At 32.9% G+C, this 142,470-nt stretch overlaps 2 protein-coding genes across 4 annotated transcripts; one reads left to right on the forward strand and one right to left on the reverse strand.

The window, feature by feature from the left end:
- Positions 1-5,539: 5,539 nt before the first annotated feature.
- Positions 5,540-86,577, forward strand: LOC143251570 (transmembrane channel-like protein 3). Its single transcript, XM_076502842.1, has 25 exons — positions 5,540-5,575; positions 6,613-6,782; positions 30,002-30,136; positions 32,074-32,170; positions 33,060-33,141; positions 35,543-35,649; positions 38,795-38,893; positions 39,495-39,634; positions 43,018-43,165; positions 45,579-45,622; positions 48,779-48,917; positions 54,994-55,103; positions 56,954-57,023; positions 59,568-60,605; positions 62,829-62,957; positions 64,951-65,018; positions 66,249-66,488; positions 67,636-67,761; positions 72,109-72,187; positions 73,079-73,118; positions 75,120-75,278; positions 76,819-76,909; positions 78,999-79,135; positions 84,174-84,867; positions 86,381-86,577. Coding segments are annotated over exons 1-25 (4,179 nt in total). The 3' UTR covers positions 86,382-86,577.
- Positions 86,578-93,530: 6,953 nt separating this feature from the next.
- On the reverse strand, positions 93,531-141,652 carry LOC143252138 (protein zer-1 homolog). Of its 3 annotated transcripts, none has more exons than XM_076503821.1 (17): positions 141,377-141,652; positions 139,214-140,111; positions 137,188-137,355; positions 135,869-136,007; positions 130,476-130,678; positions 122,599-122,661; positions 121,845-121,899; positions 119,296-119,349; positions 118,626-118,787; positions 111,681-111,771; positions 109,836-109,906; positions 105,565-105,612; positions 102,399-102,466; positions 100,271-100,468; positions 96,829-96,926; positions 96,448-96,574; positions 93,531-95,830 (listed from the first exon to the last, which is right to left on the reverse strand). In XM_076503821.1, exons 2-17 carry the CDS (start codon positions 139,516-139,518, stop codon positions 95,794-95,796), a joined length of 1,887 nt encoding a protein of 628 aa, XP_076359936.1. In that variant the 5' UTR covers positions 139,519-140,111; positions 141,377-141,652; the 3' UTR covers positions 93,531-95,793. The 3 variants fall into 3 exon arrangements, with proteins under 3 accessions (XP_076359936.1, XP_076359935.1, XP_076359937.1); XM_076503820.1 differs by having other exon boundaries at positions 141,188-141,430; XM_076503822.1 differs by lacking the exon at positions 96,448-96,574 and having other exon boundaries at positions 141,188-141,427.
- Positions 141,653-142,470: the final 818 nt, after the last annotated feature.

The following is a 142,470-nucleotide window of genomic DNA, read 5'->3' on the forward strand; positions in this document are numbered from 1 at the left end:
TGTATCACTGAGTTGCTTTAGACGAAACTTTCGTCAATCTTTCAACTCAAACAGTATTGCTAGATCCGATCTTTAACAGATATAAACAGAAATGGTGCTTGTTTTTATTTGTACCAAATATTTTTTTTCTCGTATCACTGAGTTGCTTTAGACGAAACTTTCGTCAATCTTTCAACTGAAACAGTATTGCTAGATCTGATCTTTAACTGTTATTATAAACAGATATATAAAGAAATGGTGCTTGTTTTATTTGCACCAAATATTTTTTCTCGCATCACTGAGTTGCTATAGACGAAACTTTCGTCAATCCATCAACTGAAACAGTATTGCTAGATCTGATCTTTAACTGTTATTATAAACAGATATAAACAGAAATGGTGCTTGTTTTATTTGTACCAAATATTTTTTCTCGTATCACTGAGTTGCTTTAGACGAAACTTTCGTCAATCTTTCAACTGAAACAGTATTGCTAGATCTGATCTTTAACTGTTATTATAAACAGATATATAAAGAAATGGTGCTTGTTTTTATTTGCACCAAATATTTTTTTTCTCGCATCACTGAGTTGCTATAGACGAAACTTTCGTCAATCCATCAACTGAAACAGTATTGCTAGATCTGATCTTTTACTGTTATTATAAACAGATATAAACAGAAATGGTGCTTGTTTTTATTTGTACCAAATATTTTTTTCTCGTATCACTGAGTTGCTTTAGACGAAACTTTCGTCAATCTTTCAACTGAAACAGTATTGCTAGATCTGATCTTTAACTGTTATTATAAACAGATATATAAAGAAATGGTGCTTGTTTTTATTTGCACCAAATATTTTTTTTCTCGCATCACTGAGTTGCTATAGACGAAACTTTCGTCAATCCATCAACTGAAACAGTATTGCTAGATCTGATCTTTAACTGTTATTATAAACAGATATAAACAGAAATGGTGCTTGTTTTTATTTGTACCAAATATTTTTTTCTCGCATCACTGAGTTGCTATAGACGAAACTTTCGTCAGTCCATCAACTGAAACAGTACTGTCAAGTTTGATTTATGACTGTTATAAAAATAAACAGATGTGGAGTTTGTTTTTAGTTATACTGAAACAAGTATAACTTTAATATTAGTATTATTATCTACTAATAATGTAGATATTATTGTATCTACGTTCACTTAGGATATTATAATGTTATTATAATATATGTCTTCTCCAAATATTTGCTTAAAGTTATTGTTTCGTTTACTTTAACTATGAAAACCACGATGAATTTTCAACAGTTTGGTGCCTGAGATGTAACATAATCATCTATTTCTATTATATTATTGTATTTACAGTAGTACAGTAGTTCTAACGTGTGTACGCATCTTAATAATTCACTGCGAATTTGAACTTCATAAAACAGCACAGCTTGAACTCTGTGGGTCATAAGTCTAGTGTTTAAATGGATACAATACAGATTCAGATTAAAAACACTACAGTTATTGTGGGCTAACAAAACTGAAAACAAATGTTTCGCCTAATGCATTTGCACTGAACTTCGTACAGTCTAAACACGCTAGTGTCAATAATAATATCAGTAGATTGGAAGTCAAGTAACATTTACCAATTACCTGAAGAGCAATTCGCTTCCACCATCACGTGCTAGTTCTTGCTGGTTTATACCTGAACTCACCTTTAAAAAGTGACATTACAAACCATAAACACGATTTAAACTGAAAACTTTATCAATTGTGTTCCTGTATAACTGTAAACATCCACGTGTGTTCATATCGCTACAGCCGTAAGTTGTGTTATAGTCTGGGTTTAGAGAAAGTAATTTGTGTTGTAAGCATACTAATTTATTACCATTGATCGTTCTATTTAACAAATCAAATTCATAGAATTTGATAAAAATCTCGATATTAACTTGAATAATAAACATTAAACTATAATTAAAACTAAGAGGAATCCTCAATAGCCGCAGCACTTGAAATTATTTTAGGCAGGATTACAATAACTTAATCTATGAGACCTTCTTTCCTAGCCCCTCTTTTTATTGGCTATATATTTATGCGCAGTAATGCCAAGCAGGGGGCGCCCGTATATTCGATTTAATTTTATAACTCATCAGGATCTCTAGCAGCCAGCCCTCAAACTGATTTTTTTTACTCGGAATTAGAGTAAACTAATCTATAACACCTTGAGTTTGGCCAAATACACCAATCGAAAGAACTTGACGAGCCTAGTTCAAATGTGTAATTAGATCTTAGATCGGTCAAGAGATGACTGTGCTATAAACTAGATTGTTTGTTTTTTTGGAATTTCGCACAAAGCTACTCGAGGGCTATCTGTGCTAGCCGTCCCTAATTTAGCAGTGTAAGACTAGAGGGAAGGCAGCTAGTCATTACCACCCACCGCCAGCACTTGGGCTACTATTTTACCAACGAATAGTGGGATTGACCGTCACATTATAACGCCCCCACGGCTGAAAGGGCGAGCATGTTTGGCGCGACTGGGATGCGAACCCGTGACCCTCGGATTACGAGTCGCACGCCTTAACACGCTTGGCCATGCTTGGCACCACTGAGTTAGTACTTGAAAAACAAACTCTGAGTCATTTCATGAGTTGCTATGCCACGGCTAAGTACATAAACCTGCGAATTTGAGCTTTGTGAAACTTGTTTTGGTTTTAATAATGGGTTTTCTATAATTCAGCTACTCACGTTTCAAAATTATTCTTTTTCTTTTATCATGCAAGGATGTTTTTACAAATTGAGAAGAAAAACAAAACTCTTACTTCGATCAAATTATTATTTCCTTTACCAAAATGAAAAATTTTGTAATTATTGTGCTTGTTATACTTGGGTTCTAGAACGATCGATAAGATTCTCACGTCGCGATTGGTCTAGAGAAATCTATTGTCAGTGGGTTGTCCCCAGTGGCACAGCAGTATGTTTGAAGGCTCACAACGCTAGAAACCTGGTTATATACACACGTGGTGGGCAGAGCACAGATAGCCCATTGTGTAGCTTTCTGCTTAATTCAAAACAACAACTCATTCAAATCATACAAAGTTAAAGTCCATTTATAATTCATAGTGTTTCATCTGAGAACTGTTTTTAGTGCATATTGTTTTTAATAAAATATTTACAAACTCCAAATAGGTTTTTCAAATCATTTATGAAACAGTTATCTTTGTTTTGTCCATTAATTTAAATATAATTTTAACGTGGATGATTTTCATACTATTTCTAACAGTTTTATTGTTACTTTATTGGGGTTATAAATGTATGGATGACATATACAAATATTTCAAATTTTGAATGTTTATTCGTAAAAACAATTAAAAAGTATTTATAGCTGTAGTGACAAAACAAAACAGCAAAAATATGCCATGATTATTTACAAATATTATCGAAATAACCACACAAATGAAGTTAGTTAGAACACTCACTTACTTTAATATCCTCCTGATGGTAGAGCAGTACGTTTACAAACTTACAAAACTAAAATTCAGTATTAGATTCCCGCGGTATTCAAAGCAGGTAGCCTGTTGTGGGTTTCCTCTAAACAAATAATCCGTATATGTGTATGGGTGCATTTAAAACTGCAATATTGAAAGACTGATATGAGTCTATGTGTTATCTTCTATATCTTGCGGACAGTGATGTCTGTCCGTACGTTCGTATGTCTCCCGTTTGATAACTCGTGCACCAAGACAAAGCTCAACATTCACTTTTGAAATGATAGAACAGACATGAAAAACGATGATGTCACATTTTATTTCGCAAGCAGGCCATTCAACACTAAACTGTTAGTAGTTAATCACACTATCATTTACATATCAAAACATGACGTGACGTAATTAATAAAAATGTAGGTTTACCGTATGTTACTGTTGACTGGCTCTTAGTATGACTGATATTCTTAAGAATTACTTTTCGTGATGGGCTGTATAAGTAGCACAGTGCTTTAACTCTGAGTGAAACCAAGAGTGAAACACAATTAACCTTTTAACAATGTACGAGATTATTTAAACTGATAGATCAACTCGAACTTTTCCTGCCACTGGGGACAGTTCCTTTTGCTTGCGGTTTATGACGCCATCTTTGCATTCACTCTCTGTTAAATTTTTTGTAAAAAAGTAATTTTTTTTCGTTATTAAGCACAAAGCTGCACAATGGGCTACATTTGCTGTATCAATCACAGAGGTCAAATTATGAAGTTCTGTCTTACCAGCCCTCGAGCTTACCCCTGAGTTGCTGGAGATTGGGGGAGAGGTGGAGCAAACAGCTTCTACAGAAAATACTATTTTTTATATCTATACAACTTAAAACTGCGATACTAACATGTTGTTCGTTTTCTATACTACCTTCATTTCTTGTTATATTACTGTAAAAATTACCACTAGTTTTTAAAGCTAGAAATTACTTTCCGTTTCTAGAGTTAGAGATTAATTTAAGTTTTCAAATATATAGTGTAATTAATTGTCAGTTTCTCTAACGTAAATTTCCATAAAAAATTAAATAAGTTAAGCAATATCTTTTTAAAGTCATAATCCTACTTGGAGTTACAAAAAAAAAATGTTATAATGTTCTCCCTAGTTAATCTAGAAATACACTTTCTATCACTTGTCAACTTGGCTTACCAACAAATATGTTCTAATATCTTCTCTAGTCAATCCAGAATTACGCTTTCCATCACTTTTTAGCTTGGTTTACCAACAAATATGTTCTAAGGTTCTCTCTAGTCAATTCAGGAATACACTTTCCGTCATTTGTCAAATTGGTTTACCAACAAATATGTCGATCCAAAAATACACTATCTATTATTTATCAGCCTGGTTTTTGAGGGAGTTCAGTGATAACAGATTGCAATTATTTTTTGTCCTTATTAAATGTTTACTCATTGGCAAATGCTTCATGTGACCTTTGGAATTTACTGACCAACTTTTAGAAGACTTCGTATGATTTCTTAAGTTCTGACGCTAAAAAAAATGTGCCTACGGAAAGGTAGTATTTAGTTTTTAATTCTTTAGCTATTGGTTATTTGTAGATTTAAGCATAGCGTCAATAACCCCATTGGTGTGACTGTAGACATGACTGATTTCTGGTTTGATGTTTTGTTTGTTTGTTTGTTTGTTTGTTTTGGAATTTCGCACAAAACTATTCGAGGGCTATCTGTGCTAGCCGTCCCTAATTTAGCAGTGTAAGACTAGAGGGAAGGCAGCTAGTCATCACCACCCACCAACAAATCTTGGGCTACTCTTTTACCAACGAAAAGTGGGCTTGACCGCACATTATAACGCCCCCACGGCTGGGAGGGCGAGCATGTTTGGCGCGATTCGGGCGCGAACCCGCGAACCTCAGATTACGAAGCGCACGCCTTAACGCGCTGGGCCATGCCAGGCCCAGGTTTGATGTAAATCCAAAGTACATCCCAAAAGATAGTTTATTATATCCAGTATCTTCCCACAAATTTTACCACATATCACATCATTTAAGGATATACCGTGTTTAAAACACTTTGTATCGAAAATGGTTGTCTTGAGTCAACAAAAATGATTTCTCTCATAAGAGGAACACTTGCTCATGTTGTAAGTACACCACAGAGCAATACACTGAATGGTGAGTTTCGTTTGTATATATGTGTATAATAATATAATAAATAATATAAAACACATCAATAATGTTGTTTTTTAAAAGGAGCAGTTCCATTCTGTTCGATTAAATTTATGTTGAGCTAGATTCCAAGGAAAACTGGATTACCGTAAATGATACTTTAAGTAATAAATTAATGCTGTCAGAAGGACGAAAATATTGATAAAATACACTACGGATTCACAAAACACGTAACAGCAAGAACTATTTTATGACATGTAGGGTTTGAAACTGATGTGACAAGTTTACTGAAAGCATTGAAACATATCGCAGTTTAACTTTTATTTTGGCAAAAGCAGATATACCTAATACTGTTTATCTCCAAATTAATGTATACAACAACAACAGCTGTTTCATAAATGCGTTGAAAAACTATTTGGAGTTTGTAAATATTGTATGAAAAACACTATGCACTAGAAACAAAATTTAAACTATACGTTAGCAAACAGTATTGCATTTTATTGTATTCTTCTGCATTTCATTGTTATAACAATGATGATACAGAAGTTTATTAAATCTAAAGCATCTTAGGAACATGCGATAAAATTTCCAATTTAAATTATATTGTGAGTAACAATAACTGAGAAAAACCACAATTTTGAAAATGTGTTTTCCTTGTACTAAACCCCTACACAATAAATTAGGTAGGCTAAATGAGTCATACAGGAACTATCGTATAAGTTACTTGCTCAAACGCAAACAGCTAACAGCTAGTAGCTGAAAACTCACCATCAATGGCCATCCTGATCCAATTGTAGGTGATATTCTTGAATGCACTACAGCATTTAAAATTAAAATTAATATCTGTCTTTTAAATAGTGTAGGTTAAAAATTGGATGTTTTATTTTATGAGCCCCGTTTATACACTTATCACGTTTTTAAAGTCGCTATCTTAATTTTTTGTTAAACATTTTATCAAATATCGTATACGTAAAAAAATGAAAACCCTTAACCGCTTTATTTTGACCAACAGATGGAGCTAGGGGAGCTGAATGAAGAAAATTTAGAAGCGATTTTACTACGCCAGGCCAGCGAACGGCGAAAGAAGCGATCTCGACGTGGATCCTCTCCATTTCCCGCAGATGGTAATCCTCTTGCTCAAGATAGGCGGCGCTTGTCGTCGTTTACAACAATATCTGGAGAGTAAGTTGTTTGTCCAGAACTACTTTAAGTTTTGGAAATTCTTTGAGTTTCACTGAAATATTTAAAGGACATTTATTAAGTTTGACTTGGTTATAGTTAAACACTAAGATACACAACAGGTTATCTGTGTTCCTCTCATCAGAGATATTGAAACTCGATGTTTGTCTTTATTATACATGAAATAATACCTAACGCAGTACATGAATGCTATTTTAAATCTATAACTTTAATTTTTTTTCAGCTATTACGTTTTCATTATGATCAATTGATATTTAATACAGAATAACAAGTTTATGTCATCTTTGCTTAAACGGGAAAGGCTCACAAAGAATTTTTTTTTCACCAAAGCAACAAAAGAATTGCTTGCGAATTGTCATCTTTAAATCTGTACTAATGGAATAGAAAACAAGCTAACTAATAATGCCCACCACCAACTCCTGGGCTACTCGTATCAGACTTTGACTTTGGGCTTTGACTGCTACTTTTATAGCACACACCTTGTACCAACATGAAGGGTGCAATACGTGAACTATGAATTTTCAAATTTACAGTGTGGCACTTTAACAACCAAGTTACATGCGGTCATATATTCGAAAACTAACTAAATCTCCTTGTTCGTATAATTATATGTAATTTGATTTGCATTTCACGCAAAGCCACTTGAAAGCTACATACGCTACCCGTCCTCAAATTATCAGTAATAGACCCGAAGGAAAGTAGCTTTTCAATACTACACACCGCCAACTTTTGGGGTATTTAGGATAGTTAGATTGACTATCACATGTAACGTCCAAACAGCTGAAAGGACGAGCATGTTCGGTGATGCAGGATCGAATTCGTGCCCTAACCTATAGACTCTGCTAGTTTGTTTTTGTTTTAGTGATATGATAAATACAAAATATAACGTTACACACATGTAGTATCCCGGTCGCACCAAACATGCTCGCCCTTTCAGCCGTGGGGACATTATAATGTGATGGTCAATCCCACTATTCGTTGATAAAAGAGTAGCCCAAGAGTTGGCGGTGGGTGGTAATGACTAACTGCCTTCCCTCTAGTCTTACACTGCTAAATTAGGGACGGCTAGCACAGATAGCCCTCGTGTAGCTTTGCGCGAAATTCAAAAACAAAAAAAACAAACATGTGTAGTAACGTGTAGTAACTTGCTAACTCAGATAGTTTTGGTCGTTTTCCTAACACAATTATGAAATCCATAGAAATGTGAGACTAGTTTGTTAATCTTATTTTTGAAATTATAAACCAGTCCTTTGACTTCCTAAAGAATAATGGTGTTCTTCGTTTGAGCACTCTTCTACAAACATTAGTGATTTCTCATTAGAACACTACCATACGCATGTACCCAACAATGACTCACTGACAGTTTGATTAACGATAGTCTGATGAGGCAGACTATTCTATAGTATAATAGTATATGATATATGTGATTGTTCATATTAAGTATATCATTACCAGATATGGTTGTAAACCGACAGGTGGAAAAATACCTGAAGTTCCCATTCACTCTTCCGTACTTACAAACAGAATGGATGATAAAACCGAGAGCTTTGGAAAATAAACGTAAACAAATGAACAAATTTTATCAGCCAACTCCACGTTTCCAGATGTTAGTTTTAAGCATTTATCTGATTATGTTTTGGAAAAAACTGAAGACAACGGGCGGATTCAGAATATTTAAGGATATTTCACGATTAAATACATCAGGAACATACAAGATGGAAGGGCGAGGTTCTCATATTTTTATTTTTTCAATAGTGGAAAAAAATTCTCAACTAACTTCCGCGTATGAAACACTTAATTGTATTCTAACATCATTGTTTTCATTTCTACATACTTATATACATTGTTTTGTGTTAAGCTCCTATGAAAGAACATAAAATATATTAATTTAAACATAAACTTAAAAACAATTATTAATACGAACATTTACTGCTCTATGAATAAATCGTAAACGATACTAACATGATTTTTAGTTATTCTAAGACTAACTGAAGATATAATGTTCATTTACGTAAGCACTAACGCTATTTATATTCATAACCCTCACTACATTCCAACAGCTTACAGTGAAATCATAACAAATTAAAAAAGGTATTTTGAAAGCATATACGTTGATCCACTTGAAACGTTTTCCACTTAAGCAAGGGTCCTGGCAAGACTGGTGGTTAGGGTACTCGATTCGCAATCTGCAGGCCCAGGGTCTTAATCCCATCAGCAATCATGCTAGATGGAGCGCAGTAATATGATCTAATTTTTAGTAACTCTAGACGAAATTCAATAAAAAAGAAAAACAACACTTTGTGTAAGTTAACTACATGAGTAAGAAAAGTGCTTTCTTATTAACGCGAGTAAATAGCTCTGTTTCGGTTTATTAAACATTTGAAAAGATGTGGACCTCATATTGTTTTATGGGTTTCGTGGTAACAGGACGTAAACCACATATCATCAGATGGATTCATAGTCCAGGTACATTTATCGCTAGGATAAGTTTGTTTGTTTGCTTGTTTTGGAATTTCGCACAAAGCTACTCGAGGGCTATCTGTGCTAGCTGTCCCTAATTTAACAGTGTAAGACTAGAGGGAAGGCAGCTATTCATCACCACCCACCGCCAACTCTTGGGCTACTCTTTTACCAACGAATAGTGGGATTGACCGTCACATTATAACGCTCCCACGGCTGGGAGGGCGAGCATGTTTGGCGCGACCGGGTGTGAACTCGCGACCCTCAGATTACGAGTCGCACGCCTCAACACGCTTGGCCATGCCGGGCCTCGCTAGGATACGCCCAGCGTACTTACATCTATGCACTGAACAACAGGTTCTCAGGATTTATTTTAGCTTGAAGACCGATGCCAATGTAATTTTATGCCGTTTCCAAGTTCCTGCATTCTGATATCGTGTTTGATAATTTATGCTCTTTTACAGATAAAAACAAGACTTATTTGTTCGTTTTTTCTCGTTGTTGTTTATAATACGTCTGTTTCTCTTACTACGTCTCTCGGTGCCTCAGTAGCAAGCTTGGTGACTTAAACGCTAAAAATCGGGGTTCAGAACCGCGGGTGGCACAGCACAGGCAGCTCATTGTGTAACTTGGCACTTACGAATGAACAAACTCGTTATGTTTTAGAAAATACTTTATTATTTGAGCTCGACGTCAAATCTGGACCAAAATCCATGTTCACATAATAATAGTAGCTAATAACTTTGACGTGTTTATATTTATAAGGTACGTCTGTGTGGTTATATATTGCAACCTTGTACGACATAAGATGATTTTGCTCGAAAAATGAAGTTTTAAACATTTATTGAGTTATTACTCTTTAATCAGTACGAGGCCCAGCATGACCAGGTGGTTAGGGTGCTTGACTTGTAATCGGAATGTCGCGGGTTTGAATCCCTGTCACATCAAATAAGCTCGTCCTTTCAGCCGTGTGGGGGTTATAACGTGACCGTCAATACACTATTCGTTGGTAAAAGAGTAGCCCGAGTTGGTGTCTTCTCTATCTAGTCTCACACTGCTAAATTAGGGACGGCTAGCGCAGATAGCTCTCGTGTAGCTTTGCGCGAAATCCAAACAAACTAATAAAAATCGGCCAATTGGAGAAAACACAAAAGATATTGAGGTCATCTGGTACTAGATAGTAACTGTTTGCTTTTTTTTATTATGCTGATAGTTTGTAATGTTTGTGATATATTTTTTCAAGACAAACAACAAAGAGAATTTCAATAATTTGATCATTTTCTGAGTGTTGAAATATGCTTAATAGCAGCAATAGAACTGTTTGGAGCTTTTCGATATACTGTATATGATATTTCTTGGAGAAAATATTGAAGCCTCTAGACTCAATAGATAAGTGTGGGAGATTGTTTCAAATATTTATACCAAGCTGAATCATTGCTAACCGTCCTTAATTAGTATGGTCGTTGAATCCTAAAATTGTAGTCTACCCGGAAAACAGTTTGGTAACAAAAGGTATTTACTATAGTTAGAACCTGTACTCTCTGATCTGTAACACATCCAAAAGAAGTCAGCTAAAGTCACTTTGTTTACATTGTCTTCACGTGAACTAGCTAGGTGATTAAGGCACTTGACTTCTAATCCGAGAATCGGTGGTTCGAATCCCCGTCACATCAAACATGCTCGCCCTTTCAGCCGTGGGGGTTTTATAATGTGATGGTCAATCCCACTATTCCTAGGTAAAAAAGTTGTCTGGGGGTTGTAATGATTAGTTGCCTTCTAGCGCAGATAGCCTTCTGTAGCTTTGCGCGAAATTCTAAACCTACATAATTAGTTTTCGGCCTCTATAGTTTTAACATTTTAAAAATAAATTTAATTTCTTTAGGAAAGTATGAACTTTGTTTTCGCAAATTTATTGAAAATAATGGTTGTGAAACATAGCTTCGTGGTCGTCAAGATGGTGAACTTTGACATAAAAGAAAGGGCGCTGAAGTTTCGTTTTGAGCTAAAAATATTAAAAAAACTATGGTTTTGTGTAAATCCATAGGTTTCTTACGTTCTTGTTAGGTCATGTGTCTGTTTTCGAAAAACTAATTAACATCCTAGATAAATTTTCATTTTTTAGTAGCAAGCAAAATGGCCATGATTCGTTTCAAAGCATAATATAATAAGATAAAGTTTCTCGTAACGAACATGACGATGGAAACATTGATAGTAGAAAACAGGTTTACACATTACATACGTTATTTTGATAATTACAAAGAGAATACGATTAATGAAAGAAACATAACTTCCTCACGTACGTTACATTTTAAAATTTGATAGTTGCGCATGTTATTTAATTGCAATGCAATAATGATATGGGCTGGCTGAAAGTTCGTTTACTAAAAATAAAAGAAATGCTATTATATCAAATACTTATTTTGATGTTGCCACCCAGTAGTAAAACACGGCGAACAAGCAGTGCACTGAAGACAAATTGTGGTCGATTGAAGTAGATAAAACGAATTTGCAACATTTTCTTGGATCGCCATATGGTCGACATCGTCACTGGAGTCTCAGAACATTGTATTGACCAAAACTAAATTTGAAAAATGGAGTTATTATACTGTATAAAAATTCCAAATTTAATGAATAAAGCTGTTATATTCACACTTTATCATCGTCATTTCTGAAATCCAGCCATCCACATGTACCAAATCTTGAATATACCCCCGTGAAATAGAGTTAATTAGATAATTTTCATATGAAATGTTTCGCCAAAGCGAAATTTTTGAGGTTTTGTACTTGTTTTCGAGAAGAGTTTGTTAGTTTGTTTTTTTAATTTCGCACAAAGCTACTCAAGGGCTGTTTGCGCTAGCCGTCCCTAATTTAGCAGTGTAAGACTAGATGGAAGGCAGCTAGTCATCACCATTCACCGCCAACTCTTGGGCTACTCTTTTAGCAAAGAATAGTGGGATTGACCGTCACATTATAACGCCCCCACTGCTGAAATGGCGATCATTTTTGGTGCGACGGGATTCGAACCTGCGACTCTCAGACTACGAGTCGCACGCCTTAACCCACCTGGCCATTAATACCAAGAAAGGTTTGGTAACAATTTTTAAAAGGTAAAGTTTTTCTAATGAAAAATTCTGTATTGACAGACTAGAGAAATGATAATGAGTCAACGACATCCATCCAACCCTTGACCTTCTCTAAGCAATTAGTTTGAGTTAACCATCACTCTTGTAATGCACCTACGGCTCTGAAGTATGAAACGCGATTTTGTGGTGATGAAAAGCTAACCATAGACCGTCCGATCCATGAACCAGCACCATAGTCATCAAGATATACAGACTCAAAACTGAGAGTGTCACCAGCAATCAATGTTGCATGAACCAGTAGTACTTTATTCCAGTAAACACAACCTACAATCAACCATAAAATGTAACTCTTGAAAAAAAACCATCCCTTAATAAACAGATAAGAGCTAGTTACCCAACTAAACCTACTTTTAAATATAAAAACGCACTCATACATGTATATATATATTAACTTTGTCTCGTTTTGTGGATCACGGTTTTATGGTAACAGGACTCAAAACGTAAATCTTGGGGCTCATAGTTTGAGCACTTTAAAACTAGGCCACGACCAGCACGTTTTTATATTCTGCACTTAATAATTATTATTACTATTCACTTCCTCATACAGGTGTGATTTACTGATAATAAATAAAAGTGCAAATAAAAATTATTTTAAAATATTATTTGAAAGCACACTTTCATTGACACTGTCCATTTCCTTTAATCTCTCCCGTTGGGACAGCAATGAGTCTAGTGATTTACAATCTTAAAATTAACGGTTCGAAATCCCTCGATAACCACAATAGATAGTCCGATGTGTCTTTGCTACAAGAAAACAAACATCCGTTTTTAAACATCAACAAGATAATCTTTTCGCTTCCACTACGCCCTCTGCATTGATGAGTACTCGGTTGTGGTCATTAGATACTTATTGATGAGTATTCGGTTGTAATTATTAGATACTTATTGATGAGTATTCGGTTGTAATTATTAGATACTTATTGATGAGTACTCGGTTATGGTTATTAGATACTTATTGATGAGTATTTGGTTGTGGTTATTAGATACTTATTGATGAGTATTCGGTTGTGGTCATTAGATACTTATTGATGAGTATTCGGTTGTGGTTATTAGATACTTATTGATGAGTATTCGGTTGTGGTTATTAGATACTTATTGATGAGTACTCGGTTGTGGTCATTAGATACTTATTGATGAGTACTCGGTTATGGTTATTAGATACTTATTGATGAGTATTCGGTTGTGGTTATTAGATACTTATTGATGAGTACTCGGTTGTGGTCATTAGATACTTCCAGTCACTTTTGTTTTTAATTTATACTCTTTCAATATCAGATAACTGCGAATCTAATGTCCTGAACTAAATGTTTTGCATTCAGGATTTTTCTTTTGAGTAATTTCGTCGGCTTAAGATACTATCTAAAATAAAACAAGAGACCTAGCTTAAAAAGATAAGTGATGTGTACTGTTTAAGACCCCCGCTAGTACAGCGGTAAGTGTACGGGTTTACAACGTTAAAATCAGGGGTGCGATTTCTTTCGGTGGGCTCAGCAAATAGCCCGATGTGGCTTTGCTATAAGGAAACACACACACACACTGTCTAAATAAATATGTATTAGGTTACTATATTGATTTGCGATGACACCAGTATTACACTACTGATTGGGTATACCACATGAGAGTTGATAACTTGTTGAAAATACTTCATAAAATGTAGAGATATTTTGACGAAATAGCTTTCTACGTTAAATATTTTGCTACAAAATAACAAAAATTTTTGGGGATCATCCACCTCAACACAAATGATAAGTTTTTAATCGTCTGGTCTCACCACAAATAGATAGTAACATCTTTTGAAATTATTTCTGTGAAATTTCTATCTAGTATCTGGAAGTTGACCCCAAACCAATTAATAATAGATTTTTTCTCTTCGGGTTATTCCATTTCTTTTTAGAGTGTACACATTCGATTTTTTTTTAAGTTTGTTTTCGATCTAATGATTTGTAGCAATAGTTCACGCTCATTAAAAATTAGGACCTCATATTCTGTTTCAAGGGCGGTTTCAGTCTCTACTTGTTTTAGTTCCTGTGTAGAATAAGTTGCAAAATCGAAAGTCGAAAACCATTTATTGCCTTATATAAAAAAATTCGGTTGTTTGTAATTGCTAGTTGACTCAAAGAACCGAAATAATATATTCTTTAACAAAATCATTCTACAAATATTATAAAAAGTAAAACATCTACATTCACGAAAGCTGACAAAGCACTAAAAACAAACTGAACTAATAGTTGTGTTAAAACCACAGGAGGCTGTATATATATATATATATATATAATAAAAAACATTTCAGATACACTTTCATGGTCTAGCTCAATTGGTGAGTTCTGGTGTTGAACGAAAAGTCTCCTGAGCAATGATTTGCGGCATGCAAAGTGTAGCTGTTAAATGCTGTTTTTACAATCTATAATTTAAAATCCAGAATAGATATATTAAGAATACTCAGATGGCATTTGTAGTTGTTATCACGAGAATTAACTGTATGTTCATGCCGACCTCTTACGGAAACTGTGTGAACGCTACTTTGGCACCTGTAAATTTGTTCTTCAAATTTTGTAAGTACATCTACTTTCTAACTTGTCTGATGAAAGTCTGAAGTACATCTACTTTCTAACTTGTCTGATGTAAGTCTGAAGTACATCTACTTTCTAACTTGTCTGATGTAAGTCTGAAGTACATCTACTTTCTAACTTGTCTGATGTAAGTCTGAGTAATTCAACGAAACAAGATATTGCTTTATAAGTTTTCTTATGCGACATTTTTATGTCCAAATGTATCATTTATTTGCAACAAACTAGGAACAAAGTTCCACAGGTTTTCTGGTGTTGGTGAACTATGCCTTCAAGGACCAGGATGAAGCAAACCAGACATAGAAATTGATTACAGACAGACTTGATAGATACGGAGTTGAATGAGATTATCGTATTTTCAGTTCAATTTTGGGTCATCTTTCAGCATTCGTGTTGGGCAGAAAACAGACATCTCATTATATAGCTTTGTGTTTAATAACAAACAAGACTGACACTGAAGTAAGTGTGACGTGTATTTTGTATTTGAAGTACTGTAACATTTACAAACAAATAATAGCAGGAACATATCTATACTTCTATTTGACAAGTCACTACAGTAGATTTCACTTCAGAGTTATTTGCACAAAGACTTCCTTAATTTCAAACTATTACGCTAAAGGGAAAAGGAAGGCAACTAGTTAATAGCACCTATCGTCAATGTGACCAATTATAGTGTCTGATTGAAGGGTGGGATTTAGTTATCATTGTTATTACACGTCACGGTCCTAGAATACGGAGAGAGTTTGTTTTCTTTAACAAAGGGACACGAATTGTTTGAGAGTTTGTTTTCTTTAACAAAGGGACACGAATTGTTTGAGAGTTTGTTTTCTTTAACAAAGGGACACGAATTGTTTGAGAGTTTGTTTTCTTTAACAAAGGGACACGAATTGTTTGAGAGTTTGTTTTCTTTAACAAGGGGACACGAATTGTTTGAGAGTTTGTTTTCTTTAACAAAGGGACACGAATTGTTTGAGAGTTTGTTTTCTTTAACAAAGGAACACGAATTGTTTGAGAGTTTGTTTCTTTAACAAAGGGACACGAATTGTTTGAGAGTTTGTTTCTTTAACAAAGGACGAATTGTTTGAGAGTTTGTTTCTTTAACAAAGGAGAATTGTTAGAGAGTTTGTTTCTTTAACAAAGGGACACGAATTGTTTGAGAGTTTGTTTTCTTTAACAAAGGAACACGAATTGTTTGAGAGTTTGTTTCTTTAACAAAGGGACACGAATTGTTTGAGAGTTTGTTTTCTTTAACAAAGGAACACGAATTGTTTGAGAGTTTGTTTTCTTTAACAAGGGGACACGAATTGTTTGAGAGTTTGTTTTCTTTAACAAAGGGACACGAATTGTTTGAGAGTTTGTTTTCTTTAACAAAGGAACACGAATTGTTTGAGAGTTTGTTTCTTTAACAAAGGGACACGAATTGTTTGAGAGTTTGTTTCTTTAACAAAGGAACACGAATTGTTTGAGAGTTTGTTTCTTTAACAAAGGGACACGAATTGTTAGAGAGTTTGTTTCTTTAACAAAGGGACACGAATTGTTTGAGAGTTTGTTTTCTTTAACAAAGGAACACGAATTGTTTGAGAGTTTGTTTCTTTAACAAAGGGACACGAATTGTTTGAGAGTTTGTTTTCTTTAACAAAGGAACACGAATTGTTTGAGAGTTTGTTTCTTTAACAAAGGGACACAAATTGTTTGAGAGTTTGTTTTCTTTAACAAAGGAACACGAATTGTTTGAGAGTTTGTTTCTTTAACAAAGGGACACGAATTGTTTGAGAGTTTGTTTTCTTTAACAAAGGGACACGAATTGTTTGAGAGTTTGTTTTCTTTAACAAAGGGACACGAATTGTTTGAGAGTTTGTTTCTTTAACAAAGGGACACGAATTGTTTGAGAGGGAATTGTTTGAGAGTTTGTTTCTTTAACAAAGGGACACGAATTGTTTGAGAGTTTGTTTTCTTTAACAAAGGGACACAATTGGGACACGAATTGTTTGAGAGTTTGTTTTCTTTAACAAAGGGACAGTTTGTTTGAGAGTTTGTTTGAGAGTTTGTTTTCTTTAACAAAGGGACACGAATTGTTTGAGAGTTTGTTTTCTTTAACAAAGGGACACGAATTGTTAGAGAGTTTGTTTTCTTTAACAAAGGGACACGAATTGTTAGAGAGTTTGTTTTCTTTAACAAGGGGACACGAATTGTTTGAGAATTTGTTTTCTTTAACAAAGGGACACGAATTGTTTGAATTGTTTGAGAGTTTGTTTTTTTAACAAAGGAACACGAATTGTTTGAGAATTTGTTTTTTTTTAACAAAGGAACACGAATTGTTTGAGAGTTTGTTTTCTTTAACAAAGGGACACGAATTGTTTGAGAGTTTGTTTTCTTTAACAAAGGAACACGAATTGTTTGAGAGTTTGTTTTCTTTAACAAAGGGACACGAATTGTTTGAGAGTTTGTTTTCTTTAACAAAGGGACACGAATTGTTTGAGAGTTTGTTTTCTTTAACAAAGGAACACGAATTGTTTGAGAGTTTGTTTTCTTTAACAAAGGGACACGAATTGTTTGAGAGTTTGTTTTCTTTAACAAGGGGACACGAATTGTTAACCCTTGAATTCACAATACAAGCACATTATGGTTAAAAACTTTTAGTGTACTTGCTTAATATGAAAACATGTCAACAGTGCATATCGAAAAGCGAACTGATTTATGTATCAACATAATAATCTTTCAATTGTTATTACGCGAAATTTGTGAAACTCGAAATCAAAACACTGGCAAACATGTATTGAAATGTTGATAAGAGTAAAATTCCAGTAAGAGAATCACGTGATATAAACTGTGAACTAAAAATGGGTTTACACAACTACTTGAACATCAATATAAATAATACTCCTGTTTGGAACGTTTCTCGTAAATTTCTCAATCAAACGCTACAAATCTGATGTCGTTAGAAAGACCTTCCAACTCAAAGTCACTTTCCCTGTTCTTTTGCTGAATCAAACTTTTCGATGCAACGAATATGGTATACATTGGCACAGTGTAGTTTTCATCACATGACGACGTGCTTGGAGCAGCCTCGATTTGAATTTAGTTTTTTATTTGCAAATAATTCACATAAATAACATTTAACTTTTTCTTAGAAAAAATTAGCATTACGCAAAATACAATTTCTATAGGTTTTATTTAGGTCTAATATAAGCATGCGCAGTTTATTAGAAATCATATACTTATCTCTTTGAACACGTATTCAGACGTTTCAGCATTATCACCTAAGTTTGCCTTTATTACAATTTTACATTTAATTTACTTTACAATATGGTCCGGCATGACCAAGTGTCTTAAGGCGTTCGACTCGTAATCTGAGGATCGCGGGTTCGCATCCCTGTCGCGCCAAACATGCTCGCCCTTTCAGTCGTGGGGGCGTTATTATGTGACGGTCAATCCCACTATTCGTTTGTAAAAGAGTAGCCGAAGAGTTGTGGGTGGGTTGTGATGACTAGCTGCCTTCCCTCTGGTCTTACACTGCTAAATTAAGGACGGCTAGCACAGATAGCCCTCGAGTAGATTTGTGCGAAATTCAAAAACAAATAAACAATTACAGTCGAGTGCCTTAACCACCTGGACATGCCTGGCCGTACTTGAAAGTAACATCTATTTACACGGATATTTAAAATCATTATATTACTGTACAACTAACTACTGGTTTATATTAAGTTTAAAATATTACTCTTGGGGACCTTTTCTCATAAATATTATTGAATTTAATTTTTGAAAACTGCAAATAGAAAGTATTTTGGAAACCAACCGCAATATTATAATATAGATGGTTTGGGAAACCGACCGTACTGTTTATTATAATAGAGATGATTTTAGAAAACAAAACGTAATATTATAATAGAGTACTCTGGCTAAATTGAAAATAATATTATCTTCTTGGCCTTTGTACAAGGAGAGAGTGCGTGTGTTTTTTTTTATAGCAAAGCCCTCTCGGGATATCTGCTACATCTACCGAGGGGAATCGAACCTCTGATTTTAGCGTCGTAAATCCGTAGATCAACCGTTGTCCCAGCAGAGGACACGAGAATAGGAGCAAAACAGAATATCAGTGGTAAAGTAGCTTGTTTTTAAATTTCGCACAAAGCTACTCGAGGGCTATCTGCGCTAGTCGTCTCTAATTTAGCAGTGTACGACTGGAGGGAAGGCAAATGGTTATCACCACCAACCGCCAACTCTTTGGCTACTCTTTTACCAACGAATAGTGGGATTGACAGTCACATTATAACGCTCCCACGGCTGAAAGGGCGAGCATGTTTGGTGCGACCGGGATTCGAACCCGCGAACATCGGATTACGAGTCGAACGCCTTAAGACACTTGGCCATGCCGGGCCTGGTGGTAAAGTAAAATACTCACACTAACCTGAGCATTAAAGTCATGCAATCCAATGATATTAATCTGAAGTTATATCCATTGAAGGTGACTGGTAGATAGGGTTCATATTTTTACAGTTGAAAGGCTTTGAGAGACAGAACCAGGCATGTGAAACTGAAATGTATTCAACAATTATTTTATATATTTTAATGTTCCACATAAGAAAGATTTAAATCAAAAACTATTTCGTGTTCCTTGTCTTAAATTCAGGAAATGATCATGATACAATGAAAGCTTTTCAAGTTAAGTTTTCAAAGAATAATTATAATTGTACAAATACAATAAGTTTAAGAAATGACTTTAAACACGTATCACCTACAGAGAATTTGATAACGTTTGTTAGAAACGATGTTATAAAACTTTGATTATAATTCACCGAATTCGTTTATATCTACAGTTTTTCACCATGTGTGACACAGTTTAAACCACTTCAAATACAAAAAAAAAAAAAAACTAATCTGGAGCACTCCAGTATACCAATTTCATATATCATACATGATTATAACGTTTCACAAATTTTTAATAAATTTATTTTAATACATAATTAAATATTGTACATTAACAAACACAAATTTCTGTGGAACTGGTGTGTTTTTATAAAGTTTTTAATTTCTAAATTATACTCAAAAGCAAAAGTTTTATTAATATAAATGAAGTGAAAACTCAGAAATGAGAACCATTATGAAATTAAACACATGGTTTCAGTAATGCATAGTTTTCCGAATTAAGGTGTTGGTACTGACAAAAAATCACTCAAAACCTGCTTTTTGTGTTGATTCAAAGGAGAATATAAAAAAGTCTAAAGAGAATTTGATTAATTTCTGTAATCATACATCAAACTGTCCATTTTAATTATTATCATAAATATGTTAAGCACATGTACAACTCAGGAAGTGTACAAATAACCACCTCATGGTCATTTTGTCGGAACAGTGAAAAGAAAAATATAACACTGGCACCTTGATATATTTGAATAAGCTGTATGTCCAGCTTCGATACAGTGAACACCGGTACCTTGATATATTTGAATAAGCTGTATATCCATACTTCGATAAAGTGAATTTCGGTACAAGCTTGATATATCTGAATATCCGTCTCTAGCTTTGATAAGATGTAACACCGGTACCTTGATATATTTTTGTTTGTTTGTATTTCGCAGCAAAGATACTCGTGGCTACTGGTAGCCGTGATATATTTGAATAAGCTGTATGGCAGCTAGATCACAGTGAACACCGGTACCTTGATATATTTGAATAAGTTGTATATCCATACAAACTAATAAATGTGTGTTGAATTTCGTACAAGCTACTCGAGAGCTATCTGCAATATCCGTCTCTAGTTTTGTAAGATGTAGACTACAATGAAGGCAGCTATTGAATGTAGCTACTTCCAACTTGTGTGATTTAACCGTAGCTCTAATAAAGTATCCATGACCACTAAAGTACGAAGCGCGAAATTTTATTTGATCTCTATTTTGTTTTCTAATAATCACGGAACAACAAATCCACAGAGGCCTGGGATGGCCAGGTTGTTAAAGTACTCGATTCGTAATCCTAGGGTCGCGGGTTCAAATTCCCATCACCTCAAACGTGGTCGCTCTTTCAGTCGTGTGGACGTTATAATTTTACAGTCAATCCCACTAATCGTTGGTAAAAGAGTAGCCCAAGAGTTTACGGTTGGTGGTGATAACCATTTGCCTTCCCTCCAGTCGTACACTGCTAAATTAGAGACGACTAGCGCAGATATCCCTTGTGTAGCTTTGCGCGAAATTCAAAACAAACAAACAACAAGTGCACTGTCCGACCCACTGACACTGGCGCGTGCTCTTCCCTTTTGGCATATAACAACACTTTCCAAAAACCCAAAGTTCGTAGTTTTGTTAACGTTTTTCATGAACTTTCCCGCCAATGGCACAGCAGTCTGTTTGCAAACTTAAACCATTTAGAAACTGGGTTTCGATACTCATGATGAGCAAAGCACAGATAGACCATTGTGTAGATTTGTGTTTAATTCTAAACAAACACTCTTCTTTAATGGCGTCTGTATGTTAATATTATCTTAGTCAAGGCCAGGCATAGCCAAGCATGTTAAGGCGTGCGACTTGTAATCTGAGGGTCGCGGATTTGCATCCCCGTCGCGCCAAACATGCTCGCCCTCCCAGCCGTGGGGGCGTTATAATGTGACAGTCAATCCCACTATTCGTTGGTAAAAGAGTAGCCCAACAGTTGGCGGTGGGTGGTGATGACTAACTGCCTTATCTCTAGCCTTACACTGCTAAATTAGGGACGGCTAGCACAGATAGCCCTCAAGTAGCTTTGTGCGAAATTTAAAAAAACAAACAAACAAAAAAACACTATCTTAGTAAATTTTTTAAATTTTGTTTATAGTTAATTATAAACAATAATTTTATTACGCCATAAGATATTTAATAAAGAGTTATTTGTTAAACTGCGTTTAAAAAACAAAACATTTGTCCTTCTACTCACCTTTACATAGATGCAGTTGACGACATGACTGTAAAAATGGCGAAAAATAAAAATATACAGAATACTATTATCATCTTAACTGTCACTTTAGATTTGACAAACACTTTCGTTTAGAAACTGAGCAGAAAAAATATTTCATTACTCTTTTGACAAGTCAAAAAATGAACGTTTTATTTTTTTTAAAACTTTACCACGCTGCTTCACATATGGTTAGTCTAGGTAGTGTTTCTCACTGATTATTTTGGTTTAAGAGCAAAGCTCAAAAAACGATGCATTTGCGCTGTGTCCACCACATGGTTCAAGCCCTGAATTTTAGGATTATAAACGCTCTTTTCCTATTGAAGCCTAAATTAAAAGTTGCATGAGAGTGAAATCAAATCAGAACAAATTATATGGTTACGTATTTTCCGCGTGCTGTTCGTGCGACTGATTTCTCGCGTCTCGATAACATCAAAAATATCGTGTTATACATTTTGGGACCATGGGAGTATTACATGAGTGACGATCTATTCCCGCTATGCGGTCGGAGCAAGGTAGCCCACGAGCTGGTGGTAGGTGTTGCTACCACCAACTAGCTTCCCTCTAGTCCATGAGTTCAGAATTAGGGACGACTAGCACAGTCATTTCGTGAGAATCAGTGATGACGAGAAACCCACTTGTTGAGAATTTATTCAACGGCTCGTTCAATAACGATAGCATATAAATTCGTGAGAATATTGAACAATAAATAGCGATTAAAACTATTTTGCTATTTATTTTTGATGGGTTTTCAGAAAATTTCTATGGTATATATTACATCTATTCATGAATATTGTAGTAATTTCTGATAAATGTAATATATACCGTAAACATTTTCTAGTAACCTACTAAGGGCACCAATAATCAGAAACGGTAATAGTTATCGAACTATTATATCCGTCCAACAAGCCATCAATCATTTTAAGGTGTTTTTTTTTCCCCTAACACACACTCACGTAAGTTGATTTTATGTTTCACATTAATTGTACACAAAATTAGGAGTATGTGATATACAAAAACAACTACTTGTTTGTTGGAAATTATCAGTTTGTTGTAAAATATTGATATGAAACACAAGATAATATCATACCACACATCATTATGTTTCTCAACATGACACGAGAGTTATCAGTGATGTCGAGAAAACCCACATTTTACATATATATGACACGAGGGTTGTTTTTTGTTGTTTTTTCATACTAAAAATTTAATAACTGGACGAACAACTGTATTTCGCTAGCGAATTTTGAAAATTTTCAAAGAGAATTGATTTTTACAGTAATACAGCCAAATGCTTTTCTCTTTAAGATGCCCCTGGTGGTTCAACAACAAGTTTCAGAGCTTTTTTTTTTTTAATTTTGCGCAAAGCTACGCGAGGGCTATGGGCTACTCTTTTACCAACGAATAGTGGGATTGACCGTCACATTATAGCGTCCCCACTGCTGAAAGGGCGAACATGTTTAGTGCGACGGGGATTCGAACCCACAACCCTCAGATTACGAGTCGAACGCCTTAACCCACCTGGCCATGCCGGGCCCATTTCAGAGCTAAAAACGCTAAATATTTGGTTTTTCAATACCCGCGATAGGCACAAAAAGGAAAACTATTCTATCATGTAGCTTCGTGCTTAACAAACAATGTCTTTAATGTTGCTTTACCTAAAAGAACAGAAAACCATAAAAAACGAAAATGATAATAGCTTTTAGCATTTCTTATTGTCACTCGTGAGATTTTATAACATAAATTAATGTAGATTAATTGAAATACTGAAAATAAGAAATGCAAAAAAGAAATAGTCTGAAACAGTGACATCTACAGTGGTCGGGGTGAGCTGACGCCCCTACACCCTACCATAACAAAATGCCAACAAAATGCCATCTGATTTCGTACCTTGCTTGTCTCAGCCTATTAGGTCGAAAAAAAAGTGCTTTTAAAATGAATGTCACACGATCTAAACGTTAATATACACAAAGTCACTATTTAGTTTCAGGTTGTAAAAGTGTTTATAAGATCAAGTGAATTGGAGTAAAAGAAATCCTGTTCGCTTCTTATTACTTTTCAATCATAGGCTCCTCTAACACCGCGCCCTCAAAAGTACCCTCTTTTATCTTTGAATCCCTGTGATTTTAATGTCCTCTGCACGTTACTGGTACGAAATTACCTCAAACTTATTTATTAAGAGCTCCAAATAGGAACTCATAAAAGTCACATAGACGTAATAGGCAGAATATCAAATAGTCATTTAGAGAGGAAACTATACAGTCTAAATTATATCCATCAGGGGTTAAGTGATGCATAACCTCTGATGCTTACGATTAAGGTGTTTTTTTATATATAATTACATATAACGGAAGCATCTTTTCATGTCCTAAGATAACCTTTCATTAATCATAAATTTACATAACTTCCGTCCAGGGGACGGGTACTCCACAAGTTAGTCATCAACAAAGCTTCAAGCGAAATAGAGTTAGATATTTTTAGCCTATATGGTTTCTAACACTTTATAGTAATAATTACTCCATTTAAAACATAATATATTTTCTTGAATCATTTCAACTATATAAATAGTCATATTAGCTGAGAAGATTTTCACTTTTATTCAAATTTGTCCAAAAACCGTTAAATATTTAAACTTAAATTATCGTATTCACAAAATAAGAAAGTCACCTTTTACGATGGATTAGAATAAGGCAACTTGTTCGCATTTATTTATTTCATTTTTTAGTTTATGTACTATACAATACTGAGCTATGAAGCACTCTCCATTTTCTATGTTTTATTTATCTTATCAGATTTTTTTTTCTTTCAGCTTGTGACTCTCAAGTGAATGAACTATTGGTAACTATTGGTTACCGCCCAAATAGCTAGATGTGGTTACTGCATGGACACTATATATTTTACTTGGGTATGAAATACCAATTGAGTAGAAGTTTTCCATGTGAGTGAACAGCACGCAGATGTTCACGGTTAAATTATGATGATCGTTAGTCATTCAATGCAGCAAAAGAGGGCGTTGTGGCCTACATAACAGGTCATATTAAATTTTTAGATTAAAACACAGATATAAAACATTATAAATTCAAGCTACACAAGTATTTTTTACGAGAAATTTTCGCTGATGCAGAGCAGAGCTTATAACTGTTCTGTGTGAGGGGATTTTGTAAATAGCTTGAGAATTTGGCTTCGCTGTTAAATGAAAAAAAATTATTATTCTGCGAAGATTTTGAAAATCATTTTCAATCAGTTTTCATTGCGGATTCGTCATTCTGGTAATGGTTAGTTTATCCTGTTATTTCTTATACGAGTTAATCAATAATAATTCAACTGAATTTTCATAATTACATAAAACTTTAACTTTTGGAATGTTAAAAATCGTAATAGTATTATATTCTGCACAACGTGTGGTTGGTACAAGTAACATTGTTTAAACAATGCTAAATACCAATATTTACGTTACTACCATAATGTTTAATGCCAATAGCTACGTTATTGCACAATGTCATATAATAACAAAGGTTGTTTTCTGGCTTCAATGCTAAATAACAAGATTTTCGTTGCTATCATAATGTTTAATACAAACAGTTATGATACTGCACGAGGGTTGTGTCATGGCTTCAATGCTGAATACCAAGAGTTACATAACTGTTACCACTTTAAATACCAATGGTTATATTGTCCATTATCCGTATTGTATTCGTCAAATTGTACCTAGATTTTTAGCACTGTTTGTTTTTCGAAACTGAAACCGTTTGCATTTTAATTAATTGTTTCTTTCTATTTTAAATGTGCAACAAGTTTTCAAGTTAAGCCATGCCGAACATTTGTTACAAGTAACACGAAGAAAGATTTTGCTTGAAGTTAAACAGTCTGGTCTATTAAGAAATAACATAAGTTGTTAAGAAATAACATTTTGATTTCTTTTCTTAACAACGTGGGGACCAGGCTTTGCCGAAAAAAAACACTTAAAAAAACAAATCGTGCCTACCACTTAGGGGCAGTGGGTGCGTCATAAGAATGACCGTCAAAGCCCAAGTGTTGGCAATGGATCCTGTAAATAGTTGCTTTCCCTTTAGTCTATCGGTTTGCATTTATATATGGCTATATCTTTACGCGAATATTCCAAATAAAATAAACCGTCTAATCTCCTCCGCTTAGATAAAAGTTTATAGACAAATCAATTTTAAATTTCAGATGTATTATTCTGGTTCTAATAAAGTATGATTGACATAAATGCTTTAAATTATGTTAATTCATATTCGTGTGTACGATCATTCTTAATTACGGGTGTAGCAAAGGTGGTGGTGTTGACAAAAAACCAAATAATAATTATTCATAATTACTAATAAAGCTATACTTTGTTTTACATTTCTTTATAATTTTGTGCATATTAATTAAACATTGTTAATTAGAACCAGTAATTGCGTTAAAGTAATGCTCAGGGAAGTTCTTGCTAAAGATGTTACCGAATGATGCGTTCGGTCACTGTTACCACAGTAAAAATATAATAAATAATAAATCTGAATGGGCCACACCCATCGCCAGAAACAAAATTAACGCAATTCTTCTTGGATTGGGAGACCACACCCTGTTAGCTCACCTGTCCGCTCCGCCTTCACACTGAGGTGTTTAGATCTAATTTACAAATATTTTCTACGAATTCAGACAAGTAATATAACGTGTTTTCACCCAAGTGACCATGAAGAAATTATGGTCCACCTGTTTGATAACATTAAAAAAATAAAAAATAATATTAAAGATTTATGGAATTTCAATCAAGGCGTGATCTGTATCTGTACTATATTGTAAAACATAAATTCAAAACAGTTACTCAAAATTCATTCGTGCTTATTTATTAAATCGAATATTTTTACTGTTTCTTGGTATGGTAAATGTAGAAGAATGCTGTAACAACAACACTGATAACTAGGTTTCACAGTAATAAGCTAGAGCTTTATTTAGAAGTTATAGTCCATTAGTGGCGGCCCGACATGGCCACGTGATTAAGACACTCTAACACTGCTAACTTACGAACGGCTATCACAGATAGCTCTCGTGTAGCTTTACGCGAAATTCAAAACAAACCAAACCATTAGTGGCAAATAAATGCTGCGAGATAAAATGCAGGTGTTAAATTCCATCTTTTTCGAGTTTTCTGTAAAAATATTCATTCAAAAGCTCAGATAGTTAGTTATGCATCCTAGGGTGAAACATCCGACACATCACCCACGCTCCTTGAGGATTCCCCCTCGCTAATTAACAATAGTTATTGAAGTCCCCGTACTCTACAGTTATCAAGAGGTCTAGTTTCCCCACTGAAAATATGGTTAAGTTTAAGCGAATCGTGTTCAGAATCAAACCTTTATAAAAAATAAATAAATCATTTCCAAAATATCTAAATATGGTTTAGTTTTATGAATTTTTTCTCACTGTCAGAGCGCCACATATGGTAAAAACGAATGTCAGAGTACGATGTATTTCAATTATTATTATTGGACAAGCAAATGTGTGGAGTGTCCAGTGGGATGGGATGTAATGGAGAGAAAGAATCTCATTGGATGAATCTGGAACTTTCTGTTCAATCTACTGACAGTACAGTTTTAGTAATGAATTATTTAGTTAGAATACAGACTGTGTTTGTTGTTAAGCGCAGAGCTATACAATGACTATTTGTGCTGTGTCCAACAAATGTATCGATCCCGTTTTTTTAGTGCCTTAAACGTTTTGATTTAACGTTGAGCCACTAGAGGTCTCTTTTTGCTACTGTTGTGCAGCTTTTAACACTGGCATGTGTTATTATTTTTTTTCTTAAATGTTTCAGGTTTCTTATAGCTGGCCCGGCATGGTCAGGTGGGCTAAGACGTTCGACTCGTAATCTGAGAGTCGCGGGTTCAAATCCCCGTTGCACCAAACATGCTCGCTCTTTCAGTCGTGGGGGCGTTATAATGTTACGGTCAATCCCACTATTTGTTGGTAAAAAAGTAGCCCAAGAGTTGGCGGTGGGTGGTGATGACTAGCTGCCTTCCCTCTAGTCTTACACTGCTAAATTAGGGACGGCTAGCGCAGATAGCCCTTGAGTAGTTTTGCGCGAAGTTCGAAAAAAACTCCTTATAGCTGATGAAATATTAGCCCGTAGGCTATTAGTGCATAACTAAACACTCGGATAATCCGAAATAGTGATGTGCTTATAAAAGTATCAGGTGCGTATCTGTGGATATGGCAAATACAAATAAAACATGTTCTCGCTGTTTCGTACGGCCAGTTCACTGTCGGAACGGCGTTCGGTTTTATAGATACTTCTAGAATAACGTTCCGGCTCTGTTCAACAACTGAGTGAATATTCTAAAGGCCCTTGTCGTTCATGTTGCTAAGACTAGATATATAGTAAGCTGTCTTTGTAGACGCCCCTAATACCGCACGCAAAATTAACGTTCCAAAGAATCTCGTGGTATACAGCTTAAAATATATCAGTTAAACGTAAATAATTAACGGAGAAGTACAAAGATTCTGTCCACCCATATCATCAATTAGAAATTATGTGTATACAGTAACGCCATTGTTTCCGTGCAGAAACACCAAAAAAGAAACTTTTAGTTAAAGAGTGTCCAAAGTCATTAGCACGCACGTCATTGACCATCGTTCACTTCCTCTTTACCGCCGTGCATATATAAATGTATCTATAAATGCTGGTTTCGATGCGGTCACTGGTACAGCACTAATACGCTAGGCGGTTCGGTAACTCCCAGGTTTTTGTTTCTTATGTTTTCGCTAGAGTGGTGATAGAGTTTTGAAAATTAACATCATTAACAGAGTTTAACATGTATTATTAGCAGCAATAATGTATTCGGTAGTCTTAATGTTGGTATTTCAGTTCTCTTACCAGTCCGTAAGCATTCAAAGTATAGTTTTATAACAGTCATAGACATATAGAGGACATTTTCTAGTAGAACTCTTTGTTGCTTCAAATGTATCAGTGAACTACTGTTTATTAGATTCTGGCGTATAGCCCATCAGAAGTTACGGAACAAGTATTACCAACCCCACACCATGGCATACCCTAACCTGACGTTTCATAGCTAACTGAAATAAATAAATTTTGCGAAATCAAGTTTGGCCAACACAGACAGAAAAATGCAGTCGAAGCAGTCAAATGTCGATAAATTCCTTTGTGAGCTAAACAAAATTAAAATAATTCATAGAATAATTATTCGTAAAAATCAGTTAGAAAAGCCAGTGTGTGTTTGGTAACACTACGCTCTAATAATGGCTTTTACGTCATGTCGCTGGGAACAAAAAGTTTTGAATTTCGCGCAAAGCTACACGAGGGCTATCAGCGCTATCAGTCCCTAATTTTGCAGTGTAAGACTATGGGGAAGGCAGCTAGTCATCATCACCCACCGCCAATTCTTTGGCTACTCTTCTATCAATGAATAGTGGGATTGATCGCCACTTATAACGCCCCCACGGTTAAAAGAGCGAGCATGTTTAGTGCGACGTGGATTCGAATCCTCGACTCTCCGATTACGAGTCAAGTGCTTTAACCACTTGGCTATGCAGGGCTGGGATGTATTGAAAGTATAAAATTAAATGTCTAGACAACAAAACTGGAAAAGTATTTGTCGATTTCTTAATTTACAGTCTCCGTTTATTGAAAGGTTTTTCTTATTAGAAAAGTTTATGACGTAACAGAAACTAGTTAAATTCAGAAACGATTTAAGTTTAAAACTGAATCAATATTTTTACCCTGATAATAACCTATTGGATGCTCTCCATGAACGTGCTATACTCAACATACTTCTGTTGTTAGAATTCGTCCATCATACATGGTAACTTGAGGTCTTATAACGCTAACATTGGGGTTCAATAGCCGTAACGGACAGAGCGCCAACAGCCTATGGGACACTTTAACGGAAACGTAAATAGAAAAAGGTTGAAGCATTTAATAATACATTGAAAATTCCTTTGTTTTGTTATGGACATTGATTACTTCTGTAAATATTTTTATCTGTCATTTTATCTTTTCTATGAACTTCTTAGAAACTCTTGAAAATAATAGCTACTTTATCCTTCTTTTGTAGACAATTCTGATCGTGTTTTGTTTTGTCTTTAGCGAGACAGTAATTTCCATTGACGACGCTGACGCAACAGAAGAAGAGATACTAGAAAATATGAGGTTGTACAAATACGTCATTGAGTCCATCAAAAATCAGCCCTGGAGAATGAAGAAGAAATACAAAATATTACGGTAAGATGCATCCCAAAACAAAGCTCTTCGTCATTGGCTAAAAATATGACATGAATTATCAAAACAAGCGCAGCTGATTTACACGAGGTACCTTAGATGTGAGTTTCTATATTTTGAAATACATATCTTATAACTTCTTAACTATGGGACATCCTCTACATTTTGAATATAAATAAGATTTTATTTATTTTGTTTTCTGTTTACATTCATTTTGTCTTCTGTATTCTTACTTGGAAATGAGAATAACAACAGTAAAATAGATATCCAATTTAGAAGTTTCCTGTAAGGTTGACAACTGTACAGAAATTAACTTGAATACTTTGTTCGTTGAATATTATATGAATTCTATAAACCATACTTAGGTGGTTATATTTATACAAATATTGAAAAGGTACTGCAAGCATCTTTGTTTACCTCCATCAACTTTGAGCGAGGGATCCCAGCTGTCTCTACGCCAATCTAACCTTGGACTTCCGTTCATATTATGAATACAGAACATAGACAGTAACGTATACCAGTGAAAGAACATTTTAAAATTGAACAGATAATATAACTAGGCGTTTTCTCAAGGTTATGTGCAAGACGATAGATATTTCAGTTTGAAATAAATATTTTAACCGATAGTTAAGTTAATCACGTGCGTGACATAGAATTTAATTGGTCTTGTTGAAGGCGTGCAAGCCAATAAATAAATATAGTGCTAATTGTGAAAAAGCGTAATATTATCCTATATATACTTCCATCCAACGCTAATCAGTCATATATACTTATATAGAAGAATAAATCCGATCATCTGTGAGGCTGAACGTAACATAAGCGTAAGATATCATGAAACTCTTGTTCTGTTTGTACAATAATGTATCAAAATTTGTACTTTTCACAGTGTATTTAAAACTGTCTGTATATCATTACCTTGATAAGGTCCGGCATGGCCAGGTGGGTTAAGGCACTCGACTCGTAATTCGAGGGTCGCTGGTTCGAATCCCTGTCACACCAAACATGCTCGCCCTTTCAGCCGTGGAGGTGTTATAATGTTACGGTCAATACCACTATTCGTTGGTAAAAGAGTAGCTCAAGAGTTGGCGGTGGGTGGTGATGACTAGCAGCCTTCCCTCTTGTCTTACACTGCTAAATTAGAGACGGCTAGCGCAGATAGCCCTCGTGTAGCTTTGCGCGAAATCCCAAACAAAACTTTGATTAAAAAAACAGAAGTTCATACCCAACACGACGTTTTCGTGTACTTGTCAAAACTTTAAGAACGTATTTAATGCAATACACAAAACTGTCAGAATAACTAAGTTGAAGAAGGCCAGATTAAGAGTTTGTAAACAGTAGATACAGAGTAATAAGTATGAACATTCTGTGATATTATTGAAGCTAAGTAATAATACCTGAATATCAGTAACGTATATCTCTTTCAATATTAACATTATAGTCTATTAAAATGAATCATCTAGCTATAACCAATAATTACCTGGATATCAGTAACTTATATCTCACTCACTCTTAAAATTATGATAATATATTAAAGTGAATAAATATAACATGATGTTCTAATCTCCGAGGTGGAGAGAGAACTAAAATAGCTCTTTATGTAGATCTACAATAACAACAATAAATGGATTTTTAAATAATAAATAAAGTTCGTAAATCTGCAGTTATGAGATCTTATGTTTACAGTTTTTTTCACGTTTTTGTTACATCTACTTATTTGCTCACTTATTAATTTAGAGTTACGACTCTGTACGTTGGCTGGAGAAGGTAAAATGATTCGCCCACACTCGTGATTTTCCGTTAAATATTAAAACAGGAAAGCTACTGATCGACGAACGACGTTCGATACGACGAAAACTTGATAATGTTTCATCTTAAATATAAAACAGAATATTTGATATTTCAAAACTTACCACATTAATATTAGTATTGTTCCTTTCCAGACGTGCAAAATCCTACGTCAATAAACATGAGGGCGAACTTGCTCACAGCAAGCGATCGAAAGACATCTTGGCTAAGTACAAACTTTTAATGAACAAGGTAATAAAAACGTGCATAAATAAATTGTATTTATCTGTTTTTCTGTTTATATAATAATAGTAATAATAAATGTAATACTTGATAATATATTCATATGGGAACACAAAACTCTTAATTAAAAACAAACTTTCAAATATAAGAAATTTTTAATGAATGCTCTTCAGATGAATCATAATAAAAATGTTAATAAACTTGAATTTAATATTTATTTTAAAGTTTGATTTTAGTGCATTCAGCCCTCACTTTTATGATTTATTCAAAGCAGAGTATTCTTATATTTGTGGTACGTTTTTTTTTTTTGTTTTAATTTATGGTTTTACTCGCCCAAATCATTATTTGTGAGAGATCCTGTAATGATTATTCTGTTAATGAAAGGCTTAATATTTGTTGTTGGATTTTTTTTTCCAATAATAAGTTAAATGACTAACATTTATCACAGAATATTGAATTAATATATTAAGTAGAAGCAGGTAAGACCAACAAGTTGTTATCAAAAGATATAAAAAATATTATAAGTAATAAATTATTCTTAAACCGTATAGTAATCCTCAAATTATCGACTTATTTTTATAATATTCATTTTCGGGTGAGTTCAGATATTGCATAAAAATCTGTTATAACACCCTTTGTAAAGATCTGGCCAAAATATATGGTGAACTCAGTAGCTAATGGAATTGAATGCAGTACTAATGATACGTTTATTTAACTCATGTTTCATTAGAGAAACCATTTTAACTATATCAATAGAACAACAAATAGTTCAGTGCATAAATAGGCTAGAAAAATTGTTTAAAAACTCGATAGTCTCGAAGCACATTATTAAATCGAGGTTACTTCGTAAGAAGACTAAACTAAGGAACATTGTAAATGTGCCTTCTTTGATTTACAGTGGTTCCAGAGGTTCAAAAGGGTATTGGCTAATCTTGTTGTCACCCTCACTCCTTGGGAAATGAGAATCAAAAGAATTGAAAGTAAGACCATAAGAAATAGTTGTTTATTTATTGTATTGTATTTCGCTCAAAGCTACCTGAAGACTATCAGTGGTACTCGTCTGTAATGTAGAAGCGATATACTAGAACTAAAACAACTAGTCAACACCATCAACCGCTATATCTTTGGCTAATCTAATCGAATCCTGGGATAGATCGATACACTGCAACACCCATCCAGCTGAAAGAGCAAGCATATTTGATGATAGGATTCGATCTCACGATCCACAGATCGAAAGTCAAGAGTCTATCCATAAGGCTATACTAGGCCTGCAAGAAATAATTCACAAGGCGTCAAACAACGATGCTTAGAATAATGTTCGAGCAAATGTGTACTTGTAATTCTAAATACTGATTAGTTCTTCTGGAATATTACCAACAGTTGATTAAAATTATTGTTAGTGGGGAGATTTTTAGCTTGAACTACCAGTTGTTCACACTTTGTGATAAATTAGCTTTTCAATAACCCTCCAGTGGCGCAGCAGTATTCCTGTGGACATATATTGCTAAATACTGGGATTGGATACCTGTGGTAGGCAGAGCACGAACAGCTCTTTGTGTAGTTTTGTTGTTAATTACAAACAACAATGACTTTTCAATATTTCAACAGATTGCTTAGTTATTGAAAGGATTACTTTAATCAGCAAATTACAGTTTTAATTCAATTACATTCTCTGAATGCAGTTTAACTTTGTGTAACTTCAAACCTCTTTCAGATTTTAAAGATAATGTTCTAGTACATTTTAACGGGAACTTACAGCATTTATAAGGAACAAAACATTTAAAATATGTGTTTTAAAGGTTGGAAATTTAAAAGTGTTTATGTTTATTCAAAAATCTTGTAATGTGAGTTGAAGATTGGTCTTACAGTTTAAATATGTCATCACATCGTATAATACTGTTTGATATTTATGGCATATCGCTTTAGCCAAGTTACATATAGGTGGCGATACTGGAAAATATCACAAAACTGGCTCTACGTGATGTACTCAATTTTGTGATGTTATATTTGAAGTTTTTTGTCATTTTACAAGTATTAATCACCAGAGTTGGTGTTGTTGAAAGAGATGAGAAGGGATCAGGTCCCCTTGAAATGTCTTTGTCCTCTCAACCTGATGCTGTTCATTAATCTAAATTTAGAGTTTCTTCACCATCGTATGTCTTCTGTGTCTCCTGTTAAGGAAGGTTGGAGCCTACATTATTAACTACCAGTTACTTTGGTGATGTTTTATTAACTTTTGTCCCCGTGAAAGTTGATCATGCGTATTAGATAATTACAAAACACATCTATCTCACGAAGAGGGCCTGGCACTAGACTAGTACTTTACTGATTGGAGGTTCGAATTCCATCACCAAACGTGATCACCACTTTTAGCCATCGGAATGATATAATGTGACAATCAATCCAAATTTCGTTGGCAAACAAGAGATCGCGGTAGGTGGTGTTCAACAATATGTCACTTTTAAATTAGGGAGGGTTACCACAGATAGCCCTCAGGTAGCTTTGCGTGAAATTCAACAAACAAACAAACTACCTTACACAGAAATGTTTTTGTTTTGTTTCTATATGTACTTCCTAGCTATGGCATATATCATGTTACAGCTGCGTTGTTTAACGTAGAATGTAATCAGTGTTAACGCCTTTGGAAAATTCATTGGTTTGCGATCCGTAAACCTTGAGATAGATTTGAACATATAATGATGTTATACTTTAAATTATTTATACTATGAGTAAGAAATTACTATTTTATCTCTTATTTATATACAATAAAAGTTACAAAGTAGTGGCAGGTTTAACCCTAACAGTAATAAATAAAAGGCCAACATAGTGTTAAATCTAACATCTTTAGCCCGATGCTGTGCGAGAGTATAATTTTCAGTTGTGATTTTAATATTAGAGTTAAACAACCTTATAAGACCAACTCTGTTTTTTACTTAGACACTTAACGTTTCGCTTTACAGCTTCTTCAGGAACGAACTGCTAAAACATAAACCGTAACTGTTACGGTTTGTGTTTCAATGGAAAGCTACTAAAGACGCTTTAAAGCGAAACTTTCTGCGTCCAGTGAAAAAAACAACAAACAAACCAGGTGTTATAAAGTTGTATGTTTCAAGTCTTAAAATGTCTTCTATCTACGAATTTACGTTACACAAATAAAGTAACATTTAAGCTATGACTCTTGAGACACGTGAAACAGCTGAAAGTCGTGTAACTTTCGACACCAAATATCGGTACAAAACAAACGCCATACGTAAATACTAATAATCGTTTATATTGAATTACGAAAGGTAATACTGGTATAAAGTACTAAAATATATGTTGTAATTTACTGTAGTAAAACGTATGTCCTGTAATGGTAAAATTATTCGTGTTTTCTTTCAGGTCATTTTGGATCCGTGGTAGCGTCTTATTTTACGTTTCTTCGTTGGGTGTTTTGGATTAATTTTTTTATCACCACTTTTGTGTGCTGCTTTCTGATGGTACCTGAGGCAAGTATTATTTTATTTTAAAATGGTAGCAGCATTACGTTGTCAAGACTTGGTTCTAATTAAAAACCACCAACTTTCTATAACTTGGTACCCAAAGTAACCATTAAGTCACATTTAGCTCGGTACCAGATATACATAGTAAATTATAGTGCGGTTCGAAAAACATATTGAGCTTTTTAGCAAGATAACAAAGGTACGAACGTTATTTAAGTAATAAGTTACCTTATCATGGGAGGGGGCAGGTCCGGCATGGCCAGGAGGTTAATGCATTCGATTTGCAATTTGAGGGTCGCGGGTTCAAAAACATAGGAGTGTTTTCAGTAATTAAAACAAACTAGTTGATCGTATAAACATGTAACTAAAGTCCATACTGTGTAAACAACTACACTGACAAACACAACACCAATTTTGTTTATAAAATAAAATGCAATAACTGCCAAGACTTCTATATTGGAGAAACATGCAGAAAAATGGAAACTAGATTGAAAGAAAACAAAAAGCATTCACACGTTTAAGAACACTGCAAATCAAATAAACACAACATAATTTTAGAAAACATCCAAATACTAAATAAAGAAACAAACAAACAAATGCAAAATTAAAGAAGCCTTACTTATACAACAACTCAAGCTGAAAATAAACCAATATAAAGGAACAACTTTATACCTATATTAATAAATATAATCAACATCTAAGCACGCCCTCTACCTTCCTACACTCAATTACACAACCCCTTCAAACATGTGGTCAGCTATCGGTCAGTTACCTCTTTCTTTCTTTGTGAACCTGACGATAACCGAAAAATTACGATTTTTTCGATTTTTTTGCGTTTAATTTCTGAGAATCCAAAAATTACTCACAAATTAATACATGATATGACCTCCTTCCTTTATTTTTCATAAGATCATCAATCCGCTTTGGCATCAAGTCCACGAGTTGACTGCAATCTTTACTAATTTTTGAATTGCGGTATCACACCTCAATTATGGCCTCAATTAGCTTATCTTTCGTAGTACAGGCTTTTCCCTGAAGTCTTTCTTTACAAATCGCCCAAAGATTTTCAATAGGATTTAAGTCCAGAGAGTTTCCAGGCCAGTCCAGCACCTTTATTCGCGTTGTAATTGTGAAATTCTTCAAGTTTCGATGTGTGGCACAGAGCCAAATCTTGCTGAAAATTGCCAGATCCATCTGGAAATCTCTTTTTCAATTCTGGAACGACTGTTCTCTGCAAAACTGATGTACTGTGATCCTCACATCACACCTTCTACGATATGTAAGCCTCCGATGCCATAGTAGCTGAAAAAGGCCCAAAACATTTTCTTCAAGGAATGTTTTACGAACTGATTGATGTAAGATTCTCGAAGTTTCTCATTTGGAGATCTGTGAACATGCAGACTTCTTTGACCCTGTATGAAGAAATGAGTCTCGTCACTGAATAACACCTTTCTCCTTTGTTCTTGTGTCCAGTTCTTGTATTTCAGACCCCATTGATACCGTTTTTTCTTCATTGAGTTGGTAAGTTGTTTTTTGACTGGTCTCCTTGCCCTTCTAACGCAATTTCGAATGACGTAATATTCCTCAAAATTTCGTCATATATCCCAAAAATAGATCGACCGTACTGCAAAACACACCTAATGATGCCGTCTGTGTGACAAAATGACTATTAAAGGAAATCAGCAGGTCCAGTGATCCTACACCGGCCACCATGCTGAAAATATTGTAAAATGACCATTTGTTTCAACTAATTTGCACAAGGATGTATATAATTAATAACCTATCATCTAATTGCAACGCCCCCTACAATCTCGTATCCGTTTACATTCTCCTCCCTAAGACTTATGCCTGCCTTGGCAACGGTCAGTTGCAAACTATCTCTTTGTTCACCTGAGAATGACCTAAGAAGGTCAAAACTTTGTTCTCTGCTTTATTAGTAAAAGGGTTAATACCCATACCAACCATAGTGAGATACATATAACATATGATCGTCAATGTACGTGTACAATCCAGGCAATACAGTATGTAAATAATTGGGTTTTCGTAAATTAAAATCAATGGCACTCCTGTGTTGTTGTTTTTAACGTTTTTTAAGCAAATTGTTTACCGCAGTAATTACAAATGTTTCATTTTTTGGAATATTGTATTTGTTTTACGATACGTTGGTGTTTCATAAAAATTATTATTTATTTTGATTTGTCACATAAAAAGTTGAAACATCCAGTAGACCTTGTTCTGAGCATTAATATAGCCGCAGTTTTTAGTTGTTTTTATTGAAAGAAACCGTAGTTAGTTTAGGGCTTGTTCACACTGGATTGTTCATTTTTGTTTTTCGCATTCATTTCAGTTCGGTTCGTTTAGAGAACAGTGTGAACACCGAGAAACAAAGTTCGATTGGAAAACGAATCAAGCAAAAATGAATACACCAAAGAAGTAGTTTCGATACGGTTAGTAAAAGAACTAAGTTTGTTTCGCTTTAAAAACATTAATGTAATCATCGGAAAGTCACGGTAAATGTCGACAAAACATGGAAGAGAAGCATGTGAGAAAAATTCTCCAGATAATTTCCAACGAATTCGGCAGATTTGTACATAAGACAAGTGTGGACAACTTAGTACACTCATCAAAGCAAATTGACTGAATTGAGGTCGTTTGAAACGAAACTACTGTGATTACTACTTTATTCGAGCGCAAAAAGTTTTACATTCGTAAAATACCCGGCATGGCCAGGTGGTTAAGGCAATCGACTCGTAATCTAAGAGTTGTGAGTTCGAATCCTCGTCATACCACATATTCTCGCCCTTTCAGCCGTGGGAGCGTTATAATGTGATGGTCAATCCCACTATTCGTTGGTAAAAGAGTAGCCCAAGAGTTGCTAAATTAGGGACGGCTAGCGCAGATATCCCTAGTGTAGCTTTGCGCGAAATTAAAAACAAACCAAACAAAAACAAAACATTGGTAAACAATCATATTTTAACGTATTTTATGTGACAATTTATGAGGCAATGTTGGTGTTGTGTTTTAAAAGCAATTCACAAGTAGTTATTACACTGACATGCTACAAGCTCAACATGACCTATTTGTGAGATGTTTTATACGATACACTACGTAATGACCTTTGTGCATTTAAATTTATTATAATTTGTGAAAGGTTTTGAGAGGTCAAGAGGATTCTACAGGGATGAGGAAAGAAATTGAAAGTGAAGAACAAGATAGTGCTCTAAATCTGAAGGCGATTTGGGATTTTGAGGTAAATTAAAATGAAATAGCAGTCATTATTATATTGATGACGGTAACACGTCTACAGAAACTAGTTGGCTGTAAATTACATTAAATAATTATACTTATTACTGTGCCGAAGAACGTCATTTGTTTGCAGTTGTTACTCATAATTTACCACTACAATTTGCTTTAAAAATAATTATATTTATGATTTTATTTCTACAATATACATATTTATAGAGGGCGGGGCAACATTTTATAGAAAACAAGTGATTAAATGCTGTTGGCACAGTTGTTGCTAAAGGAACCACGAAGACAATTTAATTTTTTTCTCTCGAAGTAATAGCTAGACATTAAACCATATGAAACAGTTCTAAATGAAACAGCGGTATATGTATATGTATATTCGTTTCACTGTGTATTTTCAATTTCACGCTTTATACACGATTTGTTAAAGAATTCATTAATGGGGAGTTTGAATATCTAAGTTGTCATTTTCGCATGCTGTCATTTTACAAATTTTTAATATTATTCTGCGTGTAACATGTATTCTATAATACTGTATAATCAGTTGTTTAATGCTGATTTTCTCGTCTGTTACTGTATTTATTTATGCTATATGTCTCTAGGGCTACCTGAAATATTCGCCATTGTTCTATGGTTACTACAGCAACAGAGAAATGACCGAAGAAGGCTATCGTCTACCATTAGCTTATTTTCTCACATCTCTAGCTGTGTATATTTTTAGCTTTTTTGCGATTCTTAGAAGGTACGTACAAATGAACTGTTTATTGTCTTTAAATCATGTAGAATATATGTATGTCTGTGAGCTCATAACGCTAGAAACTGGGTTTCGATACCAGTAGTGGGCACAAAACAAGTAGCCCACTATGTTTCTTTCTGCTTAATATGAATATCCAATATAAATTTATTTACAACAGCAAGTCAGGTGTACGAAGTCAGCTTAATACAAAATTTCATTATCATTTAAAAAACAAAAATCAACATTAATTGTCAAAACAATAATGCCGAAAACCAGTTCATTAAAGATATGCTAATAAAAACTGTTCTCGTAAAAATCCGTTTAAAACATCTTTAACAATACAAATATTTTGTAGAGGCTATACTTGATTAGTTATTCCGAATTGTAAATTACGGTTACTCTGTGTAGTGTTTTTACGGTGTCAACTTGTAAATACTAATCTATTGGCAAGAAGATATAGTAGAACCTCGATTAACGGGCATCTCGATATTCCAGATTAAGATGGCCCGGCAAGGCCAAGCGTGTTAAGCCGTTCGACTCGTAATCCGAAGGTCGCGGGTTCGAATCCCCGTCGCACCAAACATGCTCGCCCTTTCAGCCGTGGGGGCGTTATAATGTGACGGTCAATCCCACTATTCATTGGTAAAAGAGTAGTCCAAGAGTTGGCGGTGGATGGTGATGACTAGCTGCCTTCCCTCTAGTCTAACACTGCTAAATTAAGGACGGCTAGCGCAGATAGCCCTCGAGTAGCTTTACGCGAAATAAAAAAAACAACAAACCAGATTAAGAGCAATATCTTTTGTTTTGTTCTTGTACTCTATGAATAGGGCAATTATGTTTATATGTTTATACCGTATACCGCTAAACTCCAAACATCTCAGAAAATGACCAGTGTTCGAACACTTGCAATGTTTATTGTATCTGCTCCAACACATATACTGTAATAAACGTTTTCACAGATTCAAAATACAATCTTATTACTCTGGGGGATTCTTGTCCTAAACACTGTAGAATACACATGCTGATAAATTCCAGACCGTTTTCTTGTAGAAGAGGTCAAGCCTGGCTTATTACTGTGTATGTTTGCCTTGTTGCTCTTGAGTATTCAGCAAATTTCTAACTCCAGTCGTTTATAGTAAAATGAACTGTGAAATGTTCAGCAGTCAAACTTTGAAGAGAAGTGTCAATAACATATACAGAAGGGCACAGCTGATCCACCTCCTGAGTTCTCTTGGTGACAAACAATATAGGAAGGAGGTAAAACTCAGAAATTTGGTATATTAATGGTACCTTACTATAGAGGGTATTTGGACACAGTCAGAAGTGTGCCCTTAATGTCCATGAGTGAGCGTTTTCTTATAGCAAAGCCACATCTGCTGAGTCCACCGAGGGGAATCGAACTCCTAATTTTCGCATAATGTCGTGTTTTGCTGTAAATATCCACAAATGAAGCAAGACTAGACTAAATATCGATCATATACCAAATATAAACAAAAAGTTAAAATGATTACTGAGTGGAGATAAATAAGTCATCATTATAGTAACTATAATATAGTTACCAAATTAATATAAATAATTTCAATTCAAGAAAATATCTTCTAATAGAATATGACTAATTCTTTCTATTGCTTGATAATTCTTTGTTGCTCTTGTTGGATTTCGTAGAAAGCTACGTGAGAGCGTTTGTTTTGTTTTGAATTGCGCGCAAAGCTACACAAGGGCTATCTGCACTAGCTGTCCGTAAGTTAGCAAAGAAAGACGAGAGAGAAGGCAGCTAATCATCATCACTCACCGCCAACTCTTGGGTTACTCTTTTACTGGATTAACTGTCACATTATAACTACCCCCATGGCTGAAAGGACGAGCATGTGTAATGGGAGGGGAATTTGAACCTACACCATTTCAATCTGCACTAGATGTCCCTAGTTTTGAAGTAATAGACTAAGCAGATGTTGATAATTCTTGTTAAGCGCAAATCTATATAACGAGCTGTCTACGCTCTGCCTAGTATAGGTATCGAAACGCTATTTTAGCGTCAGAGCACTTCGAACTAAATGCTGAGCCACTGGGGGAAGAGACAGTAGGGGAAAGCAACTAGTTAACACCACTTACCGACTGCTTTAGGGCTACTCTTAGAAGACAGAATAGTGGGATTTCGCTTTAACGCATTTATGGTCCAAGGTAACTAATGTGAGTTGGAACCACAGAACCACCGCTTCACAGTCCAGCATGCTAATAACTAAGCCAAATTTTTACCTCCCTTTTTTAAAATAAACAACTTATTTATTTTCAAGAAGAACACATTTTGTCATTTAACGAGTTCCTTACTGTCAATGGCTAGTAACTGAATCTAAGCAATGCAGAAAAACCAAAACTACTTTAAAACTGAGTTTGGATATTAAAATTTGAATAACGTAAAAGATACAAAATATTACATAACTCTGGTCACATAAGTAATTGAGATAAAACAAACATATAGCGAAAATCATGCATATATATATATCATTTTAAAAATACATATCTCAAAATATCATTTTAAGTATATTTTCAACATTCGCCCGGCATGACCAGGTGAGTTAAGGCGTTCGACTCCTAATCTGAGGACCGCGGGTTCGAATTCCCGTCACGACAAACATGCTCGTCCTTTCAGCTGTGGGGGCGTAATAATGTGACAGTCAATCTCATTATCTGTTGGTAAAAAAGTAGCCCAAGAGTTGGCGGTGGATGGTAATGACTAGCCGCCTTCTTTCTTGTCTTACATTGCTGAATGAGGGACTGCTAACGCAGATAACTCTCGTGTAGCTTTGCGCGAAATTCCAAAACAAAAACATATTTTTAACAACTGAAATGTAAATGTTTTTTACGTTAACGAAAGGTTGAACGTTACAGAACATTTTGATTTGCTGTAAGTGTAATATTATGTAAAAATCTGTTAGAATTTAGTAATCATTTCTGAAAACTGGTTCGTGTATTTATTTGTATTATGAGCAAAACTACACAACGAATTATCAGCGCAGTCTCCACAAGAATGTAAATCTAGGATTGGCTGATTGGTTGATTGGAATTAAGCACAAAGCAACACAACGGGCTATCTGTGTTCTGCCCATTACAAGTTTCGAAACTCGATGTGAATCCGCAAACATACTACTGTGCCACTAGGGTGCATTAAGATAGGAAAAAGTTCTTTGTAATGATTGTTCTAGATAACAAGTCAAGCATCACAAGTCTTCCTACATAATATTTTAATGATTGTTTCTGTACAAGTAATATCGACTATGTTTTTACGTTGTTTTACGAATAGAATTATAAAAAAAAAAAACATTTTTATTTAATCACACGTTACTTTCTGTCACTTATTGTTTACTTTATGGGTACAACGTTACTTCCAGAATGGCAGAAAATTCCCGGATGAGCAAACTTTCCGAAAAAGACGAGGAATGTACATTCACGTGGAAACTTTTTACCGGATGGGATTACATGATAGGTCACACAGAGACGGCTTTCAACAAGACTGCGTCACTGATAATGAGTTTTAAGGTAAGCCAATAACTGTCAACTTGTGCAAGGTAAGCCAATAACTGTCAGCTTGTGCACTCATCTCAACTTGTGTTTCTTACCAATATAAATGAAAATTGTATAAAAATTGTCTATGATCAGTTTGAAGAATATAGATAAAGAAAAGTTTTATTTATTTTTATTTGTAAAAAAAAAGCCTTGCATGATCATATAACATTATTTTACAAAGACACGTAAGTTGTAACCAGTTTTTTATACGACAGGATGTCGATTTGTTTTTGTAAACTTGGTTCAAAATGTGTTGGAAAATGAAGGAAGTGATGTCTTCGAGGCTTTAGATTTCAATTTAATTATTTTTATCCATTGTTTTATAAAATTAAAAATATCATGGCAGAAACAAATACTACATGAGCTCAAAGATGTAGAAATCGATGTCACGTCGAACATAATTGGAGGAAAGATAAAATTTTTGAATAATGCAAGAAACCAATTAGGTGTTCTCATTTAAATTTGAACAAGAGTTGCTACGACAATTTATATGTTACTTAATATCAAAGAAAATTAAGTTTCGATAATTGAGTATATATGAACTGGTTTATTAAGAATTTCTTGCAAAGCAACACGAATGTCATCTGCGCTTGCCGTCTCTAATTTAGCAGTGAAAGACTAGAGTGAAGGCAAGCGGTCATCACCACCCACTTTCTGTATTGTGACTTTGTGACTCTCCTACGGATAAAGGGCGAGCATGTTTGGTTGGACGATGCTTCGAACCCGTGACCCTCAGATTGCGGGTCAAGTTCCCTATCCACTTGGTCATGCTGGTCAGAATATGAATAAGAAGTGTCCAAATGAGAATGTATATTAACATTGTATATTTGTTTGAAAAACTTATTAGGAAACAGCTAACAACACGGGTGTCCGTAAGGGACTTTTGTCTCCCGGATTATTCAAACGAAATTTAAAAGAAAACATAAAATTAAAAAAAAATTAATTTTCCCTAGTTATAGCTTTGATATAATTTTGTCATCTTCCTTCTCTCTGTAATATATCCTGTGGATGTCCCTGGCTAACAACGAATATAAAGCTCAACTTTATAATACGTCACTCAGCCATCAAGCGTACAAACTTTACTAAGTTTGAAAGAGACGTAATTTGGTCTAGAAATAAAACGTCATATAGGATTCTAGTTTGTTTTTTTTAATTCGCGCAAAGTTACACGAGAACTATTTGCCATAGCCGCCTAATTTTGCAGTGTAAGACTAGAAGGAAGGCAGCTAGTATTCCCCACCCACAACCAACTATTACGCTACTATTTTAGCAACGAAAAGTGGGATTGACCGTAATATTATAATGCCCCCATTGCTGATAGGGCGAACCCGTGATCCTTAGATTGCGATTCGAACGCCTTAACAACTTGGCTACGCCGAACCCTAAGTTTCTACAGTTTGCTATTGTTAGTTATCATGAAAGATAGGAAAGAGACAATAATCTTTTACACATCGGTAGTGACAATAGATGTTATATTTTGTAGTAAGTTAAGGAAGATATAAGCTCCATAAACACACATTAATTGGCCATTTTATTAAGATCCTTAATCCTGGAATAACATTCTTGATTCAGTGTTACTCGTCTCTACGTATGTAATAAGCTGCTGTAGCTGTGTTTGTTGAGGACTATTTAATGTATTTGGTTCACAGATGTTGACAGAGATGTTTCTGTACCTGATGGGTAACTGTGTGTATTGAGGACTATTTACTGTACTTAGTTCACATATGTTGAGAGAGCATTACAATTCAAGTTCATCTCATAGCTTAAACAACAAAAAAGAACCCATTATTATACACCATTGGATGTTGGATAAATCCTTATCCAAAGTCTCTCTCACAAAATAACCACACTACCACAGCACTGCCGCATTTAATGGGTACAAACAACAATTATAATTACATGATCAGTCTGTTTCGCATACGCAAATAAGTAGTGTATTTTATAAATGTGTGTATGCGGGAGCCTAAAGGAATGGACCCCAGTTCAGGTTGGCCCTGTTTATTCATAAAAAATGCAACTCCAAATACTTTAGAGATGTTGGTTTTTTTTTCCATTGCACAAACTGCATACATTGCACACAATTTTCCAAAGCTTCTTGCAGTTAATCTCAAAGTTACTCAATGGGCTATCAATGATGTGCCCACCACGGATATATAAATCTTGTTTTTAGCATCGTAAGTCTGCAGTCTTACCGCTGTGCCACTGGAAAGGTGAAGGACTTTTACTGAACATCAGGTATACTCCATTGTTCTAGAATAACATCCTACTGTTTCATGCGTTTGCTTTCTCAACAAAAAGACGAATTCAGTTTTTCCGCTCATCCGACAACTTTAAGATACAGTTTATTTCTTTAAACTAATTTTTATTTAAACTTTTACTCTTTTAGGAAGCAATTCTGGAAGAAAAAGAGAGAAAAAAAGAAGAGCGGAAGTAAGTGAAACAGTTTCACGAAGTTAAATTTACTTGTAATAACCATATGCTTTCTCTCAATAACACGAACTGTGTAGCGCCCATGAATACTGGTGACGAAACTTTTTTTTCGTTTTGAATTTCGTGCAAAGCCACACTAGCCTGTGCTAGTCGTCTCTAATCTAGCAGTATAAGGCTAACCACCGTCAACTCTTAGGCCACTCTTTTATCAACCTGGCCCGGCATGGCCAATCGTGTTAAGACGTTTGACTCGTAATCCGAGGGGCGCGGGTTCGAATCACGGTCGGATCAAACATACTCGCCCTTTCAACCATGGGGCCATTATAATGTGATGGTCAATCCCACTATTCGTTGGTAAAAAAGTAGCCCAAGAGATGGCGGTTGTTGGTGGTGACTCGTCTTACACTAGGGACGGCTAGCGCAGACATAGCCCTCGAGTAGCTTTGCTCGAAATTCAAAACAAACAAACAAACTTTTACCAACGAATAGTTGCACTGACAGTCACATTACAACGCCCTCACGGCTGAAAGGGCGGGCATGTTTGATGTGACCAGGATTCGATTCAGTTACCCTCAGATTTCGAGTCGAGCACCCAAACCACCCAGCCATGCTGGGCCGTGACAGAACTATAATATCCATTACAGTAACGTATTGATTGGTCACTTGAAACTTTTTTTTAATAGAGGAAGAAATGTAAGTATTAAACTTACATAGTTTTTTATGCTCTTAAAAATTACCATTGTTGTATCAGCTATATAACTATTTCAAATGTGATCATTATTTTACAGTAGTTAAACTTAGTCGTTATTGCAAAGTTATAAAAGGTACTCAAATATGAAAGTTTATGAGTGAAATATTTATTTTCTACTTACCATTTTATTTTGGTTACACTGATTAATTACGATTGCACAATTATTAATAAACATTTTAACTTTAAAATGAGTTTAATAAATCATAAATATTTATAGATTGGGCAATTTATATCGATGCTTAGTATTTTGACTCATTTAGGCCTAACAAAAATTTTTAGACAAACTTCACGAGTATATACTTTCAGGATTACACCCGAAAACACAGGCAGAAATTAACATATACTCTTCAAAACAAGAAACGCAAAAGGGATATTTTTGTTATTTTGAAGAGAAATATATGTAATAACGTTACAAGCTCAGAGTATGTGATGTTACACGTGTTAAAGCACTGATTGTCAGACAAAAATGACAATAAAAGTTGTGCACTTTGAAAACGGAGGAAAACATCGGATTTTTCGCCAAAACGCATGCGTGTCTAATAAATTTGTTTGAGAGATCTGCATGTTCTGCAAGTGCAACATGTGCAAAATCCCTATAAAAGTGACGGGTTCTCGGTTTCCATGGCTCAGTGTTAAGCCACAGACACGCAATACAGTTACGCCAAGACTGACTGAAGCACAACGCAACAACGCCATTGGTCGCTTGGAAGTAAGCGAATCTCGATCAAATGTTGCCAGAGCTGTGAATGTCCACCCAAGCACCATCACAAGGCTATGTAATCGTCACCAACAACATGGATCAACTCGTGACCGTCCACGATCTGGCAGACTTCGTGTGACCACGCCCGCACAAGATCGCAACATCCGGGTACGTCACCTTCGGGATAGGACCACCACTGCGACATCTACTGCCTCAACCATACCAAGGCTGCGTAGGATTTTCGATCAGACCGTACGCAACCGTCGACGAGATTCTTAGGCCCCATGTGCAACCCATCATGGTGAACATCAACGACGTTTTTCAACATGACAACGTCCGTCCTCACACAGCCCGACTCACCACTGTCTTCTTGAGACACCACAACGTCAACGTTCTTCCCTGGCCCTCCAGATCACCAGATTTAAACCCCATTGAACATCTTTGGGACGAGTTGGACCGACGTCTGTGACGGCGACAACCTCAACCGCAGACTCTACCTCAGCTTGCAGCAGCTTTGCAGGCTGAGTGGACAGCCATTCCACAGAATGTGATTCGTCATCTCGTTGCTTCCATGGGCAGGAGATGCCAAGCAGTTATTAATGCTCACGGTGGGCATACTCGTTATTGACGTTGAGTGACGTTAAACTTCACCTAGTGAGCGTGGACTTCGCCTTTGCAGACTTTGGATGTTCAGCAGTGAATGTGTAAAGTTTTACACATGTCATACAGAACTACCCGGAATAAACTTGTTAACAATATGTCTCATATTTTGCCTTTTGCGTTTCTTTTTTTGAAGAGTATATTATAAATCAATTCCATTTACTCGAACAGAGATTTTATATTGCTGATTACATTACATTATAAACATACGAATACTGTTTTAACATTACTGTCTTGTCTTTTAAAACTAAATCTTACTACCTAACTTGCCGAAACGTAAACGTAAACACATAAGTAGCTCCCACTACAGCAAAGAGTGATTAAGTAAAGGTTAATACAATTTCAAACTTACTTTAGTTCAGACATTTTTTACAATGAGAAAGACTTCTGTGTACATAAAACTAATTTGAAAACTGACGTGAATAACAAGGTAAAAAGGACACCTATTTACATTTAACATGTAATTTCAGATGAAATGTTTTCACTTTGTTATCTCCTCTGCCGAAGAGGGACAGAGGTTACGTTTTCACGCCTGAATATGTGTGTGTTTGTTTGCATGTTTCTCATCAACATTTCTCGAAAATGGTTGAACGGATTTGAAAGTTGGTATACATTTGGATTATAATCTAACTTAGAGAAGTAATTAGTTTCTGAAGGGTCAAAGCTCAAGAACACGAAGGTCCAAAAAAATTCCTATCTGTTAATATGAGAACCGATTTTTCACACTATTTTTGCTCTATAAGTCAGTCAAAAATTATTGGATTTTGATGAAACTTGATACACGTGTAAAGAATATTATTTTTTCATTGACAAAAATGATTCGTGTCCGTTGATAACAATAGAATACGATCAAGACAAAGATAAGTGCTCCATTGAATGTCTCTATAGTTAAGTGTGCATAAGTGTAATGTGTTAGAAAAGTTTAAATTTTAGTGACAAACAATAAAATCAACATTTTGTCCACTGCAGCAGCCCTCATATTACTTATTATTAGCATTGATAACTTCGAGTTTATTTATACTATGTTGTTTTTTTTCTGTTATAGTTGGAAAGTGATAATCTTGAGAATTATCGCAAACTTCATGGTCATCCTTCTGCTGGCGTCCAGTGCTTATGCTGTCGTGTTGGTTGTCCAGCGGTCACAAGAAGCCGAAGCGGAGTCCAGTTGGTGGAGACAGAACGAGGTGGGAATTTTGTGTTCAAAACTGTGTTTCTCCTCTTTTGGTCGATTTGCGCATGCGAAACGTTTAGTGTTAATGACACTCTCAGATTATTGTAGCCGTATCATAAGTGTATGTAGAAGTGTTTCAATACTGTTAAAATATCTTTTCGTGTGGAATACTTAGAAACTGTTAAGAGCAACCTATGATACTCAACGTAAATTACAAAACTGATAAGATCTATTAATATACTCAACATAAGAAAGTCTTTTAAGACACACAACATTCGAATACATTTGTAATAGTTTCTGATTACTGACATTAAATATATATGTAATAATTTCTTACAACTGACATTAAATATACCTATAATAGTTTCTCATAGCTGAAATTAAATATACATGTAACAGTTTCTAATAGCTGACATTAAATATATCTGTAATGGTTTCTGATAGCTGACATTAAATATACATATAATAGTTTCTTATATGTGACATTAAATACAGCTGTAATAGTTTCTCATAGCTGAAATTAAATATACATGTAATAGTTTCTGATAGCTGACATTAAATATAGCTATAATAGTTTCTGATAGCCGACATTAAATATAGCTGTAATAGTTTCTGATAGCCGACATTAAATATAGCTGTAATAGTTTCTGATATCTGACATTAAATATAGCTGTAATAGTTTCTGATAGCTGACATTAAATTTACATATAATAGTTTCTTATAGCTGATATTAAATACAGCTGTAATAGTTTCTGATAGCTGACATTAAATATAGCTGTAATAGTTTCTGATAGCTGACATTAAGTATACATATAATAGTTTCTTATAACTGATATTAAATACAGCTGTAATAGTTTCTCATAGCTGAAATTAAATATATATGTAATAGTTTCTGATAGCTGACATTAAATATAGCTATAATAGTTTCTCATAACTGACATTAAATATAGCTATAATAGTTTCTGATAGCTGACATTAAATATAGTTGTAATAGTTTCTGATAGCTGACATTAAATATAGCTATAATAGTTTGTGATAGCTGGCACTAAATATATCTGTAATGGTTTCTGATAGCTGACATTAAATATATATGTAATAGTTTCTTTTAGCTGACATTAAATATTACTGTAATAGTTTCTGATTACTGACATTAATTATATATGTAATAATTTCTTACAACTGACGTTAAATATACCTATAATAATTTCTTACAACTGACGTTAAATATACCTATAATAGTTTCTAATAGCTCAAATTAAATATACATGTAATAGTTTCTGATAGCTGACATTAAGTATAGCTGTTATAGTTTCTGATAGCTGACATTAAACATGCCTGTAATAGTTTCTGATAGCTGACATTAAATATACATGCAGTAGTTTCTGATAGCTGGTATTAAATTAGCTGTAATAGTTTCTCATAGCTGACAGTAAATATAGCTGTAATAGTTACTGATAGTTGACATTAAATATAGTTGTAATAGTTTCTGATAGCTGACATTAAATATAGCTATAATAGTTTCTGATAGCGGACATTAAATATAGCTGTAATAGTTTCTGATAGCTGGAATTAAATATATCTGTAATAGTTTCTTTCAGCTAACATTAAATATAACTGTAATAGTTTCTGATAGCTCAAATTAAATATTCATGTAATAGTTTCTTTTAGTTGACATTAAATATAGCTATAATAGATTCTGATAGCTGACATTAAATATAGCTGTAATAGTTTCTGATAGCTGACATTAAATATAGCTGTAATAGTTTCTGATAGCTGGTATTAAATAAAGCTACAATAGTTTCTGATAACTGACATTAAATATACATGTAATAGTTTCTTTTAGTTGACATTAAATATAACTGTAATAGTTTCTGATAGCTCAAATTAAATATACATGTAATAGTTTTTGATCGATGACATTAAGTATAGCTGTAATAGTTTCTGATAGCTGACATTAAACATGCCTGTAATAGTTTCTGATAGCTGACATTAAATATACATGCAGTAGTTTCTGAAAGCTGGTATTAAATTAGCTGTAATACTTTCTCATAGCTGACATTAAATATAGCTATAATAGTTTTTGATAGCTGACATTAAATATAGCTGTAATAGTTTCTGATAGCTGGAATTAAATATATCTGTAATAGTTTCTTTCAGCTAACATTAAATATAACTGTAATAGTTTCTCATAGCTGAAATTAAATATATATGTAATAGTTTCTGATAGCTGACATTAAATATAGCTATAATAGTTTCTCATAACTGACATTAAATATAGCTATAATAGTTTCTGATAGCTGACATTAAATATAGTTGTAATAGTTTCTGATAGCTGACATTAAATATAGCTATAATAGTTTGTGATAGCTGGCACTAAATATATCTGTAATGGTTTCTGATAGCTGACATTAAATATATATGTAATAGTTTCTTTTAGCTGACATTAAATATAACTGTAATAGTTTCTGATTACTGACATTAATTATATATGTAATAATTTCTTACAACTGACGTTAAATATACCTATAATAATTTCTTACAACTGACGTTAAATATACCTATAATAGTTTCTAATAGCTCAAATTAAATATACATGTAATAGTTTCTGATAGCTGACATTAAGTATAGCTGTTATAGTTTCTGATAGCTGACATTAAACATGCCTGTAATAGTTTCTGATAGCTGACATTAAATATACATGCAGTAGTTTCTGATAGCTGGTATTAAATTAGCTGTAATAGTTTCTCATAGCTGACAGTAAATATAGCTGTAATAGTTACTGATAGTTGACATTAAATATAGTTGTAATAGTTTCTGATAGCTGACATTAAATATAGCTATAATAGTTTCTGATAGCGGACATTAAATATAGCTGTAATAGTTTCTGATAGCTGGAATTAAATATATCTGTAATAGTTTCTTTCAGCTAACATTAAATATAACTGTAATAGTTTCTGATAGCTCAAATTAAATATTCATGTAATAGTTTCTTTTAGTTGACATTAAATATAGCTATAATAGATTCTGATAGCTGACATTAAATATAGCTGTAATAGTTTCTGATAGCTGACATTAAATATAGCTGTAATAGTTTCTGATAGCTGGTATTAAATAAAGCTACAATAGTTTCTGATAACTGACATTAAATATACATGTAATAGTTTCTTTTAGTTGACATTAAATATAACTGTAATAGTTTCTGATAGCTCAAATTAAATATACATGTAATAGTTTTTGATCGATGACATTAAGTATAGCTGTAATAGTTTCTGATAGCTGACATTAAACATGCCTGTAATAGTTTCTGATAGCTGACATTAAATATACATGCAGTAGTTTCTGAAAGCTGGTATTAAATTAGCTGTAATACTTTCTCATAGCTGACATTAAATATAGCTATAATAGTTTTTGATAGCTGACATTAAATATAGCTGTAATAGTTTCTTTTAGCTGATATTAAATATAACTGTAATAGTTTCTGATAGCTCAAATTAAATATACATGTAATAGTTTCTGATAGCTGGTATTAAATATAGCTATAATAGTTTCTGATAGCTGGTATTAAATATAGCTATAATAGTTTCTGATAGGTGACATTAAATATAGCTGTAATAGTTTCTGATTACTGACATTAATTATATATGTAATAATTTCTTACAACTGACATTAAATATACCTATAATAGTTTCTCATAGCTGAAATTAAATATACATGTAACAGTTTCTAATAGCTGACATTAAATATATCTGTAATGGTTTCTGATAGCTGACATTAAATATACACATAATAGTTTCTTATATGTGACATTAAATATAGCTGTAATAGTTTCTGATTACTGACATTAATTATATATGTAATAATTTCTTACAACTGACGTTAAATATACCTATAATAGTTTCTAATAGCTGACATTAAATATACATGTAATAGTTTGTTATAGCTGACATTAAATATATCTGTAATGGTTTCTTATAGCTGGCATTAAATACAGCTGTAATAGTTTCCTTTAGCTGAAATGAAATATACACGTAATAGTTTCTGATAGCTGACATTAAATATAGCTGTAATAGTTTCTGATAGCTGGCATTAAATATAGCTGTAATAGTTTCTGATAGTTGACATTAAATATAGTTGTAATAGTTTCTGATAGTTGACATTAAATATAGCTATAATAGTTTGTGATAGCTGGCACTAAATATATCTGTAATGGTTTCTGATAGCTGACATTAAATATATATGTAATAGTTTCTTTTAGCTGACATTAAATATAACTGTAATAGTTTCTGATTACTGACATTAATTATATATGTAATAATTTCTTACAACTGACGTTAAATATTCCTATAATAGTTTCTAATAGCTCAAATTAAATATACATGTAATAGTTTCTGATAGCTGACATTAAGTATAGCTGTTATAGTTTCTGATAGCTGGTATTAAATTAGCTGTAATAGCTTCTCATAGCTGACAGTAAATATAGCTGTAATAGTTACTGATAGTTGACATTAAATATAGTTGTAATAGTTTCTGATAGCTGACATTAAATATAGCTATAATAGTTTCTGATAGCGGACATTAAATATAGCTGTAATAGTTTCTGATAGCTGGAATTAAATATATCTGTGATAGTTTCTTTCAGCTAACATTAAATATAACTGTAATAGTTTCTGATAGCTCAAATTAAATATTCATGTAATAGTTTCTTTTAGTTGACATTAAATATAGCTATAATAGTTTCTGATAGCTGACATTAAATATAGCTGTAATAGTTTCTGATAGCTGACATTAAATATAGCTGTAATAGTTTCTGATAGCTGGTATTAAATAAAGCTACAATAGTTTCTGATAGCTGACATTAAATATACGTGTCATAGTTTCTGATAGCTCAAATTAAATATACATGTAATAGTTTTTGATAGCTGACATTAAGTATAGCTGTAATAGTTTCTGATAGCTGACATTAAACATGCCTGTAATAGTTTCTGATAGCTGATATTAAATATACATGCAGTAGTTTCTGAAAGCTGGTATTAAATTAGCTGTAATACTTTCTCATAGCTGACATTAAATATAGCTATAATAGTTTCTGATAGCTGACATTAAATATAGCTGTAATAGTTTCTTATAGCTGATATTAAATATAACTGTAATAGTTTCTGATAGCTCAAATTAAATATACATGTAATAGTTTCTGATAGCTGGTATTAAGTATAGCTATAATAGTTTCTGATAGCTCAAATTAAATATACATGTAATAGTTTCTGATAGCTGGTATTAAATATAGCTATAATAGTTTCTGATAGGTGACATTAAATATAGCTGTAATAGTTTCTGATTACTGACATTAATTATATATGTAATAATTTCTTACAACTGACGTTAAATATACCTATAATAGTTTCTAATAGCTGACATTAAATATACATGTAATAGTTTGTTATAGCTGACATTAAATATATCTGTAATGGTTTCTTATAGCTGGCATTAAATATAGCTGTAATAGTTTCTGATAGTTGACATTAAATATAGTTGTAATAGTTTCTGATAGCTGACATTAAATATACCTGAAATAGTTTCTGATAGCTGGCATTAAATATAACTGTAATAGTTTCTCATAGCTGACATTAAATATAGCTGTAATAGTTTCTGATAGCTAACATTAAATATACCCGTAATAGTTGCTGATAACTGACATTAAACATGCCTGTAATAGTTTTTGATAGCTGGCATTAAGTATACATGTAATAGTTTCTGATAGCTAATATTAAGTATACATGTAATAGTTTCTGATAGCTGACATTAAATATATATATATACATATTCTTTAACTAGAGTTGATGTTGTTCATCTTAAATACACCATCAATAAAACGACACCTTGCAAAACCTGTTATTCTCAGGATAAGCATTAAAAGAGGGACAACAGCAAGCCGCAAAAACTGTTATTATAAACTTTAATAGTTGACCAAAACATTACAAAATAACATAAATTAACAACTAAGATGTAGTTTGCAAGTTAGATAAATTGCAACGAACATTTTGTAAAACTGTAATATTTGTTTATCTGTTTAGAGTGTTTCTGGTTTATAGGTAACGTGCGTCGTTTCTTTCATCTCGATTATATTTCCCAATCTATTTGAACTGATCGGAATGTTGGAACAATATCATCCTCGTGTTCAACTTCGATGGCAGCTTGCTCGGTAAGTCTAGACAGACGCTTTCCATACACTCTGATTTATACGTCAGTCCCTTATATCACATATAAAAGTTGTAACGGTTTTCAAACGAGACCTAAAACACGAGCGTTTCGAATACTTCATTATTTCTCTTCAGGAATATGAAGGGATTATCCCTCTGAAGAAGAATAGTGAACTATTGGAAAGCTCTCATAGATTAATGTACCTACCCTGGAATATAAGCATGCTTAATGAAGGGAAACAAACAGTATCCAATGAAAACTATTTATTTCCTCAACGTTTCATCTTACCGTTTCATCAAGAGGTTTACTCCTACTGACCGCAAACTTAGTCTTCACAGAACAAATGTGTGACGTAATATAAAACAGTAACAATATGTTTGTACTCCACAGTTTCCTAGAGGACATCTGTCACTAGATCTGAGAAGGTCTTACTTATCACAGACAGAAGGACATTAAATGGTAACTTCTTGTGTGTGGATTTGTAACTTATTTATTCTTCTCTAAAGTGTATATATATATATACGTGTTTGATTATAACTATATTTACGTTTTACCTCTACATACTTATTAGATATTAATGTTTATATGAGTCATCCTTTTGTTTTCACTTTAAAATTAACCTTTTCTTTAATGTTTTATATTATTTAAGACATTTATTATTGTTGCCTCATTATTGTTGGTAACGTGGCGCATGTTAGATGATACACGAGAACGCTTTGTTAATATTTTGAATTACATCGGCTGTTTATTCAGTTAAGACTCGTCTTTGTGTCAATGGGATTGATCGTCGTGGCGATCCCTCGAGGTCGGGGATGATGTTCTTCCAAGTTCATACATGGGTCCGGAGATGGCTAATAAAAACAATCCTTGCTGCACAGGTCTTCTGGTAGTGAGGCCAGTTCAGAGGGAAGAAGAGGTTTCAGTTGTAGCTGGCATTGTTTCATGTTCTTTCGCTTGTTTTCAAAATGCTGTCTTCTTGATGACTCAAAGAATTCTGCTTCCTCATGGATAAGGAATCTCCTGGTGGTTCGGTCGTGAACCAGAGTTTTCTAGTTGTTAACATCAATGTTGTAGTTCTTGAGTGCTGTCTTCAGGCCATCCTTGAACCGCTTCTTCTGTTCCCTATTGTTGATAAAGCCTTATTTGTTTGTTTGTTTTTGAGCAAGGCCACTATGGGTTATCCGTTGTGTATCCGTTGTAAATCGGTGCAACTGTCTTACCGAAAGACACTATAACGTTGAGAAAATGAAGGATTTTCACAATTACTGGCTCTTTCTCTTCATACAGTTGTTATTATTGTATTAATGTGTCAATAAAACATTTTTCTCGTTTATTATTAAAAATCATCTGAGGTACCCACGTTACTCGCGGAATTATTTTCATTGTTTCTGACTGAAGGCTGTACGAAAATTCGTTTCATTTTGAGCGAATAGAATTCCGCCAAAATTATACGTTTAAGTTTCAGTTCTATGTGTTTGTACATTTGTTTTACTCCAAAATGTTTTCAATTTCTGAAAACGAACATTGACGACATCCACAAATAAGCACTAAGGCAGTAGCATTGGAAAAAAAATTGAAATGGCTACTGAAATGTATAATTTTTTGTTTGAAATTATTTAAAACGCACACTTGAATTTATTGGAATATCTATCGTACTTTTATATCCTATCTACTTATGCACTGTCTATTTATGTCACGTATCTTAAATTTAAAAAAATGTTTATTCATTTAACGTTTATGTTTACATTTTGTCACTGAAACTTAACACTAATCAATAACACTAATCACTTTGTTCCCCTAATTTATATTTGAAAGTTAACTTTATTTTGTAAATAATGTCTCTTTATACAGAATTCTGATGTTGTACTTACTGAATCTGTACACTTTGATCTTTGCTCTTTTTGGTAAAGTGGACAGAATGGTAAGTAAAAATTCCTCAATTTATTGTTAGGCTCATTTAAAGACGACTATATGAATTCCAATTTAAACATTTTCACAACATGAGAAATATCGATGCTGATTTACTTTCCAGACCGTTTATTGTTTATAAGGTTTTCAATAATGTATTGTTTTAATAAAACAAACATGTATGGAACATAAATATCTTTTATAGAGACAAAACCATTTAGTTCTGATACTTCTGTTTTTATTCTCTTGTCCAATCATTTTACATATTTGTAATCTAGTTTTAAGCTTGTGATTTAAAAAAGTATGTTGTTATTTTACATGTTGTACCATATATTTTTATCTTTCATGTTGAAACACGTTGTTGTCTTCAATGTTGAAACACATGTTGTTGTCTTCAATGTTGAAACACATATTGTTGTCTTTCATGTTGAAACACATATTGTTATCTTTCACATTGAAACATATTGCTGTCTTTCATGTTGAAACATATTGTTGTCTTTCATTTTGAATCGCATATTGTTGTCTTCCATATTGAAACAAATATTATTGTCTTTCGTTTCTTAAACGACTTGGAGTTTTGTAGCAAGTTATTATCTGGAAGAAATAAAACAAACTTTTAACTTCAAGTGTATTTTACTATAAACTTAGTATCTATAAATTTCATTATATTTTGCTTTTTTTATATCTAAAACGCTTGCAACTGTATATAATACTCAGAATCATAATTTTGCCATAATGAAAGCAATAATAATCATTGAGTTAACCATTAAAATATAGATATGAATTATCAAATCAAAGTTCTCAAACATCCTGAGAGATAACTTTAAAGAAAAACATTTTTGCGGCCACTTCAAGTCAATAAGTGGAAATAACTCAGTTACTATTATAAAGGATAATCCAGACATTGTTAGAAATAGTAAAGAAACTGAGTAAAAAACTTAGGATATAATGGAAGATTTGGTCATTCTCAATGAGACACTAAAATATTGATAGATTGAGAGTTTCTAATGGATCGTGCCTTATACTTTATAATGAATAATACTTATTTATTAATCTTCTGCAACAAAAACATCAACACGTGACAACTTAATGCAAGGTTACTGTATTAAAGATAACAGAGAGAAGATAAAGCAAGTTTGTAATTTATAAAAGAATGTAAATAAACCCGAAACAGTAGAAGATCCATGGACATTTACCGATGATATGATAATAATTAAATGAGATATAATGGCTCAAAAGTTTATAAACCCAAACGCTCTAACGTTTTTTGATACAATACTGAAAATAAATAATAGCCTACAAACAATGCAATAATATACACAACCACAAAACCTGGCATGGCCAGGTGTGTTAAGGCGTTCGACTCTTAATCTGAGGGATGCGGGTTCGAATCCCAGTTGCACCAAACATATTCGCCCTTTTAGTTGTGGGGGGCATTATAATGTAATGGTCAATCCCACTTTTCGTTGGTAAAAGAGTAGTCCAAGAGTTATTGGTGATGACTAGCTGCCTTCCCTCTTGTCTTACACCAATAAATTAAGGACGGCTAGCGCAGATGAGCCTCGTGTAGCTTTGCGCGAAATTAAAAGAAGAAACAAACTGGGAAAGTAAATTTCAACGTTGATTGGTTTGAATAATAACGTTTTTTGTTTTACTTAAAGAAATCGTATAAACACTGGAATAAAAACGGTAACATCTGGTTAGAACACTCTCTTTCAGTAAACATTTGTTGTTGTTTTATTTTGCAATAATTAAACTATAATTTTCCAGATACAGAAATGGAAGAAATCCAACTAATAATGATCAGAAATGCCAGTAGATGGCACAAAGCAAACTCGTTTAGTTTGTTTTTGAATTTCGCGCAATGCTACACGATGGCTATCTGCGTTAGTCGTTCTTAATTTAGCAGTGTTAGACTAGAGGGAATGCAGCTAGTCATCACTACCCACCGCCAACTCTTGGGCTACTCTTTTACCAATGAATAGTAAGATTGACTGTCACATTATAACGCCTCCACGGCTGAAAGGGCGAGCATGTTTGGTGCGACGGGGATTCGAACCCACAACCCTCAGATTACGAGTCGAACGCCTTAACCCACCTGGCCATGCCGGGCCCTAACTCTTTTAGACTTGAATAAATTAATTAAACAATTAGCCTCAGGTTGTAATGGTTATAATTATTATATTATAGGATTCCTTTCACTTCACTAAATGTAAAATTGAAAATGTGATTTGTGACATAGAGGCCAAATGCATTCCTCGATTTGCCACACTCTCTTGTGGAGTTGCAGTTTTCAAGGTTCATAAGCATAGCTTGGATCAACAAAACAAAGGATTAGCTTTAATTATATGAAAAACAATCTGTAATATAATCATTAAACAGCTGTTTCATCGTACAATACCAAATATTTTAGTCATTTCTAATTCACCATGTAGTATTCTATGTTAATTTAGGTGTGCGAAAAATGACTTAAAATTCCATAACTATAACGGGTTTAATAGTATAGAAACATTACGTGATGGTTATGTGTACTGTTTGAAACTTCTAATTTTCACAGACAACAGCACTGTTCGAACTGAAGATGAATATTTCTGCTCTGCTGGAACAGAGGACATTTTTATCGACAGTTTTCCCATCGAGCGAGTTTTACCAAACATTAAATACGACAGCGGTTGAACCTTATTACACACCCATCAGCTTAAGTCTTCATTTATTACATGCAGAAAACAACAGTTCTCAGCCTAAAACAACAGTCTGTAACTTGACTTTGCTATTGAACTGTACAGCCGTTATTCTTTCGTGGATTCGAAACGTAACAGCACAAAATGAATTGGGTTTACTTGGAACAAATGAAAGTGAAGAACAAAAGTTGGACAAGTTGGATGGGTCGATGAACAGAAACGTTTATTATAATTTCTCTGGGATAGAAGGAGATAGTAACGCTATTGAATGGCTTACTATCTGGAACTATACAAATATTCATTTTTCAAATGCTTCTTTGGTAAAAGACAATATTACAACTGAGACAGATTCGTTTGGAGATGATGTCTTACATAGCATTTTTAAAAGTTTTTTCACCAATACCAGCGATGTACATAACGCCACCTACTCAATAATCCTGAATAAAACATTACAAAATTGGTTAGCTAATCACATTCAAGAACTAGATAGTAAGATAAATGATTCTATATACAATTGCATTATTTTTATATCAAAATGCACTGAAGACATCAAAAAGATATCAGATAACGACGTCTTTATATCATCCACGAAGCCTTTTGAGGTAGACCCTCTAGTGACGACGACTGGTGAACAACCAATAGTTTCCTACGATATTGATAAAGAGTCTACAATTGAATCATCTACGGCAGATCTTATCTTTGCTAATGCATCCAGTTTATCAAGATGCAATGGCTTAGAATGTTTATCTTATGTCACTGAAGGCTCTAAACCTACAAAGGAAGTTTCAACAACCACTGAGTGCCAAGATGGTGAATGTAGTAAAGGACCAGATATCGTTCAACTTATTCTTCATAGTGATGTATCTACTAGAGAACAGCTTAGGAAATTATGCTGGGAGACCATGTTTGGACAGGTAAATAAATATGGGTTAGTTACTCACTTTAGTCTAAAAATCATTATGTGAAACGATGAGCATTTGAAATGGCATTTCTAATAGTTAGCATAAAAAAAGAAATGGGTAGATTTACGAAAATAACCTTTCACATTATCGCTGGTGTAGAATGTGCCTTTCAACTAGTTTATATATTTATAGAAGACAAAAAAGTTACAGATTTCAATATGGGTTCTTATTGGTTTGATTGACACTACTTATGTTTATTACGCAGTTATCAGATTAAATTTGGTTTGTTTTAGCGCAAAACTATACAACAGGTTATCCGCGCTCTGTCCACCGAGGGAATATCGAACCACATATTTTAGTATTGTAAGTAGACTTAGAGGTTAATCACCAGAGGACCATATCAGATAAAGCTCTTCGGTTTACTGAATTGATAGTAATGAAGCTATTAAAAATCAATTTGGTGTACGATAAAGATGGTCTTATAACTAATGTGACAATTGATATGTATATTTAACTCAAAATCAATATTTTTTAGGATTTTAACATAACTTTAAAGAACTAATTTACTACAAGCTGCTGCTTTTACAGTAAGTAAGGTTTGTCTTTAGAACAGATACTTGAAAATGATCGAAAGTTCGTACCTGTTCCAAAAAGCAATCTTACTTATTGTAAAAACTATAACTTATAATATACTGAATCAGTATGTAAACTCGAAACGGTACTTTAAAGAAATAACTTTTACTTATATTCATTATGAGTAACTTTCAATAGCAATAACAAAGTTGATAAAATATCCACAGATATAATGGTTCAAATTATGGTTTTAATACTAATTCAAGGTTACAATTAACCATGCAAAATTTAATAACACACCTATCTGTACAGTGTGACAGTGAATATTGGTACATAGGGTGTAATTTTATGGGTCGTAATATCGATAACACTTTATAGCCCAGTTATACATCATAGTGAAATTAATAATGGATGTCATATCTATTTAATAAGTGGCATGGTCACAGCTTTCCACATGTAACCTTTCACAAACAATTTCTAATGAGATTTTACCGCAATAGGAAACTACAATAAGATATATCGTTCAGTACTAAAACCGTGTGTGTGTCTTACACTTCCCCGCTGGTATAGCGGTAAACCTACGGATTTACAAAGCTAAAATGAGGGGCTCATTTCCCCTTGGTGAACACAGCAGAAAGTTTAATATGATTGAAAGAACTTGAATATCTAAGTTAGCCCTAGAATAGAAAATGAAGTCCACATCTGTTCAACAATTACTAGTGGGTTTCATCCGTTTCTTGGACAGTTCTTTAAACTGAATACTGTAGCAGTCAAAAACTTAAAAGTTACGCAATATGTAGGTCCACATATAGTGAATAATAAATAAACAAGTCGGTAACTGGAGGGTTCAAACGTTACCTGTAGCAGCTGTAAAAAAACACACAAAAAAACAAGCTACAAGGTCCATATTGATACAGTTGTTTGTAGCACCTGTAACATTTTAAATACCAAAAGACCATATGAACCCAGTACTGTCCACTACGGGGAATCGAATTCCGAATTTTATCGTTGTAAGTCCGTAAAATTACCGCTACCCTACTGAGGGACTTTATGTATTTGTGTTAGGCTTTCATTTAAAAAAAAACTTTTTTAGTTTACGAAATGGGATACACTGTTTTACTATAATAAATTATCAGAAATACTGATATTGTGATTATATAATTGTCGTGAACGTACGAAATCGTATTTAATATTTACGTTTCACTTGAAAAGCAAAGCTTGCAAACTTGTTTTAAAATGTGTTTGTTCATCTTTTCGTATTTTCGCAAGTGAATTAAATACATTTGTATCTTTAATTTTGAAATCGAACTAGTAATAAAAGATAATTTTACACACGTTAATTTAACACGCATAAACCCTACAAATTATTTAATTCAAAAATTTGTTGAAATCTGTTCCTTTGGTGGTAAAATGGTAAGTTTGTGAGATTATAACCCTAAAACCTTATGTTCTGATTTTTATGTTGGAAATCGTAAAGATAACTTAGTGTGGAGCTTTGATTAACAATGGATAAAAAACTGTAAATTTAAAAGAAAAAAACGGATTTGATGCAACTCCAAAGAAACAATCATATTTATCATATTCCAGTATACAATATATTGATTATACTCTGTTACCTTTCTATCTTCCTTCGTTAAATCCAAGTCTTTATCATCTTTTCAGGAACTAGTGAAGTTGACCGTAATGGATTTAGTAATGACGATTATTAGCATAATAATAATGGACTTTATACGAGCCATATTCGTGCGCTACGCCAACAGCTGTTGGTGCTGGGATTTGGAAAAGAAATTTGTAAGTAGTTTGAGAAATGTTTATTTTTCTGTTGAAAAAAAAAATATATTTGAAATGTTAATGGTGACTGATGAGATATTTAATTCTTTTATTGATTCATTTGACGAACGCGAAATTTGAAAAAAAACACTAAATTTTAAAAGTTTTTTATTTTACAAGAGTCCTGCTATAATTAAATAATAGAAGACACTTTTAATAATTGTTTTGTAGGAATTAATTGATTTGCATAGTATCGAAAATAATTACGTCTCATGGCCAAGTGATTAAAACACTCCACTCATAATATGAGGGTCGCGGGTTCGAATCCTATCATGTCAAACATGTGCGCCCTTTCAGCCATCGGGTTATTATAATGGACGGTTAATCCCACTATTCGTTGGTAAAAGAATAACCCAAGGGTTGGCGGTGAGTGATGATGACTAGCTGCCTTCCCTCTAGTCTTGCACTTCTAAATTAGGAACGGCTAGCGCAGATAGCCCTCGTGTATCTTTGTGCTACATTTGTATAATATGCCACATATTAATGCATGACTTTCCGGAACAAAACAGTCGTTTTTAACAACCTAATTTTAACATAATGTAAAATCCACCAGAATAAAATTGCTTGTTATGTTTTTATTTTAAAAGGCAACAAACAACTGTAGAAAACATTCTAGCACAAACGGTAACAACTGCACTGTTGAAGAACACATATTCCAACGAAAACAAAAATACTATGAAACAAGCCGTTAAAAGACATTCTAAGTTACAATGAGTTGCTCATCAAAGCTATAACGTTCATTAAACGCTTCAAGTATTCCCAATTTCAGTCTAACAATAAGTGATCTTCTTCCGGAATACTGTGTTAACAATAAGTGGTATTCCTCCACAATACTATGTTAATTTTATAGAGGTCAGTTTTCGTTTCTATCTCGGAGAAGCGGTGTCAAAAGTACGACAGAGGTCGTGCTTGTAACATTATACATGAAAATTGCTTGTAGTGTTTATACATTACGCGATACCGTTAATTAAACGATTCGTTTCGGCTTCGTTAATTTTCGTCTTTTTTTTATTCTAAGAAGTTTTGTTTGGGATAAATTATCATGGTACAGTGCAAACATCAATATGTCCCATGTTTGCTACTCTGTCAATCAGTCCCGAAATTACTGACTTGTTTACATACCGCTCACAGTGAGTGAAGCCTACATACTGCATCATATTAGGTAATTTCATGTTTTTGTTCCTTATAACGCTTATTTCCGTAGGCCTGGGATGGCCAGGTGGGTTAAAGCGTTCGGCTCGTAATGCGAGGATAGCGGGTTTGAATCTCCGTCGCACCACACATGGTCACCCTTTCAGCCGTGTGGGCGTTATAATACGACGGTCAATCCCACTATTCGTTAGTAAAAGAGTAGCCCAAGAGTTGACGGTGGGTGGTGATGACTAGCTGCTTTCCCTCTAGTCTTACACTGCTAAATTATGGACGGCTAGCACAGATAGCCCTCGAGTAGCTTTGTGCGAAATTCCAAAACAAACAAACAAAAATCCATATAAAATACAAAGAGAACCAAGCAGTAATTAACGGAATTAATTCCAATGTTAATTTTTTGCTTATTTTGCGTATTTTTGCTTAAATGTTTTTATGTGATTTATGTTATTAAAAGTCTTCTCACCTACAGCCTTGTATCCTAGTGGGTCAGCAATAGGTTTATGGACTTACAAGGCTAAAATTCAGCGATCGACTCTCATGGTAAACAGTGCGCACATAGTTCGTTGTTTAGTACAACGCTAAATAAAGCAAAACTGAGGAACAGACCCAAACACTCCACAAGGGATTTTAGTACAATACTAAAGTATATTTAACAATTTGTTACTGATAGACTCCATCAGCAATCCTAGGATTAATTTTTATGTTTTTAAATAGTATATGTAATTCACTACGCTTTTCCAGATAGAGCATAATACAGTTTGATCTTAAAACAAGAGTAAATTATTTGCGATTTCTCTTGTATTAGCCAGGTTATGGAGACTTCAAAATTGCTGAGAATATTCTGCACCTCGTCAACAACCAAGGAATGATATGGTAAGTGTTGAGCTCCAATATTTTCTTAAATAAACAGGTTAAAATAGTTATATCTAACGTTAGACAAAATAAGTTTATTATATATAATTATATCAACTACAAAAAGAAATTTAGATAAAAAATTCTTATCAAACATAATTATAAAAAATGCAAAACTACGAAGTTAATTTCTTGTTTCTTAAGATGAACAAATAAAAATACGTTTTAATAATAAGCATCTCGTCAATTCCTCAACTTAAAGACGTTTGTTTGTTTGTTTGTTTTTGAATTTTGCGCAAAGCTACACGAGAGCTATCTGCGCTAGCCGTACCTCATTTTGCAGTGTAAGACTAGAGGAAAGGCAGATAGTCATCACCATCCACCGCCAACCCTTGAGCTACTCTTTTACCACCGAATAGGAAAATTCGCTGTCATATTATAACGCCCCAGGGCTGAAAGAGCAAGCATGTTTGGAGGGACGGAGATTTGAACCCACCACCCTCAAATTACGATTCGAGCGCCTTAACCGCGTGACCATGCCGGGCAAAGTTAAAAAGTCCTAGAGTATTTGACAGATGGACCTGTCTCTATCAAAGGGGCGCTCGATTCGCAATCTGAGAGTCGCGGTTTTCAATTCCTGTCCTACCAAGTATGCTTACCCTTTCACCCATGAAGGCATTGTAATGTAATAGTCAATCCACTATTCGTTGGTAAAAGAATAGCCCAAGAATTGAGGGTGGGTGGTGATGACTAGCTGCCTTTCCTTTATATAGTCTTAAACAAACCAAGCCCGCATCACAGGGAAAAGTAATTTCTTATTAATTTAAAAAGGGAGTTGTCTCATTAACAATAGAAAAACAAACAATCATTTTTATGCTTAAAATGAATGAAAATTTACATTTAATACTGTATTTTATTTCTTCCTGATCTCTCAGTAGGCCAATGGTAAGTCTTTTGGTTTTGCAATACTACAATCAGAAGTTTCTTTCCTCTGGGTGGACACAGCAAATATTCAGATGTGACTTTGCTGTATGAAAACACAGACACTCCTTCTTCCTGAACAGTTTTATAATTCGGACAAAAACATTTTCGTTATGTCTCTCATATTCGGCAAATAATTTCATTTCTTAAGTCTACTTCCGAATATACATTAAAAATTTTATTTAGTGTGATAAGAATTATTGTTGTTCTATAGATATTAACCTCATAGAAGTGTTTTTTCAAAATACTTTATTTAACATTGTTTTCCAGGATGGGCATGTTTTTCAGTCCTGGTCTACCTGCTCTCAACACTGTAAAACTTTGTATTCTAATGTACGTGCGGAGTTGGGCTGTCTTAACTTGTGACATTCCTCATGAAACGGTCTTCAAAGCATCAAGATCAAACAATTTCTACTTCGCACTGCTTCTGATTATGTTGTTTTTATGCACGCTACCAGTGGGATTTGCAATAGTTTGGCTTGAGCCTTCTTGGCATTGTGGACCTTTCAGGTAAACTAAATTATCACAATATTTTAAATTACTTTATTATGTGTTTAGAATTTTGAGCAAAGCTAAACCAGGGCAATCTGCGGTTATCCTTTTCTGATTTTGAATTCATATACTACAAGCAAGTAGCTTGTTAGCAGCAGTAACAACTGCCAATTTATGGATTACTTTTGTCTGACTAAAGTGTCTGATTTCACAATTATTCTTATAGTGCGCCCACGATTCAAAGTGTGGAGCGCGTTTTATGAGTACGGGGTGCGAATATAAACCAGTAGTTTGTTTTTTGATTTTGAATTTCGCGCAAACCTACACCAGAGCTATTTACGCTAGCCGTCTCTAATTTAGCAGTTTAAGACTAGAGGGAAGGCAGCTAGTCATTGCCACCCACTGCCAACTCTTGGATTATTCTTTTACCAACAAATAGTGGGATTAATCGAAACTATATAACGCCCCCACTGATGAAAGAGCGAGCATGTTTGATGTGAAGAGGATACGATATGCAACCCTCAGATTAAGAGTTAAACGCCCTAATCACCTGGCCATGTGGGGTCATAAACTTTCAGATTCACAGTCAAGGATACTTTAACATGTAGGCCACAATCGGCCCTCTACGCGTGTCAGGAACTAAAGCTACCCTAATAATGTACAAAAGCATAAAAATTGGCTTTTTGAAATGTACCTTTTATCCATGTATAAAGCGAATGAACTTTCAGAAAGAGTTTGTTTTGCTTGTTTGTTTGTTTTTGAATTTCGCACAAAGCTACTCGAGAGCTATCTTTGCTAGCCGTCCCTAATTTAGCAGTGTAAGACTAAAGGGAAGGCAGCTAGTCATCACCACCCACCGCCAACTCTTGGGCTACTCTTTTGCCAACGAATAGTGGGATTGACCGTAACATTATAACGCCTCCACGGGTAAAAGGGTGAGTATGTGTGGTGCGACGGTGATTAGAACCCACGACCCTCAGATTATGAGTCGAGTACCTTAACCACCTGGACAGGGGGGAGTAGAAAATCGAAAGTGCCAAAATCATGTATTTGCTTCAAAGATTGGATATTAAATAAGTCAACCTCCATCACAGAAATAAATCCGTCAAAAAGTTTTAACTCCGAAAGAGATATGTAACTGGTATTTGATGTTGTATTTTACCAGTGGTTATGGTCGAATCTACCGAGTTTTCACAAGCTACCTCAGGAACGTCCTTCCTTCCTGGATGAATAACATCATTGAGTATCTTACTTCACCAGGACTGGTTATTCCACTTCTTTTGTTGCTTGTGTAAGTGAATCATTATTATTTATATTGATTTATTATCGTTATTACTTCATTAAATTTAATTTTAAACTCTTTTATTATGAATCCAATACACTAATTTTTAACTGTAACGTCATTTTAGATTAATTTCAGAAAATTGTAATTATATTTTTAATATTAAATTTCTGTAATTTCACATGTTTATTGTTGTACCACTAGGTGCCGTTACTTATGTTTAAACTGTTCTTCCGTAACAATTATTAAATTACTTCACTCACGAAAATATTACTTACTTCGTAAAACCTTTTGGCGAAGAATCTAAGTCTCATAATGAAACTAAATTTAAAAATACAAACAACAAAAAGATCTAATGTAAATATACTAAAACTGTACGTATAATTTCGTATAACAAATCTCTACCAATAATTCAACGTATTTCTAAAATTACGAACTTATTATAAACATGATTTTAATTTTTGGTGATTACCAGCTTTTACAGCTGAACAGTTGAATGATGCTTGCTTTTAAATATGGTGTAACTATACCCAGTTTGAGTATCCATTTCAAACTAACTTAGACGTCTCAAAGCCAGAAGTGGTAAACCCACATTTGTTTGAATCCAGTACCAGTGATAACGAGCAAATAAACACTTCCCAGACTCTTTGTTTTGTAAAATAAAGCCGCATTATACTATCTGATGTGTCCATCGAGATGAGTCGAACCCCGAATTTTAGCGCTGTAAGTCCATAGATTTTCAGTTGTTCTACCGGCAGACTTTTCCAGAATTGTTTTGTCACCATTTATTTGTTAAAGGCTATGGTGCTTATCAAAGGATTTTTATGATCAAAATCCCTTTGTCTCTTAAGTCTTGAACGAATCACATCACAGGATAAACTGTTCCTCAAAGAATCCAAATGAAAAAACGCCATAGAGATGATACCTATACAAGTACGAACAATGTATATTCCAGTAAAAGATAAGAATATCTTCACATTTATCTGAACTTTCTTACTCATTATTCCTCACTTTCAAATATTTTTATCTGCTACCCCGCAGTATTTCTCATAATTATTCAAGGTGGCATCAGATGTTTGATTCTCTGCTTATCAGTAGTGTTAATACCCATACCAGCCGTTCTGAGATACAAGGCCCAGCATGGCTAGGTGGGTTAAGGCGTGCGACTCTTAATCTGAGGGTCGCGAGTTCACGTATAAAAAATAAATAAATGTAAGCTATTCGTGTGCCGCGAGAAGTTTGAAGTCATTTTGAGTAGGGAAATATTCAGCTCTGTGACGGCCCGGCATGGCCAAGTGGGTAAAAGCGTTGGACTCGTAATCTGAGGGTCGCGGGTTCGAATTCTTGTCGCACCAAACATGCTCGCCCTTTAATGCCGTGAGGGCGTTATAAAGTGACGATCAATCCCATTATTCGTTGGTAAAAGAGTAGCCCAAAATTTGACGGTGAGTGGTGATGACATTATTGTAACATAATGAACGGCAAAAGTGCAAGTAATAAAACTTTTACATTTCTACAGTAAAAATCGACACAGATTGTTTGGTGAATGTCAGTTGTATCCCCAGCTTCTAGTTCTCTATATTTGTTCTCAATATATAAAATATTGATATGTATTTTATTTCTGTAAGATTTGGATCAATACAAATAGTAATAATTTGAAAGTGTTGGTACATATAATAGCTTCAGAACTTAATTTTTCAAAACAACACTACTTTTCTACAATGACACAATCATCAGTCTCCCAGTGGTACAGCAGTACGCTAGAACCTGGAGTTCAATACCTGCGACAGGCAGAACACAAAAACAAATAACGTTAACAAACACAATTATCAAGTTGGTAAATTAGTTTGTGAAAAATAAAAATAAAGGAAACTTTTAGCAAAATACTGATGCGAACTCTGGTAAAGATTTGTGGTTTACGGGAAATTTAATACATGTCATATTTAACAAATCGACATATTCTGTAACATGTTTTTATAGTTTAAAATATACGTATTTGTTTGCTTATTGTTAAGCATAGAACTACTGAATGGGCTATTTGCAGTTTGCCCACCGCTGGTATAAAACCCCGATTTTTAGCGTTATAATTTGTCAGGCTTGCCGCTGAGTAAAAAGGTAGAGAGACATAGAGAGTGATATGCTAGTCGTAGAGCAGGGGTCACCAAACTACGGCCCTTGAGGTCATTTTGTCCGACCCGCCAGCAGCGAGCCGCTTGAAAATAAAAAGTGACATTTCATCAAATGTCGTTTTGAAAGAGTACAATCTTCGGCGTCACTATGAAACAAAACATCTATCAACATATTTGAAAATTTCAGGAAAGTTCCGTTCTGGGAAATTTGAATCCATGAAACGTGTTTTTGAATCTCAGAAGAATCTCTTCACGAGAAAGTTTGCTGAAAATGAATCTGTCATCCGTACAAGTTACAAAATAGTGCATAGGATGGCAGATCGAGGAAAACCTTTTACTGACGGCAACTTCATCAAAGAGTGTATGATGGAAGCAGCAAATGAGCTGTCTCCTAAAAAAGCCAATTTCTTTGAAAGTATCAGCCTTTCAGCAACTTCAGTTGTACGGAGAGCAGAAGAACTTGGAGAGAACATCGCATTACGGATACGCCAAAAAGCTAGAAACTTCCTATAGTATTCTCTGGCACTGGATGAGTCTACTGATCTCTTGAGTACACCACAACGTTTCGTGTTCATTCGTGGAGTTAGTTTGGACTTTCAGATCACGGAAGAGTTGGAATCAGTTTGCAGCATGCACGGAAGAACTGAAGAAGACATTTTCATGGAAGTGCATAAAACTTTGAAAGACTATAACCTTCAGTGGAATCAGCTTAGAGGTGTAACAGTTGATGGAGGAAAAAAACATGGCTGGATTAAAGAAGGGTCTGGTGGGGCTGATCAAGAAACAGTTGGAAGATCTTCAACTCCCAAGCGCTCTGTTCATACACTGCATCAAACATCAGCAAGCACTCTGTGGAAAAGACTTAGATATTTCTTTCGTACTGAAACCAGTCACATCTGCAGTGAGCTTCATTTGGGGTCATGCACTTAATCATCGCCAGTTCAAAGCGTTTTTTGAAGAAATTGATTCGGATTTCTGTGACTTGCCTTATCACACGGCGGTGAAGCTGCTCAGCTGCGGTAAAGTCTTGTCTTGTTTTTATAAGCTGAGAAGAAAAATAGATATATTTATTATCGAGAAATATAGGGCCGATCCACTTCTGTCAGATGCAATCTGGTTGTCAAAGTTGTCATTTTTGGTTGACATCACATCCCACGTAAATGAATTGAACTTGAAACTTCAGGAGAAGAATAACCTTGTATGTGATCTCTATAGAATCATTAAAGGATTTCGGAGAAAGCTGTCATTGTTTGAAGCACATTTGGAAGGAGGTAACCTCTCTCATTATCAGTGTTTCAATGAGTTTCATGCTGGAATCACAGAAGATGTCCACCTGGAGTTTCAGTAAAAGATTATTGGTGATTTAAATAAACATTTTAGAGAGATTTTCGGATCTCGACAGAATCGAAAGTGACATTCTCCTTTTTCAGAATCCTTTTGATTGTGTCATTGATGACGTGCCAGTGGAACTTCAGCTGGAGGTCATCGATTTGTAAGGAAATGACTTGTTGAAAGCAAAACACAGAGAGGGGCAACTTATTGAATTTTACAGCTGCATACCTGAAGATGACTTTCCAAAGCTGAAGCAGTTCGCATCTGGTATGGCATCAGTGTTCGGAACAACTTATGTCTGTCAACAAGCATTTTGAAAAACGAAGTATGTGAAGCCGGTATATGGATCAAGGTTGACTGATAAACATTTGAAAGCAATTCTAATGATTGGATGCAGCAATTCAAAACCGAACATTGAAGATATTTTGAAAGCCAAACGCCAATTTCATAAATCTCACTAACTTTTTTGCGACTTAGTGAAATTCAGATACGTATTCACTCTGTGCGATGTGATAATTGTTTTTGCTAATGTCACCTTCTTTGATAACCTTTTGGTAAATAAAAATGTTGGTTGCATTTCTGTTTGTTTTTTAATATATGTGTGTATTGCATGCTACTCCCACATGGCTAATGTGGCATCCTAAACTTAGTGTTAAGTCATTTACAGAGAGCTTTCGTTCTAGCTTATGAGTATTGAACATAATGATCATGCGGCCCGCGGTTCTCATTCCCCAAGTAATCTGGCCTCATGTGAAAAACGTTTGGTGACCCCTGTTTTAGAGAAACCTATTCCTGGACGTATGAACCTTTTATTAAAGATTTAACGTTTCTAACACTATAAATAAATATGCCTACAACACAGTGACCAAAAGTGATCGAGAAACATCTTTTCCAGGTTAATCATTTATTATCTGATATCGTTGACTGGTTCACTTCGTGAGGCCAATAATGACTTAAAGATACAGCTACGAAGGGTAAGTCCAATGAATTTATGTGTAGAAGATATACGAAAATATAATATAGAGATTTTTCGAAAGTTATTTATTTGGTTTTTTTTAAAGTGATCCCGTGCAAGATGTGTTCGAATATTCCCGTAAAATTCCCACTCAAATGTCAGAACTTCTGCTGTCCATGTTCAAAATAATAACTGCACATGAAAGGGTGAAACACGTCCTGCTATACTAAAATTCCGAATGTTTTAACACAGTAGATTTATAGTTCACAACATTCAAAGAACATAAATAACATTTTTGAATTATAAATGGCGGAAACGTTGTCGACACGTTAAGCCTAAGAGCCTACAGATTGTTATGATAATATTAATGCAAACTCATATATATATATATATATACATACGATAAAATCAAGCGGCACTTGAACTGTATGCATGAGTTTAAAGGAAGCAATTTGGTATAATTAATTTTTTGCCAAAGTTAGTTAACAGCCCTGCAAAACTGTTTTGAATAACGATAATGGTGGAAAGTTTCTTAATGCGATTCATTGTCTTTCCTCTTCAGAGTGTTTCTCATATATGTGCGTTATTGTATATGTTGATTTATTTTATGTATAGATATATACTACTTAATTATTTAATGCTATGTCTATATACAGCAACATTTTTTATTGTTTTCTCGCGTTATTGCAATGACGTATATCGCCAAAACACACGTTTACTTTATAAGTATCATTAAATTTGTGAGTTTTTTCTTGAATTATTGCAATGATTTATATCGCTAAAACACACGTGTTTGCGTTGTTTCATTAAGTTTGTAGGTGTCTTATTACCTCATTTCAACTCAATATATTCAGCAATAGTTTTATTCTTTTAATGAGTTAGTAATTAGCTAAATTTTGAACCATTTTAGGAGAGGTCACATGAGAAGGAGGCCTCGAGTGATGCTGACGGTAAGAATATTTTATTTCCTGAACACATTTGTACTCGTAGAATAGGATTCGTTGTCTGTCATTACAATAGTGCTCAGAACAAACGGAATTTAACGAAGGTGTGAAAGCACTGCTAACTTTGTCTCTTGTGTAAATAAAAACGTTCACCAGTTTTAGATTTTAGGAGAGTAATAGTTTCTGTTTGTTGTAATTAACAACTTTTTATATCACAAATGTGTAAGGTAAGTAAGTCGTAGAACCTTTCTCAACTCCTAATAAAGGAAAACGGAATTTGTAGCTCAACAAACGTTTCATGATTGAGCTAGGCTTACATGATAACTGAATCTGAGTAAAACTGTCCTCGTTTAGTGTCTATTACTGTTATCTAAACGTCACATAAAGTCCTAGAATATTAGTATATTTATTAACTTTATTGAAGAGTTTGCAACGGCTCACCTTGCATATTTGTTAAGAATTGCAGTAATTTGATGATTATAATATAGTTTTTTAACAACAATATTCATACACCTACATGACAAAACAGAATGGATTAAAATAAAAAAGATAATTAATCAACAACAAAATAGAATATATTGAAAAACAGTTTGTAAATGTTTTAAAGAAAAGTCTTTCGCAACGAATGAAACAATAGATTCCTTAAACCTAGGAAGAAAAATAGGACCAAACTGAAGAAGGAAACCTTGGAATACATAAGAATGTTCTGCTAAAACAATGTCTTTCGGGAAAATATATAAACAAGGGAGATATTACAATATCCTATAATTAAAATGGAACGTAAAAAACGCTACAATATTCTAGTTAAAAGGAACACAGAAGACGATACAGTATTCTAATTAAAACTGGATATAGCAAATATTATTATGTTATAATTAGAAAGGAAGATGGAAAACTCTAATATTCTACTTAAAAGGAACACCAAAGACGTTACAACATGCTAATTAAAATGAAACGTGGAAAATAGTATAATATTCTATTCAAAAGGAAAAGTGGAAGACATCATAATATTCTAGTTAAAAATAACATGGAAGACGTTATAATCTAACTAAGGAGGGGACCAAGAAGATGTTTCAATGCTGCAACTAAATCAGTTTGTTTTGTTATAAATTTAACGAACAGGGACAATGCCAAAATATTCTTATTAAGAACGTTTATTTATAATGAACAGTTTGTTTGTTTGTTTTTTGGAATTTCGCACAAAGATACTCGAGGGCTATCTGTGCTAGCCGTCCCTAATTTAGCAGTGTAAGACTAGAGGGAAGGCAGCTAGTCATCACCACCCACCGCCAACTCTTGGACTACTCTTTTACCAACGAATAGTGGGATTGACCGTCACATTATACACCCCCACGGCTGGGAGGGCGAGCATGTTTAGCGGGCGCGAACCCGCGACCCTCGGATTACGAGTCGCACGCCTTACGCGCTTGGCCATGCCAGGCCTATATAATGAACAGAAACAATTGGAGACAGTGTTGCAATATTTTCTTTATACATCTGTATCAAACAGAAGGTTACAGAACCAATAACAATGCTCTATATTTTTATCAATCATCTTCAACCACGAAGAATGGACAGAAATGTAAAAGGTATGAAATGTTCAGAAAAGCCTAAAACAGTTAAGATAATAATGCGTCGTTCTACTTACGTAAATAATTATGAAGGAAGAAGAAAGTAGGCTTAATTCTGTGGTGTTTAACGTTGTTATGATCTATCATAGTGTTTTAGTGTTTCATGCTGTTATGTTATTCTATATTGTTATGGTGCTTCATATTTTATGATATTCCATATTGCTATGGCATTTCGTATTGTTATAATATTTCATATTTTATGGTATTTTGTATTGTTATAATATTTAATATGTTTATGGTATTTCGTATTGTTATGATATTATATCTAAAAACATTGGGACAGAAGCTAGAACATTGTCACAATATTTCAAAAACATTTTTCATCAGAAAGAAGCCAAAGTGGAGATGATGAGACAATAATTGATTGTTTCTTTAGCAGCAAAGAAAGGTGAGGACGGAAACGCAACACTCGCTAACAAGTGGTTAATCACAAAAAAGATACTGCCTGTATTACCCACGTGTAACAGATTCCGAGAATTAAATCATCTAACCGAAACTGAAATCGACCAAGAGGACGAAGAGCCACACACCATAAGTAATAAATAAAAAATATTAGCGTATCTGTTCATAGTATTTACTTATGAATGATATCACAGTCAGTAAGTGTATTTAGAAAACAATATACATATTTGTAATATGAAGTGTTTGTTTTTTTAATTTCGCACAAAGCTACTCGAGGGCTATCTGCGCTAGCCATCCCTAATTTTACAGTGTAAGACAAGAGGGAAGGCAGCTAGTCATCACCACTCACCACCAACTCTTGGGCTACTCTTTTACCAACGAATAGTGGGATTGACCATTACATTATAACACCCCCACGGCTGAAAGGGCTAGCATGTTTGGTGCGACCGGGATTCGAACCCGCGACCCTCGGATTACGAGTCGAACGCCTTAACACACTAGGTCGTGCCGGGCCTAATATGAAATGTAACAGAGTAGATCAGATGAAAAATCGACCAATTATCAGAGTCCAATTAATATTCCTACCTAAACAAAATTATTTATTAAAAAATTCTAAATTAATAAAAATCATTTAGAGATTTCTTTATTTTATATAAGAAAAATTTAATACGTAATTAGGAACGATTACATACAAAATGAACCAGGAAAACGCAGCATCCAACTTTTGTTCGATGTTCATGAAACTGATCTTTAAATTATAATTGTTTAATGTGGCATTTGTTTCTCGAACCAACAATTATTGTGTATCATGTTATGCCAAACATTTTAGTGAAAGTAGGTTGTAAAACGAGAGAAAGATATTTCTAAATGTTATCTTAATTAATAATCATAAATAGTGGTGAAGTATTCAAGAACTTAGAATATGTTTACAGAAAGTCATTATATTAGTGTAATTAGAAAAGCCGTTAGGTGGCTTAGAGGGCAGAAAAGTAAATGTTTTTTGTACTCACAAACAAAGAAAATCCCAAACCTTATCGTCTTGTGATACGTCAGAATATCCTTTACAAGTACTATACAGAACTTCTAAGTGATGGATTCATATTCTGATCTCTTTGTTCTTGTTGCTACTAACTGACTTACAAGTCAAGTACGTTAGCTGAAACATTCTTGTTTGGACATGTAATGCTTCAATTGTACTCTAAACACGTTGAACATGCCTATGAATTTTATTTCAGGCTATAAAGTCTATATTTTTTCTTCTGATAAATTTATCATTTAAATATCCGATCTTGTGTTTTAATTTCGTTTCTAGATTTCGTTAACCCTTCTCAGGAGAGACTTTTCGACATTTTCTTAAGTATTTATTTATCACGATTAAAACCTTTAAATCAGCAGTTGTATTTTAATTTTTTGTGAGACATTTAAAAGGATTATAAAAAAGTTTCCTAAATTTTTCTCTACAATGTAAAACTCCAAAATTGTATTCATAAAAATATTACAGCTATTTACAATATTATTTTCAAATCTGAAACGTTAAATTGTTTTTATAATTTTTTCGCAGTTATTGGTACTTCTATAATTAATGCATTCAAACTTCTATATTAAAAACTAAAAACTGTACTTATCGTTCTTAGAAAAACATTTGGAGGAACAAAATAAATTTGTTTTTTCAGACACATCTGTCAAAAGACAAGTGCAGTACCCGTTGCAAACTGAGGAAAACCATATAGACTCACCTTGCCATCGTCTTAAGGATCGTAATAGGTCAGTATCAAATACTGTTTTATTCATATAAACATGGACTAATACAATTTATGTAGCTGTTGTTTACCGTTGAACATATTTATTTATTTATTTCAGTTCTTCGTAAAAAGATATAAAAGAGCTGCTTGCCCACTGTTGTCCTCTATTTTGAAATGCAGACAAAAGAAAAGGCAGCTAGTCAACAGCACCCACCGCCAACTCCTTGGCTACTTAGACAAGAGTGGTTCAGGTATTAACAGTGGTTACTGCTAACTACCTACTTTCTCTTTAGTTTATCAATTTCAAATAAGAGACGGCTGTGGCTGGTTGTAGAAAAGATTAATAATTTCGTTAAAAGATACTTGTAGAAGTTTGCCTGATAATACAGGAGGTTAGGTACGTTATTTTAACATTATTTTAAAGATTCAATGTGTCGTTACGGTCCATTTCGCTATATCTAGTCATGCGCTATCTAATGACCGTAAACCTGGACAATAATTCTACAACGTAGATTCTATTTTAAAAAGTTCCGTCGCACGGATGCCATGTCTAAAGCACACATCTCCTTTATTTCATACTTTTCATAAGTCATTTGTGTGCGAAGGCGACAATTTTCCATAATTTGCTTTGACTGCCAATTACACAAAAATCCAATTGTTTGAATACCCGTTTCATTCTGCAACTGTTTGAGGTATGTGACTGTTGAAAAATATATCGTGGAAACAAGTTATTTACACGTGACTTATGTCACATTACTATGTAAAGATTTTTCTAGATTAGGTTGCGTTCCGTTTCAGTGACAGATTAGCTAAAATTACTAATGACGTTACAATTTTAAGCATCGTCGGCTGTGATGAAAATGCTACTGTCTTATATTGGGATTGGACTATTTGGTGATTTGGGTAAACAAGTGAAAGATGGATTCTAATCATAATAAATGCGAAGTATTGTATGTAGCATATCACAATTTGAATAATCAGTGCAATTTTGATGGAAATGACCTTAACAGTGTTATGGAAGAAGATCATTTTGGTATTCTGGTTGCTCACTCTTGCTCACTCTTAAGTTATACAAACAATGTTCTGTTGCTAGTAGCAGGACAAATTCGATTTTAGGTTGTGTCTACAGAAGCGTTGTAGAGAAGTTTGAAATGGTCATTGTTGGTTAGTTTACGCTTTGAGCATTGTGTTCAGTCGTTAGCTTCTTATCTCAGAGAGAACACAAAATTATATTTGAGGTATCATTTAAAGATGGGTTAAGAACCTTGAATTTGTTATCTCTAGAAAAAAGAAGGGTTAGAGGGTATCCAACTGGGGGGTTAAGGATTGCTAGAGGAATCGATAGTGTTGAAGCTACTTTTTTTGATATAATGGTGAGAACGGTAAGAATATGATAATTAAAATTTTGTGAGATAATTAGTCATCTTTGTCTATGACAGTTTTATACTTCTAACAGGATGCTTGGCCACTGGAAAGGGTTGCCTTCATTTATGATGGATGAAAGTAACTTAAGGTAGTTTAAGGGAAAGTTTGGCAAATATCTGATTGATAAGTGTTGGCTTTGAGGTGTTTTTATAAGTGTTTAGTTTAATTTGCTGGATAAGACAGTCTAGATGGACTAAAAGATTTCTTACTGTCCTTTAATTTTATTTTTATGTTACGTTGTCCAGAGTATGTAAACGGCTTTTGACACTGATTTTTATAGCCATGGTTTTTTGCTTGTTACAAGACACCAGAACTAAGATACGACTTGTCTCAGTTGTGTACCCAAAGATTCATCCATATTCCTTTGTTTTCCGATGTTATACAAATGATATTTTTACCTTGGAAATCTTAAGCCCCTGATGTAAGTGTATGGATATTTTTCGTCATAAAGGGCTGTTACCTGCACTTCCCAAAGTGATCAGTTCTTCATGGTATCATGGTACCCAGAAGAAGTGTCGATAGTTCTGATACATGCCATTCCACCTCAGCATTACGTCAGCTGTATTTGACACACGGCTTGCTGATCTGTATATGCAGTCTTGTTTTATATAATTTACCCAACCTTGTATAGCACCTGTCATCTTACCTGAGTGTTTTAGTTGTTGTTTTATTCCGTTTATTTATAGAATAATAGAAGAAAATTCCAGAAGAGGAGGAGATGGTGGAACTGTTCCTCTGATCACCATCAGTCAGCCTATAGAGAAACACACAGACGTTGACAAAACACCAAGTTTGCCTCACCAAGGTAGTACAGACAGTACGGGTGGGTACTTTTTGTTTGTTTATTGTTTAGCGGAAAGTTCCAAAATGAACTGAACTCCGTCTATCACGGGTATCACAACCCGATTTTTAGTGTTTTAAGCCCTCAGGTTTACCGTTGAGACACTGGGAGACGGTGAGTAGTCACGTGTTCATTGCTTTTGCCCATAGGCTTAATAAAAACGCCCTGAGACTTAGTTCTATTGGTTATCGGTCTAGTATAGCGCCCTGAATGTTAACTACTAGCAGAAATAAACACCAGATACACCATTATTTCTACTGGAAGAGCTGTTAAAATCTCACAAAAATAATTACAGTTCGTAATAGATACGTTTAATTATGAGTAACAGACAAACTATAAAATCCTTCTATGATCATTTTGTCCAAGGTCATTAGTTGAGTACTCTCGTTGCAAACCGTTTTCGGTCTTATTAACACAGTTAAGGTTCGCCACTAATCTGAGTATTATTTGCTCTTGACTATAACTGCTCATTTTGAATCTTTGTCCTAAATGGAAACTTTTAGACCCAGTAAACATTGTATTAACAAGAAAACTTCTTCACATCGGAATCTTTCTTTTGTTGAACAGCAAAACAGATAGAAGGTCTCGACAGAAATAGTCGTAACTACGTATGTATAAGTTTAAAAACAGTTTCTATTTAGATGAGTTTTAAATTGTATGTCATTTTAGCATGATGCATATAAAAATAAATAAAAATGTTAATGTAGGTTTACTTGTTCAAAACCAATATCACTATGTTCTGATTCTGACATCACAAAAACAGATGACGTTCAACGGGAAACTGACAGCAACCGAAACATTTTGGTGAGAATCTCTATACAACAGGACCATGTTCAACTGTTAATCTGAATATTATCTCATTATGTAGATTGGTTGATAGCAATTGGAACATAATGATCGTGTACTGCCTTATGCATCATTTCTCTCAAAGTATAAGAATTGTTTTTTGTCCTGATATCCCGAAGGCAGGGATTATTATTAATAATAAAAATATTAATCATTATGTTTTATATTGTACAAACAATTTAGTTTGTATTAGAATTAGTTATGAAAATTTTATTATGATTGTGATTAGTATTTACTGCTCCCCGTCGGGAGTCATTGATGATGACCTTAATATGTTACAAAATTTTATTAGAAAGTATAATAATGAAATTATTTTAACTTTAGGTGATTTCAATACTAAGTCGGAAGCTTGGGGCCAGAAGCCGCTTAATGATAGAGGATTTTCAGTTAAACAATTTAAGGAATACGAATAATATAAAGGACTCTGGAAATAAACAAGCCTACCGGTGGAATACCAAACTAAAGATCTTCAGGAGTGAAGTGAGAGCTTTAAGGAGATTTCAAAAAACTAAAGACATTAACTTAAGACAATATTATAAATTGGAATATAGGAAACAGCAAGCAAAATATAAAAAGTTAATTATTTTCACTGTAAAAGAAGACTTAAGAAATTATATTACCAGTATTACTAGTAATAATATTTTTGGCATTCCATACAAAACTATCATGGATAAAAAGAAGAAATATTTACAGATTAATGAAATAAAGGATAAAGATGGGAGTATTACAAAAAATAGAAATGAAGCAATAAATGAAATTCTTAATTATCGCTTTCCATGGGTGAATTATGATCAAGTGGTCTCTGGAATAGGTTTTTGCGATGAGATACAGGATAATAATGATATTGATGTGAATATAAATGAAGATAATATTGCAGAGTATGAAATTAATAAAGTCATCGGGGACATGGAGGATAGTTAAGCCCATGGATATGATAATTTAAAGTTGTCTATAATCAAAGAAATATATTTTACTAGCAAAAATTGGTTTATTAAAGTATTAAATTTTTGTTATAATAATGATATTTTTCCGTTAGTTTGGAAAAAGGCTAAGGTGACCCTCATCCATAAAAAAGGTAAAGATATAATGCTTCCTAGTAGCTATAGACCAATCTGCCTTTTGCCCATTTGGGATAAAATATTTCATAAGATTTTGAAATACAGATTGACTTACTTTATTGAGAAATTTAAATTGATTGATGATGCACAATATGGATTTAGAAGTAAGAGATCTACTCTTCATGCATTACAGAAACTTAAAGCTTATGTTTATGAAAGTATAAACAATAAGTGTATTACATTATTAATTTCTTTGGATTTTAAAAATGTTTTTAACTCAGTGGACATCATGATCTTAATAAAACATTTAAATAATCTAAAAATACCTTTGAAGTTGAGAAAGGGGATTATTGATTTTATTCAAAATAGAGAAGTTTTAATAGAAAGTATAAGTAAGAAATATAATAAGGGGATTCCCCAAGGATCTAGTTTGGGACTTATTCTGTGGAATCTTTATATTGATGGAATGTTAAAATTAAAGAGTACAAATAATGTGAACATACAAGCGTTTGCTGATGACACCATTATTTTAATGCGAGTAAAAGCTTCATATCTATTTGCGTCTTTGTCTGAGAATATATTAAATAAGGTTAACAACTGGATTTTAGATAATAAATTAGAACTTAATATAGATAAATCAAATTTTATTTTAATTTATAAAGGTAAGAATATTACGCATATACCCACAATTACTGTTAGTAATAAAAGAATTAAATTTACTAAAGAGCTGAAATACTTAGGTATGATAATTGACATGAAATTAAACTGGTTATCGCATCTTAATTTTGTTAAAAGTAAAATAGTTAATATTATTAAAAAATTAAAGCGGATTTCAAGAGCCACTTGGAGCTTGAAACCAAAAATTTTGAACGATATTTACATATTAAGTAAAGAAAAAATGATAACACATGGATATGAGACCTGGTTTGAATATACAGAATGGATTAAAAACAAAATTTTGCAAATTCAAAGAATTGCAATATTACCCATCGCAAAGACCTATAAAACTGTAGCCAGTTTAACACTTAATACCTTAACGGGGATTCCCCCTTTAGATCTAAAACTAGAAGTTGATGTTAAGTTATATGAACTGTTTTTTCTTAAACAAAATGTTAAAATAGAAGATGAAGTAATTGAACCAGAAATTATTGAAGTTCTAACGGAGCTAAATTTAGCTCCTTGGATCAATCGTAGTTTTAATTGGTACTATGATGAAGATTTAAAACAATTTAGTAATAAATCTTATACAGATGGCTCAAAAATTAATAATAATAAAGTTGCATATGCTTATATATATATTTATAATGATGAAATTAAAGATGAAAGTATGTTTAGATTGAATGATAATACTACAGTATTTATGGCTGAACTGTTTGCAGTTTTTAAGACTATTGATTTCATGGTAAATAATAACATTTATGAAGCAGCGATATATTCTGATTTAAGGTCATCATTAATGGCACTTAAATCATGTAAAGATAGTAATTATTTAGTTAATAGAATTAAATAATATATTATCTACAATAATCTTAATATTATTTTTATTTGGGTCAAAGCCCACAGTGGGATCATTTATTATGAAATAGTAGATCTTAAAGCTAAGGAAGCCACAGATAGAATGGAAATTAATGTTGAATTTGGATACAGTGAAAAACAAATTAAAACGAAATTAAATAAAGAATTATTAAGTAATTGTCAACAGAGATGGGATGATGCTTCTGTTGGTAGATTCACCTATAAATATTTTAATAAAGTAAATTTTAATAGATGTAAAGGAGCCTTTTATATGAATCAAATTTTAACAAATCATGGGGTTTTCCCAGAATATCAAGCAAGAGTTTATAGAAAATCTAATTTATGTCTCTGTGGAGAGATAGGAACACAAGATCATATATTGCAAAAATTATGATTATATAAGAAAGTAATATTTTCCTAAAAATTATCTAAATTGGGAATTTAAGAATTTATTGTTAAATGTGGGAGCAGTAAATATTATTAAATGTATTATTACTGATATTTTGGAAAAGTTATGTTGAAATTGGTTTGATTTAGGGCCTGGCATGGCCAAGCGCGTAAGGCGTGCGACTCGTAATCCGAGGGTCGCGGGTTCGAGCCCGCGTCGCGCTAAATATGCTCGCCCTCCCAGCCGTGGGGGCGTATAATGTGATGGTCAATCCCACTATTCGTTGGTAAAAGAGTAGCCCAAGAGTTGGCGGTGGGTGGTGATGAATAGCTGCCTTCCCTCTAGTCTTACAATGCTAAATTAGGGACGGCTAGCACAGATAGCCCTCGAGTAGCTTTGTGCGAAATTCCAAAACAAAATGTTTAATTTATTTGTTTCTGTTTGTTTCCAAGTAGGTAACTGATGTAATATATTGTAACAATCTTGTATGTTGTAAAAAAAATATTATTATTATTGTTAGAATTATAAAAAAAAAAAAAAAGTTGGACTTTGGCGACAAATCTTCTAGATAGAGGAAGTCTCATTTTAGAAATGTTAGGTTTTATTAGTTTGATTTACCCTACTGGCCGGGTTTGTGTATATGAATATTGGAGTGATTATCGAGCAGTATTGCTATGCAGCGGCTTAATCATTATTCGAATACCCCGTAAGGGGTGGGACGATAGCATTTTGGTTACATACCTCCCGCTAGTACAGCGGTAAGTCTACGGACTTACAACGCTAAAATCAGCGGTTCGATTCCCCTCGGTGGGCTTAGCAGATAGCCCGATGTGGCTTTGCTATAAGAAAACACACACATCAATTACGTATATACAAGTATCACATAATTAGGCATGTTTTATCTTTTTATAATGAAAGTATTTCGGATGAGATAATATGGACACTTTGGAATATCTGACACGTGTTTTCTTCACACCGTGTTTATGTTAAACTGTATTAAAATCACTATTTTAAATGAAGAAAATGTTATTACATCTAACTTTATTCTAATAATTATTTTTAATTATTATTGGCTTGTCGGGAAACTTGGCCTTATACTCAGTTAATTATTTACGTCCTCAATCCGTTAAACATAAAAAATTTCAATGAGTGGACACCATCATTATTTTCAGATTTAGCTTTATTTTTTTATACGTATGTCAACTTCTCACAGGATCGGTCAAAGCACACAGCCCAGAACAAACTGAAATGATAGAAACCTCTACTGGAAATAATCATTCGATGGTTAAAGATGAATACATAATATCCGAAACAGAGTTTTCTACAAATAAAACAGAATACGAGAATGTTGAAGAAGATGAGATAATAGACGATATTAATCACGGACATCCTCTAACCACACAAATTCCAATACAAAACATCCACGCTTGTGATTCAAAGAACCACGGAAGTGTTGAGTTGGCTGACAACACACCTTTAGATATAGACACTCTTGGTAACGACCTGTCGCAAACTTCGGCAGTTCTGTCAGAGCATGGAAACAATCAAAATAGCACAATGGGTAAAGATTTGACATCAACAGTGCAGAACTCTGACAGGTGTTACGAACTCGAAAGCCTTTCATCTGTAAGCCAATCAGAAATGCTCAATTCATCAGAGTTGACTGAAGTTAATATTACGCACTTACAACCAAGTCTAGAAGACATTTTGGAGTTGCCTACTAATTGCACTAACACAGAGAACCAGCAGCTAGAGCGCCCTCATCCGGCCAGCGAAATCAACACCCTTCATGCTGTAATCCCAACACTTGAATCTGTGCCAGAAACGCTGTCGACTCCACTGGAAACGAGCTTAACACAAAGCTCAGAAACAGAAGAAAGTTCATCACCTATGGACACACTGCTGTGGTAATATATACATAACTTCCTATAGTAGTTAACTATTCTTTCCGAATCGATTTTTTTTTTCTGGTTTGAATGGACTTTACGAGGGAAATATTTACTTTTATTTAAACAGCATGTTCGTACCTTTTTCTGTTTAATTATTATAAGATAAAATATGGCGCTTTTATTTTGCGTCTTAATTATACTCGAATTAAACTTAATATTCAGAAATGTTTTGTCATCTAATAAAAAAAAAAACAATTATTTCCTTCTTGTTACTTTGTTACTTAAATGCCCTTTGCATTACTTGACTGAAAATACTTAGTTACTTTGAAGTCATTATAATTTTTTACTGACGTTTAAATAAATTGTAAGGTTATCATTTTTAGGCTTAGATTTTCAGGGACAAAAATATTATATATGAGGTGTTTCTGTCAAATTCGAAGTTAGGCTTCACGATTGTAATTGCTTACTATGTCATGGATTGCTATTCGGGTTTAAAACTTCTTACCTTTACACGTAGTAATCTGTTACTGCAGCTGTAACTGATGATATTACCCTACTCTTAACGGTAGGAATATATTTTCTGGTCTACTACATGTGCATTCAACATTTCAATTTTCTTTTCGCTGTTCAGCTATTATTTTGAACATGAAATGAAGTGCTGCTACCTAGTGGATGTAATTTTATTGTCGTTTTTATCTTCGTTACACGCTCTAGTTTTATCAGATTACTAGATTTACCTGTATGTGCATCTTGTTAAAAAACGATTAATAATTCTTGGTTATTTTGTGTATGACACGTAGTTTTAACTACGTTTTGCATAAACTCGTGCGGTTTTCTTAAATACGTGCACTTTACTTCAATGTAAACTGCTCACCGATGTTGTATTAGCAGAAGTATTAACCACTTGCTTACTGTACCTAAAATAATAAGATGTGGGCTTTGCGCACTTACTGACAAGGGATCTGTAAGACATTGAATTTGTCCCTCTGTATGTGTAAATACCTACGAATGAATTACAAACAAACAACTACATATTTTAATACAATGTTCTAATTATGCAGTATTAACACTTACTACGTCACGCGGAATATAATCTAACCCTAGTATTCAAGAATTAATATCATAAGGGATATTCCAACTTGGAAGCTTCACATATAAAGTAACAATTAACGCATGTTTGTGAGTCCAGTCGTCGTTGCCTACGAACTGCAAAGTAAAATGTGGAATGCCGTCCTAGATTTAAGTAGCCTAAATTATGATAGTTTTCAAAATATTCTTCTAACATATTATAATAGCTGGTTCAAATAAGCGATAACATTTATAAAAACTTTAAGAATATCAAGAAACACAAACTGTAAGATGGAAACTTCATGAACTAAGTTTATGATAATAAATAACATTCCAAACAACGTTTTAATATTTAGGTATATTCAAGACACAAAATATCACAGTACGTTTTGCTCTTATAAGAGTGTATGTTTTTCTTTCTTTTTCGTGAGGGTTTACTCTTTTCTTTATTTCTTTTTTTCAGAAGCTAAGATCCATGGACATTGAATCACTATAGGACGGACAATGAAGCCCTTTAAATTTGTATGACGCATTGTTTGTCTCACTTGAACATTTGTAATTTGTGAAAATTATTACTCAGTGATTTTTCATATATACATAAATATGCATGTCAGTATATCTTTTTATGATATATATTATATATATATAATGTTTTCTCTCTTTGGAATAAATGTTTAAAAAAAAAGCATTTTGTTTGGCTTGTTACGTATTTTACTGACCCACCCGATTATTACAAAACAAAAAACAACAATGCGTTTAAGTTTCTTGTAACATATTACTGAACCCCCTGATTATTACTTTATTACTGAAAAGATTTAAAGGATTTGTTACGCGGTAAGTTCTGGATATTCAAAATGTTATCGTAGTTCATTTATTAGGCTAATGTATTGATTGGAATAACAGAGCCGTTCTCAGTAAAATAAACAGAATGTGGAATTCATCAAGCAACGTTTTCACTTTTCGTGGACAATTCTTCAAAGTATTTGTGAAGACTAGGTTCGGTTCTCAATCATTTTTTGTTAATGTATCCGTATTACTCTATAAAATCTCTTAATGTCGGTAATATCATGTTCACGAACTGGCGTGTTGAAAAGATACCGATATAAATCTTTGTGGTTCTCAAAGCTCATCAAAAGATCTCCAGAAACTTGCGTATCCTAAATAATCCTCCTTCCCCACCCTTCCACTGTTCCTCATCTAGCAGTGTAAGACGAGAGGAAAGGCAGCTAGTCATCAGCACCCACCGCCAACTCTTGGGCTACTCTTTTACCAGCGAATAGTGGGATTGACCGTCACATTATAACGACTGAAAAGGCGTACGACGGGGATGCGAACCCGCGACCCTCGGATTACGAGTCGTACGCCTTAACCCACCTGGCCATGCCGGGCCTCCATTGTGAATAAACAGATACCAAGTATTTTACAGAACTTTGTATTTTGTGTATTTGCTATAAAGCTTCCCCACCCACTGACATTTTTCTGCAGCCTCCACTTTGTGAATCACTAACTTTGTACAGAATATTTTATTGTCATATACGTTAAGTAAATGCTACGACATTATTTATTGGAAATTTGTTTAGTTTGTTTTCGAATTTCGCGCAAAGCTACACGAGGGCTATCTGCGCTAGCCGTCCCTAATTTAGCAGTGTAAGACTAGAGGGAAGGCAGCTAGTCATCACCATTCACCGCCAACTTTTGGGTTACTCTTTTACCAACGAATAGTGGGATTGACCGTCACATTATAACGTCCCCACGGCTGAAAGGGTGAGCATGTTTAGTGTGACGAGGATTTAAACCCATGACCCTCAGATAACAAGTCGAGTGCCTTAACCACCTGGCCATGATGGGCCTTAATGAGATGAACCCACTATTAAGTAAATAAAATTTGGTTGATTTTGTGTTTTATAGCACAAAGCAGCTAAGCTATCTGCGCCAAAATCCGGTAAATATATAAAATTATATTTTTCTAATTTCAAATCGAACAAGATGAACTGTGATTTTTAAAAGGGAACCACATTAAAAAGGTATAATGTATATATTTAAAAAACTTAAATGGCAGTAAAATGATCAATGGCCTTTAAAAAACTAAAAAACATTACCAAAGTGGACAGTGTCACCATCACCAATAACGCTGTCTCACGTTATGGACAAACCTTGGGATAGAACATGCTTAAAAATGGTGCCGTCGTTATAAATCATAACGATGACAAGAAAGTAAAATGTGGCTTATTGTGATCTGAGTGTTACATAAACTACACACTGGTGCATTAGTTCCAGATAAAAAAAACGATGAGTTGAAAATAGTGACTAATGCATAGTCTAGTTAGGGCAACTTCCTCTTTCCAATCCTTACGGGAACAAGATGGCCAAAGTCCAATATAAAGTTTTATTTGGAAAACCTTGTTTTCGCGTTGCTCACTCCAAGTCGACTGCCAGCTGGCACGAAGCCGAGACTTAAATACAGGACCATAGTCCATGTATGGGACAGGCACAGCGGTGATAGTGCCAGAACAGATAGACTAAGCTGCAGTGTCGGCGAGCTCGTTCCCGCGAATACCAACGTGGCCCGGCATCCAGAAAAACTGGATAAAAGTATATGTTAAAGAGAAATAGGTCAGTTGGTTTTGAATATCGGCGAGAACAGAGTGTGAACCAACGTGAAGCGATTCCAGTGCCAGTAGAGAACTAAGCGAGTCAGTATAAATCGTGCAGTTCGAGTACTGCTTAGTCTCTATGTGATCCAGGGCAAGAGAAATGGTATACAGTTCAGCAGTGAACACAGAAGCTGTAAAGAGGATTCTTCACGCAACCACCGAACCACAACAAACCATGGCATAACCCACACAGTCACCTGATTTCGAACCATCTGTACAAATAGGAATGGAAGGATGGTTCAAAAGATATTCAGCAAATAGCAGACAGTATTTTCAATCAGGAGTATCTTCTTTTCTCAGATGACATAATGATAGGTCACAATTGGAGACTGTAAGAAGCCATAGTGGGATGGGTTGACCAGTGGATACAGCTATGGCAGACCATCTGGTCTGATAAAGCATGGCCCAACGAGGAAGAAAAACACAACCCCAGGTGGGATGCTTTGGTAAGGAACGAAGATTCGAAGCATACAGTAAAGACAGTTGCAAACGACGGAGATGCAAAGAAAGTTCACGAGACTCTATGTATAAGCTCTGAACTGGAGAAGTGCTGAAAACCCCAGTGCAGAGCCAAAGTTCTTGATGACGAATGGGGTCTAGCATCTTTAAGGCCGATGGTCTGGCAGAACCATAGACCAGTGATTCATAGTCGAGTTTCGATTGAATAAGAGCACGATATATCTTTAGCATAGAACGTCAATCCGCTCCCCAAGTAGTGGTAGGCCACAGAGTATGTTCAGTGCTCTTGTACATTTGATCCGTAGCTGCTTGATGTGTGGTATAAAGGTTAGCTTACGGTCAAAGATAAGCCCCAAGAACTTAGTCTCAGAGACCACAGACAGCACAACTTCACCGATATGGAGTTCAGGATCAGGGTGAATACCCCTGTTGGTAGCAAAAGTGCATGCAAACAGTTTTAGAAAGAGAGAAGGTAAAACCGTTTGCTGTAGTCCACTTCAGTAAACAATTGATGGCATTCTGTAGCTGTCGCTCAATATACCTCATGTTCAACGACTGGCATGAGATGTGAAAGTCGTCGACATAGAGCCCGTTTGCGACGTGAGAGGAAGTTGTTCAATGACGGCATTAATTTTTATACTGAAAAGTATGACACTCAGAACACAGCCCTGAGGGACACAAAGTTCCTGTAGAAAAGAACGGGAAAGGGTTGAAACTACACGAACTCCGAATCTCCTGTCCATTAAGATTTTTTAAAATAAAAATGGCCAAGTGGCCACGTAACCCATATATATGGAAGTCTCGTAAAATACCATACCTCCATGTTGTATTTTAAGCCTTCTCAATGTCAAAGAATATTAACACAAGATGTTGTTGCTTGAGAAAGGCTTCTCTGATTGACGTTTCAAGTCGAATCATGTGGTTCATGGTGGAGCACTGTCGTCGGAACTCACACTGGGTGAGCGAAAGGCGGTTGTTTCATTCGAGGAACCAAACAAGATGAGCATTAACAGAGAGCATACTCTCTGATGTCTTACAGAGACAGCTCGTCAAAACAATTGGACGGTAGTTTGAAGGAATCTTGGGATCCTTCTTAGGCATGGAGAAAGGCAGGACAATAGCTTGGCGCCAGGCATCAGGAAAAACATTTTCCTGCCAGATCCAGTTAAAAACAACCAGAAGGATAGCAAGAGAAGTAGGAGATAGATGGCGCAGCATCTTGTAGTGTATATCATCAGGTCCAACCGATGTATTGCCAGGCCGATGAAGGGCCAGTTTGAGTTCCACCAGTGTAAAGGGACGATTATAGTCATAGAGACAATCACCTCGAAAGGAAAGAGGTGACTGCTCTGCTCGAGTCTTGATGGCCAAGAAGGTGGAAGAAGAGGCAGAAGTGCAAGATACCCGCAAAAGCTTTCACCTAGAGTATCGGCAATGCTCTGGGTATCAGTTACTTCGTGGTCATCAGAGAGCAAGATCGAGCCCACTGACCTTCCGAATCTTGTCCCAAATGACTTTGGAACTGGTGGAAGAGTAAATACTGCTTGTAAACTTTATCCAAGATTCCTTCTGGCTTTGACGTCATACCCATCGAGCATGTGCACAGGCCCACTGGAAAGCAATGCAGTTTGAGAGTGTGGAATATCTAGGGAAAGCATCCCAGGCTCGTTTATGAGCCTTTTGTGCCATGTGGCAAGCAGGATTCCGCCATGGACGAGGATATAGTGGAAAACGTGTCAAGGTTTTACGAATATACTGAGCAGCTGCTTATATAATACAGTCAGTTACTGCTGCCACACAGCCATCTTTTGACGGCTTATAGACAACAGCAGGATCAAGTTCTGCAAGAGCAGTGAAAGAGGACCAGTTTCCTTGATCCAGCTTCCACTGGGGCACGCGGGTCAGGTGGCATCGACCACGGCCAGTCTCTCTCAAGCTTATAAGAAAATGGATTATTGTCAATCCTCCATGAAAAATGGAAAAATAATGAAGAGGAGCAAATTGGGAGATCAATAGCAGCAAAGGACTGACTAGGTGCATGAAAATAAGCATAAAAACCACTATTGAAAAGAGAAAGGTTGTGATCAGAGAGCATACACTCTACAGAGCTACCCCTCCCTATCAATACCAGCACTTCCCCAGAGAGGATGATGTCCATTAAAGTCTCCCAGGATGAAAAAGGGAGACAACTGTTCAATGAGAGCATCAAGGTCTGATTGATCACATGCCTTTCCAGGCTACAAGTAAAGAGAACAAACAGTGATGGTATTACCCAAGGAAACACGGATGGCTATGGCCTCCAATCACACAACCTATCATTTCTGTACAAAGAAAACCACTGAAAGGTGATTGCATCGGCAGGTTTCAGAAATGTTTCCTGTAAGGAGAGACAAACAGGATGGTAGGCAGCAATCAGTGTTTTGATGTCATCCAGATTAGAACATAAACCTCGATAGTTTCATTGTGTCAGGGTAGCTATTTTTATTTACCTGTAGGCGAATTGGGTGGAGAAACATTCTGTTTATGACCACGTCATTTTTCCTTACTTTCCTTATTCAAGGGAGGTCTTCGACCTCCATGGATCCTGCCCTGGGTCAATTGGGCAGGTCTTTGCTGTTGGAAGGGGATTCCAGAGATTTAGGACATGAACGAATGATTGTTTTGCATCTTGGGGTGAGAGAGGAAGATGGATTCGAGGAAATGCCTGTACCTGGAACCAAAGGATGCTGATCTAGGGGTCTGGTGGAATGTACATAAGGAACAGAGATAGATGTCGAAGTTGATTCATCAACTTTTTTAACCATGGAGGTCAAAAGACTTTTCATTTGTTTGGAGAACGATTCTTTAGGAGGCACAGAGAGATATGTCTGCACTCCCACAGTAGCTGTGGAAAGAAGTGGAGCAGCATACATCTGAAATGAGGTGGTGGACAGCAGTTTTTGAGCCTCAGGATAGGTAATGTTATGAATCATTTCAAACACTGCACCTTTTTTCTTCCAATCATTTAGGGCAAGAACGAAAGTAGGAAGGGTGAGAGCCATTGCAATTGATGCAATGAGGGTTTGTTTCACGCTCATGGGCATCATGGTCCTTGCCACTGCAATGAGTACACATCAAAAAACCACAACATGACATCTTCGAGTGACCAAACTGTTGACGCTGAAACATCAGAGAGGGTTTGGAATGTATGGTCGTACTCTGCAATTAAGATAACCTGCCTTGATGGTGGCAAGCAGACATGATGACGTAAATGTCAGAATGAAGACATTGGTTGGCACCATAATTCCATCTTTGCAAGTAGAGATACGCCTCACTGCAGAAACTCCTTGGGTGGAGAAACCAGCAAGAATCTCTGACTCTAGGATGTTCTTCAGATCCCTCTCAATAATAACTCCCCGTGATGAATTCAAAGTTGCGTGAGGTGTAACCTCTATAGGTATATCCCCAATTGCCTTGGAATGCAACAGTTCACTGTGTTGAGATGTGGATGTTTCCACCAATATGTCACAAGATCAAAGCTTTTTTACTGACTTTGGAGAGCCAGCAAGTCCCTTCTGAAAGAAAAAGGGAGACATTTGCCCTAAAAATTTGTCTGAAAGTGAGTGCAATATAAGAAAATGAGGTACAACAGGTGGTATGAATGGTGAAGATCGCTGCTCAGAATCTTCAAGACGTGGTCGTTTACTTATGGACTGTTTTTTTCACTATTTTATTAAAATTTTAAATTGGAGTATCCATCATAAAGAAAGGGAAATTTCGGTGCCCAGTGACCCAACTCACCATGGAGCCCTACGAGGGTATACACTAGAATGTCAAACAAGGACACTGCAGGAATGCCATGGTTTTGGAAGCACTATACCCAAACACCAGCATCAGATATAATGTCCATAACACCTGTTAAGAACATCCAACACTGGTACTTGGTTGACCCAAGCCCGAGTAGACCAGCCGACTGACCCAAAGTGGGGACCCCAATGCTGCCCGTCTACAGGAATTCAAGGCCAAAGTGGTGTGTTAGGATTGGACCCCTCAACCACAAGGATCCTCTCCTCCCTTTCACGGGTTGCCACACACAGCAAACACATGGGTGGATGTTTAGATCCCAGAGGAGGTAAACTGAAAGAACAGAACCTTCCCTGGGAGTTCCCCTCACCACGTATAGAAATACATACCAAGGGGAAATAAAATTTGGAGACAGTTTGAAATTGTAACAAATGAAACTGTAACACAAAGTTTAAAAATATTTGTGTCTTTATCACGTATCTGATGATCACATAAGCTTGATAAAATGTTGAACATTCTTTCACTTCCCATTCAGTCTTTCTCCAAACTTTAAATACTTAACAAGTTAGCACATGAATGATCAAATATATTTCATTAATTCCGTCATACTTTAGAGTGTTTTCCTTCTAGAATTTCTCTAAACACTTAGCAAGTGTGTTTGATGTTACATGTAAATATAAATGCTTCAGTTAAATAAGAGACAAAGTATACAATGACTCAGAAAAGAATAACTGTGATGAATTTTATTTACAAGCAGGCAATATCATTATGTTAAACCTTGAGATTTTCTGTAATTATAAATTGTTTCACATATCATTATGAAATAAGAAAATTATTCTATTAACACCCTTTGCATACAAAAATAATTTCTTGTTTTTTAGCTTTAATGTTTCTAAAGAATTTTTTTTGAAAACATTTTTCATTCATTACACAGCTTTCTCATGTAACATAACAAGTAGTGGGAGTAAAAGAAACATTTAGCTATTACTAAAAAACTTGGAAAGAATTTTCCCCAAAATTCATGATCATTGACTGAAAATTAAATACTGTGTAAATATAATTTCTGTTACTAGTAATATAAATAAACTAATAAACAAATTACTTTTATTATTATTATTAATAGTCAAATGAGTTCAAAACCAACCAGTTTTCATTTAGATATTTTACTTACAAAGAAGATATGTTACAGAAAATATGTTCAAACTTACAGGATGCGTTGAACACTGGTAAAAATTCTAAGGTTTTATTTAAGTTCTATTCAAGATTATCCCTGAATTGAAATATCCAGTCATGATATATATTTAATACAAGTTGTAATCACAGTTAGAGCTTGTATGTCATTCAAAAACAGATAATCATATAATAATGTAACCATGCATCTTAAACAGTTACAATTCTTCATGATAAAACTAAAAGCATTTCTTCAGAGATGACTTTTTATGTCATAGTCATAACACAAATAAAATAAATCAACTAATACTATAACATTCTGAGTATTTACAATTATTGTAACATTTCTTGATTGTTGCTTAGCAATAAGTAATCTCCTTTTACATGAAAACAGCAAAGAAATTACATTTTATATTAAATATTACCAAACAGTCCAATTACTTTAATATAAATCATGTAAAAACTAACTGAAAGGTAAAACTACATATCATAAATACTTCATCTTTCACACTAAACACAAGCTATAGCATTAATACATTAACACTTTTGTAACATGCCAGTTCCTTTAGTGGAGGGTTTCTTTACCTATGGGTTACAACACATGCTACAGCAGTGACATATTAATACCTTCATAACGTGTCAGTTTCCTTAGGATAGGGTTTCTCAACCTATGGGTTATAACATAAGCTATAGCAGTAAAACATTAATACCTTCATAACATGCCAAATTTGTAGAATAGGGTTTCTCAATCTATGGGTTACAACTCATAGTTGAGGCTTTAGATGTTTTTGCACTAACTATACTTACTAGGTCACGAGTGGCCATCAATATTTATAAGGGAATCCTCAATACAGGTTGAGAACCACTGCTCCAAGGTATAGTTTAAGAAAAAACTGGTTTTAATTTTCTGCAGTGCACCAAAATGAAATTTTATTCAACTCTTTCCTTTTGTATAATAATTCAGAAGTAATTCACTTATAAACCACTGCATTATGTGTTGACTACAGTGAATGTTTGTTTGGGTTATTCTTATAAAAGTATATGAAGAGCTATCTGCACAAATCATCCATAATTTTGAACTGACAGAATAGAAGGAAGACAGCAACCAATGTCAAATCTTATGAAAAGTGGAATTTTACACTCACTCTTATTACATGTCCATGGCTCAAAATTGTGAAGCTCCATCTTGTGGCATGGCCATTAACTGCATACTGACCCTTGGCTAACCACTAGGTCATGCGATGTTCAAAGCAAAGGCACAGTTTATTTAGATATCAACTTTTGAACTATGTAGTACATATGAAGAAGTATATACTTTCAATACGGCACTGAAACAATAAACCTTTGAAAACATGTTTCAATGAAACTGACAAAAACCTTTTCATAATATTAACACAAACCAGTACAATGTATGCATAAAAAAATTAACATTCACTTTGCTTCACCTTCTGACATAACAATCCTTGTTCAACAACATAAGAAATGAATGTTTAGCAAATTCCAAATACAAGACATGAAGAGACAGATAAACAGGTTATTCTAATACAGCAAAGAGCAGCCAACTGTACCCTAAGCATGTACTGAATAATTCCTACAATACGTTATGAACTTCCACAGTTTTTTGACAGAGTAGCTTTTTGTTCATATATTATATGTGATCTAATTTACCCAAAGAAAAAAGTCGACAGTTTTATGAAAGAAATCCAAGCACATTTACAGGTTTTCAAAAAATTAAACAAATTCTGAAGGTGAAGAACATTATTTACTCTGGATGTTATTATAATAATTTATCATTCTTCGAAGAAAAGTGTTAGGTGTCCTCTTCATTGGTTTCATCTGCTTTGAAACTGAAATAAACAAAAACTTTATGTATATTAAAAAAAACATACAATGGTAATAAAATTAGAAAACAAAGTATTTCAATTTTTCAAAACACAAGCTACCAAAACAATCAAAATGTGTTTAAAAAACTACAACATAAAGTAACAGAATCTGAAATTTCCAACAAAAATTCTCTATTTATGTATAAGTTTAGATACTTAGTTCTGATAGAGAGGGTATTGGTCAAGTTATGAAGTTTTAAAATTTTGTACCAAAATTTAGAACTATTTTGCAAATTTATAAAGTTAGGTTTTGACAAATTGATTTCAAGAGGAGTGGTTTTTTTGTATGTGTGTGTATTTGTGTAATGGTTCTTAATTTTATGAATTTGCAGAATAGTTCTAAATTTTGGCACAAAATGTTAAAACTTCATAACTTGACCAATACAAAACTTCAAATAAGAATAATGTTTTTAAAGATATATAAGCTACAATATCTGGAAAAAAAAAGACCATATGACAAAGATATTTCAAAAGTATCTCACGTTACTTGTTAAGTGTTATACACTGTTACACGAATTTAAAATTATGTATTAATTCCCACTTAAAATGTCTCCCAAGCTAAACATTCTCGAGTGACTCACCTTTTACACTGTTCTATAACCATGTTGGCAAGATCCTTTATCTTTTTACAGCATACAGGATTCTGAAGTAATTTTTCTAACAGCTCTATGCCATTCTCACTTTTAATCAACGAGCAGTATTTTTCAGCTACATGTTAGAAAATTTGTTACATCCACAAAAATTCTGATATTCGTTTATTTTTCTTAAAGTAAACTTTCCAAGCAAATGAATGTAAGCTCGCAAACTGATTCTTATTTATAAGCATTAGTATTTTAATGTTTACACCCTTATATTATTGCCACCAATAACAAATACATCAAATTAAATAAATTTCAAATTTTAAGCTTTCAAAGAACAAAATAAATAACAATTCTTAGCCCGTATGACAAAGAGAAACTTACGATAAACTCGTGTTAAGTTTGCAAGAGCCCATACAGCCCAGTGATGAGCTTCAGGAGTATGGTCAACATGTAATAAGCGTAGAATGGGTTCAAATGATCTAGTAGGAAAAAGGTAACATTAATCAGTTATCACTGATACAAACATAAGTGAAAACATAAAGTGCAAGATAACACTATGTAATAAAATTTTTACTTTTTCTTGTTCCTGGACAGAAAGTATTATTTTCCAGTTACTTGTACCTAAAGTAAATAGAAAAGACTTATTTTTCTCTTCAAACTTTGCTTTTGTGACCTTGGAGCATATAACAAAAACATGATGGGAGACTATTTGGGGGCTGATATGTGAAAGTGATTTACATTACAGTCACAAATCTCAAAAAACTACTCACTTCTAAACATTTCTGTATAACTTTAGTATAAATACATGTAAATCTTGATTCATATGTTGTTTTATTCAGACCTTATGTAAATGAAAATGTGCAAATTTGCCCATTTTACATAGAAAATAGGTTATTTTCTAAATTTCATTATCCAGGTCACAAAAGCAAAGTTTGAAGGGAATAATGACCATTTTCTGTACTTTCACAACATAAGCAATTAAGAAATAACACATACTATCCAGGAACAAAATTTGTGTTACATAGTGTAATCACAGTAAGAATATAAAGAAATCAACAACTGTCATACCAAATACTTTTATTTAAGTTAGAAACATAACAAAATCATAGTTAATGTGTATTCTCAAAATGGCTAGTACATGTATTAAAATTGTAATTAAAATAATGCACAGAACAATATTTCAACCTTCTTAGGTCATTTTCAGGTTAGCAAACATGAAGATGACCTAAAGAGGTCAAAATATTGTTATTTCTGTACTTTACCTCAATTAGTTTTAATACCAATACCAACTGTCTTGAGAATATATTTTTACTTCAAGCTGGTTTCTCGTCACCATGAATCAAATCATGATTGATTACAGGGTGAAGAAAGAAGTAAAAGACAGCACTATTGTGAGATTCATAGACAAGACCGATTTTTCACACATTGGATAGATTATATCACAAAAACAGCAGTTTTCTCTTAAGTATATAAACAACAAAGCTGGATACATTCAGAATAAACAAAAAAAATCTCTATTTAAATATTAAAGAAAAAAGAATGCCAGAGCAAATATCCATCCCTAATGGCTCTACAGTTCTTTCTCCCTTAGTTGGTATTTTGTATGGTGGCTTTCTTTCTCTCAAGACCAAACATTTCAACACTAAACACAAAAAAATCTTATACGAAAAGAGCAGATCTTTCATGTTGATCACCTAACAGAAAATTAAACTATGAATTTGTGCTCAGTTCCAGAAGTTGATTTGCTTTCTTTGTCCAGTTGATAGCAATACCTTATGACCTATATTCCCTGATAAAATTGATTCACTGTCACCATAAATCACCATTATTAGTCAGCCATGGGTGTTTAAATGTTAACCCATGCAATTCAAAAACATCATTGCTATCAGAGGAGACATCAACTACTAAAGAGACAGAAAGAGCAAGGGAGTGAAGCGACTAGAAAAAGTTAGCAAAGCAACTCTCTGGACCACATGTTGTTTCCATGACAGCGAGGGGTCTACATAATCAATAATTTTTGAAATTTCTATATTATTGTAGAAGTTAAAAGTCCCTTGTTATGCACTCTTATCACACACTAAGGTACTAAGCTGAATTTATACCAGTAAGTTAACACTCATTAAGTGCAGGACAACTGTTATATTATATGAATTTATTTATCACTGGTTTTTTACTTTTACAAACAAGTAATAGTTCAAGTATGATACATTAAGTTACAAACCTAATGATGCTCCTAATAATCTATTACCTCATTGTAGACAATTAATTAATATTTCATTTTCTTTTCAGCATCTAAACACTAACTCAATAACGTTTTTCATACTGCTGTGTAGCCACTTGCTGTCTCCACCTACAACTAGCATACTAACTGAATGCTGCATAATGAAACACTTGATCTGAAAAGTAAGCAAGGAATGTTTTTAAGATGGTTAATACTTTTTCTTTTATAATGTAAGTTCAAGAAAACCAATATTTTCTGACAGTGAAGTAATATAAACTGTTGTTAGAGATCTACAAGTGATTTTATATACAGAATAAGTAAATGCAGTGTATCTGGGATGTTAATGAACCAACACAATTAATACCATCAGCTTTTATTATACATTTTGAAATAATTGTAGATCAAACATGAAAAAAAACAACTATCTGTCACATGCAAGTGGAATAAGTCACCATAGTAGGGCAAAAACACGTACCATGTTTTTTGATATAAATATACCTAGATTACACGATATCTGAACTTCTGTGATAGTTCACTTGTTTTTCAACAATAAAATAATCCATGGAATGCATCTACTTGATGTCTACATCATTTATTCATGTCTTAAAAGGAGCATTTGCTTACTACAAATAAAAAGAAAAAATATGTCCTAAGTTAGGATCAAACCTGCAATGCTCTGTATGTCACACTGTGGCTTTAATCACACAGACCTGCATATCTTGTATTTGTTTAGAAAGAAAGATGAAAATTAGCTTCTCCCCAAAAAGTCAGAACGAGCAGCTACACATAGAATATCCTCTAACATGAGCTACTCCAGGGTTTCAATATACAATAACTAAAAACACTGACACTGAATGGACAGTTCACATTGCATAATAAGTACTATGTGCATATCAGAAAAGAAGCAATACCTATAATAAAAATATTGTCAACTGTAAAATGCTAAGTTATAAAATGAGCTGAGCCATATAAAGTGGAGATGGAACAAATGACAATTTAGAGGAAACAATTATGGCAGATTTTTAATCTACTATTACTTCTATTATTAGTAGTAGTAGTATTAATATTATTATTTAAGATTTAACATTTAAACTGTAACTCGTATTTTTCATCCATTGAAATCAAACAAATGCAAGTAAAATTGTAAAAGCCAAAGATTCCTTAATTTGTTTCTTCTAACTTTTCATGTGTGTTTGATGTTTGAATGTTTTTGTTACAAGATATTATACAGTAAGAGGTAAGTTTAACTCAGAGTCTGAACTCCATACTTTTCTCACATTTTCTTTTTAATCCAATTAAACTTTTAGAACACTGAAATAATAAATGGAAAATGATAAACAAGGCTATCACTTTTAACATTGTTCAATATTACATAATTAACAGAGCAGACAGGATGGATATTTCAAAAGATTCAAGATATCATATATACTTCACCCAGAAAATCTCATGATCAGAGAATTCATTAAAATCAGAAACAAGAACTACACTTTGAGTAAAAATTTTCAAACTTCTGACTAAACCTAATCTTATGAATATCTTGGTTTCAGCAAGTGAACAAAGAATGCATTATTTAATTAGCAAGAGAAATAGTCCCTGACTTACCTATAATGAATTTTTCGTGAACTATCCAAATGCCATCTCTCAATGGCCTGAACCATTTTTTTCAAAACATCCTCTCGTTTAAATGTGATAATAGAAGACTCTCTCCAAGCTTCTACACCATCTGAAGCAATGTGAGATAGTATTCCTGCTGCGTTGTAACTGACTTCAATACCATCACTTGTACTGTCTAGTAGATTACTAAAAAATAGAATACTTTTGATTTATAAAATCATCAAATAGAATAACCCAGGGTTTTAGTCAGATTTTAATAATGAACCTCAAAATGGTCATTAAGTCTTTGGAAAAACATGATAAAATATACATAATATGAAAAAAAAACAAATATAGGTTAAATGTTTGATAATGTTGACTGAACCTAAAAAGTAAATGAATATACAAACATAATGTAATATCTTAGAAAACAATCAATAAACTCACAGAGGTTACCTAAAATTTGATACATATTAAACCTTAAGGCAAAATTTTAAAATTGCAATATGAATAATTCAATTTAGAAACTATATCTAAATGTATTTCAGTTGTGCATCAAAAGATACTTAAATGTTATTAATATGCAACTTTTTAGAATATATTTATTAAAAAAGAAATATATTCTAAAAAGTCACATATATGTATTAAATAAGAAATACATACTCGAAATTCTTCTCAGTCACAAAAAAAATATAAAAATATTTTGAAAATGGTCTAAAATCCTTGAACATTTGTAACCTATGTTTGACATAAAACTGTTTTCTTCGATACAAACTTGGAAAATTGAATGTTACTCTGATGCAGAACCTCATGAGTGACTGAAATAATTTAAAGAATTTATTTTCTTAAATGTACACTTAGGAAAAATGAACATAAATATTAGAATGCTTAAGTTGCCAAATAAAACAGTCAACTCCTTTTATTAAACATGCTAAGAGGCTGAATAATCACTTTCCTTAAAGGCCAATTTCAGTGATACAGCTTTTTATGGCTTACAAATTACCCCATGGAAACTATTCTTCATAAGACCACACAACTTGAAAACCATTTGCTTTACTTGGTTCTGGAATAATGAACCTTGACTTCCTGAAAAGAACACATTTGTCGTTTAAGCACAAAACTACAAAGTTTTTAGCACTGAGCTCTGAGGTTTACTGCTGAGTCACTAGGAGGCTCTAGAAAAATAAATAGAAAACAAATCTATTACCAAGACTATGTTCAGGCATCCACTTGCTAAAAAAGAACTCCACCACTGATCATGAATGAATATTCTCACTTGTGTATTTTTTCATTTCAATCATATGCTCTTATTTCTGATAAAATAGGTTTATTTCTTTCGCAACGTATTTGACATAACTTCATTTATTTAATTTGAAAATATATTTATAAACTTCTTCATTCATTTTATTTTTCTATTTCTTCAATCTACTTGAACCAACTTTGGCCACATAGTGCTTCAAAGATACTCATTAAAATGATTAGCCAACGTTACTGTTAGCCGCACTTTCAGATACTGTTGTAGGTCCTTCAGTTTCTGAGAGACAGGAGTTTCCTGCTGTATGAAAACTGTTCAGAAATGGATTGCAGAGTTTAAAATAAAGCATAATGACAGATAAGCAAGATATACTGTCAAGATTAATTGGTGCTACAGGTCAATATTTCTCCAACAAAATAGCAAGATGTTGTTGTTAAAAAGTGACTCAGCAAAACAGCATATTAGGCCTGCATGATGCTCACATAATGCACTTATTGTTTACTGTACAGCAGAAGCAAGAGAAATTAGCCAGGATATATGGAAAAAGGCCTGAGAAAAAAAAGGATATTTTTTTTTTAAATGCAAGAGTTGTTTACGACAGCCTGCTAAGTAACCATTACAAAGAGACCATAACTTTACTGATTCCATAAAGCTTTCATAACTGCAGATAGTGAAAATTGCATCAATGAGCAGCAGGGTTCACTCCTATGAAAAACATGTTCATCATTCATCTTTCAAAGTTGTAGGTACTCTACACAGTGAATTAAAACAAACAATAAGTTAAAGAGCCTTCTCTTCATTCTTCTGATGTTCAACTTATTACAAACTAAAAGCTAAATTTCTGTGAGTTTTTTCTGATAAAGATGCCAGTTGCTAACCTACCAGAACATCTGAAGGTATTCTTCCGTCATAAGCCTTGGTCGTAATGACTTTACTTCTGCCACATTTCCCTATAAAAATATACATTAAAGAAATTTTATATTAAATGTCCTTCACAAAAACTAGCATATAAACTACATACACGTTTTCTTGGTTTATAGTGCAAAACAAATACACCTGTTAATTTAAAATTAGGCACCATTTTCAGAAACTTGAGCAAACAAACTGCTAAGCAAAAACTTAAAAAAAGTATCGACATGTTCAACAAAGTGCAAGGTATTCTGTTTATATAGCATGTTGTCCTATGCTATTTCTTATTTTTAAACATAGTAGACTTCATCAAGACAGAGCTGACAGATATGTCTACATTTGTTACAGTTGAAAGGTACTCATATATTTGGTTTTACTATCATGCAGTCTTTAAAATAAATACTAGGTTTACTAAACAAACAACAAGTGTTTGTAGTTGTACACAGTGGCTTTAGGAATGACATTTGCTTAAAGAAGGAAAAAAGGATTTACTTTTTCAGTAAACACTTATTATAAAATAGAAATTATCTGTACAAATTTATTTTTGAATAAACAACTTGTGATACAAACAAAACTTTTTATGAAATACAAAATGACTGAAAACCTCTCTGTAAGTGACACTTTTGTTAAAAAAGAAAAGTTTGGTTTGAATTCTGTGCAAACCTAAGAAGGGCTATCTGCACTTAGCCTTTCCTAATTTATCAGTGCAAGACAAGAGGGAAGGCAGCAAGTCATCACCAACCACCACCAACTCTTGGGCTACTCTTTTACCAATGAATAGTGGGATTTACCTTCACATTATAATGCCCTCATAGCTGAAAGGGTGAGCTGTTTGGTGAGAGAGGGATTTGAACCTGCAACCCTTGGATTACAAGTCCAGCCTCTTAACCACCTGGCCATGCTGGGCCAAAAAAGAACTTGAATGACTATTATTTATTAAAGACAGATCAAGAAACCATAATAAGGTATCTCAATATAGAAAAACAAAACATTTTTTTAATATTTTAAATTGTAGAAATGAAAGCAAGAAATTAGATCAATGTAATTCCTGTCTCATACAAATGATGCAAGCTCTTTTTTTTTTTTTTTATAACAGTTTCATCACTAAAAACCTGTTATTATTCTTTTGGATAAATGCATAGTATGCAACATATAATGGCACTGCCACTATAGTGAACTAAGTATGATTCAGTTACTTTAATTTGTAAGATATATCTTTCAATATCTCTATTAGTTTTGTTTTGATAATCATGCCATCTCAAAACAATAACTGATCACCCTGATATTTGTACTTGCATCATTTAAAATTCTATGAAAAAAATGCCAACATCAAGGTTCTTTAGAAAGATCATAAAACATCATTTATATCCCTCACAGATTTCCACTTCATAACCTAATATCTTATCTACTTCAGTAGTTCAGTTTCTAAGAGGCCCATAAGTAATGTTGCATATAATGTTATCTTATTGCTCATGGTAACTCTTGAACTGTTTATAAACTAATAAATTAGACTATTTAATACAAATTTTGTTCCTGGATAGTAAATGTTATTTCTTAATTGCTTATGTTGTAAAAGTACAGAAAATGACCATTATTCCCTTCAAACTTTGCTTTTGTGACCTGGATAATGAAACTTAGAAATTAACCTTTTTTCTATGTAAAAGCCTTACATTTTCATTTACATAAGGTCTGAATAAAACAACATATGAATCAAGATTTACATGTATTTATACAGAAGTTATACAAAAATGTTTAGAAGTGAGTAGTTTTTTGAGATTTGCGACTGTAATGTAAATCACTTTCACGTATCAGCCCCCAAATAGTCTCCCATCATGTTTTTGTTATATGCTCCAAGGCCACAATAGCAAAGTTTGAAGAGAAAAAATAAGTCTTTTCCATTTACTTTACATACAAGTAACTGGAAAATAGCACTTTCTGTCCAAAAACAAGAAAAAGTAAAAATTTTGTTACATAGTGCTATTTGTTGATAAGTTATTATCGAAAATTAACAGAATCAGTAAAAAGATCTGGAAACTCCAGGATGTAAGAGTTCTGTAAATTAATGCTAAATAATACTTCACTCAAATACTTCCTAAGCTGTATTCAAAGTTTGTATATAATATCATGTAAAAAAAAAAATAACGAGAACCTTGGTCAACTTTAAATGGATAGTTTTGAATAAATGTAAGTAATCTTTTATGCAACTGAATAATCTGAGAATAAAAGATTTGATAAACGTAATGATAAATTAATTTGAATGATGTTTGGGGTTGTTTTTATCAACTACTACAAATCTACACATATATTTGGTTCAATGTTATCTCTATGCTGCATGGCTGCACAACAACCTATCAAGTACCATGCACTTCATTATTCTAGCCACACACATCCTCAGTAACGGTGAGGAGTCTCAACATTTTGATGGCCTTAGTGATCCTGTCAACTGATAGGCCTAATACTCGAGTTACCAACCAGCAGCATTGTAAAGTGACTTAATGATGTAGTGGGGTCAATAATCTAACTCCCACCAAAACAAAACTGGAATTGCACATCTACACACTGTCTTGACACTAGTGCACATGAAATTCATTCTGCACAGGGATTGGAAAATTAGAAGGAACATTAATTTGGTCCACTTTTTATTGTAAGTGAAGGCCAAGCTTTTCTTCTTTAATGTACCGACTTTTAATCTTAACATATATATATTACTTGACTCTTTTTTAGATATCCATTAAAAGGCCAACCCATTTATTCTAACACAACTGTTTTTATACATACAAAATGTTTTGATGAGGTGTATTTTTACTGTACCTTCCGTAAACACACAGATATATACAAGACAATATAATGAACACTCAGCTTTTGTATATATTTTAACGTATAAATAAAATATTTTACCTTAGATCGTACGTACACAGTAGTATATGTACATACTGTTATCTATAAATTTATTTCATGGTAACATATCAAATAAAGGTATGCAAGCATGTACAATATTATATTAAAATTAATAAAGAAACCAAATTCATATGATGAAGTAAATTTAGCTGGAAAAAAAAACCCTAAAATTACAAAGCAAACTTTAAAAATTTATTGTAATCAAAATAAAATAATCCACTAAAAATATTTTTGAATTTACCAGTAAGCCCATCATGTTACCAAGCAGACTTGCCTTGAACGGGAATATCTGGAAAAAAAATAGTGATAAATAGGTTAAGTATCATATGCTAATTTATTCAATCTTATATAATACATTGAAATAAAATAAAAAAACTTTACATATACAAATCTAGTATCCAATGTGAAGTCATATTTATATCATTTTACAATAGTGCATTAGGTGTTATGTTAAATAACAGATGAATTTTAGAAATGTTTTGAAGACAAAATGAGTTTCTATTTGTCATTAAAAACAAAGCTATACAATGGACAATCTGTCCTCTGACCACTAGGTATCAAAACTTAATGTTTTGTTGTAACATCTCAGACTTCCTGTGGATCCATCAGAGGGCAGAAGATAAAAAAAATATTATGAACAATGATCTTGACAATGCACATTTTCAGGATGGTCGAAAAAGACATAAACACTTATTTTTAATTCAACTGTCAGGATGTTTCTATTAAATCTATTTAATATACATGTGTGTGTGTATATATAAAAAGTGAACAATCAGGACTGAAATTATTCAGTACATGACTTCAGTAAGTTACTTTAGGATGTTTCTTCACAGTAGTTAAAATGATTCTAGAGTTACCCCTATGTGCATAAGGTCAGTCTGGTGATCCAAGTTCATGTTGAAGCATTAATGCCAATTATAAATTCTATAATTCCAAATCCATTTATCTTCACAAAATTTACTAAGCTTTCAGTAAACACTACACACATGCTGTATACAAAAAATCACAACTTTTTAATAAAGAATTTTTACTAAAGATTTGTCTCTGAATTTATTTTAGTCAATCGGATCCAAATTAATTAATATAGATGGAAGGTGTTTTCATAAAAGGAATAAAAACACTTTTTTCATTTAAAATTCTTCACGTTTCTTTCACATAACCTCTAAGTCTCCTATATGAATATCAAAAGTTTTTGTTTTTTATTAAAAGGAAAACTATATTTCATCTGTTATTTTCTCTATCTAAAAATTAAACAAGATTGGTTGATTTTACCAATCTAGTAACCACCACACAAAAAATACAAAATAAATAAAAAGAGTGATTTAGAACAGAAAATTATAATTATTTATCATAACAAGTCTCAGTCTTGTAATAGTTTACGTCTATTTTATTTTGTTTCTCTTTAAATCATGTCTAACTACTAAACATGTGAAGAAAGAAGTTGCCCACTCGGTGAATAACACAAATTACAGTAAACAAAATACTGAATTACATACTACAAATACAGCTTGCATGCATACCTCACTGGTAAATATTATTTTTCTTTTAGTTTTTGCTTTCTTATCTAACCTATTAAGTTTCTAATTTATCAATTCTAGTTGCTTTTATAATAAAAAATAAACAAAAAATCACAAAATTTAATACTTATATGTATGTCTTTTGTGGGTTTTTATTCACAAAGTCTTGAGAAAAATGAACTAATTTTGGGTAGATTTATTGTATTACTTGTTAAAAACACAAAATAATAACAAGGACAAAGATTACAATGTCTTATAAGTATTATAAAATAACTGGCTTTCTAACTATGCTATAAATACATTAAAAAATTCCATTACAATGTTTATGATGTACTCAGCATTATGAACTTTGCATAACAGAACAATACAAATAGGCCAAACATTACAAAAGCTGTCATTAGAACAAGCTAGCATTATATGTAATAAGCTAAAGTCTCTTTCTATTGATTAAGAATAAAATAATACCAAACACGATTAGCAGTTCTTGAAAGGCAGTATGTGATAGTACGATGTGACTTATGGATTTGGCTTTCTGGTTTGTCCCTATAAATCAAGACAATCAATTGGAGGCTATAAAATCAGTTTATTTTTCAGCAATATCTATACAATAAGTTTGTAATTCTTATTAAAACCCAGAAACTGATATAAGAATGGAAAGAATGTTTAAAATGAGCAATTTTGAGCAAAAATGAATCAGATGGTACACAGAAATGAAGTCTGAATACCTTACAGAATACTTTGATTTATAATGTCAATCACAGCATTTAAACCTAGTTTAACTTTTAATAAAATCAATTATTCAAAAGCTAATATCACTTTTAATACATTAAACTTAGAATACAAGATTATACATCGTATACACACCACAAACTGAAATAACTTGTATTCATTTATTTTCTATTGTGTAAACATACAACCAATGCATCACATTAACAGTGTTTATTTGGTACCCATACACTGGTTATACTAGTTAATTCACAATATATGTTTTTTCACATTAATGTGAACCATACTCTGGGCTGTAATGAAGTATGGTAAGTAAGGTTTACAGAAAACATTGTTACTGAGTGAATGAAAATAAACTGAAGAACAAGACAGAAATATTGAAACATGCAATGTTTATCAAGTTTCAAAATTCAGAATATTTAAAAGTGGGGAATTTTTGTCCTTCTCTAATCTACTTTAGAAACCTGGAATAATAATTTGCTTTGGATTTTTATGCAAAGCTGCAAAACTATCTACACACATCCATTCTTCACTTTGAATTTATAATATAGATAAGACACCTTAACAGCACCCATCACCAATTCATATCTGATTAAATAATGAGGTTTGACAACTCCAAAGTGCAGAGCATGTTGTTTGGGCAACAGGTTGCAAATCTTGAAGCTAAGAATTCACTGTCCACACACACACAGTAACCACTAGATACACCTAAACCAGCATAAAAATTAACTGTTTGACAGTATACCAAACAATAACACAACCAGTTGTGGAATTTTACCAATAATGGTTTAGAGTTTATATCTTCAATATTTTGTGTTGTGCATAAAAACAAAATTGAAATTATCAATAATACCACTAATGTTTTATAAACTCTACTGCTTCCTAGGTTTTAAAGTTAATGCATCATTACTTAGATGTGGTTAAATTTCACTATTAATTATTACCATATATATACATGCTGGTGAGTAATCTTCCAAAAATATCTATAGTACGTCCATTGATGTAAATACAACTGTGGATGAAGAACTGACCTAATACAACTAATTATTGTGTTTCAAATGCAATGCTTTGTTATTCAGCATTATTATTACATCAAATATGCTTGTATATCACATTTAATTGGATACTTAGATAGAGTTTAATGAGTATTAAGGTTTAAATTTCACTAGAATCAATAGCTGAAACAATCCAAAATAAGATGTTAGAAGTATAGATATCTTAAACACTTTGACAAATATGGTAAGGCACAAAAATTATGGCCAAACACACAAACTGCAAGTAGACACATCAAAACTGTTGACATACATATTTTTGTATTTCAATACTTCTACTACCACACTATTCATAAGAAAATTATTTTGCAATAGTAAATGAAGAAACTTATTCAAATAATGTAAATATAAACATGAATATTACGAATTTCCCAAATTTATTTAACAAATATTTTACTGTATAAATATTTTCAATCCTAAATATATCAAACACAATTTCATAATATGGCAAAGTATTCATATAAAAAAAAACTGAATTATGTCCTAAAAACATTCTAATAGTTAACAATAATACATAACATTAAATGTTTTGCACAAATAGTGAGCTCCCTCTAACTTGACAAAGTAATTCAGAATATTTTTTAAACCTTTAAAACAACTTCTACATAATTATTCAGCTCTCTTTTACAAGAAACTTTCCACCTTCTTGGATTCTCTAAAATTTAAAGATTCAACTGCACGTATGCAACTAAAAATCCTTGACTTATGAAGCAATATGTATAATTATTAGTATAATTTAGGATCTCATTAATATTATTTTTGAAAATACAGTTCACTGCATGCCATTGTAATTCACTTCCATATACATATATATATTGGTCAAGTTTCCTTGTCCATAGTTTCTCTAATATTATTGTGTTTGTGGTCCTTTTTTATTTTCTTTACATTACTGTTCGTTTGGCTATATTTTAAGCTTACACTGCTGAAACTAAATGTTTTATATCTTTATGGATTAACTATCTATTGAAAATGTTTTACTAATTTCTTAGATTATTAAATATTTTGTACTATTTTATTAAATAGCTTTTACTGTTTTACATATATTAAATACTTAATACACTGTGTCTAATGAATAGCTCAAAAATGTACATGGCATAATTGAAATAATAATGTAACCTTAACTAAAAAGTCCACACCTTTTTCTTCTCAAAATAATAAAATCTTTAAGTACATGTATAAATTAAAACAAAAATAACTTTTTCAATTCTTAAAATTACCTTTAAACATTTTAAAACCAGCTCCATTCCTCTACCATCCAGAAACCTTTTACAGTTATCAGGTGTTTCATCTGAAAATTACAAAAGCACATCAAACCACTAAGCCATTTTCATATTTTAAAAATAATGGAAAAAGTAACTTAAGCAAAAACTCTGAAGACGTTTAATAATACTGTGCATCAAAATATATTTTAAGCAGTAAAACAATGTGTATTGAGCACAAACAATAAAAAACTTTAAGTTAAAAAACATTTTTACACTAACTAACTCTTTCAGCAAGGGATCGATTCCTTGGGATGATCTCATAACCATTCTGTGCTTGTTATATTCTTCATGCTATAACTTTTAAATTAGTAAATGTATGTTTGTGAAATGTGACACATTATCAGTAAACATTACAAGACTTTCCTGTGCAAAGTTTCACAACAAAGGTTGTTGTAACTAGAAGATATAATTGTCTGTTATTCTTGCTTATTTATATACTGATCTATGTGTTAATAAAAATAAGTTTCAGAACTTGTTTTTAAACAGCAATAATGTACATAAAAATATAACTTATTATAACTGAAATATGACTGTATTTTACAAAATACAAGTCAACTAAAACAAAGCCAAGATAGTTCACTTTCTATAGGTCAGTTTTCTGTTACTGGACATCGTAACACAAGTGCACATGTACCTTATCATTATAACTTCTGTAATGTTAATCAGCAACAAGTGAAAGGTCAATATAATAAAAATAATAAATATATAATGTTATGAAATGCAAGCTATTTACACTAAATATTTGTGTTTAAATAATAATTTGTTATCATTCTAGAATGAAAAATATAGCTACGTTTCCCAATTTTTGATGGTAATTATAAGATAGGTCAAATTTGCTGAATACATTCAGAGATTCCAATTTCATAGTGAAAATATGATAAAATATATAATTTTTCTTTAAAATTATTTAATTAACTAGATGTTATAAAGATTTCACATGTGAAATTTGAAAATTTTCTAATCCATAAAAGTATTTTTTATTTTAAAATCAAAATTATTCTGCAAGTTGGACAGCAAACATTCTGAAAGAAAAAAATTTACAAAATCTTTAATTAAAAAAATCTTAACATTTAATTTAAAAACCTGTTATTTTTTTGTGTATGAAAGCCTTGTAGTTGTTTACCAATAACCTGCACAATTCTGTAATGATATGCTTACATTATCAAAAATCATAGTATGATTACTCTCATGGTTATGAGCTGGGTGGATTCCACCAAACCCGTAACGAAAGAGTAAGATAGTTTTATTTAAAATTATAACTATATTAGTAAAAAAAGTAAATTTATTTGTGGAATAAAATACTAATGCCTGTGCTTTCTTTTACCTTTACTTTCTTACACACTGTGTTTCTCATAGTCAGTTCATTAGATATTTTCAGAGATACATGGATGTCAAACTGTAACTGATACCCACCAGTGTCTAATACCTAAGGAAACCTTGAATTGTTTCATGTGAATAAACATTTTCAAATAAATATTCATTTTAACCCATCATTCAGTATGAAACCTTAAAACAAGGCTAATTTAAGATTTATCAACATTATAACTACTTTTCATGGTGACAATTCAAAGGCCCTTTGCACATAACTCCTATCTGTTGATGACTAGATACTATGGGTTAAAACACTGCAATTATTAAAATCAGAAGCTGACTACTGTAAAAATTCCTCACTAATCACTGATGCCCTTATTAGTTATTTGTGTTGTGATGTAGGTATCCTGAGAATAATGATTTAACTTGCTATGAAACTTCTTTGTCTATGAAGACGACTTTGAATAGATTCAAAATTGGACAGCTTACCTGTTAAATTCCACATGGTACTCCAAGCTGTTTCCATAACCTCATCACAAGTGATTCTATTCAAATGGATTTCAATCAACTGAAGCATTACCTTAAAAAGAAAACATTTACATTTCATTATCTTCATTGCATAAAATATTATTAATATTCTAATGATACTTTAAATGTATTCTAATTTAAAAACATTGTATGCACCACCTTGCATTTACCCCAACTTCTGAACACCTGAAAAGCTGCAAGTATCTAAGTAAAGCTAAGATTTCTCAGAAAACTGGCACGTACATGTAAAGGTCACACCGAATCTGTGTGAATGAAAAACTTGCATACCTTCCAGTGCTAATTTAAAGAGAAATAATTTTGTATACTGTTCGGGTATTGGTAGAATTCTTGTCAATGGGTAGTCATAGAGTTGAGGTGTCAAATTTAGGTTATCATGAAATAATGGAGACATGTTTTGGAACATTTAAAAAAAAGATTTTCTTGACTTTACAATAAAACTGTGAAGAAATACAAGGAAGTAACATTGATATAACAGGTATGTGATAAAAGGGTAATGCACATTTACTGCCTTATCATGTAGATGTGCTGAATAATGTGCACCTCGACTAGACATTGTGAAGATTTTACTTTTTTATCTATCAGAAGTCTGCCTCTTTATGGACTGTTATGACTGCTTATTTCTTCATTGTTTCATTATAAAGCCAATACAATCTATTATTAGCAACACTACTTGGATACCTCAACTCACTCTGATTACTTACTGACAGAAACTATTATAAAATAATGAAACTGGAAAAACTATTACGTGTTGTGTAATCCCCAACTTCACAAAATTTTTATCCTGTGTGCATGTAGATTCACAATAGACATCATAGTTTTCCCATTTTGTTTCTGTTACCTGTCACAGAGAACTTGATTTGTGAATACACACACAAGGATCTAATGCAGTGGCACCATGGGTAATCTGCTTTTACATATTAATCAGACAGTAAGCAAATTTGTTTCAGACTCTTATGGCAAAAGTTTAAATTCATTCTAATTTAAAAACATTATACTGTATGCATCATTTCATATTCATCACAACTTTTGAACACTAATAAACTTTCAATAATACCTGTAGAATATGCAGATTCTCTGTTTATGTACCTTCCACCATAATATAAACATCAACTTGCATATAATTACTGTGTACTGTGATCAAAATACATGTTTATCACTCCTTGTAACAGTAGGACAGGCAGAACATATTAACTATTTATTACATTTGTGCTAAAATATGGTTGTAAAAATTAATTATGGAAACACAAATATAGGAGTCACAGACAATGTGTAACAACAACTAAATAGCAAATTTAATAAAGATACAAAACCTAGTTGCAGAAAACATGAAAGTTAATAAGATATACAATACACCAGAATCTTGTATGTAAGCTTTTTGCATTACACAGAGTATTACAACTTGTTTTCATGCTGTCACAGAGTTTATCAATGTATAACTAAGCAATATTCTTCCAAATACATCCTGTATAACACCTAGCAAATTCAAGCATGTTTTACAATTGCCTTTTAACATCTTAAGTTTTTACATCAGTTTGCAGAGCCTCCAAAATGTTTATACCAGGACACACTGCCAGCTAAGCCACAGTTGTGTGTTTCATTTGTCTATTTATTAACAGGATATTGTTTCACTACATTTGTTGTGTGCTTCAGATAGCTGTCTTGCTGAGAGATAAATTCCCACCCAATAAATCCTTTTCCTTATACATCAGAATCCACCTGTAGTGGTCAGCAGTCAAGACAAACCCTACATCTGTACTGATTACTCCAACATACTTGAGTCTCTTTTACTTTCAGTACAACAGAGTTCTCTTCTGCACTATGTCAGATTGTTTCTGAATAATTTGACTTATTTTGTAAAGAACATATGACTTTAGCTTTATTAATTTCACTGTTTGTAGTCCAATGCTTATTATATATGACCTTCCAGTTTCATTGTCTCTTTTCAACAGTGGTATATGAGCAACTACACATCCACTGTAACTACTTCATGTTATTATAAATGTAACATACATAATTGTATTTACAGCAAGGGTGTTGCCAAGATCTGTCATCAACTATAATTTTTCTCATAAAGAACATACTCCAACATACCTAACTGGAGTTCTTGAATTTCAATTACTAATGATGCCAATATACCTAACTGAAGTTCTTGAGTTTCAATTACTAATGATGCCAATATACCTAACTGCAGTTCTTGAGTTTCAATTACTAATGATGCCAATATACCTAACTGAAGTTCTTGAGTTTCAATTGCTAATGATGCCAATATACCTAACTGCAGTTCTTGAGTTTCAATTACTAATGATGCCAATATACCTAACTGGAGTTCTTGAGTTTCACTTACTAATGATGCTAATATACCTAACTGGAGTTCTTGAGTTTCAATTACTAATGATGCCAATATACCTAACTGGAGTTCTTGAGTTTCAATTACTAATGATGCCAATTTCATACACTCTCTTTAAATTTTTGCATGCAGCTCCTACTAAAATATGGAGTTTTCACAAAAATGTTTGTATGTAACATTCTGGACTAGACAAAACTTTTGGCTTCTATGCGTTTATCATGCAGCATTCAGTCCCGAGATCCACGGCTGGATTCACATTGCTTTTCAGTCACCATAGTTATGCTACCTATACTCTTATAGGTTTTACACCTGTACAGTACTTTGGGACTAGTTGGATAACAACCAATCACAGTTTAAGCTACCAAAACATGACTGTGTTTTGGTATAGTTCATTTTCATGTAGAAAAAGAAGTGGAATCCTGACAAAATTCTCCTTTTGTACTTGTTTTCTTCATAATTATATCCAACATTGTAATAATGGTGAACAAACAGTTGTAATAGAAGAAATGAGTTTCAAATATATATATATATATATATACATATCTACAAGGTTATAAGGGAAGATAATGCTACCAATCTTTCAGGCAAGGGCAACATTTGAAATGTCTTCATACATGTGAAAATTTTCCTGAAACAAAAGTAAAGTCAAATATACAAAATAAATGCTAATTTATGTCTTAAGTTATTCTTAATACAGTTTTAATTTTGATTATTAAAACAAATACATTTAAATCATGCTAGACCTCAGAAATATTAGACTTCCCAGGAAGTTACTGCAATTTTTTAAGGATCACTTTTTCTAAAGTTAGAAAACAAAATCATGGTCTTAAAAATCAAAGTAAAGTGTTACACATCTAATAATTTATATCTGACTAGTAATAAAAGTGAGCTTCTAGAATAGCTGTAAACTTTCTATGAAATGATCCATTACTCTTTTGTGTGATGACAGAGATTTATCATACAAGTTATGTTGATGCTAATAATGAAGTCTGAGTTATTCCCTTTCATCAAAGTTCTGCTAAAATATTATATTATATATATTATATTTCCACAGATATATATTATATAATTATGATAATATCATGACTACAGTATTTAAAATCTTGGAACAATATACTTGGTTAAATATACAATTATATTTTCAAACCTAGATTTTCTGGTATTTTTTGAACAAAATTAAGTTTTTATAGGTTTTATGTTTTACTGGGTGACCTGAGTAACGTATTTAAAAGTGCATAATTATACATCAGAGTAGATAAGCATATTTAAAAATAGTAACCTTAGTGGAATTTCTTAACTCATTAATTAATCATCTGGCTCACTAACCTTGTAACTACAGATCTTTCAATGGTCAGGGGACAAAGAGCACATCATCACATATGTACTTTCAAAACTTTACTGATGTATTATTTTGTGAGGTATGCTAATAAGTTTGGTGTTACATTGTAGATTATAATTCAAATTTCAGTAATATACAAAAATTAATTTCTTACTCTAAAATTAAACATAAAAAAAAATTCTAAACATCAATTGTTGTATTTCAAGTGGTATGCTGAATACAGCTTTGGCTCAAGTTACATATTTGTAATGTCCAAATACAGTTATATTTTCTTACATATTATAAACTAAAATTACTGGTATTGACTAGCTGGAATATAAAATAAGAACATCCTATAGTTTCTATCTGCTGAAATATTGCAACACTTAGTGATTCAATCATAGTGGCCCCACCAATCTCTTTCCATTTTTTGGAAATGTTTGCTTACATACACCTACTTTTGTTTTTGATGTGTGAATAACCAATTTAAAGTTCAGAATATCCCCCTGGTGTGTTTCTTGGTCTCTAGAAGGTGGGAAGCTTCCAAGATTATTTATTTGTCTTGAATCATAGAAAGAAGTAGCTACTGAAAATACTGTCAAAAAAAACTATTTTTTTAAAACTCAAACCCAGTTTAGTCAGTAAGTCTGATAAATAACAGTAGAATTCTACAATATTAGAAACTAATTTATGATATTTGGTCATTTCAATATGCATACATAAAACTTAAAAAAATTACTTTGTTTTACACAATCCACAGGTGAAAGTTGAGAATCAAATTATGACGAGCACAAAGTTTACTCTTCTACATTTTAAGAAAACTGATATTTAAGAACTTATTGGTATAAAGTAATAATATATATGCATATGTAGTGTATTATAACCAAAATGTGACTCTACAAAATACTGGTTCACAAAACCAAGGGAGGTCACTTTGTAAAGGTCAATTTTATACTATTGGATATGGTAACATGAATGCAAATGCACTGCATTATTGTAACTTCTATAATGTTAGGTAGACAAGGCTAAAAGATCAATGAAATATACAGGGTGGCCAGTAAGTCCCTACCCATCCATATGTTATTATGTTATTTTCAATTACACATGTATTATAAATTTCTTTTTTTTCAGAAAAATATAGCCAATGTAAGCCCATGTTGAAGAAAATGTCTCACAGAACATGGTGTTGCATAATATTATGCAGCAAGAATGTGGGACAGCACACAGATACACTGGATACATAAGATATATGGATAGGTAGGGACTTACAGGCTACCCTGTATATATAAATAAAGATGTATAATGCTATGAGATTTAAGCTATTTATACTAAACATTTGTGGCATCTTGTTATAATTTGCAGTCGTTTCAGAAGTAAAAAATTTTAACTTAGATTTATTTCCCAGCTTCTATGTCGGTTACAAGGGTGATTAAATTGACCAAACTCATACAGAGATACAAATGTGAAAATAACACACAACATATAACAATTTTCTGATGCATAGAAGTACTTTTAATCTTAAAGTTAAAATCACTTTGCATGTTGGATAATCAACACCCAAAATGAAAAAGAATGCACAATAAAAAACATTATTTAAATCTTAATACAAAAACCAAAATTGATATTTTGTGTCATAAACCCTTGTAATGTTTACTGATAACTTGCAAATGTTTGGGAAGATAAACATACTGTATTAAAAGTTATAACACAAAAACTATAGCAAGCACAAAATGGTTACAATGTTAGTCTCTGGAACCAAGCATGTAATGAGATAGTTAACAGTTTTACAGTCAGTTACTTAGTTGTTTTCATGAGATAACTAAAATATCCAAAACGAAAAAACTAATCCACTATTCTCAAATGATATGGCTATAAAAGAAAGGGGGTGGGTGGGTTATATAGCCAAGTGTGTAGCTTTGTGCCTAAACAAACAAAATTTCAATTACAGGATTTTGGAATAACCTAAAATAGTAATAATTAATAATGTTAATTTTGTGTAGTTGATTATTTTCTGGAACCATAACATTAATCAATAAAACTGACCAAACTTGAGTTAATTGAAAATAATAATGGAAATCACCACAATATTTTGATTACTGGGTAGTTGAATATTTGCACAAAGTTAATCAAATTAATTATCATTTTGAGATTAATCAGTTGTTTTAAATGACGCTAATCAATATAATTAAAACTCAAAAGTAACTGATTATACTGATTAAATGAGCTAATCATATCATATAGCTGTATTACTAAGCTGAATATAATAAAAACGAACAATACAAAAAACACTATGAATAATTCACAGCACCATTCTTGCTCCTTTTAGAAAACAAAGATGCATATGGCACAGCCTAGGAAAAAAGTTTTAAATATTATCAAAATGCACCACATAAGTTCAAAAATAAACATGATGCATCAGTGACACTCATAATGTTAGCTCATGTAACAGTAACTAACATAACCAGGTATAAAAGTGATTAGCAAGGTGAGTTTCTCAGAACACAAAGAATAAAAGTAGAACACACAAAGCCAAAAGAAGTTTTGGATTAGCAAGTTTAACAAGCTGTAAGATAAATAAGTCATACATTAACCTGTTCAGTGCCGTAGACGAGATAACTCATCCAAGCCGATCGGTACCACAGTGCCACGGACAAGTTAATTCATTCTCAATAATACCTAACTTCAGCACTAGATGTCAGCACCATACATGCATTTGACCAACTTACAAATTGTTTTACTTTCGATCCAAAATGGCGTCACGAAAAAAGTTGCAAGATGAAGAAGCATTAGAGTTATATTTTGAACTTGGTTTGGAGTTGTCATAGCAGCTGAAATACTTGGCAGTCAACAGGTTAAGTATCATTTTTATACATAATGTGTTAATCAAGTTCCCCTTCAGATACTACCAGTATGGCGTGTAATAAACCTTAGGTTTTGATATTAAAACAAAGCAATTTTTAATCAGATGATGTCGAGAAAACCCACATGTAGAAAAATATATATGCAAAAACGGCTCGTTTGGGTTGAGAAAATATTTTACATAGAACAGCGAACAACGTTTCAACCTTCTTCGGTCATCGTCAGGTTCACGATGTTTTAGTTTATTATAAATATAAATGCCCAATTATGTCAACATTTCTTTTTCGTTTTTTATGAAAATCAAACTTCAGATCACCAAAAGACAAAAAATTAAAATATTATTACATGTACAAAAACTTACTTCAACAGTTCCTCGATCCCCGATTATTTTTTTCTGCTCACCATCTGCTTCACAAGCAAGGCTGTTCAACATATAGATACTAATTTGCTGAACAAATTTATCCTGATGATCCTTGGACACAATACACAGTAAGACATCCACCAATTTTTCATATTCAAGTATCTGTAGAGCATTTAATCACTGGTAACAATTATGTTGGGGTATAAATTTCTTAATACATACGAGAAACATATATTAATTCTTAAAACTATTCTAACAATAACAATAAAATTTAAACTCATATAAAGTATTGTAATGAACACTCAGAATAAAAACATGTTAGTTCATTTGGTTTTGTCAGTTTGTTAAAAAAAAAAAGCAAAACTGACTTACAAATGCAATTTTTACTACTACAAATTTTATAACACTATACATGTATGTATAGTGATACAGTAGTTGAAGGTAATATCACAGTCTAGGTTTACCCAAGTATAGTTTTTTCTTTCCATTTTGAAACTTCACTATTAAAAATATATTTTAAACAACTGAAGTAGATTTTGCACATGGTTATTGCCGTTTCAATTTCATTTGTAAGAACTACATATCATTCTACATTAGTTATAGAGATTCATTATAAATTCTTATTTCTAGCTTTCCTACCATACATAAAATCCAATTCTTCAGCACCTACCATATCTTGAGAAATTTTAAAATGAATAAGTGTCAAACAGCTATTTCGTAGCATCTGCAAAACAGTAAAACAATGTTCAGATGAATAAAAGCAAATTCACATTCAAGAGTAATTACAAACAAATATTTTATTTAGTGTTATGAAAACAGTACTTACTGTAATAAGTTAAAACACACTTACCCTCTGTTCCTTACTTTAACTGATATTTTTTGCAGAAACTAAAAAAAAAATTACCTAAAAACAAAATTATATAATGACAAAGATAGTCTGAAATATACGAGATGTTTCCAATATGATACATTTCTATTAGACCAAGTTGGGTGACTATTATGTTAATAACTAAGTAATTTCATTTAAGCATATTTTCTTCAGTTTAAAATTAGTTAAGGGTGTTTATTATAATACAGTATTCAAGTGAATAATCCTTTCTGGAATGGAGAAGTGTCACTAATATCTCTTGATATCTTCCTTCTCACAGTGAAATAATTAATTAAATTTTATGAAACTTACAGTTACATCCTCAAGGATTCACAGTTTCCCAATAATGAAAAATCTATGCTTTTGGATAAGCCGTAAAAATTCTTTTAAAAAAATCTATAAGAATGTTATTTACAGGTGAGACTTTACGGAATTATGCAGAAATGTATGTTTGAAGATTTGTTTTCATTTTTCTTTGTAAATTACAATAAATGTTAGAAAATCAAAAATACATCAATTCTAAAATACTTTGAGATAAAAACTGTCCAAAAGTTTTTTATTCAATTTTGAAATTTGATATACAGGTGTACTCTACATATGATAAATGTTCTGTAATCTGTGGGAAAACAAATATAAACTGTCTTTAATATTTTGAAGTTTAAGAAACTCTGTACAAAAAAAAAAAGAAAAAGAGAGAGAGACAGAAGGTGGTAAGTCATTTCAAATTCTATACAGGTTCAGCCTGTTTAGAAACAGGTATCTTGTATTTCCAGAAACCAGGAGAAATTGGAACATTTGATAAAATATTAAAAATTTAATATTTGATTAATATATTGTATATTTTACTGGATAAATGCCCTATCAAGCTTGCATTACTAAACTAAGTGTGAAAAGCCCTTATTAAAGTATGCTCATATGGTCCTTTGGAATAAAAACAGTAGGTGCACCAAATAACATCAGTTGGATAAGCAAGAAGGGAAAATAATTTACCCTAGTGAGCAACCATATGAAAAAATTGTTTTTTGGAGCAGAGGAAAATTAGAAATAAACTAATTTAAGTAAAGTGCAAGAAACAGAACTACCAGAGGGCTACAGTAAGAATTGAAGTACTATGACGGAGTAATAACAGTAACTGTCAAAATGAACAAATTCTGTCTCTAGCTTAACCTTGAAAATATCTTTCAAACATAAAAGTTGGAAATGGCTAGAAATCAAATGCTAATAAACAATAAAATCCTATAGTTTTTGTAAACAATGTTTAGTATTAAAAAAGTTAAAAAGACAGTTCACAATTAAGACATTTAAATCCAGATGTCTTGTAATAAATTTTTAGCCTTATAAACTTGAAATAAGGTGCATTAGAACATTCTGAATGAAGTGTTGCTGGATTCCAGAAAATTGTATTTAGGAAATATGATTAGTTTATATTACAAACATATGATGTGAATTAAACAAAAAATACCTAAGTTATATCACAAAGCATACAGATAAAAAAAAGACACACAAACACATTTTTAGATTTTATTTTTTGACATTTAAAACCAATAAGTGAATTATACCACAAAATGTACAGATAAAAAAAATCCACACATATCTTCTTAGATTTTAATTTTCGATATTCGGTGAGAAAAACTTGCACACAGAGCAGAACCATTCTCTTACTTTTATTTCATCAGTAAACAATTCATCAGTGAATACAGAATCAATGAGCTAATTTTAAGTAAACAAAATGTCATTAAAAAGGGGTAAGATTTTCTATCCAGTACTGTAACTTTTTTTTCAGTCAATTCCAAATGATACAAAGTTTGAATTCTCTCTTTCACATTAATTCTCTGAAAATTTTCAATAAAGTCTAAACTTTTCCTATATTTACAGGTTTTGATTTGCAATAAAATGTATATTCATTAATTTTTTTTGTGACATGTGTATAACAGTTCATTTTTAGTACTCACAGTTCTATCGTTTTCATGTCTGCATATAGCATCCAATAATGTTCTTATAATGTGTATAAAAGTTTATTTTTAGTACTCACAGTTCTATCGTTTTTATGTCTGCATATAGCATCCAATAATGTTCTTATAATGTGTATAACAGTTCATTTTTAGTACTCACAGTTCTATCGTTTTCATGTCTGCATATAGCATCCAATAATGTTCTTATAATGTGTATAACAGTTCATTTTAGTACTCACAGTTCTATCGTTTTCATGTCTGCATATAGCATCCAATAATGTTCTTATAATGTGTATAACAGTTTATTTTTAGTACTCACAGTTCTATCGTTTTCATGTCTGCATATAGCATCCAATAATGTTCTTATAATGTGTATAACAGTTTATTTTTAGTACTCACAGTTCTATCGTTTTCATGTCTGCATATAGCATCCAATAATGTTCTTATAATTTTTCTGGAAAAATGAAGAGAAGAAAGATATGATTAAACAAGTGTAGATTCTGGATTTTAACAATATTATATGGGTTATCAGGAAAAATAAGTACTAACCTCTTACAATAAAAGATTGGATTAAATACACACACATACATGAATACACATGTTATTACAATAATAATTACTGTCTGTGCTGCATATTTAAAAGAAAAGAAAGAAATGTTTTCAACAAAATCAAGTACAAGAACAGACTTGAAGTGTTCATAACATCATGTTTATGGCAAACTGAAAGATTTTTGTATTAAATAGAATTGAAATTACATCAAAATTTTGCTCAAGACTTGTTTGTAAAGACATTATTTGATATTTGCTTTTCAGTGTAATAACAGAATTGTGATGTTACCTCTAAAACACAAAAAACAAACTATTGTGAAAGCAGTAACAAACATTAAATTATTAAAATAACATCTGAAAGCAAATTAAAGTTTTTAAAACTTATTCTACAAATGGCATCATAAAACACTGAAATGTTAATTTAGAACAAACAGAAGAAAAAGTATATTCAATATTTGTACATATGGAAATCAGAGAAAAATATGTGTCACTATAAAAGTCTATTTGGTTTCCAAGAGATTAGCAAACTGCTAATATTATAATAAATTCCATTTTTATAATTTTGTGATTGTGAAAAACAATGTTATCCATATCATTTTCTCACCTTTTCACGTAAATGCCAAAATTCAGTTTTTCTTCTCCTCTGACAATGTAGTAGAGTAATGCACTGAAAGTTCATAAAAAATATAATTTTATTGTTCATACTGCCTGAACAAATTCATGTTTATTTACATAACTTGTTATTTACCATAAAGAATTATTCATTTATATAGTAAAAAATGATCAGTTCAAGTCACATGAAATGCTTTATCTGAGAAATGACATCTAGAAGACAAATAAAATTTATGGAAAATTAGTATTACATATGTCTTTGAAATCTGTAGAGATTAGTAGGAAAAATCTTAATTAAAACGTTAATATTTGAGCACAATATTTCTTTACATTAATATTTGAGCACAATATTTCTTTACATTAATATCTGAGCACAATATTTTTTTACATTAATATTTGAGGTCAATATTTCTTTACATTAATATCTGAGCACAATGTTTCTTTACATTAATATTTGAGCACAATATTTCTTTACATTAATATCTGAGCACAATGTTTCTTTACATTAATATCTGAACACAATGTTTCTTTACATTAATATCTGAACACAATGTTTCTTTACATTAATATCTGAACACAATGTTTCTTTACATTAATATCTGAACACAATGTTTCTTTACATTAATATCTGAGCACAATGTTTCTTTACATTAATATCTGAGCACAATGTTTCTTTACATTAATATTTGAGCACAATATTTCTTTACATTAATATTTGAGCACAATATTTCTTTACATTAATATATGAGCACAATATTTCTTTACATTAATATATGAGCACAATATTTCTTTACATTAATATCTGAGCACAATATTTCTTTACATTAATATCTGAGCACAATGTTTCTTTACATTAATATCTGAGCACAATGTTTCTTTACATTAATATTTGAGCACAATATTTCTTTACATTAATATTTGAGCACAATATTTCTTTACATTAATATATGAGCACAATATTTCTTTACATTAATATATGAGCACAATATTTCTTTACGTTAATATTTGAGCACAATATTTCTTTACGTTAATATTTGAGCACAATATTTTTTTACCTTAATATTTGAGCACAATATTTCTTTACATTAATATCTGAGCACATTTCTTTACGTTAATATTTGAGCACAATATTTCTTTACGTTAATATTTGAACACAATATTTCTTTACGTTAATATTTGAGCACAATATTTCTTTACGTTAATATTTGAGCACAATATTTCTTTACGTTAATATTTGAGCACAATATTTCTTTACGTTAATATTTGAGCACAATATTTCTTTACGTTAATATTTGAGCACAATATTTCTTTACGTTAATATTTGAGCACAATATTTCTTTACGCTAATATATGAGCACAATATTTCTTTACATTAATATTTGAGCACAATATTTCTTTACGTTAATGTTTGAGCACAATATTTCTTTACGTTAATATTTTAGCACAATATTTCTTTACTTGCAGTAGGTCATGTAGGCTGTCTCATTTCACTAAGTTTAGACATTTTACATCTTACATGAAGTACAGATACAGAAAACATTCAAAACACTTATTCAAATTACCTTCTAGCCTATGAAAGACACCAGTAAATACTCTTTTTAATAAAATGTTAGAATCTATCATAGCACAACATATACACCCTGTAATGTACATATATTGAATCAAATTTTTGTTACCAGATGCTTAAGAATTAGGGCATTCATTAGAATGTCACCGTTAACAATTTCTAACTGATTACTTTTGACAAAGATGGTTATAAGTTAGAAATGAAGGATAATTTTCTATCTATCTCTCTTTTTTTTTTTTCCCCAGTACCTGGGTTCATATGTGAAGCTGAAATACAAATACCAAAAATTCTAAGTGAAACAGTTTTTTATACTATTTTTAGTGTAGGGCATTAACCCTTTCACAATGGGTCAGGGTTCAAAGGTTGTTGCATTTGTTGACTTGCATTCAAAATTTTACTGAACTACTATTTTATGAATTTCTGTCAATAAGTTTGAAATCAAATTGTAGATTATAATTCAAACTTTAATATTATATACAAGTTAATTTCTTAATTTAAAAGTAAATATTAAAAGAACATACCTAAATATAGGTTTTGGTGAGTAAATGTGGTAAGCTGGATGCAGTAATGGTTAAAATTAGGTGTTTATGATGTCAGAGCACTGAGTCTATAGTTTCATATGAATTAGGAACTCAAATTACCAATATTGACAAGCTAGAATATAAAACAAGAACCTCATATCTTTTTATTTTGCTGAGATATAACTTGTGTACTGAACCAAACATGGTGGACTGATTCAACTCTTTCCAGTTTTTGAGATGATCCTTTATGTATACTTACTTCAAAATATGGCATGTAAATAACTAATGAACAGGTTGGAATGTTCCAAGAGTGGTTTCCCTGCCATTTTAATCTTTGAAAATGCTACAACATTATTTCAATCTAAGATTTAATGAGGTAAGTATTGTCTTTGGTCTGCTCAAAGTTTCATATTTTTTAAAATCTAAGTAAATCTTAGTTACTAAGCTTAATATGTTATACAGAAATTCTATATCAGTTTAATTCTTTATGATTTTTTTGGTTATTAAACTGTATATATAAAAATACGTGACCTGAGTGCACGTGCACCACGTCAATGCAAGCTATGTAATGTTAGGTATGCATGACTAGAAGGTTGATATAATAAAAAATAATAAGAAAATATGCTCATATACAGTGTTATGAGACTTAAGCTACTTAGACTAAACATTTGTATTTTCATTTGATGATACATGTTTTGCAGTACAGTCAATCTATTTTTGGGATATATGACGAAATTTTGAGGAATGTTACGTCATTCGAAATTGCGTTAGAAGGGCAAGAAGACCAGTCAAAAAAAACTTCTTACCAACTCAGTGAAGAAAAAATGGTATCAATGGGGTCTGAAATATAAGAACTGGATGCAAGAACAATGGAGGAAGGTGTTATTCAATGATGAGACTCATTTCTTTGTACAGGGACAAAGAAGTCTGCATGTTCACAGATCTCCAGGTGAGAAGCTTCGAGAATCTCACATCAATCAGTTCATAAAACATCCCTTGAAGAAGATGTTTTGGGGCTTTTTCAGCTACTATGGCATCGGAGGCCTACATATCATAGAAGTTATGATGTGAGGACTACAGTACATTGAAGTTTTGCAGGGAAGAGTTGTTCCAGAATTGAAAAAGAGATTTCCAGCTCAATCTGGCATTTTTTAGCAAGGTCTGCCTCCGTGCCACGAATTGAAACTTGTGAAGAATTTTATGACTACAACGTGAATAAAGGTGCTGGACTGGCCTGGAAACTCTCCGGACTTAAATCCTATTGAAAATCTTTGGGCGATTTGTAAAGAAAGACTTTGGGGAAAAGCCTGTACTAAGAAAAATAAGCTAATTGAGGCCATAATTGAGTTGTGGTACCATGAACCACAAATTAGTAAATATTGCAGTCAACTCGTGGACTTGATGCCAAAGCAGATTAATGATCTTCTGAAAAATAAAGGTGATCATATCATGTATGAATTTGTGAGTAATGTTTGGATTCTCAGAAATAAAATGCAAAAAATTGAAAAAAATAGTAATTTTCCATCTTGTTTCAATTAATTTGTACAAGGGTGTAGCAAGCCATTATGTGCTGTTATGAATTTAAAATATGATATCTATGCTCATACAATAAAATAAAAAAAATTCTTCAGAACCAAAATGCATAAAAGGAGAGGTTTTATTAGCTACAGTGGCCACATAGTAAAGAAACTGTACAAATAAATAAATGAAATAAGTATTATACTTTCACAGTAAGTAGTAGTCTTATATGCAGTTGTGCCACATTTTCATGTTCACTTTTTTGCTACCTTTTTGATAACTTTACATTTGTTGTCATTTATATCTTAAATTTGTTTGTAGAATTTTTTTTTCTCAACCTTGGCTTCTCATATGGATCTTGGCATGACTGATCCAGCCACATATATATTACAGTGGCTTCTTTTGAAATTTTACATAAAGCTACACGAGCTATGTACACCAGCTGTCCCTAATTCAGCAGTTTAGGATAAAGGGAAGACACCTCATCATCACTACCCACTGTCAACTCTTGGGCTATGCTTTTACCAATAAATTGTTGGATTGACCATCATATTATAATGCCCCCATGGCTGAAAGGGTGAGCATGTGAGGTGAGGATCTGAGCCCCCTATCCTAAAATTGCAAGTCAAGCTTCCTAACTATCAAGTCATTTCAGGCCAACTACTGTGGAGTTAGACTCACACTTTTGACAGAGGTCTCAGCCTTGGTGTATCATAAATTAGAGACTTGCATGCTGTCTGAGAGAGTGAAGTCTTGGCCAATCTTTATCCACCTCTTGCTTTTACTGCTCCTTTGGATCTCCTTCAGCCTTTCTGGGCATAGCCACAGAGGTTTGTTACTTTTCTGCTTCTTTTCCACTGTTTTGTTTCATTCCACCTACTGATCTGACACCTGATTTTTTGTTTTCCCACCATTCTTCAGATGCGTGTCCAGGCTGAACAATTCCTTACATAGCTGCATTTAAATGCACACATGCCTACACCTCCATGGTTGGCTGACTCGCATGCTCTTGCACACCATTGGTCAGAGTTTCCACTTCTTGAAATCACCAATTCAATCATAGGGCTCTGATCTTGCTACTACCCTTTGTTTCAACTCTGTTCAATTCCCTCATCTTTGTCTTATCCTTATGGCTATCTTTCATTATCTTCATCTACTCACCTTCTTTCTAAAAACATTCACTGCTCCTACAAGAGGTTTTTGACAAATACACATGCCTTTCTTTTCTCACATTTATGTATTTATCTTCATTTGATTTGTACTCCATAGATAAACACACCAGTAAGTGGGAACATCAAGGCTAGTGACATGAAAAAAATGCAGATATAGAGGGCAGCACAAGTGAAGGAAAGCTGTTATGAGAAAAAAAGGCAAGTATTATATCAGAATTTGCTGTCTTTTGAGAATACTTTATCAATTTTAGATGAATGTGCTTTTCAGCAAAATGATTGCCTTTGAAATGCCCAATAGTCTTTACAGTTCTGAAATGTTCAAGTAGAGAATCTCAGTATATCTTGACTACACTACTTTTAAACTGCAGTGTTAAAAAAAAACATTATTGTTATTATTGGAAAAAGTGTCATTTAGTTGTATGGTGTTATAAATACAAACTTCAACATTTCTTGCCATATTACTGGCCCTTGTTTCATTAAGTGATATACTGCTGCCAAAAACTTCTTTATTTCTCTTTACACTGATTTGAGGTGTTTGTTATTCCTACAAACAATAATAGATTTGTCATTGTCTTCCTCTTAGCAGAATTGTGTCATATTCATCTTTTATCTCAGAAACTTCTGATTTTCTCTGTAAGTAAATATATTTTTACATCATACATTTTAGTTTTTAGCCAACTGAATTACAAACTTGCCTGGATCTTCAAAGTTTCAAATGTCAATTATGCTAACCAAATAATCTCTTTACTTAATGTGAAACTAATATGACTGGTAGAATGTCAATTACACATTAATGGTCCTGTGGTTTCTATGTTTCTCATCTTTTCTCAGACACATATTGTATCTACCCCATAAGCTCCAAATACCCTTTCAAACAAAATACATTCATACATAAACAAAAATGAACAATGTACAAGAAATGTTAACAATACTACATCATGGAAATGTGGTTTATAATTGAAGAAACATATGTTACTGTTTTTCAATTGGGAAAAATACATAAAATGCATTTAATCACAATTTTAAAGTTGCAAAAACGTGGAGATATTTTTCTCACGAACTGACTGCTAAGAAATAAACTTTAGCAAAATGTCTGTAAAAATATTTATTTTCACTTAACAAACCTAGCTTTTTCATTTCTTCTTTAAAATCTGCTTGTGTGTTACATTATAACTCCACTTGATCCTATTATCTACTGCAAATCAACCTACTGCATGTTTTCTACTCCATCTAATAATTATATTTCATAGACATTCAAGTTAAACTAATCAAATAATTTCACTGCCATCTTTGTTGCTGCTGTTTAACATCTGAACTTTAAAACAGTATTTTGTTTCTGTTACATTTGCTAAAAATACAAATTAGGCATGTTAAACAATGATACATTAACACACTACCTGTGATATGCTGAATCATAGTCAATTGACATAATAGTAAAATACCAATCATACAAGAAATCATCTTTCCACTTTCAATGTATTGTGTTGTATTCATTTGTATATTAAATAGCAATCCCTTTATTAACCTATTTAGCCTGTATAATATATGTAATTTTAAACACTTTTATGTTAAGGTATCCTTTATATGCTACAATTTTTATACATGTATATTGATTTAGCTCCTACAAGTAATTAGGCATGTACTTTACACCAGCACAACATTAATAAAATTACAAAAGAAAAAAATTAATAAGCCAACCTTCTAATTAAGTTTACATTCTAAACTGAATTTTTGACTAAAAATTAGCAAAAGATACACAACTTAGAAAATCTTCAATAGGAAAGTAACAAGCACTAAAACTGATTTTGAAAACAGCAACTGATAAGACTACCAAAGGAGATAACATGGATTACAAACCTATCACCGACTCAATGGCAAAAGTGTACTACTTCAGAGTTGTGTATTTTTGTTTGTAAATAAAAACCATATCCACTGGTTAAAATCTGTGATAAAAATCATATTAACTTACCATATCCACTGGTTAAAATCTGTGATAAAAATCATATTAACTTACCATATCCATTGGTTAAAAATCTGTGATAAAAATCATATTAACTAACCATATCCACTGGGTAAAATCTGTGATAAAAATCATATTAACTAACCATATCCACTGCTTAAAATCTGTGATAAAAATCCTATTAACTAACCATATCCACTAGTTAAAATCTGTGATAAAAATCATATTAACTAACCATATCCACTGGTTAAAATCTGTGATAAAAATCATTAACTACACGTTTTTCTCCACATTCCTCTCAATTCTTCCATTTCAGATTCAAAATCAGACATGAGAAAAAAGCATTTAAGATCTACCTTTTGTCCCAGGAGTCACTGCTCAAAATGCATTTCATTCAGCACAAAAGCTTGTCAGTTACGCTGGACAATGAGACAAAAGATTCTCTAAAACATTATTTAAATATGCAGTATAATAATTTAAAATGTGTGGTTAAAATGCTAAAATCTGTTGATCAACTCTGAGTTTGAGTCTGAAATGAATAAATTGAACAAAAGGTTTTAAAAAACAAAATCTGCAGTTACCTTTATCATAAATTTTAACATCTATGGCTAACAATTTCAAACTAATATCTGAAAATTAAAATTATGAAAGTTTATATACATACAGTTTTGCAAAAATTAAAAATGTTTAATATAACTTCTGAACAACAAATTACTAATCATACTTTATGTAAACAATTTGTTTGTTGATTTTCATGCAAAGCTACTCTAAACACAACTGTTCTAACCATCCCTAATTTTGAAGTGAGAGACTAAAGGAAAAGCAACTAGTCATCACTACACACCATCACCTTTTAGGGTAACCTAGTCAAGCCTAATAGCATGATTTGACTGACACTTCTAATGCACCCTCAGCCCAAAGTGTGAAGCAAGTTTCGTTTTTTTTTTGGAGTAATGGGGATGTGTGAACCAAAATCGCCTCAAATTCACAATCCAATATGCTAGTGTACTGCAAAATTAAAATTTTATATAAAAATATAATTACCTTTCAGTTTACAAATTAATGGTTGCAAACAATAATTACAAGTTACAAGACTAAGTACTACCATATTCTGAAATTAGAAAACCTTACCTTCCAGCACTTTGTATAGATTTTTCATGTATATGTCTATCCATAGACATCAATGCTACATCCAAGGCTAGCTTTAGATTACTGCAAGAACTATAACGGAAGACATCGGCAAGATTGTTCAAAATTTCCAGAAGATACTCAGGTCTGTCATAATACACCTGGGCAGCTGTGAATATTTGTTCTTCATTAGCATCTCCTGAAATCTGATGAAATATTTGAAATACAGTTGCTATAAATACTCTTTATATACAAACAAGATATAAATATATATATTCATACATATAAGTAATACTGTTTAATAAAATATAAACAAACCAAAAACACACACACAAAATAAATAGTATTGTTAGCCCTACTTCCAATGATATATTAGAAACTACATTATGTCTACAATCTTTAACCCCAAGAACCAAATTCAAATGCAGTACAAATACATAAAGTTTTCAATTTCAGGACAAGAAAGTCATTAAAATTTCAGAAATAGAGGAATGAATATTTATTATAGTTTACAAGTATTTAAACTTGTCCATACCAATTTTACACAAATATAAATAATTATGAAATTTTATAAAATATGTTAAGCCATTACAAAGAAAAAAACAAACACTGATATTACTTCTCAAACTAAGAGTATCTGCTTTACATTACTCAGATGAAATCAAATATGTATTTCATACAAAAATCTGTTTTTAATTTTATAAATAATGTATTTTGTTTTTATTTTTTGACAAATTTTTCCTCTATGTTTTGGTATTTTAGGCATTCGATTATTAAAGGAGTCAGTGGATTACTGGAGCAGTTTATATTTTTTAACACTCAGTAAGATGGATAGTAAAAACTTTCAAACATCATCTAATTAAGATTACATGCTTGTGCACAAAGAGAATCAATAGAAATCCACATTAAGTTTTTTAATAGTTTGGCCAGGTATAAAAGAGGCGTCAATCAAAAACAGGTTTAATTTAAAAGTAAATTATGCTTTTATTATTTAAATTTTGAATGATAACAAACAGGAAAATACAACTAATCCTAAAAAATAAAATCTTAGAAATACAGTTACTAGATGTACTTCTGCAGGGTCATCAAAAGTGTTCCATTTTAAGAGTAAATAAAACCAAAATTAAAAGCAGTAGATATGTTTATCTCTTGCCTTTGAAATTCACGTTATACTGTGTTGCAGCCAACAGAGTGCAACTCATCTAGTCATTTGTAAAATGTACATTTTACTGACATCACAACAGTACAAATTGCAATGTTAAGAGTCTCTTACGTAATATCATTTTACTGTCTAGTGACTAACTGACAAACAACACACTAGTGTATAGTGATGTCAGTGATTAAAACATGTGAACCCCCTAGGCAGCCTTCAGCACTGTTTGGGGAATACACACACATAAAGTCAAACTCTGGACCAAAAAATATACACATATAAAAAATAATCAATTTTTGTTTACCAACATTTTTTGATAACTTATATTCTGGATTCTAATTACTTTATCTATTAATATAAAATAGTGAAATCCTATTGCAATGATGAAACTATAGCTCCAAGACTTTTGTTCTTAATTAACTTAAAAAACAATATAATGAGAAATTTAAAATACATTATTTTTGGAGAACAATATGTATTACTAAGGTTGTCACCTAATAGCTATACACTGTACATATATATCAGCTGCAGATAATGTTCTTAAGGACATGTATAATGGACTTCAAGCCTAACTAGCCTTTTTTGTACATACAGAATCTCAAATATTTAACATCTTTTCTTTGACAAGTTTACTACAAAACTAGTTCACTTCCCTAAAACATCAAAGCTAAATAATCACATTCCACCACGCTCAAGCCTTTCTTGTGAGAAAACCATACTTGCGTAATGATTCATGCAAGTAAACAAATTTCTACATGCCAATTACACAGGTGCTTAAAGTGATCAGTTATGAAAATAACAAGAAAATATTTACTGTTGTAAACATTTGCAACGTATTTGTGGTTGCTGATTTTATTGAACCAATACAAAAACAAGAAACTACACAATATTAATGCATTTAAAATGTTTGTTTTTATTTTTATTTTCTTTTTTGCTTTCTACAAGATCCTCGTTACAACTGTCTAGGCTGACAACATAAATTTCCTTGCAATGATCTCTCTTCTCTTCAGATTCAAACACCATAATTTTATATTTTTTCCACCCATTTCTCACGATATATACTGACTGTTGTCTCAAAAATTGCATCCATCTTTTTTACAATCTAGTTTTTGTCATTTTTATCAATGATTGAAATTGACTCCGCTCCTTCATACTTCATTGAAGGTACTTGTACATTAACAGTAAGCCTGGACAAGATGTCAAATGATGCAATAAAAGCTTACTCTGTCTGTCTTGTATGAACATCTTTTTTACCAGATTAAATTTGTTGCTACGTTGTTAGTACTTTATGTATACTTTCACATCTTTGAACACATTTGTTTAAACTTACACAACCGTGTAGTTAGAACAACCTTACATGAGAATCCTCTCTCCCCTCATTGATACTCTGATGATGTCTAATACAATGGGAGTTATTCCTGACAGGTGTGTTCACTGTTCATCTTTCATTAGCTTTTCACAACTAATATTTTGCAACACATCTGCAAGTCTATAGCTAAGCTCATAAAAAGCCTAGTCAAATCATTTGTTCGATATTATTCAACACGGCCACAAGTCTTTCATCATCTCATGTTAAAGTGTAGTTGTGAAGCATTGGTTTCTTTTAGGCACTTCAAATAATCTCTAACTTCCCATAACCCTGGAATGTTTTAAAATCAAGTCTATTGTCTTGGACTGTTTGTTTCATGAATGTTCACAACAAAATTAACATTTTCCTTATCTGAAAATGCCAAGAACTATTACTATGCAAGCAATCCCCTTTGCATACTACAATCCTCGAACAATTCTCCTATCATGATGTATCAATGTGTATTGACCAGTCTATGACATAATCATTATTAGACTACAACACTCCACGAACACGAGGGTAGCAACATTCACTGTGTGAAGTAGTCCCCATTAGCACCAGCATGTAAAGACATGTTTATTTTTAAAGAAAGCAAATTTAAGTGGGAATGAAGAGTACGAGGTGGTGCAGAGAGTCTATTTTAAATACATTTTCAGATAAATTATAGTAGCTCCTGAACTTCTCTCTCTGCACCATCAAAAGCTAGACGGAGGAAAGACTGGCACAGAGAAATTAGAAGGATGAGTTTCTTTTTAAAAACGACATCAGGAATGGAAAGCCCATGAAATGGGGCATCTATAAAGTAGGGTGTAGTCCAGTGGGAATGCACTGGGTTAGAAACAGTATCCATCTCAAGCACAAAACACTCGTTGCCCAAATAAGATGGAAGAGATAAATATACTGTCTGAAAAATCTTTTGCAGGATGCTAATGTATCACTAAGATGGGCAAAATGGCAGATTACTCAACCATCCATTATACCAAAAGTGTAAAGCTGAGTATGAACAAGTATTGTGGCTTAAGCTATAAGTTAGGCCATTCAATATTGGAGAAATACTTACAAAATATATCACCATGAAAATCAAGTGAAGGAAGCAGCATTTCAGACCCATGAAATTAAATGAAACAAACACAACACCCAACCGACTGGGTATCACTACCATAAATGGCTTGGTTTATAACAAAGTGAGGTGTCCTGTAAAACAAGAGGTGCATCTGTCCAGTCTTGTACATGTCACACATGGATCAAAAGATTAAAATTAAAGATCCACAAAAACATAAGCTCTGGGAGCAAGTGCCTCACTATGAATGAAAAGATGAAAAGAACAGAAGTCTCTGATTGGACCATAAGAAGGTTAGACAGATCACCCCAGTGGTTTAGGACAGGGGAAGCACAGGTCCTCCCATTACCATCAGCACAAAAGAGAATAGAAACAACAAGCACTAACCAGATGTGACAGCAAGAACCACACCTGGTTCTGTTATATTGTTGTTTTTTAAGCAGCATGACCTGGAAGGTGAGATATAATCACTGTCAATGCAGTCTTGTAGAAAATCCTATCTTATTTCCTACTAAAGGAAGATTTTGGGAGAGAAAAGTATTCTCTATAAGGCAAAAATGGCAATGTGGTGGGTTCCATTGTCTTCAATATAGAATACATGTGTATATGTACATAAACACACAATGTTATTTTTGTTGTTTCAGGTGTTTATCTGTTTGGGAAAACTGCAAGAAAAAGTAATCAAAAACTCACCACAGGAGAGATTGAAGAATAGTAAATGGAGGGAAATGAAACTCACACACACAGATGAAATTATGATGTGGTACAAGTAACATGATAATGACATTAAGAGTTCTCCACATCCTGCTTCTAATAAATACCATATGTAAAAGATGTTAGTCACCTGATTCAAGAGATGTTTATGAGTTTTATGGGCAGTGAAATATAAACAAAATAAAGAAATCACCTGGAAATTAACTGGATAAGGTCGACATAGGAGATAAGTCATAAAAGGAGGAGGAATTCCACAAGAAAAATAAATAATATAATGTCAAATGCCTTGAAAGAAAGAAATGTAAGCAAAACAATATTGAAATGCCTGAAGAGGACTAAGGAAATGATCAGGGTCTCAATGATTGCATGGGGAAGAAAGAGAAGGGAGAGTGATAAAGGAACACATCAAAGTATGAGATTCATCAGCACAAGTCTGAGAGGAATGAAGAACAAGTTTTGGAAAAAAAATCAATCTCTTTCTGTGGAGAAGAATGCAGGAAACACTGAATGCAAAAACAGCAATGATATCTCCTGCAAATGAGAAGAAAAAAATCCACAATCACAGAAAGATGACAAGGAGTAAGTGAGTAAAACTACGCAATGGAGAAAATGTGAAACCTTTGAGAACTAAATACAGTTTCCATTATACAAAATGAGCAATAAAAGAGGTCTGAATGATCAGAAAAACTCCAAATAGGTGCACAGAAGAATGGCCAGTAAAAAAAGATCAAAGGTCACCAAAATGTCTAAACTGTAATTGTTAATCAAAAAAGTCAAGGTACCATCTAAAGTGTAGCATTTTTTCATTTGAAGTTTGAGATCTTGCCTGTTTGTTATATGCCTGAAAACTTACTGCTGACACAAGAGGGCAGGAGAGGCTATACATAAGAATTCTCTGCTTTCAGTTAAAGATCAAAAACAGAGAAGTTTATAATTCAATTAACAGCAAATTTCATTCTTAAATTAAAGATATGCCTCAGAGGAATTATAGACAGAGACCTCTATTTGTGACAAAGTTCTCAATGCAGTGACTTAAAACACTGCACAGTCATACACTTAGCATAGATACAATCAATAAGAGTTTAAAATTGTCACTGAACATGAAAAATATTAGCACTCACTCTCTTTGCAGGAATATGGTGTCGATAACATGCTTCGTGAAGTGTTCCGTAAAGTCCTAAAAATTCCAAAGGATTATCAGATCTCTTTCTCAAACCTGGAATATCACTGAGAGGTACAGAAGTTGTGTTCCAGTCTAAACTACAAGAGTAATAAAAAAGGAATTATGTATGAATGAAAAGTTATTAGCTTAAGTTGTCACTCTGCTATATGCATTCATATGTTGTTCTGATGTCCAAAAAAAATGAAATAAACATATGTTAGAATAGATAGGTACTGAAATACCAGACTAATGTAATGAAGCTACACAAGAAGGTAAACATTTTTGACTTACTTTCAACTTGATTCACAGATTCAAAATTTTTAGTGATTTCAATAGTATTGCTAGGAATGTTATTTAAATATGGAGCAAAGAAACTTGAAATGAGGATTTCAATATTAATCATAAATTGTTTAAGTTTTGATAGCATAAATGAAACCCTTAATTTTTTGACATAATATATTGTTCTTTTTCTGCACTTGCAGATTGAAAGGTGCTTTTAGTTTCAATTGTTTAAAACTTTTATTGCATACTTATGTGAATGTAAATGGCTATATTTAACTGGTGTTAATATTTTTTGTTTTGGTATGTTCTGGGTGACCTCACTGATAGAACAACCTTCCATTACTTCATTTTTTGTTTTCTTTTGCTGAAGCTAAACTCATACCAGTAATCTCATTAAAATAACACTACTTGCTTTAAGAAAATTCAACTATTTGATAATTAGTATGGAATGATGACTAAAGTTAATTCAAGTAAAAATATATAGCTCGTATTAACATAAGTAAATAATATTGTGCAATCAATTCTTATCTTAATACATATTTGTGTTATTACATTTCACTCATTCAACCTTGTTTCTTTATAACAGTTGTTGCTCATGCAATTTGATATTGATAATATAAATAGCATTTCAACTACTATTGTGACTATTGTATCCCAACTGAAATGATGAGTTCTGGCATTATCGATAAAGCTTTGTCGGCATGGGACTCAGCAGATAGTATGGTTGACAGATTGTTATACATTCTTTTTTTGCTTTCACCCTTAAGTTTTTAGAATTATACATCAAATTTACACTACTGTATGTACCTAAATTTAGTTTTTCAGGAGATATAATGCACAGAGATATAATGCTCATTAAAACAGATTAGCTACTGTTAATACAAAATCCAGACTAACAAGTTAAGATAGGTACCAGCTACTTTATTTTTTTGTAATTACATGATAAGTCATTAAAACATGAAACATTTTCTGTTAAAATTGTATAAAAAGAAATACCTCAATTCTTCAGGAGTCAACCTTTCCTGAACACATGGCCCAGCTAGATTTGTGCCTGAAATATCCAATGAAGTGAGATGTGGCAAACTCTCTATAATTTTTCTCAAAACCTGATTTGGGTCATCATACAAACTGTACTGCTCACCAAACTGGGATATATCTAAATGTCTATTAAAATAAAGCAAAAGCACAATTTTATTACCATATTAATAATAAACTAGTCTGTATTTCCAGCATCAAAAAACACCATCAAGTACTTAATTTTGTATTCCTAGTACTTTCTTTGTTCCAATCTGTAAAATATTAAAACAGAAGTAGAAACTCCCATAATTAAAGAAGAATTTGGTCTGAAGTGAGAGCACCAGATGAGTTCAATTATTTGCCTGTTTGACATCAAACTTACGAATATCACAGCAAAACAATACGAGCTCTTAAAAGCTATATATCAAAAAGATTTCTTGAATAACGAAGATTAACATAACATTTTTCCTTTTACAAACAATATGTCTTACGTTTTACACCCAATACCAGTTTGTAGTGGTTTCAACTGATATTAGAAATGATTTCTTCACATTATGGTATGATTCTATCATTTTCTTTTTATTAATCATTCTGCAATGAATATACTTTAACCTCTCTTGTTATCCACTATTCTAAGCCTAAAACTGAATCATTACAGTGCATCAAAGGTAACATGTTAACAATAAAACTGAAGAAAGAATCAGTATTAGTGCAGCCATCATAAGAATAGTGCACTCATTAGCCATAAAATCATATTTTAAAATCTCCATCTTTAGTCAAAAGGAAGTCCTGAGGTATAGGAATCATCAAACATACTTTGATAAGTTTGATTGTTTGAAATATTACAATAAAAAAACATGTATCAGTGATAGAAATCACAGATCTAAAAATAAGATGTGATGCAGAATTAGCAAGAAAATTTTATAAGATAGCCAACAAAAACAAATTCTGCCTCAACTAGTCTCCGTATTTTTGTGTCTATATGTTGAAAACACGATAGTTTCTGGTTTTAAGTTTTGATAGAGCATTGAAACATTTTTCTGAAACTATAGCAATTTTAATTTGGAAGCTTAAGAAACAATCAAAATTCAAATATGTACCTGGCATGGAAAATTCTTCTACAAATACAATAACTTTTAATATGGTTAGAAAATGTATTAACAGTTGTAACAGCCATTCCTTCTACACCCACTTGGAAGTTAATGATGCAGTGGTCAAAACTATTCAGCACAGAATAAAATGGGTATGGAATACACCAATAAAATTACAATGTTGTTTTTAAATTTTTAACTCTTAATATAACACATAGAGGGAGGCAATTTCTGCGAAAAGTTACATTACACTCATGGACTGAATCAATACAATGACACTGATTAGTTACATTGTTTCACACAAGCCCCCCCCCCCAGTACAGCGGTATGTCTCCGGATTTACAACGCTAAAATCAGGGGTTTGATTCCCCTCGGTGGGCTGAGCAGATAGCCTGATGTGGCTTTGCTATAAGAAAACACACACTGTTTCACACAAATGAGCAACAGCAACCACATTTAGTAAGTATTAATGTATAAATAAATTAACATCTGAAAAAGTACTTTTGAGTGGTAGTGTAATTGAAATTGTTTCTTTTTAGCATGTTCTGGAAAAAACAAATTTTTAAGTAATTACATACTATGTACAAATCCAGGGAAAAAGTTTTTCTGAAAACTAAAATCTTCTTGACACTACATATGGTTAATGTTAGCAATAAACAACCAACAAATTTATAGTAAAACAAATCTACATGAAATAATTTGGAATTTGAAATATACATACAGAAATGCATTCATGACTTTTCCACTAATGCTATAGTTGGGTTATTTAAAAGAATTAATGTATCCATGTTTCACAACAAAACAACAGCCTTTCAGAAAACACTTCAACCTAATGAATATCAAAAACAAGCAATTTTATTATTACTGCTACAATAAAAACTGTATTGTTATTGTAACTAAACTTAGAAACTCACCTTAATTTCTTTAACTGACAAATAGTTGTGATATGTTTGTGCAGCTTTGGTACATCATACAAAATAAGTGATGTTAGGTTCTCAAGTGACTTAAGACAGCTCAAGTCTTTGATAGGAGAACAAGACGAAAGATCCAAATGTACCAGCATTCTTAAAGGTTTTAAAAGAACCGAGAAAAAATCACAATGTGTTGGAACTTCAGCTTCAAGGCCTTTAAAAATTAATTTTCTTAAGTTTGGAGTTTTAAGTATATACATTTCAGTTTCTTTAGGTTCTTCTCTCATGAATAATTCAAAAAGTAACATCTTTTGCTCAAATATTTGTACAGTTGTCCCAATACATAAAGACAGTATATTGGAACCAGCACTGTTTATCAATTCTAATGACCTTTCTGTCAGATTAAAGCAGTTTGAAATGCCTAGTGCATCTACATTATGTCTTAGAACAGTTTCTAATCCATCATCAGTAATATCAGAATTATACAACTCTACTTTTTTCAACCTGGTTTTTACAGGATCATTAAAACACACAAAAATGCATCACCAACTGTACAATGCATCTTTTCTTGATATATCTGTAACATCTTTTCACATATTCCCAGCTGAAGAGAGATTCCTTCTCGCAGTTGTTGACTGCCATTATCTGCATTTATTTTGCATATGATATTCTGATTTTCTAAACAATATTTGATACAAATGTCAAGCAGAGAATCTGGTGCATAAGGTTCCCACATAGATTGCCCTTTTAGAAATGCTGACATTTTTTTTGCAAATACTTCTGTCAAAGGTTATTACTTTTTAATAAAGTTGAGGAAACAAGTTCTTACAAGGAAGTAGGAAACATTTTACTCCTTGAAATCTAAACTCCAAAGATGACTTCTCTGTACTGTCATATTGACCTAGAAAACATATTTCATGAAACTGATGAATAAGCTATTTAAAATTAATTTAATTCTCTTTTATGTTTCTGTTAAAATATATTCATAGTGCTAATTATATTCTAAACACATAACCTATACTTAATGTTATATGTTTAAAAAACCTGAAATTGTAATGTAGATTTACTTTACATTAGAACCTTAGAAACTTTACTTTTCTCAAATCCGTTTTTCCTAGCATTTCACTAGAAAATGTACATATCATAACAACGACACTTCAACTAAACTCACATGCAGATAAGCCAGGAAACATAGCAATGTACACAATATATCATTTGCAATTTCATTTAATCAGAAACTAACTGGTAAATTAATTCTTGAAGTTTAAAAAAAACATAAATAACGGTTATTACAAAAATAAAATCACATAGGTAAAACACTGAAAAAAATGTATATTTGAAATCAGTAATTTAAAATTCAGAGTACAATAACACTATCATTCAAAACTATTGACTTAATACTTCCAGAAGTTATAAATACATACCCACTACTTTCATAATCTATCTAATATTCTAAGTTCTAACTTAAGACTTAGAGTTACATTTACATCAACAGAATGGTGAGCAGTGAGACAGCTTTTTAATAGTTTATCAGGGTTCATGATATATTAGAAAGGTTTAAACTTATAAAGAAAAAATGAAATAGAGACTAAATACTCCTACTACTAATAATAAAAATATTAGTTTACTACCATGCTATTACTAGCACCAAAGATAGTTTTAACTTCACTCTTAGGTAAATCTGAATACTTTTGATTGTTGTTGGAACCTGTAGAGTTCTATTCGGACTCTTAAAAATCTATATAATATTTGTGTATTATACGTGACAAAAAACTAGACAGTTTTATTATAACACATTTTAATGTTATGTCACTTTGTATCACTGTCAGTGAAAATAAGAGCCTTGACTAAATTATTTAGATTGGACTTTAGCCTTAGGTTACAGACTAGAAATAAATAATAGTAACAGTAATACTCTTAATTAATATCAACATTATCACTACTAATATTAAATAGTAATATTATCTACAGACTTACTGTTATTGATTATTAGTGTTAGCAATCACATTTGAACTTCAACTTTGAAAGTATCATTACATACTATCAGAGTATCATATATTAATATACATGTCTAAAGTTTTCTTATAAATGATTTTGCATTGAAGATAGTTTCCCAAACGTATCTCCAAACACCTTTGCCAATACTGACAATAAAAATTTCATTACTTTATTTCAATCTTTCTCAAATTGCGTTTCTTCTTTTTCGTTGTTATTTCCACTAGGGGTTAAACGATTGTTTAAGGTGCTATTATATTTATTCAAATAAATAATTACAAATATGAAAAAGACAAATCATAATAATACTCATTTAATCTAAACTTTGTTGAAATATATCAGTTAATTATATTAAAATATACGTTCCCTTTCTCGCATTTGTAACTTTCACAAAACTTAAAACTGATGCGTCATTTTGAGATTGTGTTAAGAATCTATTTATTTCCAGTTTGAAGGTGAGGATAACCATCTGGTAACACTAAATTGTAGAGCGAGCACGCCAGGTCATAATCAGTGCGATACCTCAACATATTCTCTTTCACTAAGCTGTAAGTGAATCATAAAAAATACAGTAAATTCCTAAGCAAGATGAACAAAAGTGTGCTGCTAACTGTCTCCTTTCCACTGACCAGTAGTTCGAAAATGTATAACCATTGACATTTTCTACCGTCGATAATAATGTTTCCTAAACATTGAAATTTCTGCTGTTATTATTATTATTCAGTTAATCTCACGGTGATATTTAATTTATTTTCATTATATATCTAATTAAACATATTTTTACTTTCATTTTCAGGCTAAAAATGATTCTTTCATATAAATTTATTTCGCGAATAACCGGCACTTTAAAGTTATAACTCCTGGATATCTTCATTACAGCCTCCCAGTGGCTTAGCGGTATACCTGCGGACTTATAGCACTAGAAATCGGGTTTTGATATCTGTGATGGGCAGAGCACAGATAGTCCATTATGTAACTTTGTGTTTGCTTAAATACAAACAAATTTTCAATATGCTGTTGCAATCTGGAGGTCATTTGCCATATTCTTAAAAATTAGACTTGAAACCTCCCCCTGTAGATCAGTAGTCAGTTTTTGGACTCGACTGAGCATTATCGACATTTGGTCGTTGTGCGCGACCTGAAAAAGTCAGGTTTACTTTGGGCCTTTTCCTCCCACTTTCATTGTTGTTAGTAAACTTAAAACACTATATGTTTATTCAAGAAATCACTGCACACTTGAATATTGATTTTGCTTCCCTAATTCA

Source organism: Tachypleus tridentatus, chromosome 6, assembly GCF_004210375.1.
Source record: "Tachypleus tridentatus isolate NWPU-2018 chromosome 6, ASM421037v1, whole genome shotgun sequence".
Classification (NCBI taxonomy): domain Eukaryota; kingdom Metazoa; phylum Arthropoda; class Merostomata; order Xiphosura; family Limulidae; genus Tachypleus; species Tachypleus tridentatus.

Bases quoted from the DNA above. Each gene is read 5' to 3' on its own strand.
- LOC143252138 (XM_076503821.1), bottom strand. From the start codon at position 139,518: ATGTTACTTTTTGAATTATTCATGAGAGAAGAACCTAAAGAAACTGAA. The intron at 136,008-137,187 runs GTATTTCTTTTT...TTACTCTTGTAG, and splicing joins TTGACTCCTGAAGAATTGAG to TTTAGACTGGAACACAACTT. The intron at 100,469-102,398 runs GTAGGTTAGCAA...TCTATTTTTTAG, and splicing joins GAATACCTTCAGATGTTCTG to TAATCTACTAGACAGTACAA.
- LOC143251570 (XM_076502842.1), top strand. From the start codon at position 5,540: ATGATTTCTCTCATAAGAGGAACACTTGCTCATGTT. The intron at 30,137-32,073 runs GTAAGATGCATC...GTTCCTTTCCAG, and splicing joins AAGAAATACAAAATATTACG to ACGTGCAAAATCCTACGTCA. The intron at 57,024-59,567 runs GTAAGTAAAAAT...TAATTTTCACAG, and splicing joins TTGGTAAAGTGGACAGAATG to ACAACAGCACTGTTCGAACT.